The sequence below is a fragment of the Mus caroli genome, unplaced genomic scaffold (genome assembly GCF_978045245.1).
Source record: "Mus caroli unplaced genomic scaffold, Mus_caroli_1 scaffold_16, whole genome shotgun sequence".
Taxonomy (NCBI): domain Eukaryota; kingdom Metazoa; phylum Chordata; class Mammalia; order Rodentia; family Muridae; genus Mus; species Mus caroli.
The window spans coordinates 14,372,645-14,516,823 of record NW_028227271.1 but is presented as its reverse complement, the minus strand read 5'-3'; the positions used below and the strand labels follow the sequence as shown (position 1 = coordinate 14,516,823).

The window sequence follows — 144,179 nt, the reverse complement described above, 5'->3', positions numbered from 1 at the left end:
CATTGATCCTCTTAATATGGCCAGGATGCCATGATGGTCAAAGTCTCTGGGAGAAGTGTGGCTTTTTAGAGAACATGGAGATAAGGGAGGGAGGAGAGATAAGAGAGGAAGGGAGGAGAGAGAGAGGAAGAAAGAGAGAAAATGAGAGAGAGAGAGAGAGAGAGAGAGCAGCATGCATGTGTGTGAGAGAGTACTTATAGCTGGGACTTGTTTTAGCACTCCCCTTTTTATAGTGTTAGACTCCTCCTAGTTCAGTGACAACCTCACACATGCTGCACCTTGATGCACTGAGACCCAGCTGTGAGCCAACATAAGGCCTTTCTCTATTAAGAAGTGATTGTCAGGGTTTTTATATCGCAGAAACAGGAAAGGTAGCAAAGACTGTTGAAGAAGTCATAAGATGAAGAAGAAGAGGAGCAGGAGGACGAGGAAAGGGAAGATCTGTTATGGGGAACCAATGTCTGTGATGCTTTGTATCTGCACTATACACCAAAGAGACTCTACTATCTCCTGAGTATGTTGTTTTGAAGGATAATAGAAATCCCGACCACCATGAATATCTCTAATACAGATTGTATTCTGATGCATGCAATACTTCAATACCAACTGTCCAGATAGTGTGTGTGTGTGTGTGTGTGTGTGTGTGTGTGTGTGTGTGTGTGTGCAGGCTTCTACTGATTTGAATCAGAAACTTCCAGTAATCCATAGCATAGGCTCTATGGTCCTATATGTGTAGGTTTCAGTCCCCTATACACTGGGGACTGAAAAACATAAGTCACCACAAACACTTGATGAAGGATAGCACCATTTACCACCTCTTTGGGGGTTGTCAATTTAAGTTTAAGCCTCTCAGGGTGGTGTTCCTTCCAAACAAAGCCTGCCTTTGTAAGCCAAAACTTACTTAGAGGTTATTTGACCTTTAACTAACTGGGATTCTGAAGTTCACTGTACTCAAGTTGCTGGTGGTTGAGAACATCTTTGACATTGTTTGCAGGAAGAAATTGAGACCTACTGTGGAATGTCTTGGCTGCTATCAACTTCTTATCAACTACACATCGGCCAGGGGTCTAATATATAAATTATATAAAGAAATAAAAAAATTCACCAAAAACCCCTCCAAAAGCCCAATTAAAAAATGGGATACAGATCTAAACTGAATTCTCAAAAGAGGAAACTCAAATGGCCTAGAAGCACTGAAAAAAAAATGTTCAGCATTTTTAGTTACTAGAGAAATGCAAATCAATACTACTTTGAGATTTCATCTTACACCCAACAGAATGGTCATGATCAATACAACAAAGGACAACGCATGCAAGTGAGGATGTGGAGTAAGATTGGGGGGGGGCATCCATCCATTGCTGGTGGGAGTGCAAATTTGTATAGTCACTATGGAAATCAGTGTAGTGGTTCCCCTGAAAGATAGAAATCAATCTACTTCAAGATCAAGCTAGAACATCCTTGGCATATTCATAGAGAATGACTCATCCTACTGCAGAGATGCTTATTAAACCATGTTTATTGCTGCTCTATTCAAAATAACAAGAAATTGGAGACAGTGTAGATGCCTGTCAACAGATGAACAGATAAAAATGTGGTTCATTTACATAGTGGAATATCATCAGCATTTAAAACATTGAAATAGTGAAATAGGCAGTAAATGGGTAAAGGTAGAAAAAAAAAGTGAGTGAGGTAACATTTGTTATGGTGTGTATTTGCTTATATAAGGATGTTATTTGCTAAGTCTTTGACAACCACAGAGGTTAGGTATAGAGTAAGAGACTAGGGTGAGGAATGGATCTCCCTAAAAGTGTGAAATAAAACAGATAGATATGGATGGCTGTGGGGAGGAATTAGAATTGGAGTGTACAACAAGAAGGGGGAGAGAAAAAAGGAGGGAGAGAAAAAGGGGTCATGGAGGGAATACAGGTAGGACAGCTTAAACTAGTGGCCATTTGGGGAGTCAAATGGAAACAGTACAGTAGAGATTTTTATAATATACATGTATCGTATAATATATATAGAGTAAAATATAATACATATAACAACATATAAATAACATACATGTATTATATATGTATTATCTCTCTATAACATAATAAAATGTAACATCAGTTATCATTTATATCTAATCATTTTATTGGCCATAGGATTTCTATAGGAACCCCCAAACAACCTAAGCTATTGCCATGGCTATTGGAGGCTCTCATAAACTGATGTCAAGACTCTATTACAGAGGACAGCCACCCAGACAACTCATTGAACATGGAGAGAACTTGAGCTGGTGCCTACCTAAAAGCCTTCATCCCTACAGACTCGGGAAGGTACTCTGCATGCCTCATTCATGGCTCTGGAAGGTACTCTGCATGCCACCAAAGTGTAAAGATAACTACCAACCCAGCTACAAACCCTTTGAACTACAAGAGTGATCTGCCTGCAAGATACACTGGTGTGATACTAGCACAAAGTTCTTGGGAATAGTCAATCAATATCTGATTTGAATTTTGCCCACTTCATGAGATGGGCAAACCCAGCCATACCCAGTGCTGCTTGAGTGATAAGAACATGAGACTTGATAGGGCAGGGATCCAGGGGAAAACCAAATACTACTGTACTGCTACAGGAATATAGCAATAAAACAACTCTTAATGATATTCGTCTATACTCATAGAACAGTGCATTGCTCAGCCATCATCAAAGCAATTTTCTCCTGCAACACATGGGAAAAAACACAGAGACCCATAGCCAGACAACATATAGAGTAAGAGATCTAAAAGAGATGCCTTCATCAAATCCCACCCCTAAGGGTTCGATGACCTATGTGGAAGAGGAGGCAGAAGTGGTACAGGAGCCAGAAAGGATGGAGGACACAAGGTGTAATAGCCTCCCAGACACAACAGAACTGGCACATATATGAACACACAGACTGTGGCAGCATGCACAGGGCACCAGATGGGTCTTAGAGCAGAAGGAAGTGGACACAATTCCCCATTCCTAAACCAGAAATCATCTCCAATTGAAACTACTTGCAAATAAAAAATTAGTTTTCTCCAAGGGAGTCTTACTCGGGAAACAAACCAATCCTAAGGGTAAGCTCTATGCCCAACAGTAGATGGCCAACACAAAACAACTCAGAGGTATCTTTGGAGGTTGTTAGTTTCATAATGTTAAGTCAGGGCATTTTTTTTATTGTTGTTGTTTATGTATTCTGCTTGTTTTATTTCTTAACTTTACAGGTTCTTTGCATATTCACTATGGATTCCATTTAGTTTTTTTTTTTTTTTTTTTTTTGGTGTGTGTGTGTATGAGTACACTGTAGCTATCTTCAGGAATACCAGAAGAGGGCATCGGATCCCATTACAGATGATTGTGAGCCACTGTGTGGTTACTGGGAATTGAATTCAGGATCTCTGGAAGAGCAGTCAGTGCTCTTAACCACTGAGCCATCTCTCCAGCGATTTTTTTTTTTTTTTTACCATTTACAAATCTTTCATATACATTCTCTCATTTGACCTCACAACAACCCTGTGAGGTAGGCAGCAAATGTTTTCATGGTACAGATGAGGATAGTGAATCTCCAAACCATTAACTGACCTGCCCAGGTTTCTACAGTTAGCAACAAAGCTGTATGTCAGTCTTTGGCCTAAAAACTCAACTCCCAACCTTCCCGTCACTACCTACCTACTTCACAGGGATAATAAAGATAAAATGAATTCAAGGCTCAAAAAAATATGTTTGAGGGAAAAGAAATCACTGTATAATTACATACTATAATGATCTGTGACATAATGGTTCATCTCCTTTCCCATCCCAGTTTGTATATGAACTCAGAATTTTATCTCTCTTCTGTGCTCAACTAAAGAAGGAAGGCAGGCAGGGTAAGAGTGTAGTACTTTTGGAAGCTATGTAAATTACAATCAAGGTAGCTGCAGCATTACACAAATTGAAAACGACACAGACTAATGTGCAACCAGAATGCACTAAAGCACACACAGCAAGGCAGCATTATCAGATGGGCAGGATTGCATAGAAAGAAAACGTGGTGTCAGAGTCCATACTGGCACACACAGTGATCTAAGGCAAAGTGGTGGTAAAGAAGAGTAATTTGTACTATATTTCTATAAAAGAGCAGAAGATGCATGGAAGCCCATGCAAAAGCATTGTACATCACAGATGTGTCCAGCTGTCCACAGGAATAGATGCTGTCAAGAATGAGTGTGCCTACTATGCTCAAGCCCTGGACCAAGGAACAGCTCCATGCTAAATCTCCTAGCTAAAATACAACCAGTACCATCATTCCTAACTGGATAATAAATAAAATGTCTTTTAAGGTAAAAAGTTATGTGGCTCTTTAGCTTTTCTTCAAGATCTACTTTGGATTCTCCTGCTTTAAGACCCAAAGAAAGTTATATTGAGTTTTTATTGGTGATTCTATGTATATGTGTTTATAACATTAAAGTGTGATGAGTGGATTTAACATATTAAAAGTTTATAGCATCTTTTCAGGAAAGATCATATACTATACAAGCTATTCAAGTGATACAAAACCAGTTTTCAGTGTCTTTTCAACTGAGAAGAATCCTATTCCGCACGCTTCTCCTCCTGAGGTGGTTCATACTGAACAAGCTTTGCTTTCAGTTTTTTATTTTCTTCTACAGCAGCTTCATATTTCTCTTTCATTTCTGCCAATTCTAGGAAAAGCAGCTCTATTTCTGGGTTTTCCGGGGTAGCAGCTCCTAAGTGATGCTTTAAAAAATCCAGAGCACTGGTGGGCTTCTCTGGTTCTTCATATAAGGCTACCAACACTTTCGTCAGCGTGTCCAGCACCCACAACTTCTCCAAGTACCTCCGGAACTGCTCGCGCTTGGAGTCGGCGGCTTTGTAATGAGCCATAGTGACAGCCACAGCGGCGTAGCTGGCGCGGGAGACACCGATTTTTTTTTTTTTTTTATGGGATTCTGTGAGTGTGTGTGTGTGTGAGTGATTGTGTGGGTCTTTGCATCTATACACATTTCTAGTGCTTTTTCTTTAGTTCTTTTTCTTGTTTTGTCATATTCTGATTTGTCTGGTTTTGAAATAACTTATGTATTATTTTTATTCCTTATATGCTTAGCTGTTTTCTAAGGATAGACAGAAAGAGGTTGGATCCAAATGGGAGGGGAGGAGCTATGAGGAGTAGGGGGAGAGGAGGCCATAATCGCAATATATTGTATGAAAAAAAAATCTAATTTCAACAAAAGGGGAAAAACAGACAATTGCCATGAAACTTTTCTTTTATATAACAAAAAACAGGATAATTAAAAATTTAAGACTGGAAATAGTTTGTGTTGATTAAATTTTTGTTTGTCTCTCTCCTCATTATTATATGACTATCGTATTTTTTAGATTGGTGGTTGAAAATAGGCAACAGTGTTCATGGTAGTGGCTCAATGCCCATGGATCATCCTGGACACCTGCCCTGGAAAACACAAGTTCTGCAAACCAGGCCAGGTGGCCAGAATTATTTATTCCATTGTGCTCGTTCATCTCTATATCCACCTGACATTTCATTTTTTTTTCTCAGAATTAATGTCACTTTGCACTGAAATAGCTAATGAATATTCCAGCATTGTGTGTAGATGCTGCTCAGCCACAAAAGCTTTGTAAATGTGTGTACTTAAAACAAATAAACCTGGGACCCATAATGGTTCTCTTAGTCATTCTGCTTAGAGCCAGCTCCAGTAGATTGTCTTTGGCAAGCCATTTTCTAAACCCTTGGGGCAGGTCACTTTGTGTTTTCCCAGAAATCCTTCATTTTACCTTATTATACAGTTCATTACGTTTGCCTTGCATGGCTTACTTATACTCCTTTTCTGCATCAGATTCTGAGTTCTCAGAAGACAAATGTGTGTTCGTGAGAGCACACACAGCAGAATTTTGGTATATAGCAAACGCTCAAAAACTGTGGGTTTGATTTGGGTGATTCCGAGTAATTTTATTTTGAAAACATTCACGCTTGAGTGGCACTTATTTTATCAAAAGGATTGTTCTGCAGAGGATGGTGAATTAAGCCAGAGGGGATGAAAAGCATTAGGCTTTGCATCACACTTCATTGGGGGGTTTATTGGTTCAGCAAGGCACAGCAGAATGCCCAGATGTTTGGCTGTGCTTGTCACCCTTGGGTCCTGTGTGCCACCAGGGTATGGGATCTTCACCTCATGTGTGCATCCTAAAACCACGACAATGGAACAGTAATACGAAATGTAACCTCTTACCAAAGGGGGGTCTATGAAGCATTTTGTTGAGTATAGGTATAAAGCTTAAGATAAAAACATATGATTATTAGCAATTTTATGCCTCCCTCTCTTGACACCTTTGTAACAAAGAGCCAAGAGTCCATAAAGAACATATGTTTTTTTAAAATGCTAAAAACTGTTTGCACACAATGCGTTTGCCAGCGAAACCCAAAGCAAATAACAAGCTAAGGCATCCCAGCAAGAATAGCCGCACTTCTTGAGTTTTTAAAAAGAAGTATTTATTCCTTTAGCTGGGTTCTGTAGCAATTGTTTACAGCAGGAGACAAGGCTGGAAGGACAGTGAAAGAAGTACAGAGGAGTGTTTGTTTCTTATGACAGTGAAGATTACTGCTGAAGATAACTGACTACACAAGGTAGGTTCAAGAAGCAGGCGGAGGACAAGTTTTACAAAAATTTCAGAACTTTTCCTTCTAAGTCACTCTGCCGGTCAGTGTCTAGGTGATAGCGACAGCTTTCACTCTAAGACTGATGACTGGTTTGCTTGTTTCCTCTGTTAACGATGACTTGCTCTCAGTGAACTAGCAAAATCAGCACTTGGTGCTTGTTATGTATGGTTCAACTGTGAAACGCTCTCTAGAGCTCGCGTCTGGAGTGCCTGGGCCCTGGCTGGTGGTGCTTGTTTGAAGACGGTGTTCTTTAGGAGGTGGAGGCAGGTCCCTGCGTGCATGTCTCTGAAGGTGTAATTGCCGTGGTCTTCTTTCCAGTCCATATGAAATCTCTTCCACCACTGGCATAGAAGGTGCTCTCTACTTTCGCCAGAATGATGGACAACAACCCCCTGAAATCATCTGCCCAAATAAACTTCCTCCCTGAAGAAAAGTAACAAATATAGACTTGGAAATGATTGGCATCGATTCTCCTTCAGAACCTCATTCCACTCGTGCCAGTTTCCTGAGGGTCAGGAACGATCCAGTGTAGGTCATTCTCTGCAGCCAACTACTCTAAGCTCAAATCATTGAGGGTTGTACTGTATGCAGTTTCTCAAGACTCACAACGTCAATAACAGTATGAAGCAGTTTCCCTAAATGGCAGGGACCCAGAGTCACCAGGTATTTCCCTGAAGAATTTTTCTAGGACACTCAATGAATGAGTCCCATGGTTATAATCAGCTTTGTCTTGAATAAATAGCATCTATTTTATTTCACTATACTCTGTAGTTGAATATATCAAAAAAATAATTTTCGATGAGCACACACAGCTCACCATTCAATACTGTCATAGGACACATGGTGATCATATCAATAGAAAACAAGTTCTGTGGTGCTAAGGATCAAAGCCTTGGCCTGCACATATCAATGATCCACATCCAAGGCCATCGAAATTAGTATGTTAGTCTTAGGAATAGGAATATTATTCTTGCCGGGCGTGGTGGTGCACACCTTTAATCCCAGCACTCGGGAGGCAGAGGCAGGCGGATTTCTGAGTTCGAGGCCAGCCTGGTCTACAGAGTGAGTTTCAGGACAGCCAGGGCTACACAGAGAAACCCTGTCTCGAAAAACCAAAAAAAAAAAAAAAAAAAAAGGAATATTATTCTTTGGACTGTTATGAATATAAGTATGACCCTTTATCTTGCAATCCCCTTTCCTCCTCTCCTCTCCTCTTCCCTTCTCAAGGCTCCTTATAATTATGTGTAGAAATGAAGGGAAATTATTATTTATGTTGTACTTTTTCATACCCATCCTCTCTCTAAAGACATTTGTTCTACCCACTTCTAACAAAGAAGTGAGCCTTGGGCTTAGTGGGCTGTTTCATGTGTGCCTGTGGATTGGAGTACAGACACCAAAGTCCGTATGCTGATCGTTGACACAGCAAATGGCCAAGTGGAGGATAGAGAAGGTGTTGGAAAATCTTGGTCTGACACCAAGAGGTGAAGGTTCTATGAAAACAGGCAGGACTCCTCAGTGTTGCAGGTAGCACAGACTGTGGATGTGAGTATTGGCTATTTAAAATGATTCTCTGAGGGGATTTGGAAAGTTTTATTATGTAACATCCAAACAATTTTAGTGTTCACGTGAACTTCAATAAGGGAATGAAGCTGGGCACCCATCTGTTTTGCATGAAAGAAAAATCACCCTCCTTTTGTGTGTGTTGCATCTATCAGACACACTGGTATCTCTATTGGAAGGTGCAACATTGTACAGGCAGGTGTGACAGATGTACTTATAGTATGACTTTTATCATACAATTATACTGTATCTATGGATTTATCTAATGTGGATTGGTGTTTTTTCTAGCTAGTATGTGTGTCTGTATGAGAGTGTTGTATACCCTGGATCTGGAGTTACAGATGGTTGTGAGCTGCCATATGGGTGCTGGGAATTGAACCCTGGTCCTCTGGAGGAGCAGCCAGTGCTCCTAACCACTGAGCCATCTCTCCAGCCCCTGTAATTGTTTCTTTTTTTGAGCTTATGGATACTTGTCAAACAATTATAATATATATTGAGTAACTGATCATGCTTAAAAGTCAGAAAAATGTTCAACTGAAATGTATCATGACTTTTAATTGTATTTTATAAAAGCAGAAGTTCCTGTGATTTCCTCTTGTCCTTCAGTCATTTATGTTTTTAGGGCACAGGGGCATTTTCAATAGTGTGGATACTACTGTTTACCTGAGGACTGTCTATTAGGAATGTATTTCCTCACTAAGCTGTGACCCCTGATTGTGTCTGCAGCAGCATTGTGCTGAACACACAATGGCCTCCCTTCAGAATCTCTCAAAAAAGGTAAAGTTTGTAGAAACTCAAGCCCTCATTTTTATCATATTTTTTTCCCAAATGGGTTAGCTGCAAGAGCAGACTAGGAAATTAGTTCAGTCTTTTTCTTACTACATCAACTATAACAGCTGTTGTATACTTCAACTTTCAATCTCTAGCAGAACCATGCTTTAACTTAATAATTCCGAATAAGTCTGTTACCTGCTGCATTCACATTCTCACATTTGCTGCTCCCTCCTGCCAGTACCTCCTATTGTACTTTCTTAGGCCTACTTTTCAATATTCAGGTATCATCCTAGTGATCTCAAGTTATGTACTCCATTCCTTCCTCCTCCTCTTCTCTACATGTCACTAAGAGATTGAGCATTGTTCCTTATACATGTCCCCTGTTGGTCATCACAATTTTAGTTTCTATGTTTGTGCTGCACAGGCAGGATTGTGTTCTGTACAACCTACTTCTTTACTTTCCCTTTATTTCTAAATTTGTCTCATTCCACTTCTTTTCTCCTTCTCTTATAATGCTTGCTGAAGTCATCAAGAAAAATAATTAATTTAAAAATCTCTGGGACCAAATTTAAGTGTCCTGTGAGAAACCCCCATATATGTGTATCTTCTTGGGGAAGATGGGAGAAGCCAGCATCAGGCCCATCAGTGTTAGGGGGCCAACCATTTTTTTCTATGCTACCTGGGGCTATGAAACATCAGGAAACACATACTGGAGACCATTCTAGGGGTAGTTAAAGATTCAATGACCAAGGTGAGAGAAGGGTTAGCCAGGCAGAAGAGAGAACAGAGACAGGGCTGGTTCGAGTCTTGGTTTAACAGCTCCCCCTGGGTTACTACCTTGATTTCTGCATTTTTAGGACTCTTGATCATTTTGTTCCTGCTTCTGACCTTTGGCCCTTACATTCTAAATCACTTAGCTGCTTTTATTAAAGCTAGTATGGGTGATGGTACAGTTGATGGTCCTGAGACAAAGATATCAAGAGCTAAGTGCAGAGGATCAGGGATATAAGCTGCATAACTATCCACAATAGCTACAAGGTTGAAGCATGCACGAAGAAAAGAGGGGAGTGAAAAGGTCAGTCTAGGAACTTTGGGAAGGTCGTGGAACACTTGCCCCTCCAGAAGGGAGAGGCTAATTACCATTTCTCAGACCACAGGGTGGGAACCAACCAACCTGAGGGTGGGAACACATTCCGCACGACTGACTGTTGACCACCTTCAGACAAGGGAAGTCCTTGTCACCTCATTCCCTAAAGACCAATCAGTTTAAAGGATGAACTGTTCCACCAATCATATTATGCCTAGTTGCTGATGCTCTATCCTGCCCCTGGAAACCATATAAAAACGTGTCAAACCGGTGCTGGGGGTTACCACTTCTCCTTCAGATCTGGGACGACCCCAGTGCACTGGAACAATAAATTCCTCTTGCTTTTTGCATCGGAAAAAAAGATCTCTGGGACCATGAATGTTTTTTTGTGCCAGGTATTGTGAGAATTTTATGTACATCCAGATTGACTCCCCTTGGTTTAGTGAAGCAGAGGGAGTTCTGGATGAATTGAAACTGGTATGAGCTTCTATGGCCACTCTTGTTAACTTGATGTTAACTTGACATTAACTTGACAGAGCTAGAATCAACAGAGAGATGGGCCTCTTGGCATTTCTTCTGGGAATTATGATGATGCTCATTGAGGTGAAAAGACCTACCCATGGTGGGTGGCAACATTCCCTAGGAAGGAGGATCCTGGACCCATAGAAGTTGAAGAAGCTGTGCACCAGGTGAATTGTTTTCTTCTGACTGTCTGTGTGTTTTGATCAGGTGCTTCAGTCACCTGCTGCCTTGACTTCCCTGCTGTGATGAACTATACTCTAAATTGTGAGCTAAAACAAACCCTTCTTTCCATAAGTTGTTTTATTATTCAAACGAGAGATTCCTAGCATCAGTGAATCCCCTGAACCCTGGGACAGAGTTCAGTTCAGTGCTGTTTCCCTTGAGAAGCTTGGATGATAGCTTTCTTCTGATATTCTCCACAACCCAGTATCTTTATTGTCTGACATTACAAAACTTTTAATTTGAGGTGAACAAATGCTATTATGTAAAGTGATGCTGAACAGTGTTAATCCTGTCAACCCTTGCCTTCCTGATATAGGTAAAATTTAAAATTGTGCAGCAATGATTCATTGAGCCCAAATGGGTGGCATAAATTGACTTTTGTCAGAAACTACTTAGGAGAGCTGATTAATTGAAGGCTGGCTATCTCACCTGAAGTCTCCATATATGGAAGAAATACATACCATTTACCCCCAAAGTTAAATGCTATTTAGCAGGGGAAGATAAAAACATGGTTTATATCGAAGAGCTTGCTTTGAAGACAGGCCCACAGAAGATGGGAGTGACACGCTGGCAATGAACTGACTCATGCTCCCAGCCCTGACTAAGAGCCATTAGTCTTCCATTTTCAGAAAGCTGTTAACATTGTCAAATTCAGCATCATTATGCATGTTGGATAATGTAGTTGAATAAGAGGAGAACTCATTGGGAATATCCTGTTGCTGTCATCAGATCTAGAAACTTGCCTCACTATCCTCATTATGATTTGGGCATCTTTTCTAGTCTGCAGCAGCCCTGGGGCTGAGGGTTCACCACCCATCAGATATAAAGCTGAATCTACCATGTTTTCTTGCTCTGCTTAGATCTTATCAATAAACCCCAGATTTACAATCAACTACACTCTGGGGTACCTCTTCTCTGATGAAACCTTTCATTATTTTTATTTTCCTAAACCTTTCCACTGTGGTGTTTGTATTCTAGGCAGATGGTCAGTAGTCTCTGACCTCTATGGCCTCTCAGAGTTACCAGGGGTTGCTCATCTATTCACATCATACTCATCTCTGGGTGAGATCAAGGGAATCTTCGGGTTGTTCATTCTTGGGCCAACTGCTTTGGATGGTTTTCTCTTCTGCATCCAAGATTCTCAGTATCCATGAATGCGGCTTGTACCTTCTAACAGGCCACACCATTCTGCCTTACATCCCTATGTGTTTACTGAAATGTATATTTATATTGTCATATATAACTTTATTATATCTTAATTTTATGATTCGGCTCTTCAGGATTAACTTTAGCTTGTATACCATTCCAATAACTATTTCAAAATCTTCCTGCAAGACCCAATCTCTCTATTCTGCACTACTCTAAACAAATGATTTGTACTTGATATGTGTCTGCTTGGCATAATCATTTAGACTCTCAGTTACTTAGATTCAGTATGTGGACAAGCTCTCCTGAATCATCTTCCTAAATCAACAACGTTCTTCCTTTTGCATTCTATTCTTCTCATTAACTCACATCTGTAATTTAGCAAGTGTTTAGAATTATAACCAAGAAGTTCTGTCTACAAACAACTCATTTACCTATTAGAAAAGTCCAAGTCCTGGACTTGGAAGATGATTCCATGGATATGAGACTTTACAAAAAGAAGCATAAGAACCCAAGTTAAATTTTCTATCACCCACATTTAAATAAATAAAAAAAGTCAGGAATAGCTGTGCATCCAATAATCTCAGTGTTAGAGGATGGAAATGGGTAGGTCCCATAAGTTTGCTGTCCAGTCAGTCTAGCCAAAACAGCAACATTCTGGTTCATTGAGAGACCCTCTTTCAAGAGAATAACATAGAGAGTAAGAGAAAAGAAGGCAGTCCAAGGTCTTCATAGTTTGGCCCCTGTGCTGGGTGGTGTTGCTCCTCATACTGCTAGCTTTTATGTTACACTCACAGGCAGCAATTTCTCTAACTTCACAGTTCTCAGGAGCTCTGCACAGTGCTCGCTGCAATGTGCCATCTGTGTGAGTGAATTTACGAGCTACGTGTTTTAGTTCACAGTTTGAGATGTCTGTTTGCTGCCAACTGGCTCTGTTGTTTACAGGGCAGTGACAATGTAGAAACAATTTAGTGCAAGAGCACTACTCACCTCACGGCACCCGGGAAACACATTCATTTTAGTCATGGAAAAATAAATAGCCTTCAAAGGCACACACCCAGCTACCTACTTCCCACTCTCAAATGGACCCTGGCTCCTAACAGCACCTTCAGTATAAACATAGGACTGGATTACTCCATTGATGAAACTGATGGATCATCAAACCAGTTGCTTATCAATGTTGCCACCAGGTGGTGTCCAGATATTCAGAAAATGAGCCATTTTGGGGGGAGCACTTTGTATTTAAACCATGATGACATTACATCTGGAGATTGGTATTAAAACATATTCTAAATTCTTCAAGAAAAGAAATTTTTATTTAATTTTTTTCATACAATAAACTTTGATGATATGTTTCTACCCTCTCTAATTTCTTTCAGATCCTCCCTACCCACCTAACTTCATGTTCCTTCTCATTATCTTTCAGAAAAGGGTAAATAATAACAACCCTCAAAGAAAGATAAAACAAACAAAAAGAAAGAAAGAAGGAAGGAAGAAAGAAAGAAAAAAAGGAAGGAAGGAAGGAAGGAAGAAAGAAAGAAAGAAAGAAAGAAAGAAAGAAAGAAAGAAAGAAAGAAATCATTTACAAAGCAAAGAATGCATTTAAAGGGTTGGGTGTTGGAGTCTGTTTTGCATGGCACAGATCTTAAAAGAAAAAGTATAAACTTGATGGAAGTATTCAAGGAATTTAAAGAAGTCATAAACAAATAGCTCAACAAACTTAAAGAGAATGTGCTGTGGAAGAATAAATGCCTGAGTGATGCCCTAAAACCCCAAGTGTAAGACTGAATGAATAGGAAAGGTAATCCAGTTATGTTGAGACATATTGAGGATAGTTCAAGCTTAAACAAAGAAGGAATTGAAAAACTCAACAAGAAAGCACAGGAGCCTTGCAGTAGAAAGTGAACTAGAAGACAGACAATCAGGACTTGAAGATAAAGTAGAGGAATTGACCCATGAAATAAAAGAATTAGAAAAGCTTTCAAACACACAGGAAAGTACTGTGGGGCACCATGAGAAGACCAAAACTTCAAATAATAGGCTCAGGTGAGGGAGAAGAATGCCAGGACAACCCCAGGAAAACTCAAACTCAAAGCGATCCCGTTTAAATTGGAAGAGACAGGACTGACTGTCCACTATCCCCATTCTTTCTCAGTATAGCGCTCGAAACAAAACTAAATCACAACAGAGGGAAGTCAAAGGGGTACAATAAAAAAATTTGTCATATTCTCCCCATTTGCAGATGACAGGTAAAAGGTCTCAAAAATTCCACCAGAAAACTGCTAGGAAATGATCACCAATTTCAGCAAAGTGGTAGGACATAAAAATCACCTTTCAAAATTCAGTGGACTTTCTATATACCAACAGTAGCCATGCCAAGAAAGTGACCATAGACACACTCCTATTCATAATAGCAAAAGATTGAGGCTAAAGCTAACCAAGGAGTTTAAATAATCCTACAGTGAAAATGTAAACTCTCTGAAAAGAGCTACTGGGGAAGACACTAGAAGATGGGCAGACTCCCATCCCTAAGGGCTGTTAGAATTGGTATTGTGAAATGACCATTCCGCCAAAATCAAATAACAGATTCAAGACTATCTTCAACAAATGGTGCCAGGAAAATCAGATGCTCACATGCCGACGAATGAAATTAGACCCATATCCATAGTCCTGCACAGAACCAATGACCTAAAGACCTCGCTGTGATACCCGGAACTCTGAATCTGCTGGACGAAAGCATAGTACATCTAAATTTTTGTTTCTCTTTTCTAGTTATCCACAGTTGTACCATTCAGAGTGCGGAAGCATGAAGCTGCTTGGCTCTTAAAATATGTAATGGGTGAAAATGGATGGTTGTCTAAGGAATACTGTGGGTGATCGCTAATTGTCCTGTGGTTGGCTGCCTTCTTCTGACCATCAGAACACTGATTCATTTGATAATCTTGGATTGTTCTGCATCTATTTTGAGAATGTAGTCTATCTTTAACATACATTTAGCCCAAAGCTGATAAGGGTATAAAAGAAATTAGTTTCTAGCCTCAGTTGTCAAAACATACAGTTTGGGATTTTAATAAAACAAGTCCATCTTTTTAGGAAGTTCCAGAATAAAGACAACATAAAACAGAAGCAAATTTCTGTGTCTGCAGCAGTAAGACATTCTTACGGAACATCTGCTAGTAGTAACATTTTATGATTATATTATGTTTCATTAAGTACATTGTTTTATGTTTTTTTCTGCTTGTGTTTCAGACTTTGGCTAATTTACAAAGCTAAGGTTCACTTAAGTAATTATTTAAGTAATTATTTCAGTATTGATCTTTGTTAAAAGTCTTTTAAATGACTTCTCTGCAAGTAATTATATTAAAGCGATTTTAAACAGATTTAATGCTCAATGTATTTGTGGCTAAAATGTGGCTAGCTGGGTATCTATAATACAAATTTTACAGAGTTCAATTCATATAAGGCATCTAAAATAATGAACAAGTACTATTGGTCAGTACAGTGTCTTCTCAGCAGCTAGGCCTGACTGAGGAGAGATGATAGTGGGGTTGCAGCTGGCTTTCCTGAGAAATGGGTACAATGGAGCAGAACAGAGTCCCATTTTCCCTTGTCCCAGGGCCAGGCTGAAAACCTTACTGAATTCCATTGAGATTAAAAAATACAAGAAAGACCCATTCCAGCATCCCAGTTGAGGAAGAGACAATGCATGAGCCTCTAGATGCTTGTACATCAGAAGTATAAGAAATTTCCTCCCATCCACACAGACGTGCCTAGCTTTGCTCTTTTAAAAAACAAATTACAGAATATTTCCTTCTATGCTGTATTATCTACTCTTGAAACTTGTGTTTCTGAACCAACCACCAAATGGTTAATCAATAGTGTCGTCAAAGAATTTTGTGCAGTGCCAAGGGGAGAGGGTACCAGAACTGTGGGTTTATAAGTGAGTCCTCTATTCACTGAGCCTATTTTTATTAGTACCACATTGTTTCATTACTATAGCTTTGTAATATAATTTGAAATCTGGAATGATGAGGCCCCCAGCGATTTTGTTGTTGTTCAGTGTAACTTTGGCTATCCCATATATTTTGCAATCCCATATAAAATTTAGTATCAATCTCTTTCAATTTCTGAGACTAATTGCATTGGGATTTTGATGTAGAATACATTGAAAATGAAGATCACTTTTGGTAATATGGCTATTTTCACAACATTAAACCTGCCATATATGAGCATGAGAGATCTTTCCGCATTAGGGTAATTTCTTCTTTCAGTGTTCTGAAGTTTTCACTGTATAACTATTTTGCTTCCTTAGTTAGATGTATTCCAAGATTTATTTCTTAAGTGACTGGCAAGCTTTCTTAAATTCTTTTCTAAATGGGTTCTTATTTGTATATATGAAAGCTATTGGTTTTGAGGGTTAATTTTATACCCTGTTACATTGCTGATACATTGTATTTATCAGATGTAGCACTTTTCTGGTAGATTTTTTTTTCCCCAGGCTCTTTCATATAAAGAATCATATGATTTGCAAATAAAGATGCTTTGACTTTGACCTCGACTTCTTCCTTTTCTGTTTGTGTCCCCTTTATTTCCTTTATTTGTCTTATTGCCTGGTTGAGATTTTAAGGACTGTGTTGAACAGTAATGGGGAGAGTGGACAGCCTTGTCTTGTTTTTGATTTTAGTGGAAATGTTTTGAGCTTTACTCCACTTAAGATGATTTTGGCTGTAGGCTTCCATGAATATTGCTTTTAATGTATTGAGCTATGTCTCCTGTATCCCTAGTCTCTCCAGGACTTTTCTCACAAATGGATGTTAGATTTTTAAACAAAGGCCATTCATGTATCTAATGAGAAAAATCACATGATTTCTGACCTTTAGTGTATTAGTGTAGTGAATCATGTGTTGATTTATGAAGTGTATCTCTGGGATGGAGCTGACTTGATCATTTCAGATAATCATTTGATGTGTACTTGAACACAGTTTGCAAATACTATATATAAATTTTTTGTGTCATCAGAGATAATGGTCTATAATTTTATTTTGTTGTTGGCTCATTATGTTGTTTTAGTATGAGAAATACTGATTTCATAAAAAGAATTTATAAAGGTTCCTTTTTTCTATTTAGCAGGAGAGTTTGAGCCACATTGATCGATTACATCTTCTTTGAGAGTCTGATAGGATTCTGCATGGAATCCACCTGTCCCTGGCCACATTTTATTGGGAGATTTTCAATTATTACTTCTTTCTCACCGAGTGTTACAGGCATATTTATATCATTTACTTTATCTTGATTTAACCTTAGTGGGTTGTCTGTCAATAAATCTACCCATCTCTTTTAGGTATTGCAGTTTGGTGGAATACGGATTTTAAAAGTATGTTCTTATGGTTCTCTGAATTTCTTCAGAATCTATGGTAATGTCTCTCTTGTCATCTCTAGCTGTAACTTTGGATTGCCTCTTCCCTTTGTTTGGTTTGGCTAAAGTTTGTATGTAATAACGTGTAATGAAAGGAAACCATGAATTTGAAGGGAGGAGTATATATAGAGTACTTGGAGGGAGGAGATGGAAGGAGGGAATATGGTAAATATATTGTTTTTTTTTTAATTTTTAATATTTTTATTACATATTTTCCTCAATTACATTTCCAATGCTATCCCAAAAGTCCCCCATAGCGCCCCCCACTTCCCTACCCACCCATTCCCATTCTTTTGGCCCTGGCATTCCCCTATATTGGGGCATATAAAGTTTGCAAGTCCAATGGGCCTCTCTTTCCATTGATGGCCGACTAGGCCATCTTTCCATACATATGCCGCTAGAGACAAGAGCTCCGGGGTTCTGGTTAGTACATCATGTTGTTCCAACATAGGGTTGCAGATCCCTTTAGCTCCTTGGTTACTTTCTCTAGCTTCTCCATTGGGAGCCCTGTGATACATCCAATAGCTGACTGTGAACATCCACTCCTGTGTTTGCTAGGCCCCGGCATCATCTCACAAGAGACAGCTATATTTGGGTCCTTTCAGCAAAATCTTGCTAGTGTATGCAATGGTGTCAGCGTTTAGAAGCTGATTATGGGACGGATCCCTGGATACAGCAGTCTCTAAATGGTCCATCCTTTCATCACAGCTACGAACTTTGTCTCTGTAACTCCTTCCCTGGGTGTTTTGTTCCCAATTCTAAGAAGGTGCACAGTGTCCACACTTTGGTCTTCATTCTTCTTGAGTTTCATGCGTTTATCAAATTGTATCTTATATCTTGGGTATCCTAAGTTTTGGGCTAATATCCACTTATCAGTGAATACATATTGTGTGAGTTCTTTTGTGATTGTGTTACTTCACTCAAGATGATGCCCTCCAGGTCCATCCATTTGGCTAGGAATTTCATAAATTCATTCTTTTTAATAGCTGAGTAGTACTCCATTGTGTAAATGTACCATAATTTCTGTATCCATTCCTCTGTTGAGGGACATCTGGGTTCTTTCCAGCTTCTGGCTATTATAAATAGGGCTGCTATGAACATAGTGGAGCATGTGTCCTTTATACCGGTTGGGACATCTTCTGGATATATGCCCAGGAGAGGTATTGCTGGATCCTCCGGTAGTACTATGTCCAATTTTCTGAGGAACCGCCAGACTGATTTCCAGAGTGGTTGTACAAGCTTGCACCCACCAACAATGGAGGAGTGTTCCTCTTTCTCCACATCCTCGCCAGCATCTGCTGTCACCTGAATTTTTGATCTTAGCCATTCTGACTGGTGTGAGGTGGAATCTCAGGGTTGTTTTGATTTGCATTTCCCTGATGATTAAGGATGTTGAACATTTTTTCAGGTGTTTCTCTGCCATTCGGTATTCCTCAGGTGAAAATTCTTTGTTCAGTTCTGAGCCCCATTTTTTAATGGGGTTATTTGACTTTCTGGAGTCCACCTTCTTGAGTTCTTTATATATATTGGATATTAGTCCCTTATCTGATTTAGGATAGGTGAAGATCCTTTCCCAATCTGTTGGTGGATTTTTTGTCTTATTGATGGTGTCTTTAGCCTTGCAGAAGCTTTGTAGTTTCATGAGGTCCCACTTGTCAATTCTCGATCTTACAGCACAAGCCATTACTGTTCTATTCAGGAATTTTTCCCCTGTGCCCATATCTTCAAGGCTTTTCCCCACTTTCTCCTCTATAAGTTTCAGTGTCTCTGGTTTTATGTGAAGATCCTTGATCCACTTAGACTTGACCTTAGTACAAGGAGATAGGAATGGATCGATTCGCATTCTTCTACATGTTAACAACCAGTTGTGCCAGCACCATTTGTTGAAAATGCTGTCTTTCTTCCACTGGATGGTTTTAGCTCCCTTTTCGAAGATCAAGTGACCGTAGGTGTGTGGGTTCATTTCTGGGTCTTCAATTCTATTCCATTGGTCTATTTGTCTGTCACTATACCAGTACCATGCAGTTTTTATCACAATTGCTCTGTAGTAGAGCTTTAGGTCCGGCATGGTGATTCCACCAGAGGTTCTTTTATCCTTGAGAAGAGTTTTTGCTATCCTAGGTGTTTTGTTATTCCAGATGAATTTGCAGATTGCACTTTCTAATTCGTTGAAGAATTGATTTGGAATTTTGATGGGGATTGCATTGAATCTGTAGATTGCTTTTGGCAAGATAGCCATTTTTACAATGTTGATCCTGCCAATCCATGAGCATGGGAGATCTTTCCATCTTCTGAGATCTTCTATAATTTCTTTCTTCAGAGACTTGAAGTTTTTATTATACAGATCTTTCACTTCCTTAGTTAGAGTCACGCCAAGATATTTTATATTATTTGTGACTATTGAGAAGGGTGTTGTTTCCCTAATTTCTTTCTCAGCCTGTTTATTCTTTGTGTAGAGAAAGGCCATTGATTTGTTTGAGTTAATTTTATATCCAGCTACTTCACCGAAGCTGTTTATCAGGCTTAGGAGTTCTCTGGTGGAATTTTTAGGGTCACTTATATATACTATCATATCATCTGCAAAAAGTGATATTTTGACTTCATCTTTTCCAATTTGTATCCCTTTGATCTCCTTTTGTTGTCGAATTGCTCTGGCTAGGACTTCAAGTACAATGTTGAATAGGTATGGAGAGAGTGGACAGCCTTGTCTAGTCCCTGATTTTAGAGGGATTGCTTCAAGCTTCTCACCATTTACTTTGATGTTGGCTACTGGTTTGCTGTAGATTGCTTTTATCATGTTTAGGTATGGGCCTTGAATTCCGGATCTTTCCAAGACTTTTATCATGAATGGGTGTTGGATCTTGTCAAATGCTTTTTCCGCATCTAACGAGATGACCATGTGGTTTTTGTCTTTGAGTTTGTTTATATACTGGATTACGTTGATGGATTTCCGTATATTGAACCATCCCTGCATCCCTGGGATGAAACCTACTTGATCAGGATGGATGATTATTTTGATGTGTTCTTGGATTCGGTTAGCAAGAACTTTATTGAGGATTTTTGCATCAATATTCATAAGGGATATTGGTCTGAAGTTTTCTATCTTTGTTGGGTCTTTTTGTGGTTTAGGTATCAGAGTAATTGTGGCTTCATAGAATGAGTTGGGTAGAGTACCTTCTGTTTCTATTTTGTGGAATAGTTTGTGAAGAACTGGGATTAGATCTTCTTTGAAGGTCTGATAGAACTCTGCACTAAACCCATCAGGTCCTGAGCTTTTTTTAGTTGGGAGACTATTAATGACTGCTTCTATTTCTTTGGGGGATATAGGGCTGTTTAGATCATTAACCTGATCTTGATTCAACTTTGGTACCTGGTATCTGTCTAGGAACTTCTCCATTTCATCCAGGTTCTCCAGTTTTGTTGAGTATAGTCTTTGGTAGAAGGATCTGATGGTGTTTTGGATGTCTTCAGGATCTGTTGTTATGTCTCCTTTTTCATTTCTGATTTTGTTAATTAGGATGCTTTCCCTGTGCCCTCTAGTGAGTCTGGCTAAGCGTTTATCTATCTTGTTGATTTTCTCAAAGAACCAGCTCCTTGATTGGTTGATTCTTTGAATAGTTTTTCTTGTTTCCACTTGGTTGATTTCACCCCTGAGTTTGATTATTTCCTGCCGTCTACTCCTCTTGGGTGAATTTGCTTCCTTTTGTTCTAGTGCTTTTAGGTGTGTTGTCAAGCTGCTAATGTGTGCTCTCTCTAGTTTCCTTTTGGAGTCACTCAGAGCTATGAGTTTTCCTCTTAGAAATGCTTTCATTGCGTCCCATAAGTTTGGGTATGTTGTGGCTTCATTTTCATTGAACTCTAAAAAGTCCTTAATTTCTTTCTTTATTCCTTCCTTGACCAAGGTATCATTGAGAAGAGTGTTGTTCAGTTTCCACGTGAAGGTTGGCTTTCTATTATTTATTTTGTTATTGAAGATCAGCCTTAGTCCATGGTGATCTGATAGGATGCATGGGACAATTTCAATATTTTTGTATCTGTTGAGGCCTGCTTTGTGACCAATTATGTGGTCAATTTTGGAGAAGGTACCATGAGGTGCTGAGAAGAAGGTATATCCTTTTGTTTTAGGATAGAATGTTCTGTAGATATCTGCCAGATCCATTTGATTCATAATTTCTCTTAGTTTCACTGTGTCCCTGTTTAGTTTCTGTTTCCATGATCTGTCCATTGGTGAAAGTGGTGTGTTGAAGTCTCCCACTATTATTGTATGAGGTGCAATGTGTGCTTTGAGATTTACTAAAGTTTCTTTAATGAATGTGGCTGCCTTTGTATTTGGAGCATAGATATTCAGGTTTGATAGTTCCTCTTGGAGGATTTTACCTTTGATGAGTATGAAGTGTCCCTCCCTGTCTTTTTTAATGACTTTGGGTTGGAAGTCAATCTTATCAGATATTAGAATGGCTACTCCAGCTTGTTTCTTCATGCCATTTGCTTGGAAAATTGTTTTCCAGCCTTTCATTCTGAGGTAGTGTCTATCCTTTTCTCTGAGATGAGTTTCCTGTAAGCAGCAAAATGTTGGGTCTTGTTTGTGTAGCCAGTTTGTTAGTCTATGTCTTTTTATCGGGGAGTTGAGTCCATTGATATTAAGAGATATTAAGGAAAAGTAATTGTTGTTTCCTGTTATTATTGTTGTTAAAGTTGGCATTTTGTTCTTGTGGCTGTCTTCTTTTAGGTTTGTTGAGGGATTACCTTCTTGTTGTTTCTAGGGCGTGGTTCCTGTCCTTGTATTGGTTTTTTTTCTGTTATTATCCTTTGAAGGGCTGGATTCGTGGAGAGATAATGTGTGAATTTGGTTTTGTCGTGGAATACTTTGGTTTCTCCATCTATGTTAATTGAGAATTTGGCTGGGTATAGTAGCCTGGGCTGGAATTTGTGTTCTTTTAGTGTCTGTATAACATCCGTCCAGGATCTTCTGGCTTTCATAGTCTCTGGTGAAAAATCTGGTGTAATTCTGATAGGCTTGCCTTTATATGTTACTTGGCCTTTTTCTCTTACTGCTTTTAGTATTCTATCTTTATTTAGAGCATTTGTTGTTCTGATTATAATGTGTCGGGAGGTATTTCTTTTCTGGTCCAGTCTATTTGGAGTTCTGTAGGCTTCTTGTATGTTCATGGGCATCTCTTTCTTTAGATTTGGGAAGTTTTCTTGTTGAAGATGTTTGCTGGTCCTTTGAGTTGAAAATCTTCATTCTCATCCACTCCTATTATCCGTAGGTTTGGTCTTCTCATTGCGTCCTGTATTTCTTGGATGTTTTGAGTTAGGATCTTTTTGCATTTTACATTTTCCTTGATTGTTGTGCCGATGTTCTCTATGGAATCTTCTGCACCTGAGATTCTCTCTTCCATCTCTTGTATTCTGTTGCTGATGCTCGTATCTATGGTTCCAGATTTCTTTCCTAGGGTTTCTATCTCCAGCGTTGCCTCATTTTGGGTTTTCTTTATTGTGTCTACTTCCCTTTTTAGGTCTAGTATGGTTTTGTTCATTTCCATCATCTGTTTGGAAGTGTTTTCCTGTTTTTCTGTAAGGACTTCTACCTGTTTGATTATGTTATCCTGTTTTTCATTAAGGATTTGTAACTCTTTAGCTGTGTTCTCCTGCAATTCTTTAAGGGATTTTTGTGCTTCCTCTTTATTGTCTTCTGCCTGTTTAGCAGTGTTCTCCTGCATTTCTTTAAGTGTGTTATTAAAGTCCTTCTTGAAGTCCTCTATCATCATCAGGAGATATGCTTTTAAATCTGTGTCTAGCTTTTCCGGTGTGTTGGGGTGCCCTGGACTGGGCCAAGTGGGGGTGCTGGGTTCTGATGATGGTGAGTGGTCTTGGTTTCTGTTAGTAAGATTATTACGTTTACCTTTCGCCATCTGGTAATCTCTGGGGTTAGTTGTTATCGTTGTCACTGTTTAAAGATTGGAGCAGAAGCTGTGTTCCACTCACCAGCAGTCCCAAAATCCTGCGGCGGGGGTCGTGGGTAGCTGGCGGGTGTCAGGCAACCCTGCGCTCCCGCTACCCTGGTGCTGATCCGGCCGGATGAGGCCTGTGGCCCTACTCAGGCCGGTTTCTGCTTCCCTAACTAATGCAGTCTCAGGTCCCGAGCACTTGGATTGGAGCAGAAGCTGTGCTCCACTCACCAGAAGTCTTAAGATCCTGTGGCGGGTGTTGTGGGTAGCTGGCGAGTGTCAGCAGACCCTGCGCCCCAGCTGCCCTGGTGCTTTTCTGACCGGAAGAGGGTTGTGGCCCTATGTAGGCCGGATTCCTCTCTCCCCAACCAGAGCAGTCTCAGGTCCCGCGTGATTGGACTGGAGCAGAAGCTGTGTTCCACTCCCCAGCAGTCCCAAAATCCTGCGGTGGGGGTCGTGGGTAGCTGGCGGGTGTCAGGCAACCCTGCGCTCCCGCTACCCCGGTGCTGATCCGGCGGATGATGCCTATGGCCCTACTCAGGCCGGTTTCTGCTTCCCTAACTAATGCAGTCTCAGGTCCCGAGCACTTGGATTGGAGCAGAAGCTGTGCTCCACTCACCAGAAGTCTTAAGATCCTGTGGCGGGTATTGTGGGTAACTGGCGAGTGTCAGCAGACCCTGCGCCCCAGCTGCCCTGGTGCTTTTCTGACCGGAAGAGGGTTGTGGCCCTATGTAGGCCGGATTCCTCTCTCCCCAACCAGAGCAGTCTCAGGTCCCGCGTGATTGGACTGGAGCAGAAGCTGTGTTCCACTCACCAGCAGTCCCAAAATCCTGCGGCGGGGTTCGTGGGTAGCTGGCGGGTGTCAGGCAACCCTGCGCTCCCGCTACCCCGGCACTGATCCGGCCGGATGAGGCCTGTGGTAAATATATTGTAATCCCCCAAATTTAAAAAAGATATGTGCTTATAGATGGGAGCCTGGCATGGTTGTCCCTTGAGAGGCCCTACCAGCAGCTGACTGAGACAGATGTAGATACTTGCACCCAACCATTGGACTGAAGTCGGGACCCCTGTGGTTGAATTAGGGGAAGGATTGAAGAAGCTGAAGGGGAGAGTGACCCCATAGGAAGATCAGCAGTCTCAACTAATCCAGACCCCAATGACCTTCCAGAGACTGAGCCACCAACCAGGAACATACACTGGCTGGGCTGGTCCAAGGCCCCAGGCACATAATATAGCAGAGGACTGACTTGTCTGGCCTCAGTGGGAGAAGATGCGCTTAATCCTGTAGAAACTTGAGGCCCAGGGAAGGGGGAGGATTGGTGGGGCAGGGAGCACCCTCTCAGATGCAAGGAAGAGGAATGGGATGAGGATCTGTGGGAGGGAGGGACTGGGAGGGGGCAATGACTGGAATGTAAACAAATAAAATAATTAAAGTAAAAAAATTAAAAAGATTTTTTAAAAAAAGAATGTCATAAGTAGATTGGGCAGAGTAGCAACAATTCCAAGATCTAACTGCAAAATGTACAAACAAGCAAAATCATCATGAGACATGTAAGCGGGAGTAGAGATGAAGTGAATGTGAGAGTTCACTTCTGCTCTACAGGGAATGGTACAGCTCTCAGATGCTCCTGGCTCTTGCAGCAGGAGGAATTGGTCTCTGTTAATTCTATATTTCATATGCTTGTGTTCTATGATGGAGAGAAAGTTGTAAAACTTTTCACCATAGACTTTTTGATGCCTGGACTCCATCTTACCTTTTTTCCCCTGAAGGCAGAGTGGTGTACCCCTTACCGTTTCTACTGCTCTCCCTGAGGAAACTTGACTTGGCCAGAGTGAGGTCAGTCTTCTGGCTAGGCGCCAGTTCTCAGCGTTCCCACCCACTGTCCTGTGCGAACCCCCCTACCCCCACTTGATATTTCTAGACCTCATATCCTGCAGAATACTTTTATCTTTTCTTTTCTTCCCCTGCATGTATTGAATACTTCCTTTGTGGCCCTCTTTCTTAGCTGATATTTGTTTTCCAATGAGGACATAGTGGCAGTGGAAAAAAAAAAGGAATTAAGATTAAAAAACACGGTAAGCTCACATTTGTATATAGTGTTAGTAATAATAGCGAAAGCAGGAAAAACCATGATACCACAGAGGGAATGGCTTAAAACATGTTATTATAGGATGCACATCGGTAGCAAAATGGTTATTGTAATAAAGAAAGTTCGTAATCTCTCATCTGACTTAGCTCCAGATGACTTTCAGTTTTCATCTATGGTGTGTGCTGTGCGCTATCACCAATTGGTTTCATCTATGGAGCTGTGCTGTGCACTAGGGCTCCAGATCTGCCTGGCCTGCATATCTGTTACTTTATATTCTCAGGCTTCACACGTCTTCAGTTCCTGTATCTCACATCATACTTCTCATCTGCTGCATCAACTCATCCCTGTTACAACAGCTATGAGGAAAAGGAAAAGCACTGAGAACTTTAGCACACTGTTGGTGGGATGTAGGTTGGTGACACCTTTATAGGAAAGAGAACAAAGTTTCCTAAGAGATTACAAAGTAGAACTTTCCTGTGACTCAGTAATCTCCTCTGGGTACCAACTCAAGGGAGGGTGCGCCTTCGCCTCCTAAGATATCTGCACTGCCGCCTTGCTCATTGCAGCATCACCCACAAAGCAGTCTGAGAGTCCACTGAGAACAAATAAGAATGCGTGGCACATATACAGTGAGGAGATATTTTTTTAATGCAACATGTCACAATTAATTGTGTCAAACCTCTACTGTAGTGGGCCATCTAGCAGTCAGTACTTCTATAGGAAATAACACATTGGGAGTAAAACTGGGTTAATACTAGGAGCACGAACAGTCTAAGGAAAAGAATGAATGACTGAATGAATGACTGGCTATGACTGCTGGTCCACAGCCAAATGGACAAATATGTATTTGGCAAATATATTTTGTAACGTTGTAAATTGTACCATTGCTCCATCCAAACTGGACACAGATTTGAACTTATCAGAATGTCTGTGACTATCAAATACATCTACAATAATTCAATTAATGGTAGAATTCAAATTTTGTGGCAAAATTGTTGTGGTATAATAATGCAATTACTATAGTTAATTATAGTAATACAGATTAGTATACCAACAGTATATATTATAATACTATAATTATTATATGAACATACATTATTATGTTAATAATACTAATTGCATTTATTCTAATTATAATTAATTTTAATTATCAGGGTATAATTGTGAGAAAAAAGAATTTAAAATTTAGAGTATAAGTTGCTTAAGCAAGTTGCTCCTGAGTAGTTAATTCTTAACAGTGCCCCTCCTTTTTTGCTAACATATTTACTTTTTCCTTTTAGTAATAAATGAGCTTGTTCAATTATATTTGTCTTTGGGGGTTATAGAGCACGCCACAGAGATAATGACTTTCCCCAAGTTGGCAGAAGGAAATAAGTGTTGGTTGGTCTAAGCAGGATCACTGCGTGCCTTAATCTGTTTTGAGATCCTCACGACAGGGAGAGCGGTCAATAAGCGTCTGTAAGCAGTTCAAGAAGGCTCAGAAGTTGGAGTGGCAGCAAGAAAGCAGCTTGAAAAACTAGGGGTATAACATGAACAAATTTAAAATGACCAAAGGGAATTCAAACTTTGAGCCTTTAGTTATAATAATTTTAATTATTTTCATAAAGCATTAGTAGCCAGTTCTTATAACTGTTACCAAGAGAAGATTAATAACTTAGAAGAACTTCATTAATTGAAGTAGATGTTTAACATAAATATGATAAACTTGGAACTTTGAAGTTTTAATATTGAATGTGTCACCATTAAGTCTTAACTTTTTCGTACCTTATATCATATAACTAACGTCCTCACCGCATCTATAAATGTTTTTCTTTCCATTCTGGAAACACCCAGTCATTTCAACCTTTATTCCAACTTCCAAAAACCATGTATATGTAAATGTGAGCTTCCAACTTGCCAGCAAGAAAGATGCCACAACAGGATCCTTCTGCACACGTTTATTGGGAGAGCTTGATTGCAGAGGCAAAAAGACCCCGAGCCCCAGAACTGGCGCTGCTTATATAGGCCTAGGAGAGGCATGTCTACACCCGATTGGGTATGCTTTCAGTACCTCATTTGCATGCCTAGGGCCAGGCAGTGACTCAGCAAAAAAACTCTACTGTACATGTGCACATTGGTTGTTTACCCAAACTTATGGGTGGTAGCCAGTGCCACCTTGTAATGGCGTATGTGGCTTCCCACATGTAAATGTATATTATATACAACATAATATATATTTAATTAATAAATATGTCTATGTAAATCTGGGCATGCCACACATCCATTTATACTAGTGTTTTTCAACCTTACCAATGCTGTGACCCTTTAATACAGTTCCTCCTGTTGTGGTGCACCCCCCAACCATATCATTGTTTCTTTACAACTATAATTTTGCTACTGTTATGAATTGTAAATACTGATATTCAGGATATCTGATATGCGATGCCCCCAAAGGGCTTATGGTTCACAGGCTGAGAACCACTGATTTAAACCTTCATATATACATCCTTTTTTGTTAAAAGTCTTTTATACGTATGCTTATTTAACCTTTTTATTTACTGTTTTTTTTCTTAATATCATAAGACATAGGTGTTTATTTCCTTATTTTTTGATCACCAATGGAGCATAAAGGAATAGTAAAATCAATTTTAAATCAGCATGTTAATTTGTGTGTTCTCCAGATCTGTTCATGAGCTTTTCTTACCACAGTAGGAGGCCTGTTAGCTCCAGCACAAGGCAAGGTCTTATTTTTACATCTGGCTTGTACTCAGAGGCCTCACCAGAATTTGTCTTTTCTTTAGTCAACAAAACAAACAAGGTGGCAGCGATCTGTGTACTTTCTGGCTACTGGAAGGCAACTTTAATTTGTTTCTCAGGGACTCCGAAGCAACAGTAACCGCATGCTGAGGACTGAAGGAGTCCTCAGGACTTAATTCACTTTGTTCATGCCGGCCTTACAGTTCTTTCTATTTTCTGCCAGTTCTCAGGATCTGACTGTCTCTTTCCTGGAGACCATGTACTATGTGCAACAATAATGATTAGACTTTGATCTCAGTCATCCTCATTTACCTAACTGCTCTTCAACATAGGATTAAATAAAGAGAAACGATGTTACCGAACACTTTCAGACTTCTTCATGTTCTTGGTACTTATTGATCACGAGTCAGTGTGTTCTCTGAGTTTGAACACTCTGTTTCCAAATTCAAACTGCTTCACTGTTTGAGTATTCCCATGGTGGGCACCACTTCCTAGGGCCGTTGCAGCCAACAGCATCATAGGAACATGATAAGAAGGAGGGTAAGTGTAGACAGAGACAAAGCACTCTGGATTTGGGTCAAGAAATAACAGATCTGACTTTTTTCCACTGGTGTTTATGTATTGCTTGGCTAGATGCCAGAGGTAGGATCGCAAGCAGAGATGACCACCTTCTCTGTGTTCTTTGTGGTCTTCCTTTTGTCCTCCCTGCTTTTGTGGCTTTGCTTTACACTGGAGGACATTTCTCCTAGGCCTTTTCTAATGCCTGACGTCTCCCACAGTAGAGAGCCACATCTGAAATAAGAGCTTGTGCTTGAGAAAGAACGACAGATCCCTTGGACCCCAAGAAAAAGAAAATATCCAGTCCCAACACATTGGAGAAATAAAATGCTCTTAAAGTTTATAGGAAACCTCTTTATCTGAATGATCATGTATATACCTAAAATAATCTAAATTATTGTGAATATAGCCCAACTAGTTCACAATATAATAGAGCTGGAGACTTAGAATAACTTGAGGAAATAAATACCATGATGATAGTGAAAATGGTCTATCTAACACAAGAATCTTTTTCCCAGTGCCAGATGAAAGCCTTCTTTCCTAGTTCAGGTGACAGTTAAATTTACAAATGTGTACTTATGCTTTGTCTTTGCAATGGAGAAAAAAAAAGACAGGTTGAGAATCTCTCTCTCTCTCCTGGTTTTGTCTAGATTATAAACAAATCAGTCTTTCAAATTCTATGTGGGTTGTGCCATTTTTATTAATGTGGGTGAACTTTTGTATCCACCCGTGTATTCAGATTTTTTTTAAAAAAAAAAGCTATTCTTCCCCGGCCTCACAGTATTTACATTAAACTCAGAGCTTTAAGGATGTTTCAGGCAAGTACTCTGCCTCTGGGGCACAACCCTGGCATCCAAATCCAAAATAGAAGCCTAAGAATTTGAGTTCTTTATGATGAAAGAGGAAAATTACTGGACACCTGAACTTTTTACCCCAGAGTACATTCCTGAACTCTTCACCCCAGAGTCCGACCCCCTCCCAATTGAAAACTGTTCCAGGTACATTTTTTAGATAAGGGTCTCCTGGAACAAACCTAGTCCTACCCCTCCTAACTGAGGACTGTTCCAAGAACATTTTTGAGATAGGGGCCTCCTGGTACTACCCCAGAATGTTCCAATAGATCGGGTACATTGCCAAAAATATAGGACACGACCCCTTGGTGACGTAAAACTTGTACTTTTCCCCTGGCCTTTTCCTATAAAAGCCTGTAAAAATTTGGGCCGGGCGTCGATTCTCCTCTACACCATGCTGGGTGTATGAGTTTCGACCCCAGAGCTCTGGTTTATGTGCTTTTTATGTGCTTTCTTGTTGTCGCTTTATTAAATCTTACTCTCTACATCTTAAGTTCGGTCTCAGTGTCTTCTTGGGTGCGCGGCTGTCCCGAGGCTTGAGTGAGTGTTTGCCCTCCGGGGGTCTTTCATTTGGTGCATTGGCCGGGAATCAGCGCGACCACCCAGAAGTCCTGAGCCCACTCAGAGGTAAGATTTTCTGTTCTGTTTTGGTCTGGTGTCTGTGTTCTGTTTCTGGAGGCCAGGTAGGCCGTTCTGTAACTGGTGCGATCGCAGTTTTGGGTTTGCGTGACGCTCTGTGCTCAGTATGAGCACCTGAGACCGCGCTCCGAGAGGGAGCGCGGGGTGGATAAGGACAGATGTGCCCAGGTGTCCACCGTCCGATCTGCCCCTGGGAGACGTCCCAGGTGGAATAGGGGAGGATCAGGGACGCCTGATGAACCCCTCTGAAGGCCAAGAGACCATCACTTTGGTGGAAGGTCTAAATCGGCCGGCCTTGGAGAGGCCATCTGAATCTGTAAGTTGCCTGTAGGCGACGGGAAGTCGCCGCCGTTTTTGGTTTCTTTTTTTGTCTCAGTCTTGTGTCCGCTCTTGTTGTGTGAAAAAAAAGAGTCAAAAATAGCGTTTGGCTGGTTGTATAAGTCCAGGCGTAGACGAGTGTGCTTGTTTGCGGTTTTTGCCACGTGACAGATTGTGTGTGTGTGTTAACCCTTTGTCGACTGTAGACTTAGACTGACGTCAGGACAGAATTTGTCAGCAATGGTTTAAAAAAGGAAAAAAAAAAAAAAAAACAAACCACCAGGCCGGTCCTGCCCACCGCGCTCTCGGCGAGGCGGTACCGGCGGCTCGCAGCGGGCGGGCAGCGCCAGCCGGCCTTGCTGCGGGGCCATCGCGGGGCGACGGCCGCGAGACCAGCTGCTACCGGCGGACAAAGGCGGCGCACGGTCCGCACTCGGCTGGGGAGCCCCAGGCTGCTCAAAAGAGCTCTGAGATGCAGAGCTGGGCTAAAAAATTTCCGGCTTTGGCGGCGCAGTTAGGGCTTTAATAGCAGCAGTGGCGCTGAGGTTCTGGGTTTTGCAGGCACCGCCCCGCGAGCGAGTTGTGAGATGCTGGTGGCGAGTGCGGCGGCCTGCCGGTCCCGCCTGGCGCCCTGGAGTGGCCGTGAAGCCTGCCACAGCTGGGGAGGGGCCGACTACAGCCGCCGTCCCTCCTTTGGCTTCCCCCCCCCCAGAGTCTACCCGCACTCCCTTGTGCCTGCCTGACTGCTTGCTCCTTCACCAAAGACAGCGCAGGGAGCACGGGGGTGTCTCAAGTGGTTGAGTTGCCCCTCATTTGGCTCCTCCCAGAGTCTGCGCACAGGTGCCTGCCCACACTCCTCCCTCCCTTGTGTCCCGCCGCCACCTCCAAGGGCTCAAGCCATGCGGGAAGACAGTGCAGAGAGCACCGGGTGTCTATCAAGTAGTTAAATGGTTAAATTGCTGCCTCTGCCACTCCCAGGAGTTTACGCCACATTTCCCGTGCTGTGGCGCGCGGCAGGGATTCGGCGCTTGGCTCTTCCCTGTTCACTCGCTGTTACTGAGAGAATCCTGGTTAGTTTCTTTTCCTCCGCTGACTAATACGCTTAAATTCAGCGGGTCGCCACGTCTGATCTGAGGTCGCCACAAGGTTCCCTGGTTGCTTCTCATTCCCCTGTCCCCTGTATCCTGTCTCTTGTTAACAGAAAAAATTGTGTTCATTTTGAAATATCAGTGGTCTGGTGCAGCCAGATGTGAGAGCTGCACTCCCTTCTCTGCCCCGTGTGTTTTCTCTTCTCAGGCACCGCCCTGAGCTGCTGGCAGTGAGTCTGTTCTAAGCTCCGGTGAGGGAGACATCCAAGGTAAGGAGCACCTGCGAGTCTAACTGCCAGGCTCTGATGAGGGTCTCGTCTCTGTGGGACTAAAAAGTGCCCCAACAATCTGACCGAGGTAATAAAAAGTTACAGAAGTTAAGAAAAGGATAGAGGTCTGCAAAAAAGAGCTGAGAGCAAAGCTTCAGCAGACTCAAAAGAGATAGGTTAACAGTGAAAAGAGGAACCAGTAAAATGAGGCTGACAAAGACAGAGACCAGAGTCAGAATCAGAAATGTGCTGTGAGACAGAAAGATAAACCAGGGTAGTCGAACTATGAATAAAGTTAAGTGACAGAATATAGATGTAATAATTAGATAACATTCAAAGTAAGCAAAGACAAGAAAGAGGAACAAAAAAGATATATATATATATATAGAGATTATATGAGATCTCTATTACAGTTAAGAAACAGGAGCAAAGAGAGATAAATGACAAAGACTACACTTGCTAATAATGCTAGCACTTAAAAATGATCTGTAAGAAATAGGGAGCCAGAAAATTTTTAAAAAAAGATAAGAAAAATAAAATGCTGGCCACAAAAGTCAGGGAAACTAGAAAACTTAGTACCTGGCAACAAAAGAAAGCTTTTGGCTAAAGATCAAAGTGTTTACTGTTAAAAAAGAAAAGAGCACTGGGTGAGAGACTGTCCTAACAAAAAGAAGAGGAGCCCCCCTCATGACCAAACCCTTCACCTGTTGAAGCAGCTAAAAAGAGACTGTGTTTCATATTCCTCCACTGACCAATGCAAAGCAAGTTTAAAAGGTTCCTGGACACTGCGGGCCTTTGCAGACTGTGGATTCCAGGTTTTGCTAAATTAAAAAGATAAACAGCCCTTCGTATAAAAAATAAAGAACAACCTTGGATGGCCTTAGATGCTATTGAGACTGCCCTAATGTTGTCCCCAACTTTGGGACTCCTAGATGTGACTGAGAACAAAGGTATTGCCAAAGAGGTTCTTACTCAGAAATTGGGACCCTAAAAAAGACCGATGGCTGACTAACGCTCTAAAAAACATTATCCAATTGTTCCCCTGACTGATGGACACATTATCAGAGCTTTTTGTTGACAGAACAAGTGACCTTCGCTTCCCCTGCTAACCTGCTGAGTCTTCACCTACTCATCACTGCTCTGACATTCTGGCAGAAGGAACTTCGGCTCAGAAGGCTGAACTCCTGGCACTAACCCAAGCCCTGCGGTTGGCTGAAGGTAAAGACATTAAAAACAAAGAAAAAATTCTGGCCCTCCTAGAAGCTCCTGAATGAACTGGGTGAGTTGGGGTACCGGGTATCAGCCAAGAAAGCTCAGTTATGTCGTACCGAGGTGACCTACCTAGGAGACGGAAAGCGGTGGCTCACCAAGGCCAGAAAACAGACTGTAATGTTGATCCCAACCCCTACCACTCTGCGCCAAGTACGTGAGTTTCTGGGGACGGTGGGCTTTTGCAGACTCTGGATACCAGGGTTCGCGACACTGGCGGCCCCTCTATATCCACTTACTAAAGAAAAAGTCCCATTCACCTGGACTGAAAAACACCAAAAAGCCTTTGACAGCATAAAGGCAGCCCTGCTTGCAGCCCCCGCTCTGGCTTTGCCAGATCTGACTAAGCCTTTTACCCTATATGTTGATGAGCGGGCTGGAGTAGCCCGCGGGGTTTTGACTCAGACTCTGGGGCCCTGGAAGTGGCCAGTGGCCTACCTATCTAAAAAGCTTGACCCAGTCGCCAGTGGTTGGCCCTCCTGCCTGAAAGCCATTGCTGCAGTAGCCCTGCTTGTTAAAGACGCTGACAAGCTTACTCTGGGTCAGCATGTGACTATACCCACTACCAGAGTTTGCTGCTCCTTGGCGGATGACTCCACTCCTGTACATCAATGTGCTGATGTCCTGGCTAAAGAAACTGGAACGAGGAGGGATCTGACTGATCAGCCTTGGCCAGGTGTGCCTGCCTGGTACACAGATGGTAGCAGCTTTGTGGTGAAGGAAAAAAAGAAAGCAGGAGCGGCAGTGGTAGATGGAAAACAGGTAATTTGGGCGAAGGGACTTCAGCCCAGAAAGCTGAATTTGTGGTTTTGATACAAGCTTTATAAATGACAAAAGAAAAGTCTACACTGACAGCAGGTATGCTTTTGCCACTGTATAGAACAATATACAGACAAAGAAAGCTGTTGACATCTGCAAAAAAAGACCTAAGATGCTGTGAACAGAAGAAATCAGATGGCAGATCTGACCGCCAAACAGGCATCCCAAAGAGCAATAATCCTGGCAGTCTGAAGACTAAACTGAAAGAAAAAAAACTAGTCCTCCCTTGGAAAGACAGACCTGACATCAACTGGGAAATAGATTTTACTGAAAAAAATATGTGTATAAATACCTTCTGGTTTTTGTGAACGTTCTCAAAATAGATAAAAGCTTTTCCCTGTAAAAATGAGACTGCTCACATAGTCATCAAAAAAATTATTAAAGAAAAATTTTCCAAGGTTCAGAGTGCCAAAAGCAATAGTGTCAGATAATGGCCCTGCCTTTATTGCCCAGGTAAGTCAGGGTGTGGCCAAGTATTTAGAGGTCAAATAAAAATTACATTGTGTGTACAGACCTCAGAACTCAGGACAGATAAAAATTAGTTTAAAACTCTAAAACAGACCTTGACAAAATTAATCATGGAGACTGGCATGGACTTGGTGTTCCTTCCCTATGCCCTATTCAAACGTACTAAAAATACTCCCTCTTGATTCAGTTTTACTCTTTTTAAGATCCTTTATGAGACTCCTATGCCCATCATAGTCTTAAATAATGTGTTTAAACCTATGTTGTTATAATAATGATCTGTATGCTAAGTTAAAAAGCTTGTAGGTGGTCTGGTCACAACTGAAAAGGATCGGACTGAGTACGCGGATGACATCGCGCCAGGGATCCCAACAGCCGAGACAGTGAACGAGCTGGGTACCCCAAGGACATCTCACCAGTTCCAGCCAGAGATCTGATCTACGTGCACCTACATCATGCCCAGACCCTCAAGCCTCGCTAAAAGGGCCCCTGCCTAGTTCTGTTTACTAATGCTTCTTATTCTGTTTTTGTTCCCATGTTAAAATAGAGTAAATGCAGTATTCTCCGCATAAAAATATAGACTTCTGAAATTCTAAGATTAGAATTACTCACTAGAAGGAGTGGGGAATGAAAGAGGAAAATTACTGGACACCTGAACTTTTTACCCCAGAGTACATTCCTGAACTCTTCACCCCAGAGTCCGACCCCCTCCCAATTGAAAACTGTTCCAGGAACATTTTTTAGATAAGGGTCTCCTGGAACAAACCTAGTCCTACCCCTCCTAACTGAGGACTGTTCCAAGAACATTTTTGAGATAGGGGCCTCCTGGTACTACCCCAGAATGTTCCAATAGATCGGGTACATTGCCAAAAATATAGGACACGACCCCTTGGTGACGTAAAACTTGTACTTTTCCCCTGGCCTTTTCCTATAAAAGCCTGTAAAAATTTGGGCCGGGCGTCGATTCTCCTCTACACCATGCTGGGTGTATGAGTTTCGACCCCAGAGCTCTGGTTTATGTGCTTTTTATGTGCTTTCTTGTTGTCGCTTTATTAAATCTTACTCTCTACAACTTAAGTTCGGTCTCAGTGTCTTCTTGGGTGTGCGGCTGTCCCGAGGCTTGAGTGAGTGTTTGCCCTCCGGGGTTCTTTCAATGACATTGGACTAGCTGCTGTTTTATATTTCTTTGGTAGATTCTGATAAAGATATTGAAAAACGAGTGATTCTGCAGTTGGAATATGCACATGAAATACTCAGTGTAAGTGTATTCAGTGGATGTGTTGATTCGTCAGAGAAACCGAAGACTTTTGAAGACACAGAAAAGTGGCACTGTAAAGCTACCTTTTCCTAGAAATCAGTTGGACTCACTTCTATTAGTTAATGATATGTAGAGGGACACTTTTGTTTTATACTTCCTCTTTCTATTCTTTTGCCTAGAAGAGAATATTTATACTGGACTAAAAGAATTGAGTGTAAGACACATGGCCAAGGCAGAAGTGAACATAGGAGACTGTTAGCCGGGAAGCTTCGTAGGCTAAAGGAACAGCTCTTGCACGGTGTGCAGCTCCTTGTCCCAGTCTGTCATAACCTGCACCATCCCTCCTCACTTCCTGTTGTGGTAAATCTCCAACCCAAATATGCCCCATCAATGAAAACACAACTCAATTAATATGAATATATGTTGTGCACCTTGATTGGGCAGATCTACTGATACACTACCATCTTCCACGTCTATGAGGCCCCTTAGAACTTGCAGTTTCTCCAGGCCATGTGCTTCTGCTCTGCTTTTCTTCTTCCTCCTCCTCTGAGTCCTCTCCCTCTTCCATTTTCTCCTTCTTCTCTCTCCCCACCTTCTGCTCCACCTTCCTTCTCTCTGCCTGATCAACAGCTCTCCTTTATTTTACAAATTAAGGTGGGAAGCAGGTTTACAGGAGATCACCTGAGTGCTGACTCATTCCTTGTTCACATCCACTCACAGGAGAAGGGAATTAACATCAAATATAACTAGCCCGAGGGCTATCCGAAACATTTTCTGTCCCTTTACTTTGCTCTACATACGTTTCAGATACTTTTGCTCCTCTTAGAATAGTTGTGTGTTCCACTTCTATTATCAACTTATCTTTATAGGTAATAATTATTAAAAATTCAGAAGAAAAAAATTAAAAGAAGCCATGTTCTGGTGGCTTAATTTGAAGACAGAAAGATGTTCTTTGGCTCTATGGATACTGAGTGGCACATAAAAGTATTTTTTTTTCCCTTGAAAATAGCTCTTGACACCAAAGAGAATGAATTTTTCTGGACCTTGCCGTCAAGTGAATGATATCCTTTGAGATCATTTGATGTATGGACTTAGCCTGATAACCTACCGTGTACTCAAGATTTTTAAGTTTAACTTGAATTTAAGATAACAGTGTGTAGTAGTCAGTGTTCTATTGCTATGAAGAGATACTATGACCACAGCAAATGTTAGAAAGAAAAACAGTTCATTGGAGCTGGCTTTCAGTTCAGAGGTTTAGTTGATTGTTATGGTAGGGGAGCATGGTGGCAGACAGACAGACAGACAGACATGATGCTGGAGAAGTACCTGAGAGTTCTCCATCCAGATCCACAGGCAGCAGGAAAAGAGAGACACTGGTCCTTACTGAGCTTTTGAAACTTCAAAGTACACTCCCAGTGACACACCTCCTCCAACAAGGCCATACCTCCCAATTCCCCTCAGATAGTTCTCAGCAGTATAAAGCTGGGCCCTTACTTTTGAAGGTAGAGACAGTGGTCATGGTGTCAAGGATCAAGGTAAGCTGGTGCAGATACTGAGACCCAAGAGATGTAGACAGATCCACCTCATATCTGGAGGCCCATAGCCTCTGTAAGATGTTTCATTTTTTTTTCTTTCTTAAAAATTATATTTATTCATTCATTGCACTTGTGTACATGCGTAGGCACGTGCAAATGACACTGCATACACGTGGGGGACAGAGAACAAGCTAGAGGACTCTGTTTTCCCCTTCCACTGTTAATCTGGGGATCTTGATTAGGGTTTTTCTCTGCCAGTAAAAGAACTAAAGGGTAGGGGGAAATCTTATGCTCCACAGATTGGAGAGGGGGAAGTATTTTCAGAGGCTGAGGTCTAAACTCTCTGAGGAGTTTCCTTTCCCAATTTAGGATAGGTTACTTTGCAGAAAGACAGAATGGTTGCTCTTTGTTTTAAGCTGTCAGTCTCTTGTGCCAACTCAGTGGCCATCTGAGAAGTGAGCCACTTTTATGACCTCTCCATGGCCCATCTCCCTATCTGTCTGCTACCAGGGAATCTAACTCCTGGTCTCATACCGCTATGGAAGTCTTGGGTATTCAACTCAGGTTAAAAGGCTTGGCAACAGGTTCTGCTGTGTGCTGAGCCTGATGAGTAGCTCCTAATTTCTTCCATGTCATTTGTACTGGCTAGTTTTGTGTCAACTTGACACAGCTGGAGTTATCACAGAGAAAGGAGCTTCAGGTGAGGAAATGCCTCCATGAGATACAACTGTAAGGCATTTTCTCAATTAGTGATCAAGTGGGAAAGGCCCCTTGTGGGTGGGACCATCTCTGGGCTGGTAGTCTTGGTTCTGTAAGAGAGCAGGCTGAGCAAGCCAGGGGAAGCAAGCCAGTAAAGAACATCTCTCCATGGCCTCTGCCTCAGCTCCTGTTTCCTGACCTGCTTGAGTTCCAGTCCTGACTTTCTTTGGTGATGAACAGCAGTGTGGAAGTGTAAGCCAAATAAACCCTTTCCTCCCCAACTTATTTCTTGGTCATTTGTGCAGGAATAGAAACCCTGATTAAGACAAATTGGTACCAGCAGAGTGGGGTATTCCTATGACAACCTGATCATGTTTTGGGGAGGACTGTGGAAAGACTTTGGAACTTTGGGACTGAAGATCTATTCATTGTTAAGAGTTCTGTCAGATGTTGTATAAGAGCTTGGAAGATAATGTTGAGAACAGTGCAGAAGATGGAGGTCTGGTTTGTGAAATTTCAGAGGGAAAATTAAAGACTCTTTTCAGGGCCGTTGCTGTTTTGATTGTGAAGATTCTGTAGTTCTGGTTAGCTGGGGATGAAGAATCAGCTGTGATTAACAAGATATCAGAACTACTAAAGCAAAAACTTTGCATTACTGGGACTATTGATGCTGGTTAGCTGGAGCTAAGATATTAGCGGTGATTAAGAAGAGACCAGCATCATTGAGGTGACATCTTTTGGGAAGTGTTTTCTGAAAGCACAAAGAGCTGTGCTCCAGAGATAGCCAAGGTTGTACTCCTTCTGCAGCAGGACTTGGTAATGTGTAAGGGTCACCCAGGTGGTACTGGTTTTGAAGGCATGAAGGGGTCACGCAGAGCAGCTGAGGCTCGGCACCGTGAGAGGCCATTGGTGAAGGTGCAGTCTCAGTTGCAATTGAAGGCCCAGGACTGAAGGGGTCATGCAGTGTTTTGGAGATGCCAGTACCATGAGATGACCACCAAGAGCAGCAGCAGCAGTGGAGTACAGGCATCTGGAGCCTAGAGGATGACACATGTGCTACAAAGGGCATGGCTGGAGAAGTGACCCAAGCTCTTGGAGGAGCCCAGAAGATTGTGAGTTGGATCCCAGACATTGGATAGTTGGAGATTGATTTTTGCTTTTGATTGTGACTGTGCCCTGATATTTTTCCTCTTGAAGGAAGAAACTATTTTAGTGGAGCCCACAGTTAAGAGACTTGTAATTGTAAAAAGACTTTGGATTTTAAAAGAGATGGATATTTTCAAGAGATTGAAAATTTAAGAATATGTAAAGACTGTGGGACTTTTAAAGTTATTTAGACCTTGGGGATGAATAAGAATGTAAGGGTTGAGGCTTAACAGTGATGTGTTTGTGTGTCAAGTTGACAAGGGGTCAATTGTACTGGCTAGTTTTGTGTCAACTTGACACAGCTGGAGTTACCACAGAGAAAGGAGCTTCAGTTGAGGAAATGCCTCCATGAGATACAACTGTAAGGCATTTTCTTAATTAGTGATCAAGGGGGAAAGGCCCCTTGTGGGTGGGACCATCTCTGGGCTGGTAGTCTTGGTTCTATAAGAGAGCAGGCTGAGCAAGCCAGGGGAAGCAAGGCAGTAAAGAACATCCCTCAATGGTCTCTGCCTCAGCTCCTGCTTTCTAACCTGCTTGAGTTCCAGTCCTGACTTCCTTGGTGATGAACAGCAGTATGGAAGTGTAAGCCGAATAAACCCTTTTCTCCCCAACTTATTTCTTGGTCATGATGTTTTTGCAGGAATAGAAACCCTGACTAAGACAGTCATTAAAGACCTTAAAACCTTGTAAATTATGTATTTTTGAGGGCTATCCTTTGAAGAGTTAATTACCAAAGCCCAAGTGATAACAGTGAGAAGTTTTGAGTAGGAAGGCTGACTTGACTGACAACACCTATGACAGGTGCTGTTAAGGGGAGCCACATAGCAAACAGCTGGACTCCCACGCTTCCAGTCGGAGGAAGTGACCTGCAGATGGACTGGCTCTTCCATCACCAAATTCCCCCCTTTTCTGTCCTATAAAACTCCAAGACACCCTGCCCAAGCTTACTAGGGCTTAATGGCTGTCAGCAGTGACTTAGAACCTCTGTGATTTGAGTGTGTTATGTATACTCATTTTGGGTCCCTCCTCTCCTGCTCCCTCTCTTTCTTTTATGTGGACCCTGGAGCTGTGGCCTTTGACCATTCAATCAGAGCATGCTAAACACCCACACACCAAGGGAAGGTCCAAGTTCAGTTCAATTGCAGGTGCCCTAGACTGATGTACTTGTCCTGACCAGGAGTTCTTTAGCTTTGCCTACTAGGTCACTGAAATTGGGGACACCCATTACAGCTTCCTGGTCGTCTTTTTCCAGTCACTTTCTGGTTGTAGGTGATGACTTTTAAAATCAGAAACCAGTGTCACTCTTACCCTGCCTGAAATGTGGTCCAAGATCTCTCTATTCCTGGACCTGTTTGATTTGCCTGAAAACAAAACTCAAGGGATTAGAATGCCTGTTGACTGAGGTTTGGACCCAATACAACACTTTGACTTTCAATGTCTCACCGACTCAGAGAACTTCATGAGGCAGAATGGCAAAAAGGTCCCATCTTTGCTATTTTGACTCCTGCTGTAGGCTTTATTCTCCCATTTCTGCATTTCAAGTTTTACTGCTCAAACATCTAAACCCAATTCCTTAAACTCTCTCTCTCTCAGATACTAATCTGACTAACAAGGCCCCTCCTTAACCAAAGCAGAACATATTAAGTTATGTTATCAAATTCCACAGTGCCGTTTAAGCACCCTGACTCTGAATGGGATTTGACCTTCCCACTCCAGACTCTTGTATGCTTATTCTCCAACCTCCTGTCTTGGGTTGGGTGGACCACTGACTCTTGACTGGGAAAAGGAGATCATGGCTCACCAGTTCTTCCCCAATTCCTTAGGAAGTTGCTCTTCTATAACTGAGAGAAATTTCATGCTGTGATTCTAGCAGCTACTTAATAGACTCAGCTTCCTAGAGCTGAGAACATGAAATTCCTTCCTTTATTTCTGTAATTTGCTATTTGGGGCCTACTTCTCTAGGCCATAAGTAACATCTCCTCCATCTCCTAAATCAATACTAATGTATGTAATTGGAGTGTCCTTTTAAGAAGAAAAGGGTATTGCAATCCATATTTCATCTGTGAAATGATAGATTCACCAGGGATTTGGAATGCCCTGATTGCAGGATGGGGTTGCTTTATTTATTTATTTATTTATTTATTATTTATTTATTTTTATTAGATTTTTTAAAATATACATTTCAAATGCTATACCGAAAGTTCCCTATACCCTCCCCCCCTGCCCTGCTCCCCTACCAACCCACTCCTGCTTCTTGGCCTTGGCATTCCCTTGTACTGGGGCATATAAAGTTTATAATACCAAGGGGCCTCTCTTCCCAGTGATGGCTGACTAGACCATCTTCTGCTACATATGCAGCTAGAGACACAGCTCTGGGGGTACTGGTTAGTTCATATTGTTGTTCCACCTATAGGGTTGCAGACCCCTTTAGTTCCTTGGGTGCTCTTTCTAGCTTCTACATTGGGGGCCCTGTGTTCCATCCTATAGATGACTGTGAGCATCCACTTCTGTATTTGCCAGGCACTGGCATAGCCTCATATGAGACAGCTATACCAGGGTTCCTTCATCAAAACCTTGCTGGCATATGCAATAGTGTCTGGGTTTGGTGGCTGATTATGGGATGGATCCCTGGGTGGCATATTCTCTGGATAGTCCATCCTTTCATCTTAGCTCCAAACTTTGTCTCTGTAACTCCTTTCATGGGTATTTTGTTCCCTATTCTAAGGAGGAACGAAGTATCCACCCATTGGTCTTCCCTCTTCTTGATTTTCTTGTGTTTTGCAAATTGTATCTTGGGTGTTCTATGTTTCTGGGCTAATATCCACTTATCAGTGAGTGCATATCTAATGACTTCTTTTGTGATTGGGTTACCTCACTAAGGATGATATCCTCCAGATACATCCATTTGTCCTAGAATTTTACAAATTCATTGTTTTTAATAGCTGAGTAGTACTCCATTGTGTAAATGTACCACATTTTCTGTATCCATTCTCTGTTGAGGGACATCTGGGTTCTTTCCAGCTTCTGGCTATTATAAATAAGGCTGCTATGAACATAGTGGAGCATGTGTTCTTATTACCAGTTGGAAGTTCTTCTGGGTCTATGCCCAGGAGAGGTATTGCTGGATCTTCCAGTAGTATTATGTCCAATTCCGAACGGCAGTTTATTAACTCTACTACCATATTAACTGTAACATATTAATGCTACTGGTGTCTGACTCTACTCACCCCTGCCAAATACCCACAACCCTTTGAGACACAATACAATGCCCTGCTCTTCCCTATAATTGGAATCCTACTTACAGACATCTATCTCTTCTCACTGGCTTCTCTGTCTTCCGTTTCTACTTCTCTACTTACCTGGGCAGTCTCTCAGTTAACTCCATGATGAAGTCATCATTTTTCAGCCCTCTAATGATTATTTTAGACATTTCTTTATGAGAGTATAATAGAAATAGCATGATCCTCTGAAGTTGACCAAGTTAAAACTCTTCTCCTGCTATATGAAATCAATCCCACCTATGTTCCCTTAGATTTTGGGAACTGAGCCTAGTCTCTTCCTCCATCACTATTCTTCCTTAGGAAGTAGCCAATGAGAAAATACATCATCCCCCGACCCCCTCCTTTTTACTTGTCGGGAATGAAGGGCTAACTACCTAAGAAGCACAGGTTGACTGAGAAACTCCGGATAGGAAGGTTGACTTGACTGACAACACTTGTGGAAGCTTCTGGTGAGATCCCCATGGCAAACCCACTGGGATCAACCACTTTCAGACCGCAGGGGCACTGACCTGAAGGTGGACTCTCCCATCCCTACGTTTCCCTTTACCATCTCATAAGACCCCAAGATCACCAAGCCATTCCACAGAGAGACTGTGGCGCTTCTGTCGTTCTGATTAAAGGACACTTTTGCTTCTGAAGATGCATGTGTGCTTTGTTACATTTCCATGCTGCCTCCATCAAACCTGAGCTAACGCCCTCTAGTCGTCTTTTTACATTTTAATTTAATTAATTTTTTTATAATATCAAGAGAAAACTGGGAGGTTAAGTGGATACACAAGTACAGTCTAATGGCCTCAGAGGCAAGTTCTAGATTAGTATTTTTAAGGATAGCATCTGTAATGCACTTCATAAAAGGTTCTGAGCTTTCATCAACCCTCTGGGTAATTTCTTGGATCTGACCCCAGATCAGAAAGTCAAGTGAATGGGGCAAAGGCACAGGCTCAGGGAGTCGTCAGGGCAACTCTACTTAGGGTTGATAGGGGAGACTGCTTGCTTTCTAGCAGGGTATAATAGAGATCCTGGATATGGAGAGAGTCTGCAAAAACCAATGCCAAAGCTTTGGTGTGGGTTTTTCTTTTTTCATTTTTTCTTTATTAACTTTACATGGCGCTCACTGCAGCCCCTATCCGGTCACCTCCTCCCATAATCCTTCCGCCTTTTCTCTCCACCTTTTCCTCTGAGTAGGTAGGGTCTTCCTGGGTATCCCATTACCCTGGGACATAAAGTCTCTGTGGGGTTAGGCACATCCTCTCCCACTGAGGCCAGACAAGATAGCCCAGCTAGAAGAACATATCCCACTTACAGACAACAACTTTTGGGTTAACCCCTGTTCCAGTTGTTTACGATCCACATGAAGAGCAAGATGAACATCTGCTACATATGTGCGGGGAGGCCTAGGTCCAGCCTATGTATGCTCTTTGGTTGGTGGTTCAGTCTCTGGGAACCCTCAAGGGTCCAGGTTAGTTGACTCTGATGGTCTACCTGTGGAGTTCCTATCCACTTTGAGGTCTGCAATCCTTTCTTTCCCCTACTCTTTCATAAAGTCCCCAAGCTCCATCCACTGTTTGGCTGTGAGTCTCTGCATCCTTCTGGGTCAGCTGCTGGGTGGAGCCTCTCAGAGGACAGCCTTGCTGCTAGACTCCTGTCTGCAAGCATAACAGAGTTCTATTAATAGTGTCAGGGATTGTTGCTTGTTCATGGGATGGGTCTCAAGTTGGGGTGGCTATTGGTTGGCTGTTCCCTCAGTTTTTATTTCCAGCATGATAGAGGAATACCATAGATGTTCTGGAAAGACAGATTGCAGGAGTGTAAGGTGTGCACATTACCTTGGTGCATTGCTGTAGTGCCAGCACAAGGTCATTTTCACTAGAAAAAAAAAAAAACAAGACATTTCATAAAGTTGTGAACTCATAAAGTCATTCAAGTCTGGGCAAGGTCAGAGCTAGAGAAGGGTGTTCAGATGCCTGAGCATGAAGGACATCCTGACAGTTACCACTCTTCTTACGGCTAAGTTCTCGTTTAAACAATAAAGGTCTCCAGGAACCTGAGAATTGAGTGCGACTGATTTTTAAATGATATATTTTCTTTAATTTTTTGAGATAAATTTATACAATATATTTTGATTATAGTCACACAACTCCAGACTCCTTACAGATCCAGCCCCTAGTGTTTTTTCTTTCTCTTTTTAAAACTTATTTTATTATTTTTTTTAATTTTTAGAAGAGACTGTCCTGTAAGAATTGAGGTTTTTGAGAGAGTGGCAGGAGGTGAGCAGAGAGGGGTTGTGAGAAGGGGGAGGGGGGGGAAGGGGTGGGGAGGGGAGGGAAAGGGAGGGGAGAGGAAGAGAGGAAAGTGGATTTCCAAAGTCCCTGCAATGGGAAAGCTACTACAGGGTCAGCTTGGGAGTGGAGGGGCGGGGCAGAGGGATACACATAGAGTTAGTTTTGTGTGCCCCTTAGAGAAGGGTCGAAGTTCAGACTGTATTACTTTTTACAGAACTTCCCGCTGTTCTGCTACCACTTTGCTTATTTAAAATCATTTAAAGGAATGCAAGCAAGCTTACAGGGCATCCATAGACACGTTTAAAGGGGTAGAACTGTGCCCTGCAGAATCTTCCTATGGGAATCCATAGAATACTTAACCAATACTTTTGCAATACATACCAAGGCTTATATAGAAAAACACAGAAAAGGGACTGCAAAGACTGAGCTAGATAGTGACAATAAAAATTAAAGTGAAATATGACTAACTGGGTATCTTGGTTTTGATTTTACTGGGCACATTGTACAGTTTAAAATTTTTTTTCTTTTTCCTTTCTTCCTTTCTTCTTTCTTTCCTTCCTCTCTTTCTCTCTGTCCTCCCCCTCTTTCATTTTATCTGTCTCTCTCTCCTTCCCTCTCTCTTTCATTCCCTCTGTCTCTCCATCTCTACCCCTCTCCCTTTCCCTCCTCTCCCTCCCTCCCTTCCTCTCTCCCCCGTCTCTTCCTTCCTTCCTTCCTTCCTTTTTTTCATGGTCAGATCAGGGTTGTCCAGTCCTCTGCCCCTTTCTATACACAGACACTGATTATATGACACCAGTGGGTTTCAGCTATCACTGACAGAGTGATGCTGGTTTCACAGTTGGTACAAGCAATAACTTGATCAGCCAGGCCCAGCTGATTCCCATTTGCAAATGAGTGTCAGGGAGGTTTGCATGCTTTTCATCTTGTTGGTTTATCCAAGAGGAAAACATCTTTTATTTTATTGCCTTTAAAATGAGTTTTTCTTCCAGACTTCTTAATTTCCAGCAATAACGACCCTGGCTGAGACTAATTATGTATTAACAAATGACTAGGCCATCAGCTTTGGCTTATTCTCCAACTAGCTCTTATTATCCCTTTCATTCTAACCTGAGTTCAGCTACATGGCTGGTTTCCTCTCCTTGTCTTCTTATGTGCCTTTTTCTTTTTTTAAAACTATCTCCCAGAATTCTTTCTATCCTACTGGATATCCCACCTTTTATTTCCTGCCTCAGCTCATTGGCCATAAGCTTTCTTATTGACAGGTGATGATTATAAGAGATTCTGTCTATAATTGTCTGTTTAATGAATTCCCCTGGCAAAGCACAGGGTCATACTATGTATATGTACTTGATAGTGAAAAACTTAGATTTGAACTCCAGCCCCAAACAAATGACCTTGGGTTTCCATTTAACTTCTCATCTGCAATGACCATCGTTGTCAAATGAAGGTGAGGAATTGATTTGGGGATAAAGAAAAGTATATGTAAAAGAAACGTGAAGAATTTAGTTTGGTATTTCCTGACTTGTACACAATCAACGCTTCGATTTGAGTAAAGTTTAAAGTTTAGAGTAATGTTCTCTGTCATTAATCCCTGTGGATCAATACAACCTTCTCCCACTTTTAGAAATGGTCATGTTATCATATTTGAAGTTTTGTATAGATTAGGAGCAAAGTGTGTAACCAAGTTGGGTTCACACATGTGTTGTGTCTGTTCTAGGCAATCTAACCATCTCAAATGATCGGAACTTTAGTTCTTGTTGACTCTAATTTCCAGTGATAGCCTCTAGTTAAGGTAATTCTGTGGGTTTTACTTGGGCTTATGCCTTGCTATTTACTAAGCGATGGTGGTTGGCTCTGTGTTTCCTGGTGGCACGATGCATACAGAGTGCATACATTGTGAGCCACACTTGCTGGAGCTGTGGGGTTTGGTGGCCCTTTTGTGTATCAACATGTCTCAGGTATGTCAGCCCCCTCACAGTTGGGTTTAAGTGCTTGTCACCAACTCAGGTATGGTTTCCCAATTAAGGTAAATACTTTATTAGCATATATGTGAAAATTTATTTTAAAAGCATTTCCCCAAGGAACTGAGCACACCAAAGCCTTGCTCCTAATTAATCAGCCCCATTAAATACATTAACAATGACAATTGATTTCTATTACCAAAATTTATGCTCATTTTAAAATCCGGTGATTTTTTTTTTTTTAATTTCAAGAAAAGGATATTTTAAAATATTGTTACTTGCTGTGACAGCCAGGGAAACTTACCAACATTGTTTGCAGTTTCCATCCAGATTTTTTACTTTGGCTTTTGTTGTTGCTCCACCAGCGAGTCACGTGTTTCTAGTTTACCATGTTTCTACAGCTCCCCACTCATAAGAACTCACCACTGCAGTCGCTTTTCTGTGTCTCTGGTTGTTCATAGCTGAAGGGTTTCATACCAGGTTTCACAGCTTCCTTTGTTGTGTTGCTGGGGTTGGAGCCCAGGGCTTCAAGCTTTTTAGACAAGTGCTCTGTGACCAAGCTACATTCCAACCCTGGGATCAGCCAAGTGCACTTCTTATGTTCTTCTCCTAGTAGGGTTTGCTCTGTTACAGAGCCCCTTATGATGGTGCAGAAGAGTGCTGGTTTTTTTCTGTCCCACGTCAGTGAGTATTAAGGGCATCTTGAAAACTACGTTTAATTTATATTCAAGAAGTGCGTCATATTTATCTTGCAAAATTAAATCAGGAAAAGGGACTTTTAAGAAAAGTAACGGATAAAATTATTTATAATTACTTTATTTCTTTTTTAAAATACATATGAAACAGTAAAATTATATTTCAAGTGCTTTTCCATTTCTTTTACAAAAGGAATTATGAACTACCCTTCATAACAGCTTTGAGGTTTCATTGTTACACAATTCATCTGATCCTGACAAATGTGTTCATACACTCTAAAGAAGACAGAGTAAAAATGCTAAAACACAATGTGCAAACATCTTTCAGAGGGTTTGCAGAAATAGCTGTTCTAAGTAATATGATTATAAGCTGCCAAAGTTCACAAATGACTGGTCACCGTACAAAAGTCAGAAACACAAATTTCAAGATTTCAGTTTCTGTTCTATAATGTAGAAGCCAACGACGCTGATTTAAACAATGGCTAAGTATTAAATCACACACTTCACTTAAAAGGTTACATTGAGAACAATGACTTAAAGATATCCCCAAAAGATGAGCTATGATGGATTTAAATTGCCTGAGGCTCTGCAAGAAGAACATTAGCAGTTTCTACCAGTATACATGGTGACTATCTACTTGTAAAGGAGTTAGAGGGAACATCACATTTATGATGGGAGGCAGTTCTTTTCTCGTTGACTTATCTTGATTCTGAATTCACAGTGTTCTGTCACTTCTCCATGTTTGAAAGTGAACCCAGTCATTGCTCTGTTGGGTCAATAACAGCTAATGTTGACAACCTGGGTGTTGTACTTCTTTGTTTAAGGAAGAAGCTATAAATGCAAATATTTTACATATTGGAGTTTTACCTGCTTCTCCTTTATGCAGCGAACACTGCACACTGATATTACTGCATTCTTTACATGCAAAGCTTAAACGACTTTACAAGAAAAACAGCCAATCTTGATGAAACCTACCTATGAAACGTTTTATATGAATATTTCTACAGAATATAGTATTTTGTTGTTTTACATAATCTTGGAGATAAGAGTTAATTGGGGTGCACAAAATTCTCAGCAAAGCATGGAAATATATTTCCTTTCTTAGTATTCAGATGAAGCACACAAGAAGCTATTTGGAAAAAGCCTCAGGAAATCTAACCACCTCACACGTTAACGTTGCAACATTGAAACTAATCTAACCTTAATGAATTTCCACTCACCTGTAAATTGCATCACTGCTCAATAAATTATTTTCAGGAAACAAAAACCTCATGAGGTTGAATGACTACAACTCAATCCTATGTTCGGCAAGTGGGGAATTCTCTACACAGTGGATGCAACTCAACAAGATGTCAGAAGACAATGGTTTACATTTATTCTCTGATAAAATCAGACACTCTCACTACTTGGAAAAGGTCTCACGGTCTACATCAAAAATTATCATAGATAGGCTTGAGATGAAAACATTTCCATATAAATTTATCAAGAGCAACTCATATCTCTTGTCACAATAGAGGTAAAAATAGGATTTATAGAAATAGTTCTCCCGGGAGGAGTATATTTAATCATCTCAGACATACAAAATAATATCATTTCTCTTAAACATCTTTAACTTATTTTTTTTTCAGTTACTATTTTGAGTATTCAAATGTTTTAAGTAAATCATTAAGGCTTACCTTGGTCCTTAACTGAGTGATTTTCTCTATTTCTGTACCGTAACACTATCATGCTACCCAATCAAACTTGAATTTAGTTACATGATGAAAAGAAAAATAATGATCTAACCACGATGAAAATGCATTTTTGATCAAATATGTAACGCCACTGTTCAAATATGTATGGTTTTGGTTAACTGTCAATGGTAGAAGATAAGTAGTTACCTTAATCTTAACTGACAGGTTATTGAATAAATATTGATCTTTTAATGAAAAAATTCTTAGCTAAGAGAATTCCCAGGAGATACCATTCTGGAATCAGCATTTTATTTCATTGGCTCTTTATCTCATGTAAAATATTAAACTCATTTTGCCCTAAATATTGGGTCCTCACAGCAGGCTCATATAAATCATATCCTGAGCTATGTCACTGAGTGAAAATTAAACTTGAAACAATATTCGAGAATTTACTGTCCACTAAGAGTTAAAATATGAAGGAATTCCTTTTTTCTACATTTCCATATTGTTTTCTATGATTTATTGTCCTTTTCACTAATTACATGGTTACTTAAATTATCTTAGGCTTTTAAAATTCTACTTGTTGAGAGTAGTATTCCCTTAATCTAAAAATTACGAGCCCTGAAACCAACCAGGTCAGCTTAGAACAACTGTAATTGCTATAAAACCAAGTTGTGACATGGGTCTTATTTTCTTTACATTTAACAAAAAGACCCAATGGTTTCTCAAGGCCATGCCAACCTAGTGTTCTAGCTATTTGCAAATAAACTGCGTGGAAATATCACAGCTGTTATGACAAAACTCAGAGAAATTCTGCTAAAGAATAATATCAAGTAGTCTTTTTTGAAGAGGTAGAAAGAAATTGATTTGTGTTCAGTGTTATAATTTTATGTTCCTTTATTGTAGTAATTCCTGGCTGCTTGGACATCTCATGCTGGAATAAATTATATTTTGTTTTATAGATAGTAGAATTGACACGGGAATGGAATTTTGACTTTTTTTCCCCCCTTAACTTCTGAAGTAACTATTAAGTGAATGCTTCAAGAGACTGCTGGTTCTTTATGGATCCTGGAAACTTTTACAAGAATAAACACACCAGGAGAGTAAGCACAGTTGTGAATATCAATTAAACAGCACAACCTAGTAGCTCAAATACATTTGCTCTAATACAAACCCTGAGTCAGTATTGGTCGTTTGTGAGCTCCCTGCAGTAACTAGCGGGTGTGCACACCCCACGAATGCTATATGTAGGTAGGCGATTGGCTCCACTTCCTGCCGCTGCTTCCCTGGCATTTGTCCTAACATTTGCGACTGAACTGAGCGTGTCTGAATAGGGTGAGTTTTATGGGTAAAGTGCGGGCAGCACGCAGTGGCCTGAGAAAGGAAACAGGACCTGTTGAGGAAAGTGTATTAGGAAACTAGTGATTATGCCTAGACCTTTGGACTAAAATCGAATCTTCACACCAGTGAAGAAAAAAAAATCAAGACCCCCTAAACCAATCAGCTTCTGGTTTTGTGAAAAGATTATTCACAGGACACATAGTAGTGTCTGTCATATTCAGTCCTTAGCAACAGTGCTGTCCTGCCCACAAGGCAACACTGAGTCTTTTTTCCTAGATGCATAAGTAAGGTAAGTCCCTGAATGAATCCCTGAAATCGGGAGTTTAGTGAATACCTAAATGACAGCTTCCTGCCGCACCGACCTGCTTTGATGCACATGCCCTTCCACAAGTTAGTGGGGACTGGGGGAGGGCATCTGGAACACTGGACCATATTTTAAGTACGGAGAAACTAACATTAGCTCAGGAGCAGAGAGAAGTTTCTGTGTGTGGCTGGGTAAGGTTAGAGTGAGCTGTGTAAGCCCTGTAAGGGTTGTATTTTCTCTGAATGAACTGCTGTTCTAATGAACTTGTGCATCACTGAGAAAACGTCTCTCACACACTAACTGAAAGACAGTTGTGGACTTATTCTCTTTAATCTCTTTCATAGCGTAGTAAATGCTTCCATGCTCCGACTTAATTCTCATGTAACTTTGTGTTTCCCCTCCCTGGGCTTACTTTAATCTACTTGCCTCATATTTAAAGTATCCTGGCTACCTGTCAGTTTCCTTTGGTTAAGTTGGTTTAGCCTGTTCTTAGGAAAATTAGCTGCGATTTTGTAAATCTGTAAGATATCGTTTTGAGTGAAAATGCAAACTTTACAGACTTGAGAAATGTCACATCCACAGCTACTAATAAAACCTCTCCCCAAATGTTATCACACGAAGAGGAAGAGGGTTTTCCTCTCCATTTGGCGGTTTGCATTTCTCCGTAAAACAAAGATTTCAAGATAGGTTGTCATCTGGAGTCATTCTGTAATGAGTAGGGTTATTTTGTTTGTTGGTTTGGTTTGGTTTGACAGGATAGTCAAGTGTTTTCAGATGCGTTTCTCTTATTTTGTTTTATTTTATTTTTTTTGTTTTTTGAGACAGGGTTTCTCTGTGTAGCCCTGGCTGTCCTGGAACTCACTTTGTAGACCAGGCTGGCCTCGAACTCAGAAATCCGCCTGCCTCTGCCTCCCGAGTGCTGGGATTAAAGGCGTGCGCCACCACGCCTGGCTCGTTTCTCTTATTTTTAATGAGGGAAAGTTTAGTAGCATCTTTTCATGTCCTGGACACAGGCATTTCTCCAAAGCTTTAGGCAGAACTGAGTCTACACTATAAATACTAATACAAGACATACTTGCATCCTGGTTAACAGATATTGAATCTTTATGAGAGAAATTTCAAGACTTTAAAAATATATTTCCTAATATTTGAAATAAGGGATTTTTACAAATATAAAAATTCATAATTTGTGATAAAACTTTTTCATCCCAATGAGCTTGCTTAAAAAATTCAAATATAAATTTTCTTCCCTTTTAGAAACCTTATTATGGAATGAGCTTTAAATATGCATACCTCAAAAGCAAGGTTATTGTGATTCCATTTAGGCGCCTTCCAATAGGGTCTTAAAATGAGACTGCAAAAAGCTGACCTGATTTCCAAGAAAGTTCTATCTTGTAAAAAGAAAAAGCATTTGCATATATATGTATATAGATAGATATATATTTATCTTACCTCTAGTGGCCTGATCATTAATCCTTCCTTTCATTAAAGAGCTGTCTGTCTGGACCTTTGAAATGCATTTATTTTTAATAAGTGTGAAAGTTGTACTGTTTATAGCATGCATCTATATTTCGTCCTTGAAAGACTGTCTAGCTCTATTGATGAGCGACCAGCTCCTGAGTGGGTGGAGTCAACACCTGTCTATCTTAAGGACGGTGGGCACAGAAAACTTTGCTGGACCTTTGGTTTCTATGAAGTGTGATCCATCAAAAGTGTAGGAGCCACATGACAGCTCCAAGTTACAGAACAAGCACACCACTGTACTGGGTCACCTGGAAAGACAAACTTATGACTGTAGCCACGTAAGAAGATTGCTAGGAGTTTTAAAACTATCTGTCAGCAGTACCACGGGCGTCTGAAATAATGCAACAGTAAGATGTCGTAAGCTGGTAGTGTCATTGACCAGACACTCAGCATCGCTTTGTACATTTGTATTCGAAAATGACTCTTCATTTTGCAGCTTAGCTAAGTGTCCCCAGAACGGAAGCTGGAGAGACAACCTCAACGACAAACATGCTGATCATGGAAGAAAACTACTATCAGACACATGACATTAGTTAGGATTCGAAGGAGTTGATCCTGTTGAATTTAGGTATGCACATTAAAAGTTCAGATAGAACTGTGTACACAGTTGAAAATGACATGTTTCACTATTTCACACATCACAGTTATAAACTATATTTAATTTTTACATACATGTGGATTCTCTTCTCAAATAACTTATTTGCTTAGGCGAAGAATTACAACATATTAAAACACTGTGCAAGTAGAGAGAAGACATGAAAATAAAACACTGTATGTAACTAAGGACCATTAGTACTCAAGTAGAATGTATTAATATGCTCAAAGTTGAAGACAAATAAGCCAAATAAGCCAAGAGAAATTATGCATCAAGTTATTAATTATCATGGGTATATTTTAAATGAAGAAGTCAAATGTTCTGTGCGCGCATGTGTTTTCTGTGTGCAGGTTTCTGATTCAATGAACACATGGTTCTAGATCTTTCTGTGATATGGTCTTATTTGGAGGCTTTTATGGTGTGGACGGTGGCCTGGGAGAAGAACAGGACCCTTGACTATCAAAGCTGGTGGCCCGGCCAGGTAACTGAAAGACAGGAATTTCACAATATATGATCCAATAAAGATGAAAACCCCCACATAATGGCAACTGTATCTCTCTGTTAACAGTGGATAGTCACACACAGTTTGCAAATGTCTGAAGAGATGATCTATGTAACCTCCATGTTCATCAGGACTTACCTTCCATGGCAGAGAGAAAACACAAATATTTCCTGTAACACACAGTACTTGGATATAAAAAAGTATATAGAATAATGTCATTCAGCAACTTTTATGGTTATAGAAGAGTCCCACACTTTATGGGAGACATTTAGTCTTTTTTTTTTTTTTTTTTTTGAGACAGGGTTTCTCTGTGGAGCCCTGGAAGTCCTGGAACTCACTCTGTAGACCAGGCTGGCCTCGAACTCAGAAATCCGCCTGCCTCTGCCTCCCAAGTGCTGGGATTAAAGGTGTGCGACACCATGCTGGGCTAATATTTTTCCTATACTATTACCATAAGAGTAACAAGAACTTGTAGACCTAAGAGACTTATGACAGTTTGAATGAGAAATGCCCCTCATAGATTCTCATATCTAAGGACTGTTTGGAAAGGTTATGAGCCTTTGGTACACAGGGCCTTGTTGGGTGGGCGTTGAAGGTTTAAACTCTCTCTGCCCTTCTTCAAGTTTGTTCTGTTTCCTGTGTGGGGGTGAAAATGTGTTCTCTCTGCTTCCGGCTCTGGCTTCCTGACAACATGCTTCTCCTCTATATTATCCAGAGGACATAATATATGTTATATATTATATCCTATATTATATTATATATACTATACTATATTATATATTATATACCTTCTCCACTATATTATATTCAAAGGATATTCCTCTGGAACCATAAGCCAAAGAAGCTCTTTCTTCCAAAGGCCAAGTTTGATTTTGATATTTTATTACAGCATCAAATTATAATAAATTCAAGGCCATATTCCCTTTGCTTTAAAACAGGAAGGGATTTTCATCTGGGGGATTCATACACTGAAAAGGCCAGCTTGTCATGTGGGAATCCCAAGTGACCCAGAGAATTCTCATCATCCTTGAATATCTGCATTTTTAAGAGTTTAGTTAATGGGATATCTGTATCTGTCTATCTATCTATCTATCTATCTATCTATCTATCTATCTATTGATTAATGAAGCATCTATCTATCTATCTATCTATTAATGAAGCACCTTTCCTGGCTGTATGCTTCCCATAATATGAGCATGGACCAATCAGCTGAACCTGTATGCAAGCCCCAATTAAATGCTCTCTTTTATAAGTTGCTTTGATCATGGTCTTTTTTTTTTTTTTTTTTTTTTTCTTTTTGGTTTTTTTCGAGACAGGGTTTCTCTGTATAGCCCTAGCTGTTCTGGAACTCTCTGTAGACCAGGGTGGCCTCTAAATCAGAAATCTGCCTGCCTCTGCCTCCCAAGTGCTGGGATTAAAGGTGTGTGCCACCACTGCCCAGCTATGGTGTCTCTTTACAGCAATAGAAAAGTAACTAAAATAATATATGTCTGTGTGTATATGTGTCTGTGTATGTATCTGTGTGTCTTTGGATGTGTATGTCTGTCTATATGTGTCTATGTATGTATGTATGTATATATGTATGTATTTCTGTGTGTATGTATGTATATTTCTGTGTGTGCATGTTTGTCTGTGTGTGTGTATGTCTGCATAAGTGTCTTCATCTGTGTTGTCTATGTATGTGTCTGACCTATGACTTACATTAATTATGAAGTCAAGAAAGGTTTTGTGGCATTTATGTATAAATGAGGTATAACTGTTTGTGCTTTTCTATGTCCACTCCATTTTATGAATGATACAAAGGCTTGTTTTTTTATGAATTAATGCCTAGGCCTTAGGGTAGGTATGTTCTTAGATCACTATGTCATAACTTAACTAACCCATTTATACTATTCTATGTGTGCCACATAGCTGGTCACCTCTCCACAGTTTCATACATTAACTTCCTCAATGTTTTGGAACCCTCTCTTTCCCAGAGTTCCTCTCTGTGTCCCAGGAAGTCCTACCTATTCTTTCCTGCTTTGCTATTGACTATTCAGCTCTTTATTGACAGGTAAGTGTTTTTACACAGTGTACAAGAGATGATCCGTACAACAGGAATCTGGGATAGCAGTTTGCTTCTATTGCCTGAACATGAAATGTTTGCCCCATTCCCACAAAATGTCTTGCCTAACATAGCCAGGGTCTCATTCTTGTCATTAAGTTGAGACTGAAACCTTGTCCTCCTGATACAGTCAGTTACAGTGCAGGTCTTTTCTGTCTGAAAACCAAAGCTTAATACACAAAGCAGCAACTTACTCCTTAAAAAGGCTAAATTTTTATTTATTTATTTTGTGGCAGTTTCACTTTATGAAACTTCACAAAGTCCTTTCTCTCCTTCTGTGGACACCCATTAATGTCTTGACATGGCTCTTGAGGAGATTCTACGAACTGATTTTGTGGGAGAGACAGGCATTAAGGAAAGCAATACTTTGTACCTCCAGTAGACCAACCTTGACCAAAAGTTGTAAGAGAGAAAACAGGTAATCCTCTTTCCTAACGTAATGACGCAGGGACACAGATGTCAAGACCTGGTATCGAGTCAGTCTGCATGGCATAGTGTTCTGTGTCCTCATGGTAAGTTGCTCCTACTGCAGCGGTATAATAGAAACTTAGAGAAGGTCAACCATTCACCAAGCTTTATAATTAAAGCCACATAGCACGGCCAGGCTTTGACCACAGCTAAGTTGGTGTCTTGATATTTTAAATCTCTGTATGTTCTTTCTGACCAGACTTGCATCTGGGATGTACCCAGAGGCATCAGATGACACGGCTTAATTAAGGATTTATAAATGAAAGGGGGGCTCTAGGGAAAGAGGCTCTTTTCCTAATGAATCAGTGCCAGAGCACAGTTCCTACTGAGTAATGAACTTAAGACCGTGGCTCCTGGCCACTGACAAAAGCCTACGGTTATGCAAAGGAAAAGACACACTCCTTTCTTAGGCTTACTGAACAAGGAACCCCAGGAACAAGGCATGTTTTTTTTTTAAATCTCTCAAGTCACACAGAACTTTGACTAGACAGTGTTAAAGACTCGGAGACAAAAGCAATAGCATGTTTTGTCAAACAGGTGAATGAATGAAATATCAAATGAAAGTTTTCAGATTAAGAAAATGTTTAAGCATCAGCGGTAAGTGAGGGCAGAGGTGGTGACAGCATCCTTACCTCCAGCAAGGGGTGCCAGTGTGTGATTGGCTTTCGGTGATAGGCCAGCATCTCATTCCAGTGGTCTCTCCCAAGACCCTCAGCGTCTAGACCAGTTCGACACACGCCTATGACCTCATTGTGCCCCACCCTAGGATTTGAGGAGTAACATATTTTCATTGTTACAATTCAAAAGCCAGTGGAATGTTACACATTTCATGAGAATTTTAAACTCATCATCAAAGCAATAGGTCCTGCAGGTTATGGTAGTCTCCAGACCCAGATTTCACTTTTTGTGCTCTTTAGTGATCCATGGTCAATCACTGTCAGAAATATCAAACACAAAGTTCTAGAAACAAATAATCCACCAATATTATGCAGTACTTTATACATACAGTATATTGCTATAATTGTTCTAATTTATTATGTATTTTTGTTAGCCTCTTCTTGTACACAATTTATAAAGTAGGCTTCATGGCGATCTGTATATGTAGGAAGAAAAGTATGAGACTCACTACTGTTTTTGTTTTCCATTTGTATGGAATATTTGAAACATTCCCTACAGAGAAGAGATTATTGTATACCCCTTTTGATTAAATGGAAATTCCTAAATAAAGATGAACTAGGCCAGGTGTAGGCACAGCTGAGAAGTAGAAACAGAAGACTCAGAATTTCAAGTTTATCATCAGCTACAGAGAAAATTTTGAGGTCAACCCGGGGTACATGGAATCTTGTCTTAAACTACCAACCAACCAGCCAGCCAGCCAGCCAGGCAGCCAGGCAGCCAGCCAGGCAGCCAGCCAGTCAGCCAGCCAGCCAGACAGCCAAACAGCCAACCAACTAACCAGCCAACCAACCAGCCAACCAGTCAGCCAGCCAGCCAACCAACCACCCACCCATCCAACCAACCAGCCAGCCAGCCAGCCAAACAGCCAACCAACCAGTCAGCCAGCTAGCCAGCCAGCCAGCCAGCCAAACAGCCAACAAAAAGATGCAAAGATAATTTACTAAACAACATCAACATGCAAAGTAAATTGTATAAAACACTCTCAAACCTTTTCAGCTCTCTGCCACGTTGTCAATGAGATCACGTGCATTGGAACACCAGCAGACCCGTCCCCCGACTTTTACAATACTGCTTTCTGGGAGGGAGCCCTATCAAACCCCCATACTGCAAAGAAAACCCCACTCTTTTCACAAGGCTTGCTCTGTAATGGTGCTTAGACTGTATGTCAGGAGGGCAGTGCTCACTTTTTTTGCATAAAAGTCTCTATTTTGCTGACTCTAAATTATAAGAGTAAGTTCGCTACTGGTGGCAATATAATTAAGTAGGCTAGGGTTATGTTTACCCCCCCCCCCACTGTGATCTCTCACTGCATAACAAAGCACATTGTTTGACATTAACTATTTTCTATTTATACTCTCTTTTCACTGCAACCAATAGCGATGATAGCTGATATTTATTTTAACTCTTTTATTTTTGATATTAAAATATAATTATACCATATTTCCCTTTCTCCCTCCAAATCCTCTCAAATACTGCTTCCCACTTTCCTTAACATTCCTGGCTCCTGTAGTTAAATGCTACTGTATGCACATGTGTGCATGTTGAGACACATATTCCTAAATAAAAGTTGCTCAGTCTGTGTAATGTTACTTGTAAATATGTTTCTAGGGCTGGCTGTTTGGCACTGAACAACCTATTGGCGTGCTTTTGCCTGAGCAAGACCAGCTTTCTCTCCCCGTTTTCCTCAGTTGCCTATAGTGTTTTGTGTAAGCTTGGGGCCTAGTGGGTTTTTCTCTCTCCGCTTTGGTGTGTCAGTTGGTGTAGTCCTTGATCTGCTCACACTTAGGCAGTCATGTTTGGTGATATTTTATGGGCGTAGCTTCTGACAGTACAAGGAGACCCAATCTCACAGCAAACTCCTTGACCCTCTGGCTCTTCCAATCTTTCTACCCATCTCTTTGGCAATGTTTCCCAAGCCTTAGGTGTGGAAATGTTTTGTAGATATATCCCCTGGGACTTGGGTAACTACTATTTTTGAGAGTCCACTATGTAAAGACTGTTTTCCCAGTACTTTGAGTTTAATGATACAATTAATTCCAAGCCCATGACTCTGGCTCTATCATCTATCTCATAAAAACAAAACAACACAAAACAAAACAAAAAAACCCAAACCCAAACCAAAAAAACCAAAACCAAAATCAAAAACAAACAAAAAACCCCTGTATACTTAGAAGTGTTCCTAAGAGTCAACCGCAGAAGCTGGTCTCTCAGGAAAGCCCTGACTAGCTAGATCTCCTTCCCTTTACTCTTTCGAGATGGTATCTTATGTAGCTGAGGCTGCCCTCAGACTCCCCATGTAGCTGAGAATGGACCTCCTGCCTGTGATTTCTGACTGTTAAGATTATAGGTCTCTGCACCACAACTTTCTTGATAATCTTGTTTCTTGAAAAGCAATGTAATTTGAAAGACTTTGAAAGACTGTCTACAGAGTCACCTTGATAGATAGGTATCAAAGAGATTCGATAGGCATCAAAGTGATGGGTGTGATTGTAGGATTCTCAGGTATGTTTTCTTACTCTTCTTCTATGAAAATTCTTCTCAATATGACGTTTCCCAGCAGGAATATTCATAGAAATGTTTATAATCCTGATTTATGTGACATTAGGATCTATTTCCTTAACAATGGCTTGATGACATGCTCAGCTGTCTTTACCCAACCTCATGGCTTTGAGAAATCAATAGGAGTAGCTGCTAAAGCAGAGTTGTTTGTGAAGACATTTACAATAGTTTTAAGGTTTGAAATGTGGGGTAATTCAAGATTCTTTTTGTTACCCCTGGAGAGTCAACACAGGTGCTTTTCCTTTAATATAAACCCATTTAATTGATTAGCTACTTAATTTTGGGGGGCTGTGTTCGAGACGCTGAATGGCACATTGCCACCATTCCCCATAGTGTTCGATGAATACTCTCTTAGGCATTTTATACTCATGTTCTAAGTGAGTGGTAGAGTTATCATCAAAGTCATGTACAAAGGCGATGAGCAACATCACAGCCTCCCAGGCTGTTACGTGTCTTCCCTCCCATCACCACCCCAGTTCCACAGGATGTTAACAGTTTACCAGTGCAGAAAATGAATCCCATAGACCTGCTGCACTGGCCCTTGATGCAGATTCATTCTAGAGCTGGGGTGAGCGCCAGTGCCCTTGTGTGGTATCCCCTCCAGTAAAGCCAACTCTGAATTGCTATATTTGTTATTCTGAGGAACGACTTCTGAATGGTTCGTCTGTGTGTCATGAACTTTCACACCACTTCCAGACTCCCTCTTGCTTCAGCCTCATGCTAATGTTAGAAAGGCCGCTTTGGAGATGAAACCAAACCGGAACTAGAACTATAGGGTCTGATGAATTGTATCCTTGTTGTTTAAGTTACATCTGGTGTTACAGTGAATAACTTGGACGCAGATGTGACCTGGCTGTGACTATTTGATGATCTGCATCACAGACAAGCAGCCTCCACCCACCTGTCGTAATCCATGACTGCAATGCACAGGCTGACCTGGTCCACATTCTCTGGAGGGATATCGAAGATAATGGCTTCATTGTACACTGGATTGAGAGTATTTTTCTTTGTAGTTGTTTTCCGTTTTTTAAGTCTTCGGCCCTCACACATCAGAGACACTTTGACATAAGGATCTACGAGAAGGAAGGCCATTTTATTAAAATGAAAGCATCCGTGGTAATGCATAAAACACTGTATTTCATTTTTACTAAATAAGAAAGTGTAAGTGAGCTCTTTAGTATTAATAGTTTTAAAATTAAATAACTTACTTTGGTTATTTGGTTACAGACTCCTGATCTTACTTTGTCTATTCCTATAGTCATGAGTCTTTAGACTCAGACTTTAATTTTTGAGTAAGTGTTTTGAGCGTTTTAAACCCTAGAAAAACGTGTTTCTATATTTTGAGGAACAAAAGGTATTTTGTTATTAGAGTTATATACATACTGGTGCATGCAAGGGGACAACATTAGTACCTAATCTTAGAAATACTTTTTTTTTTTAACACCTGAAAGAACATTGGAAGCAAGACCTTTTTTTTTTTTTTTTTTTTTTTTTAAGTGAGTCTCAGCCTCTTGAGAAGAGAGTAAGGGCTAGTTCCCCTTTGCTCCCCTATCACAGCGCTGAGGGCATTCTTTGCTTCTCACAAGTTCACAGGCTCCTTTGCTGATGCATATGCCTGCTGTGAGGTAGAATTAGACAATGCTCTTCAAACACAGACGCTTGTCAGGAAAAGCTTTCACATAATGGAGAAATAACTTCAGATTTCAAAATAACTCTGACACTGTTCTGCTTGGTTCAAAACACACAATAAAAGACCAGAATAAACAATAACATGCTGGGCACCTTGTTGACATTCAACAACATATACTGACCCACAGTTTTTCACTAAGATAAATAATTTTTCTTCTACATCTTCTTTTCATTATATAGTGTATAAAATTTAATTTGAGGATAAAGTCCCCATTTGAGATGTTAACAGAATGCACATAAAAAGCATACACAATAACTGGTCCCTTCCTTTGCCACCTGCTGGTTTGTATCACTTTATAATTCTCGAGGCAAACACTGCAACAAAAGTTTATGTTCAAAACCATAAGAGGAAGAGAGAAGGAAGCGCCTTGTTTCACTCCTTTGCCAAATTTTCTCCCAAGAGAAATTTCCCTCAAGAGTTTCTTGACAGATCGCTTTTGGCTTTCATTTATTTCTTGTAGCGTCTTTAGACATTCCCAGAGTTTACTGGGAAGGCGTTCAGAATGCAAGCGCCATGGCGAGCTTACACTTCATCTGCTTCTCTGCAGAAAGCTAAAGGGAATATAGTCAATTTAAACGTATCTTTGTATGGTCTTGATTCACAGCTGAAAGTCTAAGGATCGTTCTTTGCAAACAGACTAGCCAAAAGCTTGGGGGAACAAAGTGAATCAGGCATTTCTAGATAGATTAGATCAGGAAGAAAGGAAGGAAAGAAAGGAAGAAAGAAGGAAGGAAGGAAGGAAGGAAGGAAGGAAGGAAGGAAGGGAGAAAGGCAAGGCAAGGCAAAACTAAAGTTCAACGTTAATCCATTAATAGTTTTCAAAGATTTCATTATTTGAATGTTACCTAAAAAGTGATTTATAATATTTTAATTTGTAATTCCTCCTTCTGCTTTCATGTTATCCCACAGCAGAGAGATTATTAAAAGCCATACAACTTTATATGTGTGAAATTATTTGTACAGGAATATACTACCGACTTGTGTGCACACGCACCTGATGACCCAGTGATGTCCATTGCCTTCAGATTTCTGCACTTGATCACTGTCAAGGTCATACGGCCAGCAGTTGGCAAATAGCAAAGGGAGAACATGATTTCCCCCAGGTCTATGCTTTCCTAGAAAGGAAATTGATAATGTTAGTAAATCTCAAACACTAAACAGTGAAAAAAAATAAAATGGGAGGTCAGTGAAAACATTTGCATTGATAGAGTATTGGAAAATTCTAAATGATGCTACCGAGGGTTAAGACAACAGGTAACGGAGTTTTTATGAATGGCGTTAGTAAGCAGAGTCTATGCCAGTTGCTCACTTACCATCTGTAACTTAGCAGAGAGGACCAGACTGCTGATGCCACCCACCGACCACCTTCATCTTGTTTGTCACAATGAACAAAGGACGGCACAGCTTATTCAGAGGCTGAGGCCAAACATAGTAGACACCTAGTAGGGAATGATTCTTCATTTCCTCTCCCCTCTACGTCCACCCAAGTCAGGGAAAATCTTCTCTACACGACTGACAAAATATGCCATGTTACTGACTCTTGGAATCTACTGTGCTGTGACTGGTCAAGCCACTATCTCCCACCAGGATCGAATAGTCTCTAAAACTCATCTCCACTCCACAAATTAAGAGTCACCTATCAAAGTGATCAGTCATGAAATGAAAGGCAAATTTTATTCGTACACCACACACACACACACACACACACACACACACACACACACACGTCCCATGCTGAAAACTACTTAAGGGATCATGATGTACTCAATATAATTTAAACTCTTTACACTGGCCTGGAGATAGGATGACTGACTATAAGCCCCGATGTGCCTGGAAAATTCTTGATTCACAATTCTCTTGGTGTGAGTTGAAGAGCTTCCTTTCTGTGTCTTCATTAAGCAGTACACTGAAAATCCCTGTACATAAATCCACATTGACTGGATCCGGCCTCTCTAATTCATCTCCAGTGTACCAGCTCAGCCCCATTATAAGTACAGAAGCCTCTTTCCTACAATTCAAGTGATGCTTGCCTCTGCCTTTGAAGGAGCTGCTTGTTGAAACTTAACTCACATGTTCAATTGCTTGACTCCTTTTTTCTTTTATTACTTTTCCTGTCTCTGTTTCTCTGTGTGTGTTTCTGTGTGTCTTTTTGTCTTTCTCTCTATATATATACATGAACATCTGTCTCTCTCTCTCTGTCTCTCTCTCTCTACACACACACACACATACACACACACACATTGCATGTGCACATGTGTGTACATGCATGTAGAGGCCAGAGAGTGATGTTAGGAATCATCTTTAATTGACCTTCCACCCTATTTTTCTTTAAGGCAGTGTCTCTCAATCGAACCCAGAGCTTACCAGCACAATATGGCTAGTTTTGGAAGCCAGCTTTCTCTAGGAATCCTGATTCTGCCTCTCAAGGCTGGAATTACTGGTGAATCACCACATCCACCCATGTTTATGTACATTCTGGAGATCTGAACTCAGGTCCTCAAACTTACAGATGCTTAAATCAATGACCCTCAGCTCTCAGCTACTTGACTTCTTATGTGGGATTTGTCTGTTTAGATACTTTTCAATGCTATATCATCCTAAGTTAGCATCTGGCATGTCCCCTGCCCATGCCCCTCCCATGCCCCTTCCATGTCCCTCCCAGCCCCTTCACAGATTTTCATAACAACCACAGCATGGACTTGATTCATTGTCTAAAATTCCCCTTTGGTTCCCTGTTGTTCATATGCAATGTTCAAGATATCAAGGCTCCTGTCCTATTTTCAATGTCCTAGAGAGACATAGCTTATCAATGGCTGTCAGTACTTGAAAAACATTATGGATCTGAGGATTGGACACAGGATTCCAAGAGTCTCTCTACCATACACTATATCCTCAATGGTTTTGGTACCATAGTCTTTGAAGGAATGAACAAATGACAGTTATGTGGATAAACACAGACTTGCATTAAATTTCACTTACACATTAGAAATGCCCCTGCATTCTGGTGTAGATGTATATGCTATCACTGCATAGCTAGTGAGTGAGATGTGAAAACTGATGATTACAGTGAGAATTAAGGATTTCTCTCTATAACGGTGGGTTACAGGATTTGATGAAATTGTTTGTAAAGACAAAAAAAAATCGAAGTTGATTCAGTTTGGAGAAAACACATTCCTAAATTCAGTACCCAGGATCACAGAACTGAGTTCTTAAAAGTCTTTCGTTTCTCGGGGCTGGAAATGTGCCTCTAAGCCCGATGACCTGAATTCAGTCTTTGAAAAGGACTTCACATGCTAGAGGGAAGCATTGATTCCAGAATCCTCCAAGTTATAGTCTGACATCTGACTTCCACAGTGCCTTTTGGCAAACATGCATCCACACCCACACCCAAAATAAATGAAACACAAAATATTAACCTTAAATCCTTTTTTCCCCCCTGTGGAGTGAAGTTAAAATTTTGATTGGCATCACAGTCAGCCTGTGAGTTTTGTTCAGGAGTACAGCAACCTTCGTGGAATTGATTCTGTGAGAAGCTTCAGAGGGCTTCCCATCTTCTTTGTCTTATCCTTCCTTATCCTTTGTATTATCCTTTGATGTGTTAAAGGTTCATTGCAAAGGTCTTTCCTTTCCTGGTTTAACTTATTCTATCACACCCTCCCTTTTAAGTGGGAGAGCTTCCTTGATCTTTTCCCCAGTGTGTTTGTTACTGACACATAGGAAGGGGATGACTTTTTCTGTTAGTTTTGTATCCTGCCAACTTTCCCAAAAGTGTTTATCAGCTTTAACAGTCTTCAGGGTCTTTTATGGACACAATCACAGCATCTGCAAATGGGGATACTTGAAACTCTTTTCCCCTTTCTATCTCCTTCTCTTGTCTTAAGACTTCTGAGCGCACTGTGAGTAGGAATGGAGAAGGTGGAAAGTCTTGTCTTTGTTCTGGTTTTAGTGGAAATGCTTGGAGGTTTTCCCTATTTAGAATAATGGTGGCTGCGGGTTTGTGGGAACACACAAGAGCCCAGATAGTGAAAGCAATTTGGAGCAAAAAAGAATAATGCAGGAGGTACAATCATTCCAATTTTAAGTTATGCTACAAGCCATGTCAACAAAAACCAGCACAGTACTGGCACATCCACAGATTGAGATCAAGGAGCAGAACAAAGAACCCAGATAAAACCCTACAGCAACAGCCACACGATGGCAACAATCTGCAGTGGAAAAGAAGACATCCTCTTTACTGATGGTGCCGAGAAACACCATGTGCACATGTAGAAGAACCAAACTAAATTCCTTTCCTTTATCCTGTATATGATCAAATCCAGACAGATCAAAGACCATACACACTCAGAAACTATTGAAGGAAACAGTGGGGAAACATTTCAAGAAATTGACATTGAGAAGACGTTCTGAATAGAAATCCAGCCATGTGGGAAATCAAGCTAAATCAGACAAACAAGATCTTCATCAAGTTAAAAACTTAAAGCATAACAGAGGAAATAGTTAATTGAGGGCTGAGACAGCATATAAGAATGGGGAAAAAGAAATCTATGCTACCTACATATCAAGTGAAGGATTAATATCTAGGATATGCAAATAATGCAAAAAAGCAAACAACCCAACCAGTATTTAATAAAACTAATAAAACAAGCAGACAGCTCCCAAAAGATGAACTACAAATGGCCAATACACGTATAAAAATATACTCAACTTTATAAGCCATTAGAGAAATGCAAATGAAAGGCTGAGGAGATAGTTCAGTAGATAAAGCTCTTGCTTGCTGCACAGGCATAAGATTCAGAGTTTTGATTCCTAGAACCACTGGGCATAATGGTGTGCAACTGTCACCCTGGTGTTCTGACAATGACAGGAGGTGGAGACAGAATAAAGCCTGGAAACGTAAGGGTCAGCTATTCTATACATAGCTACAAACAAAGGACTCTTTCTCAAGGTGGAAGGCAAGGACCAACACCCAAGATTCTGTTGTAGAGAACATAGAGAAATGAGAACCCTTACATAATGCTGTTGGGGAGCTCAACTAGACCAGCCCCTATGGCAACCAGTGTGATGGTTTCACATAAAGCTAACTAAAGATCTACCAGCGACCCAGATGTCGCTGATACCATACTCCTGGGTATTTACCCTACGCTCTAAGTCAACATGTCACAGAGACACTGTACTTCAGTATGTACTTTAGCACTATTCCCAATAGCTAACAGATAGAACTAACCTAAGTGTCTAACAACAGAGGAATGCATAAGGAAACTGTAGGGAATATGCACAATGGAAATTTTTTTAATCCACGAAGAACAAATTATGTTATATGTAGGGAAGTCGAGACAACTGGAGATAGTCAAATTAAGCCCCCCCGTCAGGCTGACAGATAAATGCTTTCTCTGATATGTGGTTGCTGTATTTTACATAGATACACAAAGTATTCACACACACACACACACACACACACACACACACACACACACTTTAAATTAGAGGAATATTTTGTTACCAATTGGTCAATAGCCATAAAGATTATAAACAGTGAAATAATTTTAATAAAGCATTAGGCATTTAACACAGATCAGCATATTACCAGAGATGTTGTCTTGTTCATTGTTATACTTTGGCAATGAATGGTTCAGTATCTTCCATATAATAAATTTTGTGTATCAAAAACCTGTAGTCAATACCATGTTCATGCTTCGTGGAGATAACTTCAAGGTATTCCCACTAAGATCAGATATAAGATAAGGATGCAGACCCTCTTCATGCTTATTCAATATAAGGCTTGAAGCCTTATCCAGAACAAGGAAACAGAAGGAGGAAAGAAAAGGGTAAAATAAGAAAATGGCAGGCTGCTATGCATAAGAGACCCCAAGGGCTCTACAAAACAAAACAAAACAAAACAAAAACAAAAACACCCCCCAAAAAACCCAACAACCCCCACTTCAAACCAAACAACAACAACAACAAAACCACAAAATCTCTGGTAACTAAAAATCACCTACAGAAAAGGAAACAATACAAAATTAACACACAGAATCAGTAGACCTTCTCCGTATTAATGATGGATATACCGAAAAGGAAATCAGTGAAACAATCCCATTCATAATAGCCATTAACAATCAAATGCCTGGGAAACAAAAGACTTCTATAAGAAAAAATTCAGACACTGATGATCAGGGAAGACACTAGGAGATGGAAGGTCCTTCCTTACTCATGGACGAGAAGAATCAAAACCGTGGAGATGGCTGTTCTACCAAAAGCAATATATAGATTCAAAGAAACCACAGGGGCACAATCCATAGTCAGACAGGCAGACATACATACCTACCTACCGACCGACAGACAGACAGACAGACACACACACACAGACACACACACACATGCCACACACACTTCTTAAAATATATATGAAGGAAAAAAAAGACCAAGGATAGTTAAAGCAGTCATTTGCAAAAATACCATTGTATGAGATATCGCCATACCCGATTTTAATTTATGTACACAGAGCCATAGGAATAAAACAGCATGGCCCTGGCACAAACATAGATTCATAGAACAATGAAATAGAATAGAAGACTCAGATATAAGTACAAATAATTATGACTACCTGATTTTTTTTTACAAAGGGTCCAAAAATATACATTAAAGGACAGACAGAAACCTAGTAACATGTAGAGGAATGAAACTACAATCATATTATCTTGCCCTGCACAAAACCCCATTTTGTAAATGAGTCAAAGATCCTAATATAAGACCAGCTACCTTAGAACTGTTACAGGAGTACAGTTCAACATATATGCTAGGTGTAACATGGGCTTCCAAACCCAAAATGGCAGTGCCACTGGCAATGTCCTAAATGACAGCCTATGTTCAACCAGGCTGCACTCTCACTGGGTAAACAGAAAGACTGCTGACTAGAGTCAGCCAGCACTCCCCAGAAACCTTGACAAATGGGGTTTTGTTGGTCAGGAAAAGTCATCACTTCTCTTATCTGTCTCCTACAACCGAGTATCTCCAGAATGGACATCTCACTCCTGGTTCACTCACATAAGCCGTCAGCAAATGAAAGCCCCATGCTAGTTCCCAGGCTGTTTCAGCTAACATGCTTACCTCCCACCACAACGTAACCCCTTTCTTATAACGGGCAAGGATCTCCCCACCGTTTTGCTCTTCTTACTGACCCCCAAGAGACAGCTTTGGCAGTTTGGATAGAAATTTCCTTCCACCCGTGGAGTAGTCTAGTTCAGTGATTTCACTGCACCCTTGACTGCAGTGTAAATATAGGTAATGCTTTTCTAAACAGGATTCCAGCCACATGGGAAATAAGACCAATGCTCGACACAGGGGACATCATGAAGCTGCAAAGATTCTCTACAGCAAAGGAAACTCTTAGGGGAGTGAACAGAATGGGAGAAAATCTTTTCCAGTTATATATGAGATGCAGGATTAGCAGCCAGAAGACACAAGAAATTCACCAAACTAAACTCAAAAGAAACAACCCAAGTGAAAAATGGGATTTGAACTAAGCAGGAAGTCCTCGAAAGAAAATTTACAAATGGCTAGGAAACAGTTGAAATTCTTATCTATCAGGGGAAATGCAGGCTAAACCTAGTTCAAGATTCTATCTCATTGGATGACAACAAATGTTGGCATGCATTTAGGGGAACAGAACTTTATACACTGTTATGGGAATGCAAACTACTATGGTCACTTTGAAAATCAATCTAGAGGTCTTTTCAAAAGACTCTAAGTAAATCTACCACATGACCCAGCAGTACCAGTCCTTAGCATGTATCCAAATGACTCTATATCTTAATACAGAGATATTTATATTAGCGTATCCAAGCTCATTATCACTCTATTCACAACAGATAGGAAATGGAATAAGTCCAGATTTCCAGTTGAATATAAAATGGAGATGTGGTGAATGTACATAGTGGAATTGTATTCAGCTCTAAAGAAAAGTGAAATGGAAGAGAATTATACTGAATGAAGTAAACTACCCTCAGAAATAAAAACACTCATGTTCTCTCTTCTGTCAGGATCCTAGATTTGGCTCTTCAATTGTGTTTAGCTTGGAGTAACTCTCAAAGCCAGGATGCCAGAATAGAGATGAAGGGCCTGGAGTTGAACTACCTTAAAGGAAGTGGGTGGTAGCACATAGATAGAACAGAGAAGGGGAAATGACAAATTGGAAGTGTGGAAAGATTCAAATAGAGAGAGGGCTGGGCGGACGCAGGTGTAGGGTATCGAGGTAAGGAGTAATTACCGTGACCTGGGTATGTATGAAGATGAAGAGATGTACTCAGGCGCACCAGGTGATGTCAGGAAGGTGTTGTGGAAGCTGCTCAGAGAGAAGAGTAACAAACAGTCTTATCCAGCTGTGAACCCTGGCAGCCATGATTACAAGATATCCTCTTTGGTGACATGGTGGCATGAAGTCATGGGAATAGCAACATGATTTAAAATCTGCTTCACAAGAGGCAGCTCATGCCTGGAACTATAACCCTTGCCTAAGGAGGCCATAGTCCCAAGACAACCATCTACGACTAAGGTTCTGTTAAAAGAACATAAGAGTGGCTTCTATAGGCACTCTACTTATCTTTCTGCCCATAGATTAGTGCAGTTATTGCCCCTCACCAGAGCAACTTCTTATTGTAGTGGACAGAGACGACCACAGAGAACCACAACTGGTCAAAGTCCAGAGAATAACTGAGTGTGGAGTGGCCAGTCCTAAATGGAACATCTGTACCATTCTTCTTGCTCCCAAGCCCCTGGGGCCATCTTGGAAGAGGTGTTGAAGAGTCTTTAAGAAAACTGTAATTTTAGTATGCGAGGAAAAAAATATCTTCAATAAAAGGAAAAAATGTGGGGGGGGGGAAGAGAGAGGATTACTGTGAAATAGTACCTTCTTGGACATGGTGGGACGGTTATACCATGATCTAATCTGCCGTGGATGCCTGCACTGGAACAAGTCAGTCAATATCCCAACAGGGAAGGGGGAGGGGGATTGTGAGGCTATATCCCTAGATGAAGAATTATTGGCAGCTGATGGCTCCTGAGGGCCAGTCAGTTTTCTTCAGAAGTGTGCTCGCTGGTAGGATGGTTATATATTCGTTCACATATGGATATATGTGTTCATACACATACACACATATATGTATATATATGTATACATATGTATATATATGGAAATATATAGAGGAAACACACATACACACATATGCTATATATATATATATATATATATATATGATACACACACACATATATATATATATATATATATATGATTTTGGAAGGGAATGGGTGGGACAGAGGTTGTTCAGGAGGAGTAGGTAGGAGTAATTTGGGGAAGATATGATCAAGATATGTTTTATATATGCATGAAATTGTCAAAGAATAAGTAGTGTGATGGATATCCTTGGATATCAACTTGACTACATCTGGAATTAACTAAAAGTCAAGCAGCTGGGCACACCTGTGAGGGATTTTCCTTTAGTGAACTATGCAAAATGGGATTCTTGGCTTTTCCATCCAGAGACAACCAGGGTTGGTACAGAGGCAGCTTCTCCCTCCTTAGCAGATGTGCCCCACCCCTACCACTGGAAATATTGCCCCTTTCACATTTGAGAAAATTGTCCTTCATAGTCTGTTAAGTCATTGGTGACTTTCTTTGAAGGAGATGAGACTTGGAAATACTGATATCCCTCAGGGTCGGCCTAAATTAGTTTGACCTATATCTAGGTATAAGGCTAAGAGGGGATATCTTATCCCCTTTTGTCTAAAGTCTAGTTCATGAGAAGATGTTTCATATCACTAACAAGCGTGATAACTCATTTAAGCAGAAGTCCGAAGAATGTGAGTTAGAATGGATTTCAAGGCTGTGGGATGATGGTAAACGGGATAGAAAACTAGCATGGTTTGCTGATGGTTCCGCACAGTATGCAGGGACTACACAGAAGTGGAGAGCAGCAGCAGTATAGCTCCTTTCTGAGACAACCCTGAAATATACCCCAAAGGGAAATCTTCATAGTGGGTAGAACTTCAATCAGTACACATGGTCTTACACACTGTGTGGAAGAAGAACTAGACAGATGTTCCACTGTTCACTTATTCATGGCCTGGAGCCAATGGACTCAGTGGATAATCAGGGACTCAGAAAGGCCATGATATGAAAAGTGATTGGAAGAGACTTATGGATACATCCCTCCAAATGGGCCAAGGGTGTGAATATACTTGTGTTCTTCAGCTAAGGTGTTCAACAACCAAATAGATAAGATGACCCATTCTGTGGATAGTCAGCCTCTTTCCCTAACCACCCATGCCATTGTACAATGGTCCCATGAACAAAGTGGGCCATGGTGGCCAAGATGGAGGTTATACATGGACTTGACAGTGTAGACTCACACTCATCAAGCCCACCGAGCTACAGCTGCTGCTGCTGAGTGACAGGTAGGCCAACAGCTGAGACCCTGATATGTCCCCTTCCCAGGGTGACATGATGGCAGGTTGACTACATTGTGCCATTTCCTCTGTGGAAAGAACAACACTGTGTCTTTAGTGGAGTAGATACTTATTCTGGTTATGGATTTGCCTTTTCTGCATGTAATATTTCTGACAAAACTACCATCTGTGGAATTACAGAATGCCGCATCCACTGTCATGGTATTCTACACAGTATTGAGTCTGACCAAGGAACTCACTTCACAGCCAAAGAAGTGTGACAGTGGGCCCATGATCACAGAATTCATTAGTCTTAACATGTTCTCCATGCTCTAGGTGAACTGATAGAACAATGGAATGGTCTTTGAAGACATAGTTTGAGGGTCAATAAGGTGACAGGAGCCGGAGTTGGGGGTGGGGAGTAGGGTTGGGCCAGGCCAGAGTTTTCCAGGTGGCAAGTTCTTTGAATCAGCATCCTATATATGGTATGGTTTCTTCTTTAGCCAGGATCTATGAATATAGAAACTAATGGATGGAAGATGAAATGATTCTACTCACTATCACACATAGTAATCCACTATAAATTTTTTTCTTCATGTTCCCACAACCTTAAGTTCTGTTCTACAAGCTTTGGTTTCAGATCATGGGGCACTCCTGCTAGGAGACACAATAAACATCCCATTGAACTGGAGGCTCAGACTCCTCTTTAACTACTTTGGGTTTCTGATGCCCTTAAACCAAAGAATAACTGTGTTCAGATTACCCAGGAGAAATTGTATTGATTCTCCACAACGGAGGTAAAAAAGATTATGGGTAGAGTGCAGGAGACTCTTTGGGCATCTTTTGGTGCACACACACACACACACACACACACACACACACACACACACTCACACACACAGAGGGGGGTGAGTCATATTAATTCTCTCAGTTCTGTTTCTCTAGTCAACCTTGACCATTAGAAATATATTTGAAAAAAATATAAAAAAATACAAAACCAGAATCATCTAAACAACTAAATGAACAACAGTCCCATGGTTAACCGATCAACTAACTGATCATCTAACTGATCAACTAACTGATCACGCTGCATCACACAACCTATTAATTTTTCCACTTACTGGTTACTGAATCTCATCATTCAAAGATTCTTTTCATAGTTTCAAAAATTCTAACAAGGTTTAACTGCTAATCAATCTACAACAGGTGAAAACACATGGAACCTCAAGAGACCATTAATAAAGAGCAGAAATACTAAAAAGTAGCTATAAAGACACAAAGTAGAGCAAAGAAGCAAACATTCCAAAACCCCATCAGTTTAATCATTTTGAATATGGCTATAAAGGGATACACAGAAAAAAATCCCCTAGATACATAGAGGTGTATGGTCTTAGCATTTTATGAAAAGTGTAAACAAAGATTAACACAAAATGATGATCTGTGTCATCAAGATAAGAAACTATGTCTTGTATATTCTGCTTCAGTGGAGAATTGTGCACATTTGTTTCCATTCCTTTGCTTTAAGTGCTTAAAGTAAGGCTGGCTTCTGTTGGGCTCCTGAAAATCCACTAATTGTTATGCCACTGTCTGCAGTATGATTGTAAGAATTCCCCTTCTGAGTCCTCTAGAAACTCCTGTATCTCTGAGAAAACAACCACCGCCAAGTCTAATGCTTGGCATTCCATAGCTTTTCTTCTAAGGAGGATATTTTTAACTTGTTTAATCCTCTTAGTTATGTGCTCAGCCTGACAATTTCCTAAGGGCACAGTTGGAAAGTGAGGAATATGGAGGAAGGTAACAAAGAGGCTGACTCAAGGGTTGGCGCGCTTGATTTCTTTGTCTTGACGGTGACATCATGATGTATGATGTTTAATGAGTTGAAGTGATGAGCTTTCACAGATAATAAAAAGTATAAAATATATATGAGTACTGTGATAAGTATTCAAAGATAATAATGACTAGTTAGTTCACTTGGGGAAAAGAGGAAGTGATATTTAATGAGGCTTAGTTCAGGCAGCTGATGGCTTCTAAGGAAGCAAGAATCCAGAGGTGTTTGTGAGCTTGACAAAGTGGGAAGGATTCATGTCCCGAATCAGAGATGATGGAGATGAAGCTATAAAGCTCCAGGACTAGTGAGATGGGTCAATCATAGCAGTGCCTGCTACCCAAGGATAAGGACCTCTGATCAGTCCCCAGCCCCTAGAGCATCCATGGAAACACCTGGTGTGATGGTGCACATATGTAATTCCAGTTTTAGGCAAGTAAAGATGTGAGGATCTCCAGAGTTCACTAGCCAGATGATGGTCCTGCCAAGCTGGTGAGCTCTAGCTTCTGTGAGAGACACTCTCAAAAATATGACCGAGAATGACTGAGGAAGATACTTAGCAGGAGATTTATCTAACATTTTTAACATATTTATCTAACATGTAGCCCGTGCCTGTAGTACTGCCTCCTGGTCTCTGCTTATACAGTGAGACAAACATCCCAGTCATCCTCTTTGTACCACATATTTTTACTTCAAAGGAAATTGGAATTTGGTTACTTTGGAAAATCTAACAGTGAATATATCATCTCATAGTCGAAGCTTAGAAGAAAGTTTATTAATAGCAAAGTTTATAAACAGCATTATACTGATCCTGTGATAGGTCTAGTATTAATGGAGGAAAAATGGAGAATATAGCATCAGAATAAAACATTCATTTCAAAATCTAAGTGCTCACATAATATATATAATAAATGAGAAAATATATTTATTTACATGCAGCTCAAGGGGAACATTCGAAAGGCTGGCACCAGGATCAAGAGATTTCTTTCAGTTTTCAATTCAAGATCTACTCATTTACATACTACTATAAAACAATTTGTTATAAAATAATCTATTAAAATATTTTATATCCACAAACCAGCCCAATATGGTATATGAGCATGCATCTCTTTTGTGTGTGTCTTGTAAGAATATTTAAGTGCTTTAGGAGACGGTTATTCCATAGCCACAGACAAGTAGACCAATGGAATAGAATTAAAGACCCAGAAATGAACCCACACACCATGGTCACTTGATCTTTGACAAGGGAGCTAAAACCATCCAGTGGAAAAAAGACAGCATTTTCAACAAATGGTGCTGGCACCACTGGTTGTTATCATGTAGAAGAATGCGAATTGATGCATTCCTATCTCCTTGTACTAAGGTCAAGTCTAAGTGGATCAAGGAACTTCACATAAAATCAGAGACACTGAAACTTATAGAGGAGAAAGTGGGGAAAAGCCTCGAAGATATGGGCACAGGGGAAAAAAATCCTGAATAGAACAGCAATGGCTTGTGCTGTAAGATCGAGAATTGATAAATGGGACCTCATAAAATTGCAAAGCTTCTGTAAGGCAAAAGACACCGTCAATAAAACAAAAAGGCCACCAACAGATTGGGAAAGGATCTTTACCTATCCTAAATCAGGTCAGGGACTAATGTTCAATATATATAAAGAACTCAAGAAGGTGGACTCCAGAAAATCAAATAACCCCATTAAAATGGGGCTCAGAGCTAAACAAAGGATTCTCACCTGAGGAATACCGAATGGCTGAGAAGCACCTGAAAAAATGTTTAGCATCCTTAATCATTAGGGAAATGCAAATCAAAGCAACCCTGAGATTCCACCTCACACCAGTCAGAATGGCTAAGATCAAAAATTCAGGTGATAGCAGATGCTGGCGAGGATGTGGAGAAAGAGGAACACTCCTCCATTGTTGGTGGGATTGCAAGCAAGAGTGGTTACTCTGGAAATCAGTCTGACCGTTCCTCAGAAAATTGGACATAGTACTATTGGAGGATCCCTCAATACCTCTCCTGGGCATATATCCAGAAGATGTTCCAACTGGTAAGAAGGACACATACTCCACTATGTTCATAGCAGCCTTACTTATAATAGCCAGAAGCTAGAAAGATCCCAGATGTCCCTCAACAGAGGAATGGATACAGAAAATGTGGTACATTTACACAATGGAATACTACTTAGCTATTAAAAAGAATGAATTTATGAAATTCCTAGGCAAGTGGATGGACCTGGAGGGCATCATCCTGAGTGAGGTAACCCAATCACAAAAGAACTCACATGATATGTACTCCCTGATAAGTGGATATTAGCCCAGAAACTTAGAATACCCAAGTTACAATTTGTAAAACACATGAAACTCAAGAAGAACGAAGACCAAAGTGTGGACACTTTGTCCCTTCTTAGAATTGCGAACAAAACACCCATGGAAGGAGTTACAGAGACAAAGTTTGGAGCTGAGACGAAAAGATGGACCATCTAGAGACTGCCATACCTGGGGATCCATCCCATAATCAGCCTCCAAATGCTGACACCATTGCATACACTAGCAAGATTTTGCTGAAAGGACCCTGATATAGCTGTCTCTTGTCAGACTAGGCTGGGGCCTAGCAAACACAGAAGTGGATGCTCACAGTCAGCTATTGGATGGATCAAAGGGCCCCAAATGGAGGAGCTAGAGAAAGTATCCAAGGATCTAAAGGGGTCTGCAACCCTATAGGTGGAACAACAATATGAACTGACCAGTACCCACCGGAGCTCGTGTCTCTAGCTGCATATGTAGCAGAAGATGGCCTAGTCGGCCATCATTGGAAAGAGAGGCCCATTGGACATGCAAACTTTATATGCCTCAGTACAGGGGAATGCCAGGGCCAAGAAGTGGGACTGGGTGGGGCTGGGTAGGGGAATGGGGGTGGGAGCGTATGGGGGACTTTTGGGATAGCATTGGAAATGTAAATGAAGAAAATACCTAATTAAAAAAAAAGGAGACGGTTATTGCTATAAGTGTTTATTTAATAGAAAGTCAAATAAGTAAATATTCAAAATGTAATTTTATTGAAAAGAAGAATTATTGGGTCAGTGAGGGAGCTCAGCAGGTTGAGGGGCTTGCTGCCAAGCCTGAGGACCTGAGTTCAAGCCCAACGATCCATGTATGCAGAAGAAGAAAACCAAGTTCTACAAGTTGTCCTGTTACTTCCAATCATGTGTGTATGCATTCATATGTCGAGATGCATGGATAGACACACACATGTAATGAATGAATGAATGAATACATAAATAAATGTTTCAAAGGAATTATTTTCCTCATTTATATTCCCAGTGGCTTCTAGCTTTGCTTGGGAAATCTACGTGCAAAGATACAAAATGTTTGTTTTCATAGTGATTTAAAAATTCAATTAAATGCATCAACTCAACACTGAATAATAGACGTGCAGTTTAAATACGAAAATGTTACAGATTATTATTTTTATAACCATTCATGTAGTTCTTAACACTTTCTACAGTGAGTAGTGATCTTCATTACAATATAAACGTGGGGCTTTTCTGTTCTGTCATAAAAATGGTCGCCTAGGGCATACTGTGTTGTCCAATGTGAGCCTCCCTAACTTTTCTGCGTTAGTTAAGAAGACCAGATTGCTTTATGTGTGATAGGTAGTTGATATGATGATCTGTAAAATGAAAACTTTTTTATATATAACAAATATACACTCCTGATGTTTTCTTTGCTATTTAATAACAAACTTTAAGAGAAAAAAGTGACAAATCCTTATATTATTAACCCATGTGATTCTCTCTGAAGATACTCATCAGTCTCGATTTACCTTCTTTTCCTAGTGCCATTTTCACTTCAAGTATCAAAGAACTCTTCAGAATTCTGTTGCCATCCCAGAGTGATTTTAAATGAAATATACACTTCGACTGGGTGTGGGTCGAGGATTGTTTTATTCCTTTATTTATCTCCTATCTTTGATATCTTCCTTGACCCAAACTGATGCTTTAGTATTATTTATCTCTACTTTAAAATTAAATATGAACTTGCACAGAGAAAGTTTTGGGTGACTATTTATATAATAATAAGAAAGTTATATGGCTTCAGGCTTTAGGGAAGAAAAATGTTTTCCTGGAATGGACTGTCTTAGTTTTTTAGGAAAGATTAGAAAGGTATATGATACCTTCATCATATATCATATGGTATATGATACCTTCATCATATCATATGATATATGATGAAGAATGCTCTAGACACACTCTGATGGATGCGTCTCCTAACGCAATGATCATGTACTGTTTACTTAAGCATTCGTTCACTTTATTGAGTCCTTCATATCTAATTTGCAGTTTTTTTTCACCTTTCCAAGCTTCTATAAGATGTGGGTGACAGGACTCTCTGTTGGATTACAATTTCTTTCCTTTTTATTTCCTTCTTTCTAGAAAACCCTACAATTGCAATTTGAATTCATAGATGTACAGCTAGGAATAGGACTTTTTTGAAGCAGAGTTTGATCTGCATTAATATTTGCTTTTTATATAAAATATAATATAAGTAAAAGTGTAAAACTGTTTCATGAACATCTCTGGTGGTACACACATAGACTGTCAGAACTTAGAAGGCAGAGGCAGGAGATCATGACTGCAAAGCCAGCCTGAGTTTTTATAGTAAGTTTATTAGAATAACATAACAATATATAATATATAGAAACAATACATCAAATATATAAAATAATAATAATTATGAGAATTTATTAAAATAACTATATTGTTTGTGTCAAAAATTCAGTATCTTGTAAGCAATGCCTACTTTTAAAGGGACCTGTTCATATGCAAAAATTTGTAATTAATTATAACAAAATATCCACTATGAGGCTGTCTTAGTTAGGGTTTTACTGCTGTGAACAAACACCATGACCAAGGCAAGTCTTATAAAAGACAAAATTTAATTGGGGCTGGCTTACAGGTTTAGAGGTTCAGTCCATTATCATAAGGGTGGGAGCATGGCAGCATCTAGGCAGACATGGTGCAGGAGGAGCTGAGAATTCTACATCTGGAGGCTGCTAGCAGAATACTGGCTTGTAAGAAGCTAGAACAAGTGTCTTAAAGCCCAAGCCCACAGTGATACACCTACTCCAATGAGGCCACACCTACTCCAATGAGGCCACACCTATTCCAACAAGGCCACACCTCCAAATAGTACCACTCCTTTGACTGAGCATATACAAACCATCACAGAGGCTCTTGGAAAAGGCACTAAACTTACACTTCATTTGTGCCTTCCCTCCCACTGAACCTGAACATATGGACAGGACATGCTTCCAACAGTATTCTAGAAATGTGTAGAGTTAGCCAAACATTGGTGCTCTGCAAACATTTGTTGACCAAATAGTGAACCATGATAGAAGACTTCAGAGTCAAAGGAAATAACTTTTCAACTACAGCTCAACTACAGCCCGTCTACATTTGTAAAATTCTAACCATCATAGCTCTAAAACTTGTGGTGGTAACTGTTAAGAGTGTCTGTGTGAGAATATTATCAACAAGACTTTTAAAATGTTAAAGTCAAAGACTGTGATGTGCCTGCCTGTGAGTCAGGATCCTACTCCAGATTTCCCTTTCTTTCTTTCTTTTTTTTATTTATTAAATATTTATTTATTTTACATATGTAAGTACACTGTTGCTGTCTTCAGACACACCTACGAGGGCAATTGGATCCCATTACAGATGGTTGTGAGCCACCATGTGGTTGCAGGGAATTGAACTCAGGACCTCTGAAAGAGCAATCAGTGCTCTTAACCACTGAGCCATCTTCCTAGCTTTCCCCTTTGTTTCTTAAAGAATATGCTGTAACAGTGAACCCCAGTGACTGAAAATGTGATAATGTTGCAACTCTGCAGTTCTCACACAATCTGTAACAATAACAATTACTTCAAACACCGCCTCAGAGAAGGAGTTATTTTGAATTTATAAAATGTTCTTTTTTCTTTTAAAAATAAACTGTTGTCTCTATTCAACATCAATTTCAGTAAAATGTTAAGACAAACTGATAAATGTATCAACACAACCAGAGGGTAAAAAGTAAAATGCTCCCACTTTAAAATTAATGAATCAAAACAAGTTAGTAATCAAATCCGAGAGCGAGACGTTAATTCCTCTTCTGTAATTGTATGGCAGGACAGACAGCCTTATACAAGGGAATTGAAAGAATTCCCTCTTTTAAAAACAAAATTTATGCTTCATCTAAGTGTGTAAGAAGAAAATAGTTAATTAAATGGATAACATATTTAGATACTGTACATTTTGGTCAATGATACTGTTCAGTATGTAAAGACACTTGCAGTACAAGCCTGGGAACATGAATTAGATTCAAGGGCCCCATGTCAGGGTAGGAAAGAACCAACTCCACAGAATTGTTCTCTGATCTTTGTAAGTGCCTATCATGGTACATGTACATACTTTGCATGCATGTGTGGGTACACACACACACACATGCAGACACACTCACAAACACACTGATAATTAAAAATTCAAAACAATAAAGGTCATGCATTGAGACAAATCATGGAGCAAAATCAGTGTCAAAATAAAAATTCAGAGTAATCATAATTATTTTAATGCATTCAGAGCAGAAACAGGAAACCAAAACATTTACATAATTGGCAGCATGCTGATTACTTTATTTCTATTCTGTTTGTGCTGTTTTCCAAAGTTTCAATACTGTATCATTTTGTAATTGAAAAAAATACATATCATGAAAAAAATAATTCTGATATGGAGAATTATTTTTTGATCTTTTCGCACCCATATACTGTAACCATGCACATTACATAGAAGCTTCTAAAGTCATGGGCTGTTTCAGATCAAACCACGATGCATCAGTGTACAGTTCAGGTTTGACCTGTGAAATAAAATCACTTTAAATAATGGAATTCAGCATCACTCATGGAGAAACTGGCGCTGGGAATGGGTTACAAGTAAATATTTTGGACAAGAAAAGTCTCCCCATCTGGAGTAGCATGTAAAAGCTACTTTGCTGGGTGTGCAACCTGATAATGTTACTGATGCCCAATTAAGATCCCAAGTTATATTGCTATGTAATCAAATGCCACCTTTGCAGAAACTTAGAGTTTAAGTTCTACGGCTCTATAGAATTTATTCTTATCATGTTATTATTCTTACCATTCTACTTATGGGCAATGGTTGGTCTTAAATATCACCAGCGGTCAAAGAGAAGTTGGAAGGTATATTACTTACTGTGGTAGCACAGTGGATATCTTTCCATACTGTGGCTTCCCTGGAGAGATCAGAGACTTCAAATAAATTATCAAGAATCACTTCCCCAATCATGTCGTGTCTGGAAAATCTGTCAAAATCATATATACTAAAGTGTAGTTTGCGGTTGCTTAGCTGATCGTAAACCACCGGAAACTGAAATAGCTCATCAAACAGAGGGTTTAAAGTCTTCCGGTGCACGCGGGTCTGAAATTTCTTCTTCCTATCTGGAAGAAGATAGATCTTCACATAAGGATCAGAAGTTCCTGTGAAATCTTTAGCTGGGAGATCTAAAGCTTTGATAATTTTAACAACTAGGAGTTCATTTTCATAATCATACTGGAGCGCAAAGTTAAGTTTCCCACAGGTCTTGACGTCGTCTTTTCTGTTGCCCTCGGAGTCAACCGATTTCTGCTTGTAGAGTTCTGGTTTTATCCTCCCGATGCTCGTTCTCGTTTCTCCTCTTTGTAAGATGGGTTCAGTGCCCATGCTAAAGTCGACGCTGGAGACGTTCATTTGCCTTGGTAGGTGTCTCCTGAAGGAGTTGTGGCTGTACACACACATACACAAGATCGTTTAGGTTAGTCATTTCTGAGGAAGCTTGGAACTGGTATATACATGCTCCCCACCCACTAGGATCAGGAGAAAAGTGTCATTGTCCTTGTGCAGGATTCCTATGCCTATGTCTGTGTCAGCAAGGAAAACCAGAATGACAGCTGTCAAGGAAAAAGTCTAAAAACTGATAATCGAAACACACAGATGTTCAGTGTATAGAGGTTTTGCTGTTTTTCCCTCATAATCACATCATTAAACACCGTGGTAAGAAACAAGATTCTCAACATGACCTACCATCCTTCTCCCGAACTCAAGCAAATTCATCATTTGATCATCCCTATTGATGCCAGAGCCACTCCCCCTCCTAAAATCTCTAACAGCACTAAACAATGTGTTGTATTAAGTAGCCATGAAATTACTTAAAATATTCATATATGCTTTATATAACATTTTGCTTAAACATTGTACATAACCTACTTATATATACTAAACTTCAAAGCTTACTTGGTTGCAATATCTTAAGGTATACTTTTAGAGGGTTCCTCCCCACCTTTTTATATAGCTATCTAAATCAGAAGTGGAATAAGAAGGTTGAATTTGTAAGCCAAATTATAACTATTCTATAAAAATATCTAAGCATTTTGTTAAAAGATATTTTGTAATGTATATCATATATATGCATATATATTGAAAACAGCAACAAAATATTGTAATAATTTGTGCTATATTATATAATAATAATGACTAAATCAAATTTTGAACCATAATTGAAAAATTATTTTTATAGAAAGAAATATACTAGACATCTTAGGTCTGATAAAAATAGCTACTAGTTAAAACTACAGTTAACTTAAAACTCACCATTTCAGATTCTGTAACTGAAAATAACACACACACACACACACACACACACACACACACACACACACAATTCTTCACTAAAACTTCAAGACTGTAAATCTTGAAGCAATCTGTCTTCTTAGACCCATCCTATTATAATTTATTAGACATACAATGTAATGAATATTGACCGTAAACTTATTCCAAAATAAAAGACCCAGCAGCCTAAACTATATTCAGAATAAGGTCAGCGATAATTTATAAGATAGGAGGAAATATTTCCCATAGGCTCCATTGCTGTTCTGAAGTATTAAAGTGGCCCACTATAATCTAATTTGCAAGCCGAGAGCTAATCACTACATAATGGGGCAAGCCTTAGCTTCTTGAGAGAGTTCATTCAGCAACAATGGATATTTTTATTAAAATCACTTCACTTGGCCAACAATTTTGATTCATATGAACAGAACCTGAAAGAAGTTAATTATTGAATGTCCTAAGCTTATTTTATATTTTCAAAGACTTTCAAATATAATATCTTAATCCTCCTTTTTTCTCTCCAAACTTAGACACGTCTTCTTTGTGCCTCGGAACGTGATGTGTATGGTTGTGAAGCGTCTAATAGGACTCACTTCTACCGAGCCCCTTCTAGAGGAATAAAAACTCTAGTGTTACTTTTTTATTCAAGGAGCAGTGCCCTAATTACAGGGTAAATGGTGCACATTCCGAGTCAGTTCAGCGAGTAGGTTAACAAAAGCATTCATGGCTACAATGTTGAACTGTCACCATGACAACACTCAGCTTCTCCCTCTTCCCCCTTTTCTCTTGGAATGACTGATGAGTGAGTGTTCAAACACTGAAAATTCGAACCACTGCATCTTTTCCCATTCAGACTTCTGGAGACCCGTGCAAGTGCTCTGGGAGAAGGGCAGGGCCTTAGAGGACAACAACTGGACCCCGGTTGTCTTACAAAGAGGCTAACTGCATAAGTTACCAAGTGTACAGATGTCCTCTACACTTACTGTTTGAAAGAAACCTGTCCCAGACTTCTCAGGTGGTTGCTGATACTTTCTCCCCATCTCTTATTCTATTGTGTCTTGGCCTGGAATATTCCATTGTTCTTGTCTGCAAGAACATTACCACAGTTCAGAAATAAATGCCACTTCAGTGACTTGTCAGCTAAGCACCTCTTCATGGTAACCTTCTGTTATTAACTCTGGGTTGATAGTCAAATCATTCCCTTGAAACTCTGTATTAGTCTCCTGGTTCCTTAACACGTTGGAAGTTTCATTCTAAATGCCACTATAAACATGTTTCTCCTCCAAGTCTACTCTCTAAATTCAATGAACTACTCTCCTGAAGGGATGTTTTGTATCTTAATCACCATTATGCAAACAGTTTGATTCTATCTCATTATTAACTGGAAACTATTCCTCAGCTCCAACTTTGAGCACATGTCTGATCAATATCTCCCATTTTTTCTATGTTCCATTGAGACAGGCTGAACACTTATCATCATGTAGACAGAATTAGTGATGTAGAATTGGAAAGGAGCATTTGTTATGAAGGATAACAAGACTTAGCAACAGGTGACGGTATGTTACAGCCGGAAGGGATTGGCTGTTGTCCTCTATTGTGATAAAATATGGGGAGAAAAGGGTTTGTTTCAACTTAACTTCTCAGGAACACTCTGTTACTGAGGTAATCCAGGGCAGGAATTTGATGCAGGAACTTGGAGGCAGGAATGGAACAGAAACCATGGTGGGATGCTGTTTACTGGCTTGCTTCTAATGGATTGCTTAGTTTACTTTTTAATACAACCCAGGACCACCTTCTCAGGAGATGCATCCCCCAGAAAGATGGACCCTACCACTCTGATCACTAATCAAGAGAATTCCTTAGGCTTGCTGCAGGTAGTCTGGATGGAGGCATTTGAGGGATTGAAGTTCCTCTTCCAAGATAACTCTAATTTGTGTCAAGTTTACCAAAAAGCAAACATGACATTTGACTCCTTGTCGACCTGGCACACAGATACATCTGCATTCTATGGTAAACATTCCTCTCTTGTTCAACCCTATGATCTCATATTAATGCTAATTTCACAATATAAAGCACACATAGAATTAGAAGTCCCACAGTATTTAAAAATTAAAACATTTAAAAAGTTCAGTCTTATTAAAATGTCTGAAATCTCTCAATTATGGGCTCCTGTAAAATAATATATATATATAATATAATTATATATACAATTATATTATATAGTTATATATATTATATAATTATATTATATAATAATTATATATATATAATTCCAAGAATGAAGATCCAGGAGATAACCATAATCAAGCCAGGCCAAATCATAATTCAAGTTCATAGGTATGAATAGAAGGGCAAACATCAAAGGAAAGCCTTACAGGAAGAATGAATCAGGCATAAGATAGACTATCAGGACTCAAAGATAAAGTAGAAGATCTGTGCTGAATAAGTGAGGAATAGGGAAAAAAGATCAAATCGCTAAGAAGAAACATATGGAAAGGTAGAACTCCATAAAAAGACCAAAGCGTTAGATTATAGGCATAGACAAGAGAGAAGAAACTCAAGCCAACTACATAGAGCATACCCTCAATGATATCATAGAAGAAAACTTCCCCAAACTAAGGAAAAAACATACACATACAGATAGAAGAAGCACACAAAACACTGAATAGACAAAACCAGAAGAAAAAAAAAAAGATCCTTGTGGTCTATCACAGTTAAAATACTAAGTATACAGAACAAAAGAAATGTGTATTGAAAGCTGCAAGAGAGAAAATGTAAGGAAAATGCACATGTAAAGGAAAACTCATCAGAAGAATGGAGGGTTTCCCAGTGGAAACTTGGAAAAGAGGAAGAGTCTGGAACAGAGCATTCCAAGACCTGAAAGACCATGATGGCCATGCTTGATTCATGTATCTAGCAAAATCATCTCTCATTATTGAAGGAAAAAGAAAAACTTTCCATGACATAAACAACCTAAAAATTATTTACAAGCTAAACATAAAGATAACATGGGAAGCAATATTTCAGGCTGAAAAGAGGAAAGAGCATTGTAGACATTGTGGAAAGAAATGCAAAGTCATAATTATTAAAAACACAGTACTACTGAAAACAGAAACACAACCACCAAAACCCAACAATATGATTACAATTAATACACACACTTCAATAACTTTAAATATTAATGGTCTCAGTTCTTTTATCAAAAGACACAAGCTATATATTACAGAGCCATAGTAATAAAACAATATGTTACTGGCACAAAACAGACATATAGATCAATAGAATGAAATTGAAGACCCAAACGTAAGTACAGATAACCTCAGGCACTTACTATTTGACAACCCCCCCCCCAAAAAAAAACATAAGGCAAAGTAAAGAATATATCTTCAGAAAATGGTTCTACGGAAACTGGATGTTCACATGCTGAAGAATGAAATTAGACCCATATCTCTCAACTTGCACAAAAACTAGTTACAAATGCATCAAAGCCCTAAACGTCAAGCCTGTAACACGGAAACTGCTAGAAGAAACCATAGGCAGTGCCTACATGATAGAGGTTCAGGAAAGGACATTATGATGAGGACTCACACCTTGCCCAAGATATAAGGCCAAAAATCAACAAGTGGGACTTTATAAAACTAAAATGCTTTTCTACAGATTAAAAAAAAAAACTAACCAGGTGAAGATGAAGTACACCAAATGAGAGAACAACACATCTGACACAATTCACTTCCAGAATATTCAGAGGGCTAACACACACACACACACACACACACACACACACACACACACACACACACACACACACACACACAGAGAGAGAGAGAGAGAGACAGAGACAGAGACAGACAGAGACAGAGAGAGACAGAGAGAGACAGAGAGACAGAGAGACAGAGAGAGAAAGACAGAGAGAAATAGAGAAGGAGTCATAAAACAGATGAATCATGAGCCTGGGGCTCAAAAGAAGGGAGAAGAAGGGGGGAGGAGGAGGAAGGAGGAAGAAGGAAGAAAGAGGAGAAGGAGAGGGAAGAAGGACAAGGATGACGATGAGGAGGAGGAGGAGAAGAAAACCAATTAGAAAAATGAAAATCAAAATAACTTTGAGATTTCATTTACTCAAGATCAACAAAACAACTGACAACAAACACTGGAAGGGATTTTTGTGGTGGGGAACAGAAGTGATGAAAATGACCTCCATTCACTGTTTGGCGGGGGCGGGGGGGGGGGAAAGGATGTGAACTGGTACTGCCACTCTGGAAATCAGTGCAGAAAATTCTCAAAAAAGCTAAAAACAAACCTACCATATGATCCAACTTGCCACCCATTGGACCATGTGTAAAGGATTTGGCATTCTACACCATAGATGCTTGCTCAGCAATGCTATCTGATGTTCTCTCTAGTCACAATCGCTAGGGAACTGGAACAATCTAAATGTCTTCCTGCAGACAAATGGATAATGAAAATGTGGTACACAAAAATTATGGCATACTACTCGGCTACACGGAAAATGAGACCATGACATTTTCTGGTCAATGGATGGTGAACTAGAAAAATGGTGCTGTTGAGCGAGTTAATCCACTCCCAGAAAGACAAACCTGCACATCCTAGCTCATCCGAGGCTCCCAACGCCAAGTCTTCCGATGTGAGAATACATCCTGGAGTAACTACAAAACCCAGGAATGGGAAAAAAAGGGACCATTCTCAGGGTGCAGAAGCAATAGAAAACAGAATACAAGTGATCAGAAGGGGAATGGGAAGACGGGTGGGGCTCTAACTCAGGAAGAGGAAGGAGATAAAGAAGGTGGAGGAGAAAAAAAAAGAGTAAGGATGTCTGAAAAAAAAGTCATAAAGAACAATACAATTATCATCTACCTAAACATACTTATAATGAGGTGTAAGTATCACGTATAAGTTAGTTAGTGCATCAGACATTAAATTAAATTTCCCTATCTTGGCTGACGATGCTCCTTCCAAGAACCAAAGACTATCTAACAAAAGCCTCAATACTTGTCATGAGAATCACCCCCCCCCCTTTTGAGTCAGAGTAGTCCAAAAGATTCCCCCAACATTGTAGAATACTGTAATTGCCTTTGGCTGTCCCTCCACCCCCATTCCAGAGGAAGGTGTGTCCTTATTGCTGAAGATACCATGCTCTTCAGACACAGGGCCCAGCAGCCTTGAGCTGGATCTGACTTGAATGTCCTCCCTGAGGAATGGCTTTCATGACACTGTAAGTTCCCATGCAAGCTTCCAAAGGAAGGAAGCAGCAACCAATGGCATTTGTGAATCACAACAGTGACTAGCATCGCATGACAACTCTAAGGGTTCATGAATGCGATATACTTGAGGTAATCAACAATTCCTCAAGACTCGAGACCCACTCAGCAAGTGGCAAACCATGCCTAGTACTGGAAACCCAGCTACTTACTCAGGACTAATGAAGTCATTAAATCTTAGAGATCCTGTAACTACATTAGCAAACCAGCAAAATCGCTCACTAATTTCTAAATATTTGTCCTTCTATCCACAGGAGTTCTCAGCCCTCGTCAAGGAAGCCCCTCTTGTGACATAGGGAGACCACTACAGAGACCCACAACCAACCGAAATGCATTGACGTGGGGCCCATTTGCAAACGATGTGTCTGTAAAACATCCCTGCACTCAAAGCTCATGGAACACTGAGGAAGAGGGTGCAAAGAGATAGTGAGATTAGAGAGTGTGTTGTACACCTGTGTCTCCTAGAAATTGTCTCCTAGAAATTCCAGAAGCTACTACACTCATAAAGTCTCATCAATACAACTGCCTGAATGTGAGTTGAAGGAGAGCAACAAGAGATACACCAAGGGGGCTGGGGGGAAGCCTGGTGGGCCTCAATCAGACATAGAGAGCTACAGGCTATTAGGGAAGGCTTAGAGCGAGGGACACAGTCTATCCCAGGGAAGCGAATGCCAACTGCTTATCCAATACCAAATGGTCAGCCCTGAAAACATGTAACAGTACATAGACTAAGCAGGCTGTGTTTCTGTTTAGGAGCACATAACATTACATAGAGAAAGAAGGCTGTGTTTCTGTTTAGGAATATCCACGCACACAGAGCAGGTAGAGGGAGATACAGGATATGGATGGAAGAAGAGGAATAGTAAATGACACAATCACATTAAACAGTAAGAAGAACTTTTTAAAAAATTATCAATAACCTAATATATAACAATATAACAAATCTTAGACTAAGTTTATATTATTTCTAGAACCTTGAAAAGTGTTCCGACTGAACTTATTCTGGGCTTAAATTACTGTACTCAGCATGGCAGTTTAGGCTTTTCCTTACATTGCAATACTCTTTTGACTGTCTACTGACCACCACATACCCATCTCTTGGGTGAGATGAGCTAGGTTTTGAAGAACAGTTGAAATCCTGATCTGATCTGATCTGATCTGGCACCCTTTGCTCTCCATGTATTTTAGCACCTGGGCTACTGGAATTATCTGCTGTCTCTCCTGTCTGTCATTCTTCAGTATTTAATTAGACTGTGACATTCATAATATCAAAAAAATTATTATTCATCTTCTTATACTTTTAATTAAAAGCATTATGGGACTGTACAAATGTCTGTTCCTATAAATGATTTATGACAGAGTCCTTGTGACAAATACCATGGGACTTTCAGGACTTATCTATGTCATATAGAAAAAGTATCCAGTCAACCTAAAATTAGTATATATACATATGTATATATATATATTAGACATATAGTATGTATAGTATATAGTGTATATATATAGTATATACAGCACATATATTATATATAGTATATACATGCTATCTATACTATATATATATATCTACACACACACACACACACACACACACACACACACACACACACACACACTGTTAGTGCCAGAAAGCTAAAATAGTTTCACACTTGAGAAATTTGTTCTCTGGTTGTTGTGTTATGTATACCCTAGATCAAAGGAGGCACCCCACTTGAGAAAAGCAGCCTGTGCACATACCAAACACACCCCTTTTGTAAGAGCACATTTGCACAGACTTCATTACCACATGCCTCATGAACTTTCAGGCCAATGATTGTCTATGGTTCTGGACAAACATTGCTTCCTGACATCCTAGCGAGTTACACTGTTTTTTTTTTTTTTTTTTTTGAATGCTCCCTTTATTATTGTTTTATCTTCTTTCCTATTCCTTACAGCCTCCTGGGATGAATAATTTCAGTGTTTGTTGTCCTTTGGAAGGAATTTAATTTATATAAATAAAAAACCTTACAGTAAATAAAATTACTCAGGACTTACAGTTTTACATAATTTTTAATTTCCCCTATAACAAGGTACATTGAACTATTCTTTGTGAAACGGTGCATGGTCATTTCATGAATAGATTTTTAATCATTCATAGCTAATTCCATCAGAATATGTAGCCATCATTTATCTTATACACATTTCCTTGTTTTTATTCATGTTCCATTAGTTCTCTCATATTTTCTCGTCATTTCATGAGCCTTTAGAATCCTTTAGCAGTGATGAACCTATGTAATTCTGCATCTAAAACTAATTATTTTGCCAGTGACTGTTCATTTCATCTTCACACTGTTAATGAATTAACAGAAAATTGGTTTTCCTACTCATCCGGTGAATACATCACCCCTACCCTCCTTCTAACACGAGTACCATGTCCCCTTAGCACCTGATGTCTGGCAGAATAAACTGAAATGGAGCAATGATCAAGCAATCAAAAGCATCCTCTGACAATCACTGTGTCTCCCTACACGGTTCTGGAAGATAGGAGGGCATAAAAGAAGGTCATGTGTCCTTATAGTTTGAGAATTTAATGTCTGAAAACAAGTGGCTTCTCTTGAACATATTGTTTTGAAAGAACAGTTTTGAACATCTCAGCCATGATTTTAAGGCCTCATGTACCTTAATTCTAACTGCCACCAAGTGGCTCTCTTGTTAGCACTCCGTTGTGTTCTATGACTTCACGTGTTTCCATCAGTGAAATGCTCTTAAGTCTCCATGGAAAATTTATGGTCTCCCATTTGCCTCTCCTCACTTCCTCATGACTCAGGAAATAATCTCTCTGTGCTCTGAAGTTCACCTTCTCCACCACACAGGTGTCATTTATTATTACTTAGGTTGAAGTCTGCATCAGATGATGGACACTTCTTTACAGAGTCTTCAAGTGGATAGGATACAGAACACATTGACTGATTAGAAGTAAACATCTAAGTGTTTTGAGTGAATGAAGAGTACACACACACACACACACACACACACACACACACACACACACAGATGGCACCTGAGAATCCTGGTAATGGATACAAAAGTGAATCTGAGTAGTTTGACTGACAGCTGGAGGGGTCACATGTCAAAAAACCTTCCTGTGTCCAGCAACATTGCTAGTTTCTAGACTTGTCCGAATGCTATCTCGCTGGAGAGAAGGATAACTGAAACTTGAAAGAGCATGATGTCATCTCTTGTCTGAACTAATGAGAAAAAGGAAAATTTAAGTTAGGTTTATTTTGGACACGTGTGCCTGAATATGCGCGTAGCTTTGATTTTGCCAAATGCCAGACAAAATTGGCACTTGAGCTGGACAATTTGATTAATCATAACGTAATCTCTATTTCATGTTCAAGGTGACTGCATAGAAAACTCTGCAATCGCCTCTTCTCAGAAGTGGTCAACGTAGAGGAGGATTCTTGAGAATAGAAGCATTGGAATTTTCTACAAGGCATCCATCCCAGTGCCAAGCATATTTGGAGTCCTCTCTATAATTATTCACAGCAAAGTAGCCACACCCAATTTTAGATTTTAACTAAGCAGAATAAGCAGGAAGATATTTTTCAACTCCAAACTGCTTACTTTTAGCTGACTTTGTAAGTCAGTTTTATTTGTATAAAATGCACATTACATTTAGAAATGGAAACGTTCCACCCATCTGGATAAATTCGAATGCTCATTCCTTGCAGCTTGCTTAGTATCAGGAAAAATAATTAATCACCTTGGGCTTTGGGTAATTCATAAAGAACAGAGATGATTACTAATCTTTTCTGCAGGATAGTGGAGGCACAGTAGGGAGGGAACTAAGTTATCCAACACTTCCATCTTCCCAACCTCTCCTATAAACAAGGGCATGTCAGTAGGCATAGGAAATAGCACCCTTCCGACCAAATCCCTGCCTTGCACAGTACTCCTTCAGTCAGGCAGTACCGGATGTGTGCAGCCCACTTCTATGTTTCCTAAGAGTGAGAGAGGAAGTTTTCTCACTTAATTGCTGTGGGTTTTCTTTTGCCTATAATTACTGAAAAATCCAAGAATAAAATTATTTCTCTTGACTGAAAGAGGCCATTATGTCTCCAGGGCCCAGCCCCTATGTTCAATACATTAGTCTCTCATTTGCCCTTTACTAGGGATATTCAGGTGTTCTTTCTTTAATATTTTTAAATTTTATTTGAATATTTTAATATTACTTTATATTTTGGAGATAAAATTTCACTTTTATGATGTTTTCTGAAATAAAATGCATATATTATCTTCACTACTCAGATTTACTTATGTAAATTTACTTATTGACTTATCAGGTAAAGTTGAATATTTCTGAACACCATGCTGTCACCTATTCATGATTGTTAGGACAGTATTTCCTCTTATCTTGTCTTATGTTCTCTGGTCGTTGTCAAACTGTTGTCTTGGTTACCAGTGGCAAACCTAGGGCTGGAAATAACGAATGGAAAATTCCAAAGGTAAACAATTCATAAATTTAAAAATGAGTATTGTTCTGACTGGTGAGGTGAATTACCGGTCACTTTGTTCTGTCTCCAGGGGATGTGGCTCTCTCACTAACCCTCACATCTATGTGCTCCATGTAACTCCACAGTCACTAATATATCATCTTGGTTATCAGATTCTCTGCCCTGTGTATCACCATGTGTTCATTCAAGTTGCTTTGCTGAAGAACTCCAACATGATGTGCCAATGCCTGCATCATTCATTTCCCTTTTCTCCTCCTCCTCCTCTTCTCCTCCTCCTCCTCCTCCTCCTCCTCCTCTTCTTCTTCTTCTTCTTCTTCTTCTTCTTCTTCTTCTTCTTCTTCTTCTTCTTCTTCTTCTTCTTCTTCTTCTTCTTCTTCTTCTTCTTCTCCTTCTTCTTCTCCTTCTCCTTCTCCTCCTCCTCCTCTCCTCCTCCTCCTCCTCTCCTCCTCCTCCTCCTCTTCTCCTCCTCCTCCTCCTCTTCTCCTCCTCCTCCTCTTCTCCTCCTCCTCCTCCTCTTCTCCTCCTCCTCCTCTCCTCCTCCTCTCATCCTCCTCCTCCTCCTCCTCCTCTCCTCCTCCTCTTCTCCTCCTCCTCTCCTCCTCTCCTCCTCCTCCTCTTCTCCTCCTCCTCCTCCTCCTCCTCTCCTCCTCTCCTCCTCCTCCTCTTCTCCTCCTCCTCCCCTCCTCCCCTCCTCCTCCTCCTCCTCTTCTCCTCCTCCTCCTCCTCTTCTCCTCCTCCTCCTCTTCTCCTCCTCCTCCTCCTCCTCTTCTTCTTCTTCTTCTTCTTCTTCTTCTTCTTCTTCTTCTTCTTCTTCTTCTTCTTCTTCTTCTTCTTCTCCTTCTCCTTCTCCTTCTCCTTCTCCTTCTCCTTCTCCTTCTCCTTCTCCTTCTCCTTCTCCTCCTCCTCCTTCTCCTTCTCCTCCTCCTCCTCCTTCTCCTCCTTCTTCCCCTCCCCTTCTTCCCCTTCCCCTTACTTTTCCCCTTCCCCTTCTCCTTCTTCTCCTTCTTCTTTTTTTTTGTATCTTGGAGGGAATACATTTGCATATCACAACAGCAAGAAAGCTATTATATATAATAAGATGCAATACTTGGGGACAAAGGGGCCAGATTCATAGTTATAATTACCATCATTCTATTCCACCATTGATAGCTATCACTTTGCTATAGGTATGTACGTGTAAGAAAATAGAGCATTTATGGAACTTGGTGCTTTCAGGAATCCACTGGGGTCTCAGGACACATCCTTGGTGGACAGCGGGAACCTGTTCCTTTTAAAACTTGCTTTGTGATTTTCAGGGATATTAGCATAATAATCAGGGGAGGCATATGGGATCATCTAGCACACATGTCGATAGTTTTAAATGACCATAAATGCCACTGGCTAAAAATGTTCTCCAAATCACTAGCTAGTAGCTGTTGCTTGCTTGTAAATTGTAACCAGCACTGCAGGCTAGCCCACCTGCATTCCTTGTTCCTGCTCCTGAAGTTAAACTTGTCAGTGGTAACAGTTTCTTACTCAACTCTCTGAAACACATTTCAGAAAAAGTGTGTGCTACATGCTATTCCTATGTCAGTGTAGGCTCCTGTAGAATTGTCTAGTATTAAAGTTTCATCTATAGGGACTCAGATTAAGAGAACATGTTTGGGTTTACAATTTAGGTGCTAACTAACTGCAGACCAAACACTCTCCTCTGCTTTTATTGTGAGCAGCTAGGTAGTTGTGGCATGTGTGGAGCACACACACACACACACACACACACACACACACACATGCAACTTCCATGATACATTTTCTCCAATGACTCCAATTACTATTTGTTAGTTAACAAAATTAAATTGAAAACTTACAAGTGGCAACTGTGAGCTGATGACGTTTCAGGGGCAAGAGTTAAATAACTGGTGTGATTTGACTCAATTACAACTAAATCCTTTTCATACACCACCCCATCTGCTTCTTGGCCCTTGATCTTTCTATCTGCATCCCCTTCTGCGTCCTACCCTTTGTCTCTTGATTGCCTTATGTGCTTAAGTGTTTCCTTATTGCCTGTTTCTTTCTTTTTCCTCCTTCCATTCCTGCTGTTGACTTTTCTCGTTTCTTCTGTTCTCCATCCTCACTCTCACACACACCCATAGGATCCCACCCTCGATCCTTCCTTACCACACCCACCCATAGGATCCCACCCTCCATCCTTCCTTACCGGGATGAAGACGTAGGCTCCGTTGTTTGCCTTTGCACTCGAGCATGTTTAATCAAGTGCTCCTTTAAAGCTGTCTGCACTTCTGCTGGGATGTCAGGGGATGTGTGGCTGATTTTTATTGCAGGCTCAATGGCTTTGGGTGCTGGCTTTTCATTTTCTTCCACTTCTTTTTTCTCTTCAGTCTCAAAAACTTCAGTTGGAGCACTTGAGATGCTTTGTGGAAGGACACTGAGGTTGGGGGCCACAAGCTTGCTCTTCCAGCATGGCCAGCACAACTTCCAGAAGACGAAAAGGGAGACAACCAGCAAGGCCAGTCCACAGAAGCTTACAACAACCGCTAACAGGCTGACTGAAATATCTGGGGGGGGAAATCACAGTGGAGAGAACTATCAATATACATTATAAATCAAAAGCAGAAAAGGGGACATAAATGATTAACATAATGGGGTTGCTTGAAAAGTTTTATCCTATGAGGAATTATCAACTGAATTCAGGGAACACATGTCATATCCACGCAGACCACAAGGGATTCAAGAGTTTTGCAAGTAAAAGTTGCCAACTTGCCTCCTGCTACAAAGCCAGACAGTTGAACTCTGAAGCTGTATGTGATAGAAAGCATTTGCTCCTCTGATTCAGTGATCTCCTTCTCTGGTCTATACAGCGAATAGCACCAAGTACTATCTCCCTGTATCATACGTGAGAATAACACCAAGCTATAATTAATGATTAGACTTTCAAACCTTGTTTTCTAATCATTTTGTACCTGTGCAAATTTAAGTTCATGCGCATGTGATTTTAAATTGTAAGTTAATAAATGAATTTGGTTATCATCTGAATGCCCACTCCCTCTTAAAATTCTTATGTTTAAATCCTAATTCCCATGACAGGATATAACCATTAACTTTAATCACTTTGCCCGAATTTGGGACCACCAAAGAGATGATAAGGCACACTGGTAGGCAGGTCTATAGGCATTTCCAGGCAGGAATAATTCAGGGAGAATGAATTACCTAGAACAGTGGTTCTCAACCTTGCTAATGCCATGACCCTTTAATGTAGTTCCTCATGTTGTGAGGACTCCCCACCCTCCCATTTATAAAATTATTTGGTTGTTACCCCATAACTGTAATTTTGCTATGAATCATAATGTGAATATCTCATATGCAGTATATCTGACATGAGGCTGCTGTGAAAGGGTCAACCCTCAACCCTCAAAGAGGTCATGGCCCACAGGTTGAGAATCACTGAGTGCTAGTGTAAATGACACTGTCTCTTTGTCTAGAGATGCAGATACACAAATAGGAAAGAGAAAGTCAGGTGAGAGCTGATGTTCTTGTTGTCTGCTTCTTGCCCCATCATAATGAACTGAAACACAGAGTAAATCATTTCTTTCCTCAAGTTGTTCTCTCAGATCTCTAGTCACAATGCAGTGGTTGCTAATACACAGGAGACATAGCCTCTGAGAAGGTGACTGCAGCACTCAGAGAGAGCTTTCATGAGTGGGATTGTAGTGTCCTTTCAGATAACTCTGAGGGAGCTCTCTTGCCCTTTGTCCACATGAGGCTACAGAACATAGCTGCTACCTATGAACCAAGAATAGGCCTCATACAATACAAAACGCATGGATTAGAACTTTAATTCTTTAATTTAAAGATGAGACAAAATAAATCTCTTACTTTCATATCCTATGTATTCACCAGTGGTAAAAGAAAACAAAGAGTCTACCTCCAGTAGAAAGACAGGGCATCAAGTGGAGGGATGGGGTTGCCATCCCACAGTCAAAAACTCTGACCCAGAATTGTTCCTGTCTAAAAGAACTGCAGGGACGAAAGAGTGGAGAAGAGACTGAGGGAAAGGAGGTCCAGTGACTGGCCCAAATTGGGATCCAACTCAAGGGGAGGCTCCAGGGCCTGACACTATTACTGATGCTATGGTGTGCTTACAGACAGGAGCCTACCATTCCAGCAACTCAATCTCTCCCAGCCTGCAGACTGTGAGAAACACAGTTCTGTTCTTTACAGGCTGCCTAGTTAGTACGATTTTGCAATAGCAATCAGAATAGGTTAAGGAAAACTGTAAGAACTCTAAGAAGTTTGTGTATATAATCTACTCTCCAGGAAAGAGCATAACTTCTGACTTTTTTTGGGTGGGCTGCACACCCTTATGGGGACATTCTCTACAAGAGTACTACCGTCAATGGAGGTGATGGAAGCCAGCAGCGATGAGCTGTGGTCACAGTGTACAGGCACAGCATGGAATAATGTAAGTGGCCCTTAGCTTCTGTGGTCATCACGCCTCATACTAAGAACTCACGTCTAATCATGATAAAAATAAAATCAGACAAGTTCCAAGAAGTAGACATCCTAAAAACACCCAACCAGTACTTCTACACATAATCAAGGTCATCCACGAAAGGTCTGGGGAAATGTCCCCGTCAAGAGTCATCAAAGCAGACTTAATGGAGTCAATCATCTTGGATAGGGCCCCAGAACAAAACGGAAAAATCTCAAGGGAAAAGGCATGGCCTTTAGTAAAGTCTCCCAATAGCAGTATATGAATAACACCAATGCGTCCTTTCAATGTAAGGCATAAGTATTAGGAGAAACTGGACATGGATTTGATGGGAGCCAGTCCTATGTTACTTTTCTATAATTCTTAAACTGCTCGAAAAAACAAGAAGTCTAAACAAATAAAAATTAATCTTCCCATCCTAAAGTGACCCGAATTAGCCATATGACATTATAACATTATTAAAATCCTGAATGTCAAATAGATTCTCAGTAAAGGACAATTTTTTCTAGATTTGATTAACCTTATACTTTTTTTTTATTACCAAATTTATTTACCCTCAATATCAAATATAAGCCTAATCTCCTCTGTTTGTCTTAAGTAAATTTGTTAGGAATATATCCCAGAATGGTTGTGTCTGTCTCTTGTCCCTTCCTAAATTTATATCTTGATGTAATAACAGTTGATACTTCAAAATATGACTATATTTGAGAAAAGGGACTTTTGGTAAAGTCAAGTAATATGAACCAGTCTTCTTCTATTGACACTCATGTTTAAAGAGGGCAAGAGGTGAAGATACAGGTGGAAAGTCACATAAAGACATAGGGACAGTGATGGACATCACTGGCTGCCTTATTTAGGGTTTCTGTTGCTGTGACAAAACATCACAGCCATCCAAAAAGGAAAACTGGGGAGGAAATGGTTTATCCAGCTTATATTTCCACATCATTGTCCATCACTGATGAAAGTCAGGTCAGGAACTCAAGCAGGGTGGGAACCTGGAGGTAGAATCTGATGCAGAGGTCATAGAGGGGTGCTGCTTACTGACTTGCTCCACACGGCTTGTTCAACCTGCTTCTTATAAAACCCAGGATCACCAGCCCAGGAGTTGCATCATCCACAATGGGCTGAGCCCTCCCCATCAATCACTAATTAAGAAAATGCTCTACAGGCTGGCCCGTAGCCAGATCTTATGGAGACATTTTCTCAATTGAGGATCTTTCCTCTCAGGTAACTATAGTTTGTGTTCCCTGACATAAATCTAGCCAGTACATTTGCCAAGTTCAGAAGCCTCAGAAGAATTCAACCCCACTAATACCTCAATCACATACTCTAGCTGCCTGGATGGGGAAGTAAGGTCCTATTGTTTAAGCCACTCATATATTTTTATGGTAGTCCCAGCACACTAATACTGAATAATTCCAAATTCCTTTAAACACTGCTGTGAATTCAGTATGTCACATTCCTTGAAAGTAACCAATGATACTAAGTGGATGTTTTGTCTAAGTCTGGCACACAGAGAAAAAAATATATCTTGTAAAGTCTTAAATATTTACAATCACATAATATTATTTTGATATAAATTGTTGACAGCCTAATTCTTCCTTCAATTTGCCTTTTTACCCAGAAATGAGTTGTAATTTCATGTTGATGTAATTTTCCATAATAATTCATCAGAACAGATACAAAATTAGGCTCAGGGCTTGGGAGTGTAGCGCATGAGCATCTCTGTATTTTCTCCTTGTATGAATACTTGTGACTGATTTTTTTTTAAAAGCCAAAGTCTCAAAATAGAATTGCTCAGTCATTTATATACATATTTCATCTTACTAGATATTTTTGTGGATCCAAAATGAATCCTCTACTTGTGAAAGAGACACCATAGGGTCTTATAAATCTCTACAATTTTAGAGAAATATCATCTCATAATTTTCACTAATCTTCCAAAGCTTTGTTTCCTCCTGACTGGAATGGGAGGTCATGCTGAAATGAAAGTAAAATTTTTTACTATTACCTAGTTATGAAAATAAGGTATAGGTTTGGCCTGCTGCAGTGGACATTAGTATTCCCCTTAATGTTCTTTATGCTTACTGGGGCAACGACCGAGTGCTTCCTATTTGTACCCTATTGATATGGAGGGCTTTCTTCAATGTTTTATAGAGTTTATTTCATATTTTACACTGATGTGTTACTCATTATCACCATAACTTGAGGAAAAGAGAGAAGGTGTGAGATTAATTGTGCTTCCTGTCTATTAACTAGATTTTAAAAAATGAATAAAGATGACATGTCGGCTATGCTTCTTAAATACTCCCTAAGGTTTATATCTTGGAAACGTTATTGCAAAAGCAGCAGGGCGTCAAAGTGAAGATAAATAAGAAGTTCTGTAGTCACACGGGCTCTGGCTTCATACTGGATTGATGCTATCCCAAGAGTGGTTAGTTACTGAAGGGCAATTGTTAAGTTAGTGAGTTCCGGCCCAGCACAAAGGCCCTTGTTCTGAGACTTCTTAGTCTTAGAACTATGAAAAAAAGTATTTATTTATAAATTATATAATCCTTGATTTTGTTATAGTAACATAAAACAGATCCAACCTTGTGGTCTTTGGGAATTTTCTGTACCATTTACCTTCTATTATTCTGCCTCCATTAACATTGAAGTTTTATTTTTTTAAAATTTGAAACTTTAATAATTCAATAAAAACTTTAATAATTAAAGTTTTAAAATTAAAGTTTTCATCGTCAACAAATGCAGACCTGTAGGGTTATGTGGAGGACATTGTTTTCAGTGGTCTTTGGAAATCTCTCCCTTTCCTAATGGGATAAAGGTTTGAGTGGAGAATCCCGCAACAGCACTGTCCCTGAGAGGTGGCTTCAGCATTTATATATTCGTATTCTAGTTAAGAGCTTTGTGGAAATCCGAGTATAGTCTCTATTTTTCTTCTACTATTTCTTTTTTCTTTCTGAAATACTGCATCATTTTAGAAACCATCAGATACTTCTGCAAAGCACCAGAAGATTTCTGAATCTGATAGGTTGTGCTGTCAGCACCAACAAGACAGCAGAAAGTCACACATCTTGTTCTTGCAGGACTCCTGTCCCTCTAGGTAAATCCAAATTTCTTAGCACATTTGCGAGCATCTTTGTGATTCTGCCTTTGACTATGGTCTGGTCTCTCTCTCTCTCTCTCTCTCTCTCTCTCTCTCTCTCTCTCTCTCTCTCTGCTTTACTCTGGCCTGTGTTCTGTTGTCACGATCTTTAGTGGCCTCTTGCAGCTTCAGGACATTTTTTCCTCCTGTTTTATCAAGGGTCATACTTGTGTTCATCCTATAATAACCTAATACCCATCTTATAATAATCCCATAATAACCATATTGGTATGGTATATAGTGTCTAGGATATATTAATCATGCATAGTACTATTGTCTGCAACCCTATATACATAACTGGGGTTACTGCAGGCCATAAGAATATATAATGTTAATTAATTAAATTTAATGCCAGGTCAGGTGGGTTACTAATGTCAGATTGCTACAATTTACAAAATCATTTTTAATTTTCAAAGTTTTGAGGGTTTCCTATAATGGATGAGGGAACTTGAGTTTATTCTTATTTTTCTTCTCCAGGCACTCTCGTCTTACCTACCCTCCTGCCTCTTGGTCTTTCAGACTAGAGACACACTTATTCACCTTTTTATATTCAGTGTCTATTTCTTATGGCATAGTCAAAAATATTTGTGGAATTGTTGAAACTATGCATTGGGAGTTAAACATGACAGCTAGTTTCCTCATCGTGACAATGATGAGACTTTAAAATGAAGAGAGACTTCTTCTGGTTCACTGTTTCAGAAGGTTCAGCCTGTGACCACTTAGCCCCATGGCTTGAGCAAAACACCATAGTAATGAGAGCATGTAAGTTCTTCAGTTCATGGTCCACAGGAAGTAGAAAATGAAAAAGGGCTCAGGGCTAAGACACAGAAGTCCTCCAAAGCTAGGAGTGGTAGCTCACGCCAATAATTCCAGAACAAAGGGCCAAGCTAATAGTGACTTAGGAGGTCTTTTTCTCTTGTCAAGGGAGAGAAATTGCCAAATCAAGCTGCCAAAGGCAGACTCAGCAACACCAAGGAGTTTTTGCTCCCCTGGCTAGCTTTTCATTCCCAGTTTTACATGGAAAGCTACCATGCCTGCATCCCATGTCTGAATGAAGAATGTCCGGCAATGGTAACGGGAGGGTGAGGAGACGCCTCCTCAGGGTTTGGAGGATGCAGCCCTTAATATGTGGCACATCACACTGCTGCTCACATTCGGGAGTTCCTATCACCACAGTTTGGTCAGATGAGCATACCACAAACTCGACTAAGCATCAAGAGGTCTATATCTACAAAGGAAAGGGAGGCCCGAAGACTGGTAAGTAATTACTGCTCTTCATTCCTACATTAGATATGTAATATAATCAGCATGCCCTTGCACTGGGCCTCGGAGGAATTCCACTGTAATTTCATTTCCTCTTGCCCTTCCTTTGAGTTACAGTAAATGAAGAAAAAAAAAGAGTTTGCATTAATATCATACTTAACTGATGATAAAATGTGTGTTTTAAAATATTTCCTGTTGCTGAGGTCACGATACATCAGCGATTCTCAACTTGTGGGCCACAACCCCTTGGGGGGGGGTCACATGTCAGATATCCTGCACATCAGATATTTACATTATGATTCATAACTGTAGGAAAATTACAGTTATGAAGTAGTAATGACATAATTTTATAGTTTGGGGGTCACTACGACATGAGGGACTATATTAAAGGGGGCAGAGTTAAGAAGGTTGAGAACCAGTGCTAATGTATTAGTTATGGTTTATTAGAATTTCTAATAGCTGCTGTGATGTAGTTCTGCCTGCAGTAAAGCAAAAGCATCTACATAAAAATCCATGCAAGAATTTCGCAGTGTGAAAAAAAAAGTCCTCCGGCAAAAGATGGCGCTGTATCTCATCCTTACACACTGAATTCTTAGTGGAATTCGTTAATAAATGTGATGAATAAGTTGTATTGGCCAATATTGCTGACACTCAACATTTTGCACAGAAAGCTGCACAGAGCAATAGGCTAATGGATCTTACGTTACTATGAATTCTCTTTAGAAAGAACTGAGGCCCCCAATTCTCTCTATGACACTGTCAGCAAATGGCCAACCAACAAGTGCGTCATGGATTCCGAATTAAGAACCTACTCGTAAGAATTGGACTCAGAAATTTAGCTTTAAGCCCTGAGGTGTAGCTTAGTGGTCAGGAGTGTTTGCCTAATATACAGAAGACCTTGGGTTCAGTTCCCAACACTGAAGGAAAAGATAAAGACGTTAAGTATCAAAATTACTAAAATCTACTTATTTCTTTTGTGTTTTTCCCCCTTTAGGGAAGTGATATGTAATTTAAAAATTGTTTAAGTTTAAAGGACATCTTTCTATCCATATGATATAAAAATTTCACGTGAATAGAGAGCACCGAATTCCCACACCTAAGGCTCAGGAAGGTGGGGCAGCAAATGCTAAGGGCCAGAATATCAGGGAGTTTGCATGAGGCTGCGTCTTCTCAAAATGTCAGAAGCTGCATCTGTAAAGTCTCATGAACATGGCTGCCTAAACCAGCGCTGAACAAGGACGACAGCAATGGCCATGCCAAAGTGGATGGGGAAGAGCCCAAGAGGCCTCATCACTACAGAAAGAACTACAGGCACCGGACGAAAGCCAGGACCAAACCCAGACACCATTGCGGATGCCAAGACGTGCTTGCTGACAGGAGCCTGACATGGCTGTCTCCTGAGTGGCTCTGTCAGAGCCTGACAAATACAGAGTAAGATGCTCACAGCCAGCTATTGGACCGAGCTCGGGGACCCCAATGGAGGAGTTAGAGAAAGGACTGAAGGAGCTGAAAGGGTTTGCAACCCATAGGAGGAACAATATCAACCAACCAGACCCCCCAGAGCTCCCAGGGACTAAACCACCAACCGAAGAGTACACATGGAGGGACCCATGGCTCCAGCTACATATGCAGCAGAGGATGGCCTAGTCGGTCATCAATGGGAGGAGAGGCCTTTGGTCCTGTCAAAGCTGCATGTCCAAGTGTAGGGGATTGCTAGAGCTGTGAGGTGGGAATGGCTGGGTGGCTGGTGGAGCACCCTCATAGATGTAGGGGGAGGGGGAATGAGATGGGAGTTTCTGGAGGGGAAACCGGGAAAGGGGGATAACATCTGAAATGTAAATAAATAAAATATCCAATAAAAAACATAATTTGGAAAATTCAAACTTTTAAATAAAAAAAAGTCTTCTCCTCCAGGGAAGAGAACATCAATCAGTTATCTAATACCAAAACACTCATACAAGCAACATTTTATAGACTTACAGGTTCTGTTAAGGAATATAGACGTATGTATATGTAAATGATAACAAATAATGAAAAAGGACGTCAAGAGTTTGAAAGACAGCAAGGAGAGGCCCGTGGAAAGGCTTAGTGTTTTAACCTAATATATATGAATGAACCATAATATATATGAATGGGTCATTCATATATATTAACAACTCCTACTGAAGTAGATTTGAAATGACAGTAAAACTGAGAATATTTAGCCTGTTGTTAAAATTAATAATTAAAAGCTGGCAGAAAAAAAAAGCTGGCAGTAACGTTTTTTATTCAACAATAACGTAATAAATGGTTCCTTTCTTCCTTCTACCCAAGATGACTTTATCATTCTGACTCCAACATCATCATAGCAGAACTTTGCAGAGGAGAATAAGGCAGGGCTGGGGCCGAGACAGATGAGAATTATCTACCCCACAGAACTGAGTGAAGGAGGTTCTCCAGCTGCTCCACTCTCTCACATAAAATGAGGCAATCATCCTTAGATTTCCTACAATACCTAACATCTTGTAAATGCTCTGTAGATAGCTGCCATGCTGGTTGTTCAAAGAGTCACAACAAGAAGAATCTGTACAACCTACAGATGGATGCGGTTGTTTCTGTTTTCCATCTCTTGTGTGGAGCCTGTGGACTTATGGGTCTGACTTGGTATCGTGCACACAGGTAAGAGAATGTGTGCACATAGTTTTCCCACGATATTCTCCTGGACTTCTCAGTTCTTACAGCTCAGATGATATCTTTATATCTATATATCTATATCTATATATCTATCTTACATCTTACAGATGATATACCTGATGCTATAAAGCAAAGAGAAACTATTGTCAGTAATAAGAAGCTGTATCTTCACGCAGGGATTAAATTTCCAAAATTGACACTGTACAAGTTAGAAATGAGAAGGTATGATTGGCTGACCTTTATTAAGATACTCATTATCAGCAGTGCAGTCTCCTCGGTGTGTGGACTGTTTCAGAATCTTCGAGCAGAGGGCTTAAGCTCCTTCACCCTATCATGTGGTTTGCATCTTCCCACAATAATGAATTTTAGGTTAATAACATAGATTGTTGCTTCCTAACGGTGGCAGGGGAATACACAAATCTGAGTTTTCTTGATCTTTTTCAAAAGTAATTACAAATTAGAAAAAAAAAAACAATTTGTTTTGATCTAATATCTTTCTCCATTATATGTTTATCTATGAGCACATAAAAAAAGCCACATGTGAAACTGTATGTTTGGAATTGTATTTATGAATTCAACATTATGTGCATTTAATACATTGAATTCCTTTCTCTTAGGTGGGAGAGATGGTTCAGTAAATAAGAGCACAGATTGTCCCTCTAGAAGGCCCAGCTTCAGTTTCCAGCACCCATGTGGCAGCTGACCGCCATTTGTAATTCCAATTCCAGGGAATCTGACCTCTTCTGGTCTTTGTGGGTACTTCCCATACACAGTGCCAAGACATACACAGGAAAAATAGCCATACACATAAAATAAAATAAAATAATTTTAATAATCTTTTACATGAACTGATTGTTAATATGAATCAATCCTATTTAGACTACAACATGGATCAACAAATAGTTGCACACACTTCAGCGCACATAAATGCGTATGTTCAAGTATGACAAATGTATAACCTGTGTTCCATTTGCGTGGTAGGAAACTAACCTAAAGAAAGGCTTGAGGTTTGAGTTAATTATAACTGGAAAAGTCTTGTTGCTACTTCCTCATATGTTGTAGCCTACAGTATATAGTTAAAATTCCATGTTTACCAGGATTCCCTGGAACAGCTAGGGTTTAAGAAGCCTGAAGCCCGCCGGCATGGTGGCGCACGTCTTTAATCCCAGCACTCGGGACAGCCAGAGCTACACAGAGAAACCCTGTTTCGAAAAACAATAAAAAAAAAAAAAAAAAGAAGCCTGAGGCCCTTAAATGTATTCATCAGCAACTAGTTGTGACCTGTGATGAAAGTGTAAGCCATTTTGTTTGCTTTTGTTTTCATATCTGCAAAACAATGGCTCCTGGTTAGGCTAGAATAACTAATAAGAGTTTTAATGGTAAGTTTTTTTTTTATTACATCAAGTACTTTTTCCTTAAGCAAAGTCACATGCTTTCGATTGCTACTGGGGTCATTAAAGAAGCCATCTTGTTCATTGAGCAAATGATCTATCAAGTTTCTAGTATGGGCCTTGGATGCTTCCAGCACTGGGGATGTACGAGGAGACAAAGCTCGGTCTTCAAAGATATAATATTCTAGTGACTTAAAGTGCATATTAATCTTATCGATGTAGATCTGGAGAGTCTTTGTTATGCCGTCAAAATAGAGACAATTGCCACTGAGTGGCTCTGATTCATGCCTTTTTTTACTTTATAATGGAACAAGAGATAAGGTAGAAACCACATTTTGAATCTGGTGTGCTGACCTTTTCTTAAGTTAGAGATATTGGTATCGTCTTCCTGTGATGCTTGGCTGCAAGCTGAAGTCATGGTTCGAGTCTTTTTAGTGTAGGTTAAGATAGAGTGGTCACACTTTCAGTTCAGTGGGCTGGGCTTATTAGGTGCACTTTAGAATTTGATTATTGGCTTCTGATTGGGACACAACCTCATCAAAACTTGAAGGGTATCTCTTTTATACAGAGATTCCCAGTTTTCTTAGCATTTCAATAAGCTAAGTTCATTTACTACGTGACACTTCACTCACTGAGCAAGTATCTGTTGAGACTTTAGAATGCATGTCAGGTTTTTCTAGGCATACATTAATGGTCTTAATGTGCACAGTAAGCATATTACTGCCCACTAGAAAGAAACTTTTTTGATAAATATTTGCTGAATAATAGCACTTCTAAAGGATAGAATGAACTTGGAATAATTTGTATAATTTTTTTTTTAGAATCTGTTTTCCCATATTAAAATTGTACAAAACAAATCTGAACATGGATGAATTAGATGCTTATTAAAATATTTATATTAATGTTAGTTATTCAGAGCTGTGGCGTGTGACTGTGGACTTCAATGCTCTTGCTTAGTGATGGATCTTGAGCTCTGACTTCCAAGCAATGTAAGGTTCTTACACTTGATAAACATTTATGCAACCATCAAAACCTGTCCAGAAATGAGCATAAAACCAGCTAAAAATGATTATGTATACTGTATATACTATTATAGTATATCTTAGAAATAACACTCAAGAGGAACCTATTTCTTTGCATTTCCCATCAGCTCTCTTGGTTATATCATGTTGTACAGTAAATGACTTTAGAGGGTCACATATCGATTTTGGGGTCACCCAATATCTTTTGTTTTTAAGCTTCTCTCACATCTAGATTTTTTAAAATGTACACATGGTGCACCTCATAGTATTGTTATACTGCATTGTATTCTGTGGAGTACTGTTGATTCATCTGATGACTTTTACTAAGCATTTAAAAAGGGCAGTTTAGTTAGCATTAGTCACTACAGTCTAAATCTCCAACATTCCACCAATACCTGAGCTTGATTGGCTGGACGGTGGACCCTCCAGGGCCGCATCTCTGTCCTAGTGATATACTAGATTTCTAACTCCCTTCCTGTGGCAATGACTTTATCTGGGATTACATGAACCTTTCTCTTGCTGTTACTGGGTGATGGATTGAAGAGTGATGCAATTTCAAATCTCAAGATTGTCAGTGCAATGTAAAATGAACACTGTTAGTTATAACGCACCGGTTACTTTAAAAGTGAACCACTATCCTATCAATAAAAGTCACCTACAATGCAGTCAACAGCAACTGTTGGAAGTGCTTTTATGCAGGAGCCATAAAAAAGGGCCCACGTTGTGAGAAAATCCACAGAACAGCAGGCATCTGAGTAGCTAGCTGATATAATTAAACATTCAGCAAATAACCATCAAGTCTGCTTCTATCATCCATTAATATTGGAGCACTAAAATCAGAACCCTTTGCTTTTAACTGATTTCACGGTTGACAAATGAAAAAGCAGAGGACTCTCCGCTCTCTTCGTATGTCATGAGTAATTTGTGGACTGTCTTTCTCTAGTGAGAGCTTCTGTCTATGTTCACATATCAGACAGGATCTCCCACTTTAATAGTACATTGTCCTTAAAGAAAGAAAGATACTCAATTGTTTTAAAGTAATTTTTCTTCATCCCCTTCTCTCCCCCAAATGAATGTCTAATGAGAATTAGGACGACAGTTAAGCACTATAGTGATTATGAAAACCTCAGAACTCTTACTGCAACTGACATACCATGAAATTTACATACTTCGAATTAACACAATTACACATTTTGGACGGTCGAGAACTGAACCTGTTTTAGTGTGCATTTGTCATGCAATTTCTAACACTGTTAGCCAATGAGAGCTGGGAAACCACCTCTTCGTGTGTAATCACAAGGGCCAAGAAAGAATAAGAACTAGGGGTATGGGCTCTGCATTGACTATTGGTGATCACATACATGTCCTTAGAATTAAGTGTTCTCACTTCCTCCACTCTGAACCTAGGCTTAATGTTCACTTAAAGGCATTTCAGAAGAGCTTACTCTCTTACAGAGGTCTTTACAGTAGCAGCAGCACTTTGATTTTTTTTTTTTTACATCCTTTGCATCACACACACACACACACACACACACACACACACACACACACACACACTCACACACACGCGGTTTAAATGGCTTTGGTTGTGTTTATACATTAAAAAAAAAGACGCTTCTATCACACTGACAGCAGCAACAATGTATCACTCTGCTTCCAGAGTGCCCGGTTCTGACAAGCTCAGACAACCCCCCCCCCCGCCCCCCTCTGCTTCTGTTGCCATCAGCAGAGCATTTGAAAACCTTGGAGACAGTCAATGTAAACAACCCAAAGACACAGCTAAACCAAACCCATTCCCATCCCACCAGACTCTCCCTTCCTTTGTCTAGCTCTTAGGGTCGATGGTGAAAACATAACTCTGCACTCCTCTCCTGAGCCTGACGTTGCGGTTGTGCTTACCTGTTGCCCTGGCTACCCAGAAGGTAGAAACCCTTGCCTGGAGACCAAAATGACTCCAGAAAACAAAGTGAATGTGACAAGACCCCCACGCACGGAGACAGTGCATCTCCTAAAGCGATCAAGTGACCCTGGGGTCATCTGATTACATCTCCTCCCCCTGATATTTGCTTCCAAGGTTCTGGACACAAGTGGAAAGGATTTAAAATCTCTTTTCCATTTTCTTGACAAGTGTCCTGAGCGCCTGGTGTCAATAATAGTCCCTACCCTTTCGCCACGGTAGCCAAGAAGCGCTAGAAAATTACATATGCATTATAAAAGGCATTGGAAGCTTTGAAGAGCTCGACAGGTTGCATTTGAAAGTTAGAGCTGAGGGATCCTTCCTGCGTTTAGGGCTGACGACGCAGCCTTCCTGCTAGAACTAGGTTCTTTGAAGCCAAGCGCAGGTTCTCCTGCCAGGCTGGGTGATTCTGCTACACCCTGCAGGACAAGCTAGAGCACCGAGTCCCTGGGACGCCAGAGCAGCAGGTGGGAGAGCGCGAGAGCAGCCTGGGAGCAGAGACCTAGCAGGTGCAGGCAACAAATCCAGCGAGCAAGTCCCCCGAGGCCCGGCAAGATAAGCTCCAGCCAGGAAGTCAGCCCCGAAAATGTCCCCTGTCCCGGGAAGCGCAAGCGGATCCCCTTACCTGTGCCACCTCCTCCCTGGCCGCTCCTATCGGCTGGAAAGATGCCCGAACACTTGTCCCACTCCACCTGACCCGCGAAGCACAGCTCGGTGATGATGTGCAGCGCCTTCTGGCACAAGCTGCTCACACCGTCCTCCTTGCGGAAACTCATCTTGGCTTCTGCTCGCAGCTTCGTTGATCTCCCTTGGCCTGAGGCAGAGCCCTAAGAGTTGCGAGTTGGCCCCATGGTTGGCACGGGCGCAGGAGGGCGGCGCGCGCCAACGGACGCTGCTGCCAGGTCTGCGCTTCTCCTCGGAGCGCTCGGAGGCGCGCGCGGAGCCCAGCCGGCGGGGAGCGAGGGGCGGCGGCGCGCAGAACGGCGCCTCCCGGGTGCTGGGCGGCGCGGCCAATGGCAGGCTGGCGCGGGCAGCGGGGGGCAGAGGCGACCGTGCCCTCCACACACCTTCCTGAGCCCCCGTCACACTCTTTTCATTTCTCTCTTTCAATCCAACTTTGCTACTCCCGGGTCCCTCCCGGATTCTTTATCTTTAAAAAAAAAGAAAGAAAGGAAAAGCTATTCCCAGTTCCAGACCTGCGGATCTTTATTTTTATTTTTAAATAAAAGTAATCAGAAGACAGGTCATGCGAGGTAGAGTGACACCTGTTTACAATTTGTTTTTAAACGACCTGGAACAATGATGGTTTGGGGATAGAGAACGTTCTAGGTAAGAACACTTTTATCACCAGCAGTGAGGTTCATCAGAAGTCGGGTTTACCCGGCACTGTGAACAGGAAAATTTGAATTCACTGTCATCTACAGAACGAAATATGCCATCCATCAAGGGTTTTATTTATTGAAATCATAACTCGTGACTGAGAGACGCCACCTGATTCCAGTTTCTTCTCTGCTGGCGGCTTAAACAGTGCGAAGACAAGACTTCTGTGTCAAAGGAGTGTGGGGGATTAGGTTCAGTGCCATCAGCTACAGGCGCACTCTTAATTGTAAAGAAATTGTTTTGAAGTCTTTTTCACAGCCCGTTAGAACAAAGGGCTTTAATTGGAGGCATCAACCCCCTCCCCCTACCCCACCCCCCGTCTAAACAGCAATGAAGCTGAAGATACAAAATAAAATTAGAAAGCAGTTACCCCAGGCTATGATAAAGTTACCCCAGGCTATGATAAAAGCAACTACCCAGTTTAAAAACCCTTTCCACACCAGCCCGTGAATCAGATAGTTCTTCACTCTCTGTTTTCCAATTCCAAGTCGCCAGTCTTATCCTCAGCTTTGTAGAAGACCATTTGCTGCTGCCTCAAAGTTCTCTCAGCCCCCATTTCCCACAGGATAATGCAGAACTTCTCCTCACTGAATCACTTTATCTCAGTCTCTAACCCCTGGAGGTACTCCCTGGAAACCCTCTGGCCATACCTGCCTGGGTAGCCAATGCAATCTCCACTTTCCTTCCAGCCTTCCAATTCTAATTACCCAGACTCATCCCCAGACCTGTAGCCCCTGCCTGGGGCCCCTCCTAGCTCTCTGTCTCTATTTCCAGGGAACCACTTTGCTCCTGCCAGCAGAACAGGAGACCCTCCCTCCAGTACACTCTCTCAGTTCCACCACTCCTATCTAGTCCATTCCCATTTCTCAAGACAGCTCCCAATACCTAGAAACACTTTCTAACTCAGGAATCCCAGGGACCACGGTGACAGAAACACTCCTTACCAGGCATACCTCTTAATCTTTTCAAATAGCTACTCCTTGGGGATCAAGGGTTCAAGTTTATGAGCCTGTAGAGACTGTTCTCATTCAAGCCACGACAAGGAGGGGTGATCAAAGAAGGAGAAGGAAGAAAGCAGGAGGCAATGGGGGCGGATTTGAAGAGGGACACTTAAAGCTAAGGGCCATTTGAGGAGTCATATAGAAACCCAATACAGTAGAAGCTTCTAAAATGTACACATATATGAAGGTGATCTAACTGAAATCACCAAATAATGAGAAAACAGCCCCACCTGCACATCCCTCAATTAAATGAAACTTCCAAGTCCATGGATAGGTTATAGTTAATGTAGTTGTTGTTCAAAGGGTCCCATAGAAGCCCCCAAACAACCCACGCTATTGTCAAAGGTATTGGTGACTCTCCACTAGCTGACAGAGAAGCCATTCTGGTAAAGACAACACCTACACAACTCATGGGACATGGAGAAGTGGTGCTCTTGCCGACACTGGGACTTCACTCCTATGGACCAATGTTCATGGTTATTGGAAGGTACTTGGGATGCTTCTGAAGAAGAAAGGTAAAAACCGACCCAGCTACAAACCCTTCCATTTATAATTGTGACCTGCCTGCAAGATACAATGGGGCAATAATGGTACAAGCATTGTAGGAACAACCAACCAGCTAGTATTTGATTGGATTTAAGTCCTGCTCCAGGAGATAGAACTCATACCCAACAGTGCTTGGGTGGCCAAGAACCTGAGACTAGAGAGACAAGGGAGTGGGGTATCCTTGTATGAAGACTCCCCCTCCCCAACCCTTACCCAGAATATGTCTCTAACTGGTAACTGCTTACAAATGAAAACTTAGTTTACTCCAACAGAGTTCACTGGTTATAGAAAACATGCCCAAGGACAGGCCACACGCTCAGCAGTAGATGATCAATACAAAACTAACTCAATGGCAATTTTGGAAGGTTCTTTGTCTCAGGGCTTCTTTTCTGTTTCTTCTTTTCCTCCTGGTCCTCCTTCTCCTCCTTCCTTCTCTTTTTAAACCTTATAGTTCTTTTATGTATATATTATGTGTACTGGCTGGTTTTGTGTGAATTTGACATAAGCTGGAGTCATCACAGAGAAAGGAGCCTCCCTTGAGGAAATGCCTCCCTGAGATCCAGCTGTAAGGCATTTTTCTCAGTTAGTGATCAAGGGTGGGAGGGCCCATTGTGGGTGGTGCCATCCCTCTGGGCTGGTAGTCTTGGGTTCTATAAGAAAGCAAGCTGAGCAAGCCAGGGGAAGCAAGCCAGTAAGTAGCATCCCTCCATGGCCTCTGCATCAGCTCCTGCTTCCTGACCTGCTTGAGTTCCAATCCTGACTTCCTTTGGTGATGAACAGCAGTTTGGAAGTGTAAGCCTGAATAAACCCGTTCCTCCCCAGCTTGCTTCTTGGTCATGATGTTTGTGCAGGAATAGAAACCCTGACTAATGCATTGTGCTTTATGGTTGTGTGTTTTATGAAATTTATGTTTGTGTCTCTGCGTGCTTTCTCTTCTTTTACTTTTTCATTGTCTCTTGTTCTTGTTTGTCCCTTTTGTCATATTGCATTATTAAAATATTTCTGTTATTATTAGTTTTTAGGTGTCTGTTTTCTGACAAGAAAGAGAAAGGGATGGTGTAGAATTTGGTGGTGGTGGGGAGAGAATCTGGGAGAAGTGGCGGGTGTGTGTGTGTGTGTAAAACCACAATCAGGGTATATTGTATGGATATGAAATTTATTTCAATAAAAGGAAAATAGCAGAGAAAAAAATCATTTTCATGTGATTCACTCCCATATTGTATCCCTAGGATTTGATTATCTATTATTAGGCAAAGGAGACATAATTTCTGAAACAGAACATGCTGAACATGTTTGTTTGCCCGTTCTGTTAAAACACATAATTTTATTTTAAGCTACTAGTCAGTCCATGGTTCATGTCTCCTGGATGGACAATACGGCAAGGCTCACCGTAAGGATTAGGAACAGCAGCACAGTGGGTAAGCATTCATTAGCTGAGTCACTTTTACCTGATTCATAGGAACACTGAGTGGTATGACACAATTTAGAAACACTGAAATCTGCAGGGTTCTTTTGTTTTTGTCTGTTTTGTTTTGTTTTGTTTTGTTTTGTTTGTTCTTTATTGCATAACGAGTAGTGATTTTTAAGACAAGAATAAAAAATAATTTAACTGTTAGTTAAGAAATATTGACTATCTCCTGAATGCTGGAGATATTGTATGGTAACACATTTTAGTAGAGGACTTTCCAGTTGTCTTTGCCCTCCCCGTTTATCTACAGTCTGGGCAGAACAGTGTGTAGCGCATCATGTGATTTTGAGAGCTCTGGGTGAGCAGAATGTGATGTGGAGGAACAAATGAGTAATTTATCCTCTATACCACTTACAGACTGTGCTTGCTTAAGTAGAGTGATGCAGATCCCTCTAATAACCCTCTTAAGTTTGATTTCTGCTTTAGATTAAGTAAACATATTCTGAAAGTAACTTTTCTGGTATTAGTTTATAGAGTCCTAGCCTTTTGCTACTCTCAGGAGTGTTTTTGTGACCTGAGTAAACTTTCCAGTGGTTCTAAGCCTTCCTGATGCTGGGACCCTTGAATACAGTTGCTCATGTTACTGAGACCCTAAATCATAAAATTATTTTTTGTTGCTACTTCATAACTGTAATTTTGCTACTGTTATAATTGTTATATAAATATTTGTGTTTTCTGATGGGCTTAATTGACCCCCATGAAATAATTCTTTGACACCCACCCTCTAAAAGAGTCATGACCCACAGATCGAGAATCACTGTCTCAGATGGACATCCATTTGTTTGAAGTTATTCTTTCTTTATCTAAAATGAATGCCACGAGGTTCTGTCTTTTCTCTTGGTTGTTTGGTCCTTTCTACAAACCATTTATTAACAAAGGAATCAAAACTCTGTTATCTTCTGTTTGTTAATAGCTCAGTGCTTTGGAGAAAGTACTACATTCAAGTGTTGAAGGCTAAGGTGACCAGAATTTAAATTTGTAGTCTTTATTATTATTGCTATCTGCCAATTATTTCAGCTTAAAAAAGCAAACTAAGCAATACAGATGTGCCTTCATGTCCTGATCCACACACAGTGAAGAAAATTCTGAAGTAATGAATTGTTTAGAGGGACAGCCATTGACTACTGTTTGCAAGGACAAACACCATACTCAACACTGTTAGTTTAAAAATGCTGCTTATGCCTGACATGGTGGCACTCATATCATTGAATTGCAAGCTGACCAAGGCTACACAGTGAGGTCCTGTCAAGCAACAACAGCAAAAAGCAACAACAACAACAACAACAACAACAACATCAACAGCAGCAAACAACAACAACACAAAACCATTACATTGAATGATCTCTTGTTACTTCCACCTCTTAGTGGCTTCTGTATGATATGTAAGAGAAACTGGTTTGGAAATGAAGTCTCTAAAAAACAAACAAACAAACAAACAAACAAACAAACAAACAAACATAAAATCCCTAGTGGCAACTTTGAACATTCAATCTCCCCTTGCCCCCAATTTGTTCAAACCTCCTTCATTTCCTTCTTTTTTGCAATTCTCGTGCCCTTTCCAATTCTCTAGGAGGAAGAATCATAAGAGATATATGGGAGTCATTCCCAAGACTAGAGTTTCAGGTATTACTGGATACCCCATCCCCAAATGGGAAGTAAGAGGATCTTTAGAAGAAATCTCAGCCTGAATGGAGATCAGAGTCAACTGTTTAACTATTTCTTTAAAAATTTTTAAATTTACTTTACATCCTGATTGCTGCCCCCTTCTCAGTCAGCCCCTCCCACAATTTTACCCTTCTCCCTTTCTTCTCTGAGAGGGTGGAGGCCCTCTTGTGTATCCCCCAACCCCGGCACATCAGGCCTCTGTGAGGCTAGGTGTATGGTTTTCCACTGAGGCCAGACCAGGCAGCCTAGCTAGAAGAACATACCCCTTATACAGGCTTTTATTATAGCTCCTGCTCCAATTGCTCCAAACCCACATGAAGGCCAAGCTGCACATCAGCTACTTATATTCAGGAAGTGAGGGTCCTAGGTCTAGGCTGTGTATGTTATTTGGTTGGTGGTTCAATCTTTGAAAGCCCCATGGGTCCAGGTTAATTGACTCTGTTGGTCTTTTTGTGGAGTTTCTATTCCATTCAGGACCCGCAATCCTTACTCCAACTCTTCCATGAGACTCCCCAAGCTCCATCCAATGTTTGATTGTGTGTCTCTGCACTCCACTGAGTCAGCTGCTGGGTGGAGCCTCTCAGAGGACAGCCATGTTATATTTCTGTCTGCAAGCATAACAGACTATCATTAATAGTGTCAGGGATTGGTGCTTGCCCATGGGATGGGTCTCAAGATGGGCCTGTTATTGGTTGGCCATTGCCTCAGTCTCTGCTCTACCCACCATACCTGCATTTCTTGTAGACAGGATAAATTTTGGGTTGAAACTTTTGTGGGTGGGTTGGTGTTTCTATTGCTCCACTAGGGTTCCTACCTGGCTACAGGAGGTGGACTCTTCAGGTTTCATATCCCCAATGTTGTAAATTACATCTAAGGTTACCCCTATTGATTCTTGTGTGCCTTCCCTATCCCAGGTCTCTATCACATTCATAAGATGGCCCTCACTTCCCCAGTTGCAGATTTCCATTCATTCTCAAGGCCATCTGGCCATCTTTCTTGTCCCTCCCCACACCTGATCTTAACTCCCTCTCCCCAACACCTCTTCCATCAAATTTCCTCTCTCCATCGGCCTCCTATGACTATTTTATTTTCTCTTCTAACTGAGATTCAAGCATCCTTGCTTGGGCCTTCCTTCTTGTTTAGCTTCTTTGGGTCTATGGAGTGTAGCATGGGTATCCTGTATTTTATGGCTAATATCCACTTACAAATAAGTACGTACCATGCATGCCATTTGGGGTCTGGTTTAACTCACTCAGGATGATTTTCTCAAGTTCTGTCCATTTGCCTGCAAAATTCATGGTGTCTTTGCTTGCAATAGCTGAATAGTGTTCCATTGTATAGATGTACCACATTTTCTTTATCCGTTCTTCAGTTGAGGTACTTCTGGGTTGTTTCTAGTTTCTGGCTATGATGAATAAGGCTGCTATGAACATAGTTGAGCAAGTGTCTTTGTGGGACAGTGGAGCATCTTTTGGGTATATGCCCGGGAGTGGTATAGCTGGGGTCTGAGGTAGAACTATTCCAAGTTTTCTGAGAAACAGTCAAATTGATTTCCAAAGTGGTTGTGCATTTTGAGTGTTTCCCCTTGCTCCACATCATCGCCAGCGTGTGCTGTCACTTGAGTGTTTGATCCCAGTCATTCTGAGAGGTGTAAGATGGAGCCCCAGAGTTGTTGTGATTTGCATTGATGACTAAAGACATTGAACATTTCTTTAAGTGCTTCTCAGCCATTTGATATTCCTCAGTTGAGATTCTCTGTTTAGTTTGTAATCCATTTTTAACTGGGTTCGGGTTGTTGGTGTCTAACTCCTTGAGTTCTTCATCAAGTTTGGATATCAGCCCTCTGTCAGATGTAGGGTTGGTGAAGACCCTTTCCAACCTGTACTTTGCTGTAGGCTGCTGTTTTGTCCTATTGACAGTGTTCTTTGCTTTACAGAAGCTTTTCAGTTTCCTGAGGTCCCATTTATCAATTGTTGATCTTAGAGCCTGAGCCATTGGTGTTCTGTTTAGGAAGGTGTCTCCAATGTAGTCAAGGCTATTCCCTACTTTCTACTCTATTAGATTTAGTGAATCAGGTTTTACGTTGAGGTCTTTGATCCACTTGGACTTGAGTTTTGTGCAGGTTGATAGATATGCATCCTTTTGTATTTTTCTGCATGCAGATATCCAGTTTAGACCAGGACCACTTGTTGAAGATGTTTTCTTTTTTCCCATGGAATGTTTTTTTTCTTCTTTGTTAAAAACCATGTGCCCATAAATGTGTGGGTTTATTTTATGGTCTTTGGTTCAATTACATTGATCGATCTGTCTGTTCTTTTACCAATACCATACAGTTTTAATTACTATTGATCTGTAGTATAGCTTGAAGTCTGGGATGGTGATATCTCTGTAAAGCTCTTTTATTGTTCATATTTTGTTTTTGTTTTTTTGCTACCTTGTTTTTTTTTTTTTTTTTTTTCTGTATAAAGTTGAGAATTGCTCTGTCCAGGTCTGCAAAGAATTGTTTTAGAATTTTGATGGGAATTGCATTAAATCTGTAAATTGCTTTTGGTAAGATGGCCATTTTTTACTATATCTACTGATACATGAACATGGGAGATCATTCCATCTTCTGATATCTTCCTCAATTTCTTTCTTCAGCTACTTGAAGTTCTTGCAATGTAAGTCTTTTACTTGCTTGGTTAGAGTTTCACCAAGATATTTTATATTAGTGGCTATTGCAAAGGGTGATGTTTTGCTAATTTCTTTCTTGGCCCATTTATCATTTGTATAAAGGAGGGATACTGATTTCTTTGAGTTAATTTTGTAACCAGCCACTTTGGTGTTTATCAGGTGTAGGAGTTCTCTGGTATAATTTTCATTGTTGTTTATGTATACTATCATATCATCCATGAATATGGATACTTTGACTTCTTCTTTTCCAATTTGTATCCCCTTGATCTCATTTAGTTGTCTTATTGCTCTGGCTAGACCTTCAAGTACTATACTGAATAGATAGGAAGAGAATGGGCACTTTTCTCCCTGATTTTAGTGGAATTGCTTTAAATCTTTCTCCATTTAACTTGATGTTGGCTATTGGCTTGATGTATATTGCTTTGATTATGTTTAGGCGTGTGTCTTGTATCCTTGATCTCTGTAAGACTTTTAATGTAAAGGGGTGTCATATTTTGTCAAAGGCTTTTCAGCATCTAATGAAATGATCATGTGATTTTTTTCTTTCATTTTGTTTATCTGGAGGATTATGTGGATGGATTTTCATCTATTGAACCATCCCTGCATCCCTGGAATGAAGCCTACCTGATGATGGTAGATGATGTCTCTGATGTGTTCCTGGATTTGGCTTGTGAGTATTTTATTGAGTATTTATGCATCAGTGTTAATAAGTGAAATCAGTCTGAAATTCTTTTTTTTTTTTTTTTTGTTGAGCCTTTGTATAGTTTGGATATCAGGATGACTGTGGCTTCACTGAATGAGTTTGGCGTGTTCCTTCTCTTTCTATTTTGTGGAATAGTTTGGGGAGTATTGGTAATATCTCTTCTTTGAAAGTCTGGTAGAATTCTTCACTAAAACCATCTGTCTCTGGGCTTTTTTTGTTTTGTTGTTTGGGAGACTTTTGATAAGTGCTTCTATTTCCTTAGGGCTGTTGAAATAGTTTACCTAATCTTGATTTAACCTTGTTAAGTGGCATCTGTCTAGAAAATCATCCATTTCATTAAGATTTTCCAATTTTGTGTAATACAAGTTTTTGAAGTAAGACAATATTTTTTTTTGAATTTCCTCAGTGTCTGTTGTTATGTCTCCCTTTTCATTTCTGACTTTGACTATTTGGATACTGTCTCTCTGTCTTTTGGCTAGTTTGGTTAAGGGTTTGTCTATCTTGTTGATTTTCTCAAAGAAACAGCTATTGGTTTTGTTGATTCTTTGTATTGTTTTCTTGGTTTCTAACTGGTTGATTTCAGCTCTGGTTTTGATTATTTCCTGTCATCTACTTCTCTTCTGTGTGCTTGCTTTTTTTTTTTTTTTTAACCTCGAGTTTTCAGTGTACTTTTAAATTGTTAGTATGATAACTTTCTAGTTTCTTTATGAAGGCACTTAGTGCTATGAACTTTACTCCTAACACTGATTTCTTTATGTCCCCAAAATTTGAGTATGTTGTGGCTCCATTTTCATTGAATTTTAGAAGGTCTTTAATTTCTTTATTTCTTCTCTGACACAGAGATCAATATGTAGAGAGTTGTTCATTCCCACGAGTGTATAGGGTTTCTGGTGTTTTTGTTGTTGTTAAAGTCCAACTTTAATCCATGGTAGTCTGATAAGATACAAAGCATTATTTCAATTTTCTTGTATCTCCTGAGGCTGGCTTTGTGATAGACTATGTGTGTTTTGGAGAAGGACCCCTGAGGTACTGAGAAGGTATATTCCTTTGTTTTTGGGTGAAATATACTATAGATGTCTGTTAGGTCCATTTGATTCATAATGTCTGTTAGTTTCATTATTTCTCTGTTTAGTTTTTGTCTGGATGACCTGTCAGTTAGTGAGAGTAGGGTGTTGAAGTCTCCCACTAGTAATGTGTAAGGTTCAATGTGTAATTTGCCATCTCTCTGCCGTGTGTGTGTGTGTGTGTGTGTGTGTGTGTGTGAGTGTGTGTGTGTATCTCATTTGTCCTAGCATCTCACTGGCATGTACCCTCTGTACTTTGATCAGTTGTGAGCTTGTTTTCACACTAATCGTCCACCGCACAGACCACATCTCTGATGAGATCTAAGAGGTATATAAATTTGTGGGTACAAAGATATAAATTTAGAGGGTAGTGTGATATTTTGAGACAAGGTGAAATCCCAAAGTCGTTTTAATTTGTATTTCTCTGATAGCCAAGGATGGTAAACACTTTAAAAATATTTCTTAGCTATTTGTATTACTTCTTTCAAGACCAGTTTTTAAATTGGATTATTTGTTTTCTTGGAATTTAATTTTTTGAGTTCTTTATATATTCTAGATAGTTATCTCCTGTTACTTGCATAAGTGGCAAAGTTCCCCCAACCCCACTCTATAGGCTGCCTCTTCAGTTGATCAACAGTTTCCCTTGAAATATAGAAACTTTAATTTCACAAAGTTCCAGTTGTGGATCATTGACTTTATTTTATAAACAACTGGGATACTAGTCAGAAAAATTTGTTCCATTTAGGTTGATTTGTGTTCAGGGTAAGAGAAGGATCAAGTTTCATTCTTCTACATGTCGATTTCAAGTTTTCCTAACACAATTTGCTAAAGATGCTGTTTTATAAAAAAATGTTTTATTTGTATACATTTCAAATATTGTTCCCACTTCCTATACCCCCTCCACAAGAGCCCTGATCCCATCCTCCCTCCCTTTATCTCTAAGAGGGTTCTCTTTACCCACCCACTCACTCCCACCTCATCCCTCTAGCACCTCTCTTCTCTGGGGCATCAAGCTGGACTGGAGAGATGGCTCAGCCATTAAAGACTAGGTTCACAACCAAAATATAAGATGCCGCTTATATTTTGCCAAAAATATTGCCAAAAAATCAGGTTACTATTGGTTGCATTCTTACATGGCTGGATCCCAGTGTCCTAACTAGGGGCAATGAGGAAATGAAGAAAGGACAGACACATGGACAGAAAAACTGGGATTGATTGCTCTGAGCTCTCTTATAAAGAAGCAACAGCGCCCAGGAAGATAAGTATGTTTAGTAAATACAATTGAACAGAAAGGAGGAATTATTGTATACAAAACAAGGAGGGACCATTATGATATATAACTCAACAAAGAGTCATATTTAGCTAGTACAATAGTTGTCTTGATAGGGGAGCAGTCATTAGGCAGTAAACATATATAGGTAGAAAGCTTTGGTGGACATTTTCTGCATGCACTATCAGCATTAACACATGAACCAGGGGAAGGTTTTGCCATTTCTGGAACCTATCCCATTCCCACACTTCTATGGGATTGAGATTCTTGACATGGTTGTGTACATATCAAGCAATACACATTCACATAGGAACTTCACTAGCTCCTTGCAGATGTTGGTATATGGACCTGCATCTAGGTCCTTGATTCTATTCCATTGATTAACATATCTTCTTTTGTGCCAGTACCATACTATCTTTACTACTATGACCCTGTAGTGTAACTTGAAATTAGGAATGGGGATACCTGTAGAAGTGTTTTTATTATTTAGGATTGTTTTGGCTGTCCAGGGCCTTTTGTGCTCCCATATGAAGTTCTATTTTATTTTATTTTCAGTTCTGTGAAGAGTCGTCTGGGAATTTGGATAGAGATTACATTGACTTTATAGATTGCTTTTGGTAGAACAGTAATCGTCATGGTATTAGTAATACTATGTACATGAAAGGTCTCTGCTCCATTTTCTGGTATCATTCATTATTTTTTCAGTACTTGAAGGGGTGTGCATTATATAGGTATTTCATCTCAGTTATTAGGTTTATTTTTCTTGAGGCTGTTGTGAATTATATTGTTTACCTGATCAGTCTGTTTGTACTTGATATATAGGAAGGCCAATTTTATAACCTGTTACTTTGAAAGTGTTTGTCAGCTCTAGGAGTTTCCTGGTGGAGTCTTTGGGGTCTTTTGTGTATAGAGTCTTGACATCTGCAAACAGGGTATGTCATGGCTCTGGAGGTGGTGGGACCTGGGAGAATGAAGACAATATATAAGGCAGACTAAAGTCTCATACAATGGCTAACTTTATTCAGAACACCAGACAGTTTAGACACTGAGGCTTAAGAAGAGTCACATGAGGAAAATTCTCATGAGTTCAAGTTGTATACAATCAAAGGGACAAGTCAGAACTGGCATAAACATGTTTTTCTGTAGAGGCATATAAAGGATAGTTTAGATATCTATTAGAATAACACCAGCAAGTAATAATGAGTAATCCGAACCAAATTTCATCCTATCTGCTATGCCTGGGAGGAGCATGAAAGCACATTCCAAGAATAATTCTGTGTTTTGAAAAATCTGAGGTCATAAGACTCATGTCTTGAGTGTTCTCACAAGCACTCGGGATTCTCCTCACAGGACTCCATTCTTGGACTATGTTCCAACAGAGATACTTTGGCTTCTTCCTACCGTACGTGTATCTCTTTCATTTCCTTCTCTTTTCTGATTTCTCTAACCAGGACTTCAAGCTTTATATTGAATAGGAGTGGCCATAGCAGGCACCTTTGTCTTGTTCTTGATTTTAGTTGGAATGCTTTGAATTTCTCTTCATTTATCACAAGGTGGCTTTCAGTTTGTTACAAATTGCTTTGTCATATTTCCACATTTTTTTTTTAAATCAGGAGAGGTTGTTGGATTTTGTCCAAGGCTCCATTCTTCACCAATTGAATGCCCTTATGATTTTTGTCCTTGAGTGTGAAGAATTATGTTTATTAATTTACATGTGTTGGAATGAAGCCAGCTAGATCAGAATGAATTTTTTTAAAAATGTGTTCTTAAGAATTATTTGCTAGTATTTTATTTAGAGTATTCCTTCAGGAAGATTGACCTATAATTTGTTGTTGTTCGTTTGTTTGATTTTTTTCTTAGTTTGCATATTAGACTAATAATGGTACTGTTAAAAGATTTTTGTAGTGTATCTTTCTTTTCTCTATCCTGGAATAATGTTAGGAGCCTTTGTGTTAGTTCTTTGAAGGTCTGGTAGAATTCTGCCCTGAATCTTGTTGGGTCCTTAGCTTTTTTGAGTTAGGAAAGTTTTATCTAGTGCTTCTATCTTATTGACTATTATAAATCTGTATGGACTGCTGACTTTTGTTAGCTTAACCTTGATAGGTCATGTGCACCTAGATATACATGCATTTCTTCTCAATTTTTCCAATTCATCGAAATGTAAATTTTAGAGTATGTCCTTATGATTCTCTGAACTTCCCCAGTACTTGTTGTAATGTTGACCTTTTTATTTCTAGTTGTACTAACTTGAGTCTTTTCTCTATTTTGGTTAATTTGACTAAGGGCTTGTCAATTTTATCTTTTCAAAGAAACACCCGTTGCACTGATTCTATCACCCTCCCCCTTCTCTATCACCAATGTCTGCTCTGATATTCTTCATTATTTCTCTCCATCTGCGGCTTTTGGGATTGGTTTAATTTTGCTTCACCAACACCTTTAGGTGGTGTAAGCACCCACAATTACTTACTCAGCCAAGATATGACCGATCCCCTGATATGGCCAAGAGGAATTAGGTCAGGACAGTTAGAGGAGCCACAGCACAACTGAGGCCGTGACAGTTTAACTGGGAACAATGAAACCTTTAATACCTTTATCAGAAACAGAGTATAACGGTGATCACCAGGATCAAATGCAGTGGTAGCTGTCAGGGTACAATGAGATTTGCTGGGTACACAGGGTACACAAGATTATTGTCTAAGACCAGTTGTTCTGCCAAGCTTCTCTGATTTCTTGACTACAAAGGGAATGTACAGAAAAACACAAACCAGCCTGAACATTTCTCTGCCTGAGGGGGGGCATTGGTGTCTGAGGAATTGGAAAGCACATGTGCCCCAGGAGCCTTGGACTCTAACCCAAAAAAACCTATGACGAATACCTCTCAAGGCAGCTAGGCCAGGCCAACTCCATGGTTCCCTGCAAGGCCCATCTTCAGATTTTTTTCTTCTGTTATTTTTTCTATTTCTCTGATATTTTAAACTGTAAACACTTAAAATATCACAAGCTTGTCACTTAGGTCTGGTTTCATTGTTTCCTGTAGATTTGAATATCTTGTTTTTATTTAATTTTATGAATCCTTAAATTTACTTATTGATTTCTGCAGTGACTCCAGTCATCACGCAGTGGTATATTGTTTAATCTCCATCAATGGTTTCTCCTGCTATTGATTTATCCCATTGTTTTCAGACAGAATGAAAGATGTTTCCATTTTCCTGTATTTGCTGAGACTTTATCTGTGTCTTGATGGTTGATATGCTTTAGAGAGAGGTCCTTTTGATGCCGAGAAGAGTGTATCTTTGGTATTTTGGTGGAATGCTATATAGATTTCTGTTGTGTCCATTTGATTTATGGTGGTATTTAGTTCCAGTGCTTCACTATTTGTTTTTAATAGTTGTTCTATCTAATCTTAAGGGTAGGGCAGTGAATACTTCCACTACTACTGTGCTGGCATTAATCCATGATCTTAAATACAGTTTGCTTAACAGATGTGGATGATCCTATATGCAATGCATATGTATTTAATATTGTAACTTTCCCTTGATGTGTTAACTCCTTGAGCAACAGGAAGCAACTCCGCTTATCTTTTTTGGATAAAAATGTTTGAAGTCTGTTTTGTCAGACTTTAGAGTAGTGACACCCTACTTGCTTCCTCGTTTATTTGCATGGGATATTTTCCATCCTTTCACCCTAAGATAAGTGTTCATCTGGGCATTGAGATGTGTTGGAGGCATCAGAAGGAAGGCTTTTATTTTTGAATCCAACCTGTTGGTCTGTGTGTTTTGCTGGGTGATTTGAGGCCACTGATACTCAGAGTTCTTACTGGAAGATGTTTACTTGACTTCGTATTATTTGGGATTTTTCTTACTCTCCTTTTGTTTAAAGAGTGTCAGGATGCTACTTACTTTTATCTCCTATTGTCTCTTGAGTATGTTTATTTCTCCTTAGACTGAAGTATTCCTTCCAGCAACCATGGTGGAGCTGGCTCAGTGGTCGTGAGTTCATCTAGCCTACATTTCTTTCACCAATGTCTTAGTCTCTGTTCTAGTGCTGTGAACAGACACTATGACCAAGGTGACTCTTATTTTTAAAAAGGCATTTAATTGGTGGGAGGGCTTGCTTGTAGTTTTAGAGGGTTAGTTCACGATCATCATGGCGGGGCAGAGATAGGTATGGCTCTGGAGCAGTAGCTGAGAGCTTTATCTCCTGATCTGCAGGCAGCAAGCAGATAGATTGATGATAAATAGATAGATAGATAGATAACAGATAGATAGATAGATAGATAGATAGATAGATAGATAGATAGATAGATAGATAGATGCATGCATGCATAGGATAGATAGTTAGATAGATAGATAGATAATAGATGGATAGATAGATAGATAGATAGATAGATAGATAGATAGATAGATAGATAGATAGAAGAACATTTGGGGACAGTATTGGCTTGCTATACTGTCCTTCTATAGTATATACAAAAGACACAGCCACTACAGGGAAGGAAGGGGAGTTGGGTAAAAATAGAGAGACATGGAACCACTGACCTAGATGTTGATTCTCCTTGATGGACCCTCTGTTTTGTATCTCTGGCTATACTCTTTATTGCTCTTTACTGTCTAGGTTTTTCTTTTCTTGTACTCATCTTTTGTGCCTTGTGTGTGAGTTTTCTTCACTGTGTTCTCTGTACTGTGGATAGTCAGGTTGGCAGCAGTTGAAGAAGTGTTCCAACACGGTGAGGAGTGATGGATGACTGTGTGTGTTTGTGTGTGTCCAAATGCTGCATAGAACTTGTGCTTAGATGTATGAGGAATATTATTTCCTATTGAACTTGGCCAACGTCCCATCACTCTCTCCCACCTTATGAGATATTTTTTTGTTTTTGTTTTTATTTATTTATTAGGGTTTTTTCTTCATTTACATTTCCAATGCTATCCCAAAAGTCCCTCATACCCCCCCACTCCCCTACCCACCCACTACCACTTCTTGGCCCTGGCGTTCCCCTGTACTGGGGAATACAAAGTTTGCAAGACCAATGGGCCTCTCTTCCCAATGATGGCTGACTAGGCCATCTTCTGATTCATATGCAGCTAGAGACACAAGCTCTGGGGGGTACTGATTAGTTCATATAGTGGTTCCACCTATAGGGTTGCAGACCCCTTCAGCTCCTTGGGTACTTTCTCTAGGTCCTCCACTGGGGGCCCTGTGATCGATCCAATAGCTGACTGTGAGCATCCACTTCTGTGTTTGCTAGGCCCCGGCATAGTCTAACAAGAGACAGCTATATCAGGGTCCTTTCAGCAAAATCTTGCTAGTGTAGGCAATGGTGTCAGCATTTGGAGGCTGATTATGGGATGGATCCCCAGGTATGGCAGTCTCTAGATGGTCCATCCTTTCGTCTCTGCTCCAAACTTTGTCTCTGTAACTCCTTTCATGGGTGTTTTGTTCCCAAATCTAAGAAGGGTCAAAGTGTCCACACTTTGGTCTTTGTTCATCTTGAGTTTCATGTGTTTTGCAAATTGTATCTTTTATCTTGGGTATACTAAGTTTCTGAGCTAATATCCACTTATCAGTGAGTCCATATCATGTGAGTTCTTTTGTGATTGGGTTACCTCACTCAGGATGATGCCCTCCAGGTCCATCCATTTGCCTAGGAATTTCATAAATTCATTCTTTTTAATAGCTGAGTAGTACTCCATTGTGTAAATGTACCACATTTTCTGTATCCATTCCTCTGTTGAGAGGCATCTGGGTTCTATCCAGCTTCTGGCTATTATAAATAAGGCTGCTATGAACATAGTGGAGCATGTGTCCTTCTTACCGGTTGGAACATCTTCTGGATATATATCAGGAGAGGTATTGCGGGATCCTCTGGTAATACTATGTCCAATTTTCTGAGGAACCACCAGACTGATTTCCAGAGTTGTTGTAAAAGCTTGCAATCCCACCAACAATGGAGGGGTGTTCCTCTTTATCCACATCCTCTCCAGTATCTGCTGTCACCTAAATTTTTGATCTTAGCCATTCTGGATGGTGTGAGGTGGAATCTCAGGGTTGTTTTGATTTGCATTTCCCTGATGATTAAGGATGATGAACATTTTTTCAGGTGCTTCTCAGCCATTCGGTATTCCTCAGGTGAGAATTCTTTGTTTAACTATGAGCCCCATTTTTAATGGGGTTATTTGATTTTTCTGGAGTCTATCTTCTTGAGTTCTTTATATATATTGGATATTAGTCCCCTATCTGATTTAGGATAGGTAAAGATCCTTTCCCAATCTGTTGGTGGCCTTTCTGTCTTATTGACAGTGTCTTTTGCCTCACAGAAGCTTTGCAATGAGGTCCCATTTGTTGATTCTTGATCTTACAGCACAAGCCATTGCTGTTCTATTTAGGAATTTTTCCCTGTGCCGATATCTTCGAGGCTTTCCTCCACATTCTCCTCTATAAGTTACACTGTCTGGTTTTATGTGGAGTTCCTTAATCCACTAATTTCTTTCTCAGCCTATTTGGGTAGAGAAAGGCCATTGACTTGTTTGAGTTAATTTTATATCCAGCTACTTCACCGAAGCTGTTTATCAGGTTTAGGAGTTCTCTGGTGGATTTTTTAGGGTCACTTATATATACTATCATATCATCTGCAAAAAGTGATATTTTGACTTCATCTTTTCCAATTTGTATCCCTTTGATCTCCTTTTGTTGTCGAATTGCTCTGGCTAGGACTTCAAGTACAATGTTGAATAGGTATGGAGAAAGTGGACAGCCTTGTCTAGTCCCTGATTTTAGAGGGATTGCTTCAAGCTTCTCACCATTTACTTTGATGTTGGCTACTGGTTTGCTGTAGATTGCTTTTATCATGTTTAGGTAAGGGCCTTGAATTCCTTATATTTCCAAGACTTTTATCATGAATGGGTGTTGGATCTTGTCAAATGCTTTTTCCGCATCTAACGAGATGATCATGTGGTTTTTGTCTTTGAGTTTGTTTATATACTGGATTATGTTGATGGATTTCCGAATATTGAACCATCCCTGCATCCCTGGGATGAAACCTACTTGGTCAGGATGGATGATTGTTTTGATGTGTTCTTGGATTCGGTTAGCAAGAACTTTATTGAGGATTTTTGCATCAATATTCATAAGGGATATTGGTCTGAAGTTTTCTATCTTTGTTGGGTCTTTTTGTGGTTTAGGTATTAGAGTAATTGTGGCTTCATAGAATGAGTTGGGTAGAGTACCTTCTCTTTCTATTTTGTGGAATAGTTTGTGAAGAACTGTAATTAGATCTTCTTTGAAGGTCTGATAGAACTCTGTACTAAACTCATCTGGTTCTGGGCTTTTTTTGGTTGGCAGACTATTAATGACTGCTTCTATTTCTTTAGGCGATATAGAACTGTTTAGATCATTAACCTGATCCTGATTTAATTTTCGTTCCTGGTACTGTCTAGAAATTTGTCCATGTCATCCAGGGTTTCCAGTTTTGTTGAGTATAGCCTTTTGTAGAAGGATCTGATGGTGTTTTGGATTTCTTCTGGATCTGTTGTTATGTCTCCCTTTTCATTTCTGATTTTGTTAATTAGGATGCTGTCCCTGTGCCTTCTAGTAAGTCTGGCTAAGGGTTTATCTATCTTGTTGGTTTTCTCAAAGAACCAGCTCCTTGTTTGGTTGTTTCTTTAAATAGTTCTTGTTTCCACTTTGTTGATTTCGCCCCTGAATTTGATTATTTCCTGCTGTCTACTCCTCTTGGGTGAATTTGCTTTCTTTTGTTCTAGGGCTTTTAGGTGTGTTGTCAAGCTGCTAGTGTGTGCTCTCTCTAGTTTCTTTTTGGATGCACTCAGAGCTATGAGTTTTTCTCTTAGAAATGCTTTCATTGTGTCCCATAAGTTTGGGTATGTTGTGGCTTCATTTCATTAAACTCTAAAAAGTCCTTAATTTCTTTTTTTATTTCTTCTTTGACCAAAGTATCATTGATAAGAGTGTTGTTTATTTTCCACGTGAATGTTGGCTTCCTATTTTTTATGTTGTTATTGAAGATCAGCCTTAGTCCATGGTGATCTGATAGGATGCATGGGACAATTTCAATATTTTTGTATCTGTTGAGGCCTGTTTTGTGAGCTATTATGTGGTCAATTTTGGAGAAGGTACCATGAGGTGCTGAGAAGAAGGTATATCCTTTTGTTTTAGGATAAAATGTTCTGTAGATATCTGTCAGATCCATTTGTTTCATAACTTCTGTTATTTTCACTGTGTCCCTGTTTAGTTTCTGTTTCCATGATCTGTCCATTGGTGAAAGTGATTTGTTGAAGTCTCCCACTATTATTGTGTGAGGTACAATGTGTGCTTTGAGCTTTACTAAAGTATCTTTAATGAATGTGGCTGCCCTTGTATTTGGGGCATAGATATTCAGAATTGAGAGTTCCTCTTGGAGGATTTTACCTTTGATGAGTATGAAGTGCCCTTCCTTGTCTTTTTTGATGACTTTGGGTTGGAAGTCGATTTTATTAGATATTAGAATGGCTACTCCAGGTTGTTTCTTCCTACCATTTGCTTGTAAAATTGTTTTCCAGCCTTTCATTCTGTGGTAGTGTCTATCTTTTTCTCTGAGATGAGTTTCCTGTAAGTAGCAAAATGTTAGGTCCTGTTTGTGTAGCCAGTCTGTTAGTCTATGTATTTTTATTGGGGAGTTGAGTCCATTGATATTAAGAGATATTAAGGAAAAGTAATTGTTGCTTCCTTTTATTTTTGTTGTTAGAGTTGGCATTCTGTTCTTGTGGCTGTCTTCTTTTAGGTTTGTTGAGGGATTACCTTCTTGCTTTTTCTAGGATGTGATTTCCGTCCTTGTATTGGTTTTTTTCTGTTATTATCCTTTGAAGGGCTGGATTCATGGAAAGATAATGTGTGAATTTGGTTTTGTCATGGAATACTTTGGCTTCTCCATCTATGGTAATTGAGAGTTTGGCTGGGTATAGTAGCCTGGGCTGGAAATTGTGTTCTCTTAGTTTCTGTATAACATCTGTCCAGGCCCTTCTGGCTTTCATAGTCTCTGGTGAAAATCTGGTGTAATTCTGATAGGCTTGCCTTTATATGTTACTTGACCTTTTTCCCTTACTGCTCTTAGTATTCTATCTTTATTTAGTGCATTTGTTGTTCTGATTATTATGTGTCGGGAGGAATTTCTTTTCTGGTCCAGTCTATTTGGAGTTCTGTAGGCTTCTTGAATGTTCATGCGCATCTCTTTCTTTAGATTTGGGAAGTTTTCTTCTATAATTTTGTTGAAGATATTTGCTAGTTCTTTGAGTTGAAAATCTTTATTGTCATCTACTCCTATTATCCATAGGTTTGTTCTTCTCATTGTGTCCTGGATTTCCTGGATGTTTTGAGTTAGGATCTTTTTGGATTTTTTATTTTCTTTGATTGTTGTGCCGATGTTCTCTATGGAGTCTTCTGCACCTGAGATTCTCTCTTCCATCTTTTGTATTCTGTTGCTGATGCTTGCATCTATGGTTTCAGATTTATTTCCTAGGGTTTCTATCTCCAGCGTTGCCTCAATTTGGGTTTTCTTTATTGTGTCTACTTCCCTTTTTAGGTCTTGGATGGTGTTATTCAATTCCATCACCTGTATGATTGTGTTTTCCTGCAATGCTTTAAGGGATTTTTTGTGCTTACTCTTTAATGTCTTCTACCTGTTTAGCAGTGTTCTCCTGCAATTCTTTAAGGGATTTTTGTGCTTCCTCTTTAATGTCTTTTACCTGTTTAGCAGTGTTCTCCTGTATTTCTTTAAATGTGTTATTAAATTCCTTCTTGATGTCCTCTACCATCATCATGAGATATGCTTTTAGATCTGGGTCTAGCTTTTCGGGTGTGTTAGGGGGGCCCTGGACTGGGCGAAGTGGGAGTGCTGGGTTCTGATGATGGTGAGTGGTCTTGGTTTCTGTTAGTAAGGTTATTATGTTTACCTTTCGCCATCTGGTAATCTCTAGAGTTAGTTGTTATAGTTGTCTCTGTTTAGAAATTGTTCTTCTGGTGATTCTGATTACGGTCTATCAGCAGACCTGGGAGACAGGCTCTCTCCTCTGAGTTTCAGTGGTCAGAGCACTCTCTGCAGGCAAGCTCTCCTCTTACAGGGAAGTTGCACAGATATCTGGTGTTTGGACCTCCTCCTGGCCGAAGATGAAGGCCCCAAACAGGACCTTTCCCAGAAGCTGTTTTGCTTTGGTGGGTCACAGAAGCTGTCAGCTTGTGTGGTGCACACTCTCACCTGTGCAGACTATGTTTGGTGGAGTCCCGGAACCAAGATGGCTACTGCCAATCTAGAGGCAAAAGCCTCCCAGGCCGGGTGGACACCTGTCCTCTGGCCAGGAAGGTGGCCGGATGTCTGAGCCCGGAAAGGGTGCTGCCTCAGTAGCTCTGTGGCTCCCGCCTGTCCCAGAAGCTGTCAGTTTCTGTGGTGCACACTCTGACCTGTGCAGACTAAGTTCAGTGGAGTCCCTGAACCAAGATGGCTCCTGCTGCTCCTGAGGCAAAGGGCTCCCGGGCTGGGTGGATATCTGTCCTCTGGCCTGGAGGGTGGCCGGATGTCTAGGGCCCAAAAAGGATGCTGCCTCAAAGGCTCTGTTGCTCCTGCCTGTCCCAGAAGCTGTCAGCTTCTGTGGTGCACACTCTCATCTGTGCAGACTAAGTTCCTAAATTCGGTGGAGTCCTGGAACCAAGATGGCTTCTGCAGATCCTGAGGCCAAGGGCTACCGGGCCAGGCAGACACCTGTCCTCTGGCCGGGAGGGTGGCTGGATGTCTGGAGCCCTAAAAGGGTGCTGCCTCAGAGGCTCTGTGACTCCCGCTTGTCCCAGAATCTGTCAGTCTCTGTGGTGCACACTCTCATCTGTGCAGACTAAGTTCAGAGGAGTCCCAGAACCAAGATGGCTCCCGCTGATCCTGAGGCAAAGGGCTCCTGGGCAGAGACCTGTCCTCTGGTTGGGAGGGTGGCCGGATCACCTGAAGTCTTAAGATCCTGTGGCTGGTGCTGTGAGTAGCTGGCGGGTGTCAGCTGACTCTGCGCCCTAGCTACCCCGGTACTGGTCGGACCGGAAGGGGCTTGTGCTCCTACTCAGGCCAGTTTTCTGCTTCCCTAACTAATGCAGTCTCAGGTCCCGCGTGATTGGATTGGAGCAGACGCTGTGTTCCACTCACCAGAAGTCTTAAGATCCCATGGCCGGTGTCGTGGGTAGCTGGCGGGTGTCAGCGGACTCTGCGCCCTAGCTACCTGGTGCTGGCCGGACCGGAAGGGGCTTGTGCCCCTATTTGGGCCGGGTTTTCTGCTTCATCCTCCATCTAACTTTCTTATCATATCTACACTGATAAAATAGGCCGGATGAACTTTCAGTTTCTTTTTACCACTATTGCTCACTGTTAAGAATCTATTCCCACACATTACTTCCAGATTTACACTAGCATGGATTAGAAAACTTCAAGAAGTTCTTTAGGGTCCCACTAAGTTCCCCCACTCTAGTAGCATGTTGAGGTTTGAGTGAGGTTATATGTCTACAGGTATAGATGCATAGACTATGAGGAGTGCCAGTATTGTCTTTAGGCAAGATGATTCCATAAACAATGCAAGGTTAATTTTCCCAAGGCAAGGTTGGAGAGGGCAGTATTGCAGAGGGGGGAATCATGAATGCATCCATCACTGATGGTAGGGACCTTAGTTCTTCAGTTAAAATAAACCCATCATAATCTGAGCGTTTGATGCCCTGAGTCTCATCCCAAGTTACCCAATTAAATCTTTTCCAAGAAGTGTCCTCACTTTGATTGCCAAGACTCTTAGAGTCTGGGAGTTTAAGCTTGTGTTTTAAGCCATCTATTTTGATAAGGGCTTGAATTTGGAGTTTAGCTTTTCAGCCCTAAGGCTCTTTGAGAGGTTTGTTTTTTCACACACTAAGGCTTTCGATTGTTTCTGTGTACCCAGAACTGAGCAATTGCATCTCTGAGCTCAGTGTTTCTGTTCTTATTTGCTTGTAGTTGGCAGAACTAAGATTTATTAAGATGTGTCATAACATGAGTGCTGGGGCTTACCTATAGTTCTGGTATACAAAACCTTTAGAGTTTTCAGTTCTTGAGCAATAATATCAAGAAACTGAAAGCAAAGTAGATGTTGTAGACCAGCTCATCACCTGCCATCTTTATGTAGCTAATGGCACAGCACCTTTTTCAAATGAATTTGAATATAGATTCTTCTTTATTATCTTTGGTCACTATGTTTTCACTGTATTTCACCAGGGAAGAAAACTTAATAGCTTGTTTCAGGCCTGGGCCCAGAATTCATGGATCTGATTGATCAGAGACCAGAGGCAAAAAGGTATCATATTTCTTGGTCATCTTCTTGACCTATGTCTTGTTTTCTTGAACTTTCTCAGTGCCTTGATGACCATAAAGAGAATGTTCACAGCCTTGGCCTTATCACAGTGCTGCTGGCTCCCCATAGCATACACAGAATATGGGGCCGAGGTTGGATCTAAGCTTGACAGTATCTAAGAAGCATTTCTTCTTCTGAGGGTCACTGTTCCTGATCTACAGATGTACTGTTTGGATATTGACGCTGCGTTTGCCTGGTTCCTGCTCAGGACTTTCCATCTCTTAAATGCTGTTAGCTCAAACCTCACAGACTAGAAAAGAGGTCATTATTTTCTTCTTGTTATCCTGAGATGAATAAAGTAAAGGGCAAGGATCATTGTATGCTAAGATGGCAGTAGCATCTTCAGTTGAGGCAGCATTTAAGATCTTGGGAACTATGAAGGATATTTAGGAACTAAGCACAGGTTTGTCTGGGAACACACATGTGCAAGTCTCCCCTCCAACCAGTGTGGATTCCCCAGGAGAATCAGCAGCACTCGCTGTTAGTAGGTAGATTGATATCTAAACACTAGTGTAGCCTCTTCCTTTGCAAGGCCTCCATCTATTTACTTATTCACCTGTCAAGTCATGGTTTCCAGCAATTGCATGCTGGAAATTGGAACCAGACGTTCTAGAATTGGGTGCTCATGATGAGCATAGCTCTTTGCAAATCCAACTGCTGGGTCTGCATTTAAGGCCAGGGGACATCCCGAGCTGTCATGAAATTCAGGTCCCAGGAAAACTCACTGGACTGTAAGGAAAGAACATGGTAATTATAGAAAACCAGACATATAGATCAATAGAATAGGAGACCCACAAATACATATACACAAAAATGTCAAAAAACATACATTGGAGTAAATACTGAGTAATTTCTCATCACAAAATGAAGCCTCTAGTTACAGGAATGCATTCAGTTTAATAAAGTTATTAGTAAAGGGGCCCCAGGGGAACTCTCAAGCCATCTAGGCTATTGCTAAGAATATTAGTTGTTCTCTACTCTCTGATGAAATCCTTCTGATGAAGGCAATACCTATAAAACTCATTGAACATAGAGGATTTGAGCTGGTGTCGACCTAGAGACTTTACCCTTACTGTGTTCATGGTACAGGAAAGTAATCTACATGTTCCCAGAGGAGAAAGGTAAACACCAGCCCAGCTACAAACCCTTTGACCTGCCTGAAAGATACGCTGGTGCAATAGGAGCACAGAAGTTGTAGGAGTAACGAATCATTAATTGATGAATTTAAGGCCCGCTCAATGAAATAGAACCCGTGCCTCATACTGCTTTTGTGTCCAAGGACCTGAGAGCCATGGACCTAGGGGAAAAGCAATAATACTATTATGTAGCAAATAAGATGATTTAAACAACAATAAAATGAACTTCTAGATCAGTGAATTGTTGAGTCATCATCAGAGATGGGAACAATACAAAGACCTGCAACTGGACAAAATGCAAAGAGAAACCTTGGTATACTCAGTCCTAAATGGGATATCTCTGTTAAATCCCTCCTTTCACGGTTCAGGAAGCCCTGCTGAAGAGCATGCAGAAAGACTGTTAGAGCCAGAGTATGTGAAGGACACCAAGAAATCAAGGCCTCCTAAATAGAGCAGGACCAACCAATGCACGTTAAGAATTCACAGAGTGTGACTGCATGCCGAGGCCTTGAACAGATCTTGGCCAGATGGGAACCCAATGAGAAGTTTTTTTCTTTTTTCCAATAGAATGTCATTGGATATACAAACCACTCTTAAGGCCAGGCCTCATGCTCAGAAGTATATATTTAGTACAAAACAAATTCAATGTCAGTTTTGGAGGTTTGTGTTCTCATAATATTTTGTCAGGGCTTTTTGGGGGGCAAATATTTATGGAATTTCTCTGTGTGTGAATGTGTGTCTTTCTGCATTTATATGTGTTTCTTTGCTTACTTGTTTGTTTTGTCCCATTCTGGTTTAATTTAATTTAATTTTAAATTATTATTACTTGTTTTGTTTAGATGTCTGTATCCTAATGATAGATAGAAGGAAAGGGTTTTAATCAGAATACATTGTATTTTAAAAAATATATTTTCAACTAGACAAAGACTGACACTCAAACAAATAATGCTGATAAAAAGGGTATTTCCTCAAAGAAGGAGGAGGAGGAAGAGGGGAAGTATAAGGAAGAGGAGGAGGAAGAGGAGGAGGAGACTGTATTTAAATCTCTCAGCATGCACAAAAATAAAATTAAAATAAAAAAGAGACCTTAGTGCAAGACCTTAAAATTTCAGGAATGAATTTGTGCAGTCACCATGAAAATCAATATCATGGTTCTCACAAAACAAACAGACAAACAAAAACCAACCAATCAGCCAGCAATCAAAAATCAATTACAAATGGAAATAACATGACGGGTATATTCCTTCACTGTCAGTAAACATAGCACAGCAATACTTACAGGTGCATGCTTATTGATGCACTATTTATCACAGTCAAGAAATGAAACCATCCAAGATATTCGACAATAGAAGAAGACAGAAGAAAACATGGTAGACATAGTAAAAGAACTTATATTGCCGCAGAATAGAATCACGCCATCTTCAGGAAATCAGACAGCCAGAAAACATTACATTAAGTAGAATAAACTGTATAAGAACTACATAATTTCTCTTATCTGTAAGAATTATGTTTAAATTTTATTTATTCATGTGGTTAAGATATAATGTAATAGTTTTTGTCATGGCCCTGTCATGTATCATCATTATAGATTTTTCTCCTTTGCTTCTCTCTTCACCACCCCTCCCATGCCCACCATCTTCCAGATAGTTCCCCTTGTCCCTCTCTTCAAATATTCACAAAAAAGATTCTGGGACATCTTCCTTTTGATCTCTTTTCTCATTTCCTCACACTAAGGAACTTAAGCAGCTCAGTCAGCCATTCCTAGGAGAAATAGGAAACATAGGAAGGATAAAGCTCTGACTTTCAAATCTCAGGTTCCTTGTATACATTATCATCTACACATCCAAACAGAAACTGCATGATTATCCTAATTTATGCAGATAGAGCCATGAGGGAACATGTGTAAAATAGATGTTAAAGATGTGGGATGATGTTTCAAGATACAAAATGAGATTAGGCCAATTTTATCAACATGATTCCGTCAAATAAAGCCTTTAGATATAATGTTTTGGATCAAGAAGTTACAATATTTAATTATATTTGATTGGTTGCCTCAAATGTAGATCAAAAATTGCCTACATCAACTAAGAATGAAAGAACAGTCTTTGTAAACTAAAAAGGAAGTATACAAAAACTTTGAATGATCAGAATGATTGTCTGGACTTACGTAAGAATTGCTTTCCAGATGGAAAGCATAACTTTCTCCTTAACTATGAGAATTTATTCACGAGAACAACTTGAGCAGCTTCGATAAGTCTTGGAAGTCCTATTCTTCATGGGTCAAAAGTTTTCATGAAAACTGCTGCTAATGGAAGGGTCCTGAAATACAATGGAGACAATCATGTAGGGTTGCTGACAACCACCAAAGACAAGGAGATCATGGTTTATACAATAGACTGCTGGGAGCAGAGCCAAATTAGTAACTACACAGAGACCTGCTTTGTTGGTTAATTGATTATGGTTCTTGAAAAAAAAATGAAAAGAAAAGATCAGATAACCTGTTATGTGGTCTGTATTAGTGGAAGAGTTCTAAGGCAAATTTTCAGATTACTTGAATATGATCTTGAACAGAGTACAATAACCGCTCATTGCCAGAACCATATGATTATAGCCACATCATCACTTGAATGGAGGGGAAGTTGGCTATCTTTGAGGAAGTATTTCACTATATGGATAACAATTTATTCTCATGAATCCTTTTGTCTAGCCTTCCCTTTCACTGAGATGAATGATGCTTTAACCCCCATGGGCCTAAGACACTTGCTCAACTATGTTCATAGCAGCTTTATTCACAATAGCCAGAAACTAGAAACAATGTAGATGGTCCTCAACTGAAGAATGGATAAAAAAATGTGGTACATTCACAGAATAGAATACTATTTAGCTATTGAAAACAAAGACACCATGAATTTTGCAGGAAAAAAAAGAACTTATGAATATCATTCTGAGTGCGGTAACACAGACTCAGAAAGACAAATATGGTATGTACTCATTGTATAAGTGGACATTAGCCATAAAGTACAAGATAATCATGCTACAATCCACAGACCCAAAGAAACTGAGTAAGAAGGAAGGCCCAAGTGAGGATGCTTGAATCTCACTCAGAAGGGGAAATAAAATAGACGTCAGAGGTAGGAGAGGGGGATCTGGGTGGGAGAGGGGGTGAAGAGGGGAATGGAAATGGGGATCAGGTGTGGAGAGGGAGGGCAGGAGAGGTCTGGGAGAGAGAATATAAATCTGTGAGGGGTTTCTCTGGGACTACCTAGAGACCTGGGGTGGGTTAGGGTGGGGTGGGGAGGGGAGGCTCCCTGGAGTCTACAAGACTCCTAGCGGCAGAGGAAGGGTATAAAAACTGAAATGGAAAAAAAATGGGAAAAAAACCTGAAATGGCCACCTCCCAGTGGAGGAAGGGGGACATCAACATACCCACAAAACCTTTCACTCAAAATCTATCTTGCCTACAAATATTTGCAGAGATAAAGATGGAGTAGACATTGAAGGAATGGCCCAAGTTGAGACACATCCCATGGGAGAAAGCCAACCTTTGACACTATTAATGATACTCTGCTATGTAGCCTAGCATAACGGTCTCCTTTAACTCCTGAGAGGCTTCAGCTAGCAGCTGATGGAAACCGATGAATAAATCCACAGCCAAGCATCAGGTTGAGCTCTGGGAGTTTTGTCGAAGAGTGAGGGATAGGACTGAGAGAGCTGGAGGAGTCAAGGACACCTACAGACTCACAGCCTACTTTTAATATCAGATGGAATATAAGGCGATATAATCAATGAGGATACAGACTTGGAGGACACTATAAAATAATAAGAGCGAATATACACAAAGAAAATTATGTATAACAGTAGCAATAGAAATCATGTTTTTCTGGCATGCACATTATATTCTCCATGATAGAACATTTATTAGTTTATATGACACATCATTTATCTATTTTTGAATAGGGTTTCAATCCAAACTCTCCAGCATGCTAGGCAGTTATTTTACTACTAAGCTACACCTTGGAACCCCAATATGTCTTAATCAATTATAAGATGTAAACAATGTGAAAAATATTTGCAGTAATTGTAGAATGAAGCTAGGTATCAATGACAGGACAAATGGAAAATTCATATCTATATGGAAATTCAATGCACTTCCCCCAAGAATCACTGGGTCAGAGAAGAATCCAGGGAAACTAGAAAATGCTATAAGAGGAACAACAGCATAAGTCTAGTTATGAACCCTTGGTCACACAAGTGGTACTGGTTATACTCTGTGGGTCAATAAAGTTAAGTTATGAATATGGCAACAAACGGTAAGGGTCAAGAAGGATACAAGAGAGGGTAGAGAAACAATGATTAGCATGTATTATATGCATGTAGTTGCTTATGAACAAACTTAATTGGTTGAAAACCAAAATGAGACTGTAAGAAAACCAATGTAATGATCAGTAAGAGATAAGTAGATTTAAGTGAGAAAAAGATGTCATACCATTGTCTTACTTCTGTTTCAGTCTCTGTGATTAAAATATCCTGATACTAGGCAATTTAGGAGGGAAAGGGGGTTATTTAAGTTTATAATTTCAGGTTATAGACCATTATTATAAGTAAAACAAGGAAGGGAATGAAAGCATCCCATCTATTCTTCAAGGCAGAGAGAAAATAAATGCATGGTTCCTTGCTTGCTTGTTTGTGCTCAGTGCCTAACTATTATTCAGTGCAATGCCAAGCCTACGAGATGGTGCCACCCATACCCATTGTTAGTCTTTACTCTTCACTTAACAGCCAAGACAGCTGCTTATAGATATTTTTATAGCCATACCTGGTCTAGGTAATTTCTCATTAAGATTTTCTTCCAGGTGAGTCTACATTGTAGGAATAGTTAAAAACCTAAAAAAACAAAACAAAACCCTACCTTCATGCTATAATGAACTTATATAAAATTAGTAAGCCAGAATTTAACAAAATAAATATTACAATGGTGATAAATAGAAAATAGAAAAACAGTAGAACCAATAAAGCAAAAAGAAAAACAACAACAAAAAAAGGTTTTACAAACTATCAAGAAGTTTGCAAAGACTTTATTTAGACTCATTAAACAAAAGACAGTGCACATAACTGAGATGAGAACAGAATTACATTACTATTGACATTACAGAAGTCATCAGAGAATGCTGACAGCAATTTAGATGATATGAATAGAGCAGGCAAATTATTAGTAACACTTAAGGAACCAAAATTTACTTAAGCAAAATAGACTCACCATAACTAAACTGATGAAATTAAACATCGGAAACCATCCAAAAGAAAGCCCTGGGGCTGGAGGTTTGGCTAAGTAGTTTAAAATGCCTGCTCTTCCAGAGTACCTGGGCTCAATTCCCAGTACCCACATAGTGGCTTATAGTCATATGTACTTCAGCTCCAGGGAATCTGAGGGCCACTTCTGGCCTCCATGAGCACGTCACAGTCACACATGTAGTATAAGACATGCACACAAAACTCCAATATACATACAATAAAACAATTAAAAAATAAGCTCAGTCAGCTCTATCAAACACTTAAAGAATTAAAACTAATCCTCTTGGAACATTCTCCTAAAGTATAGGGTGGAAGAATATGTCATGCCACATTGTTTGGGCCAATATTGCCTTATTAGCAGAGCCAGACTGAGGCAGCACAATAAAACAAAACTAATTCTTTTTGAATAAATATGAAAAAATAATTTATAAAATTCTAGCAAACCAAGTCTGATAAGTATGAAAAGGATTTCACATTGTGACCTGTGGGGATTTATTTCGGCAAAGACAACATGATTCAACTTGAGAAAAAAAATTACTGTACTGACATGCATGGAAAGAACTTTCATAGTCAGTACAAACCATCAGATCAATTGTTTAATAAAAGTTGACATGTTTTTATAATAAAAATTGAAGATAAACTAAGACAGAGAGGAACTTCCATAAAGTATTAAAGAACTTAAGAAAATCCTGTAACAGCGACTTGGTGATGAAAAATTGAAAGATTTCTTCTGAGATTAGAAATAAGCATGCTTTTTTTTTTTTTGTATTGGTAGTCAACATTGTATTTGAAGTTCAAGTTCTGGCAATTAGTCAACAAAGTAGAAAGCAGAGTGTGGTGGTTTGAATGAAAATGGCCCCAGTAGTCTTGAATACTTGGTCTCCAGTTAGTAGAACTGTTTGGGAAGGATTAGATAGAGCTGTCTCTTGTGAGACTATGCCGGGGCCTAGCAAACACAGAAGTGGATGCTCACAGTCAGCTATTGGATGGATCACAGGGCTCCCAGTGGAGGAGCTAGAGAAAGTACCCAAGGAGCTAAAGGGATCTGCAATCCTATAGGTGAAACAACAATATGAACTAACCAGTATCCCCCGGAGCTCATGTCTCTAGCTGCATATGAATCAGAAGATGGCCTAGTCAGCCATCAGTGGAAAGAGAGGCCCATTGGTCGTGCAAACTTTATATGCCTCAGTACAGGGGAACGACAGGGCCAAGAAGTGGGAGAGGGTGGGTGGGGGAGTGGGTGGAGGAGTGTGTGGGGGACTTTTGGGATAGCATTGGAAATGTAAATGAAATAAATACCCAATAAAATAAATAAATAAAAAAAGAAGGTGTGGCCTTGTTAGAGAAGATATGCCACTGGGGGTTGGCTTTGAGGTTTCAAAAGCCTGGGCCGGTCTGACTCTTGCTCTGCCTCCATCTTAGAGATCAGATGTGAACTCTCAGCTATTGCTCTAGAGCCATGCCTACCTGCTTGCTGCCACACTCCCCTCCCTGTTGATCATGGACTAACCCTCTGAAACTGTAAGTCACCCTCCAATTAAAGGATATGCTATAAATTACCTTGGTGATGATGTTCCATCACAGCAATAGAACGGGAGCACAAAGGGGTCCAAGTTAGAACAGGTGAAATCACACACCAAATTGTCACAATTTTGTGTGTTACAAATTCACTGAACTGATGGAACTAATGAATATTTCCAGCAAAATCTCAGGTAAGGACCAGTTGTGCATTTGCACAAGAACAATGAACAGCCTATAAAAGAGGTTAATAAAATGATGCCATTAATACAATTAATATATTAATTCAATAATAAAGAAAACATACTGTATCTAATAATAAATTTTAACCAATCAGGTAAAAAACTTACATACTAACCTTTAAAGTGTTCCTGTCAGAAATTAAAGAGGAGTTAAGGAATTAGAAAGGCAGTCTCTGCTTAGTTAGAACACAGTACTTAATATTGTTAAAAAAAAAAAAAAGGCAATACTACTCAAAGTGAGTCAGAATCAATGTGACCACTGTCAAAACAAAATTCTGTCTCCGTCTCCCCGTCTCCCCGTCTCTCCATCTCAGTCTCCATCTTGGAAACACCACTATTGCCCTTGGTTTCCCACAGAGAAACACTTATAGGTAAGTCCTTATTGCTTTGGACACCACACACTTCAAACACAGGTTAAAGAGACCCCTGAGCTGGAACTGACTTGAATGCTTGTTCTCTGAGGAGTAGGTTATAATGGTTCCAGGAGGTGCCATGTAAGAGGAGAGAAGCCACCAGCAATTATACCCAGTTATGATTTTTAGGAGCCACAACAATGTCTGGCATGGCATGATAACCTCAAGAGTGTAATGGTGGTATGCATATCTTGGCAGTGACTACTCCCTTCACAACTGGACTGAAGACCTGCTTAACAAAGGGTAAACCATCCCAGGACTGTAAATCTATGTAACTACCTAGAGCTAGTGAAGTTGTGGATCTTGGGAAAGAATCTTCGAGAATAACTTTATTAAACTAGCATAATTTCATTCTAAATATAAACACATATTGAATAAAGAGTATATGAATTTGAAAGAGAGCAAGGAGAAGTACATGGGAGAATTTGGAGGGAGGAAAGAGAAGGGGAAATGATTTAATTATATTATAATCTCAACAAATAATTAAAATATTTTTAAAAAGTATAATTTGAGAACTCACATTTGCTGATTTCTAAGTTGACTAAAAATTATGTATTACTGTAAGTATAGCTGTACAGAGATAAACATTAAGAGGTCAGAAATAAAGCCATAAATTATTGTTCAAATTAATTTTTTAATTGAATAATTAAAAACAATTCTTCATACAGTATATTTTGATCATATTTTTCCTTCCCCAACTCTTCTCAGATTCTCCCCAACTCCTTACTCACTCACCTTAATATTTTCTCTTTCCCATCAAAAACCTCCAAGGAACACAAAAAGGTCCAAATGAAACATAAAACAAATAAGGCAAAGCAAACCAAGCCAAAAATCAAAAGTAAAATACTCATTAAAAAAGGAGTCCATTTTGTGTTTGTCAGTTATTCCTGGATGGGGCTTGACTTGAAGTGTGGTTGATATGCCCAGTGATACTTTATTGGAGAAAACCAATTTTGGTTTTTACAAAGATATCAACTCCATTTATAAGAAACTGACCAACAAATGATGCCAACACAGCTGGTTATGCATATGCAAAAAAATACTCAATCTCTTCATACCATGTATGTGGGGAATTGCAGGCTGGTCTCCAGTTGAGCTGAGGTCTGAACCCTGGGAATGGTGATAATTCACCTTCATGACATGGTAGGCGTTCCCTCATGTTCCTGAAACTCTGGACCCTGCCTAAGTTACCGCCACCCCCCACAGTCCCCACAAGAGAAGCATGGTCAGTAGTCATGTAGGCAATGGCCCAAGCTTCTGACCTTCAGGCTAAACTCCTCCCCAGTTACCTAGCAACAGTGAAGACCATAAAAAGGGCTGTTCAGCCCCACCTTGCTCTCTTACATCTTACTTCTCTCTTACTTGTCTCTCTTGCTTCTTACCCCTCACTCTCACCCTCTCTCCCCTCTCTTTGTCTTCTCTCCTCTCTCCTCTTTCTCTCTCCTCTCCTCTCCTCTCCTCTCCTCTCCTCTCCTCTCCTCTCCTCTCCTCTCCTCTCCTCTCCTCTCCTCTCCTCTCCTCTCCTCTCCTCTCCTCTCCTCTCCTCTCCTCTCCTCTCCTCTCCTCTCCTCTCCTCTCCCCTCCCCTCCCCTCCCCTCCCCTCCCCTCCCCTCCCCTCCCCTCCCCTCCCCTCCCCTCCCCTCCCCTCCCCTCCCCTCCCTTCCTCTCTTCTTCTTCTTCTTCTTCTTCTTCTTCTTCTTCTTCTTCTTCTTCTTCTTCTTCTCTCTCTCTCTCTCTCTCTCTCTCTCTCTCTCTCTCTCTCTCTCCCTCTTCTCTTTCTCCCTGCATTTCTATAATAAAGCTCTTAAACCATAGATAGTCTCTGCTCATCAAAATCTGCTGCACACACTCTGGTCAGTGTTGGGAACCTCTTCCCTCATCCCTCTCTCCTATAACCCCGGGGCTTTAGCAAGGTAGCTCTGGGAATCCCAGGTAGGGCTGCCCCTTGGCCACCCCCTGAAGAGTGGGATAGAGGAATGCCCACCAGGGATGAGTGGAAGGGTAGGTAGCAGCTCTCCCATGCCTGACAGACCAAAGGATAGGGAAAACTCTGGTGGGGTGTGGGTCTTTCCCCTTCCCCCACTTTCCCAGGGCCCCCCTGTTTAGTTTCCAACACATGTACAAAAGTTGACTTCAAGTGGGTCAGTGACATAAATATGATGGTCTGAAATACAAAACCCTTAGAAGAAAACTAATAGATAAATAGTCATGACAATGAGTTTATTTATGTGCTCTTCAGTAAGACATTTACATGTGAACAAGGAAAGTAGATGAATTGGCTACATAAAAATTTTAAGCTTTGTTCATCAAAGTAGAGTAATTGGCAAAGCAAAAAAATTGTAAAATGGTAGAAAAAGTTTATAAGTCTTATATGTAATAGTGATCTATTATCCAGAATAGATAAAGGGCACACAACACAGCAGCAAAATGTCATGCAATTTAATTTAAAAATTTGGCAAAATATTTGAAAACATGTGTGTTGAATGTATTGAATACCACATCATTTTAGTCATTACAGAAAAACAAAGCAAAATTATAAGGTACCTCTTTACATCCACTATGAAGGCAATACTAAAAGGAAGCAAAAAAGCAAATAACAAGGATATGGAGAAGTTAGATCCTTGTTGGTGGGACACAACGTGGTGCATTTATTATGAAAGGGAAACCTTGTGCTTCTTCAGAAGGCTAAAGAATCACCATGACAACCATTAATGTAATCCCTGGATGTCCATCCCCAATATCGAGTGCATGCGCAAATACTGGGTGTAAGTAGTTGTAGCACTGCTCACTACAGTACAAACAAGCTCAACAACCCCAATGTCCTCCGTAGGATGAGCGGATAGACAGAGTGTAGACATAAAATGTTACTTGGCTTTTTAAAAGGGGGTAAATACTTCAATATCTTACAAAGTAGATAAATCTCAAAAACATTATGCTGTTTAAAAAATGGTCTGGTGCAAAATGTTCTATATTGTATCCTTCCATTTATGTGAACTAATTATTGCAGGTAACATATAAAGTTAGAAAGATTGGGGGTTACTAGTAACTAAGGAAAAGGGTTTATGAGGAGTAGCCACTAAGTAGAGAATCTCTTTAGTGGGGAATTAAAGTGTCTTAGAACTAGTTAGAGGAAGGTAGTGGTCACATATATTGTGAAAGTATTAAGTGTATTGAACTGTGTACTTTAAAATTGTTCATGTTACTTCCAATTAATTTTGCCTTAAAAAGAAAATACATTTTTAAAACCACTACATCAGAATTGCTTACTTAACAACTGATTAAGTGAAACTGCAGTATTATTAGTAACGGAAAAGGCTTAACACTAAAAATTATTAAGCATAATGGGTTACCTACTCATGAAAAAAGAATATGGAGGAATGCAAGAAGAATAGAAACCGGGTGGACATTTATGGCTGGTGAAAAGCACAAATCCAGGGGGATGAGTATAAAAGAAACTACCTCCAAAAGTTGAGTAATAGATGGTGGAGAGAGTGTGGCAGGTTTGCAAAGGATGGGTAATATTCTCATAAATTCTACCCTGTAGGACAATCTGGTAATCCTTAGTAAGGGTGCCAAACAAGGAAGCTTTCTGTTGGGCAGCGAGCATGGGGAAATGAAGGGGGTGGGAGAGAATCCGTGTCCCACCAGAGCTCTGGTACTCTGGGTGGGCGGACTCAGGGGACTGCCATGCTCTCTCTACAAGGCCCAGGTGGGCATCTGGCTGTGGGAAGCCACAGAACCCCAGTCCACGGGGGTAGACAGGGAGCAGTCCCGGGTCTCTGGGCCTCATGGAGGCCAGAGATGACATGTTCTCAGTCTCAGACATCTCAGATGTTGCTGTATGTCACTGAACAGCAGAACAAAGTGAGGGCCCAGGAGGCAGCTCAGTCAGCCCCAAGGCCAAAGGGAGAAAAGGGCAGGGGGAGAGGGGGCACTGGGTGGTTCCCACGCGGGTGAGAGTCCTTGGTCCGGTCAGTGGCTGGA

At 40.2% G+C, this 144,179-nt stretch overlaps 1 protein-coding gene and 1 pseudogene across 1 annotated transcript; both read right to left on the bottom strand.

Annotated features, from left to right (window-relative positions):
* Window positions 1-3,999: 3,999 nt before the first annotated feature.
* On the bottom strand, window positions 4,000-4,922 carry LOC110310870 (c-Myc-binding protein pseudogene; annotated as a pseudogene).
* Window positions 4,923-51,849: 46,927 nt separating this feature from the next.
* Window positions 51,850-108,344, bottom strand: Syt10 (synaptotagmin 10). The gene is made up of 7 exons (XM_021183812.3): window positions 108,055-108,344; window positions 93,687-94,044; window positions 80,269-80,836; window positions 61,749-61,869; window positions 59,966-60,137; window positions 56,460-56,589; window positions 51,850-53,238 (listed from the first exon to the last, which is right to left on the bottom strand). Exons 1-7 carry the CDS (start codon window positions 108,203-108,205, stop codon window positions 53,167-53,169), a joined length of 1,572 nt encoding a protein of 523 aa, XP_021039471.1. The 5' UTR covers window positions 108,206-108,344; the 3' UTR covers window positions 51,850-53,166.
* Window positions 108,345-144,179: the final 35,835 nt, after the last annotated feature.

Coding starts and splice junctions, on each gene's coding strand:
- Syt10 (XM_021183812.3), bottom strand. CDS start 108,205: ATGAGTTTCCGCAAGGAGGACGGTGTGAGCAGCTTGTGCCAGAAGGCG. Junction 94,045..108,054: donor CCAGGGAGGAGGTGGCACAG/GTAAGGGGATCC, acceptor TTCCCCCCCCAG/ATATTTCAGTCAGCCTGTTA. Junction 60,138..61,748: donor GGACATCACTGGGTCATCAG/GTGCGTGTGCAC, acceptor TCCTTCTCGTAG/ATCCTTATGTCAAAGTGTCT.